Below are 144,179 nucleotides of genomic sequence, written 5' to 3' on the forward strand. Positions count from 1 at the left end.
CCTTGTGGTTGCAGTAGCTGGCTTCAGTCTCAGCTGGTGACTTTATTGCAATGTGTGTGCAATTATTTGACCCCGAAAACAGAAGAAAACTGAATGATGTCATAATATTCTGGCATTGCTTGCTCTTGGTGCTGTTTAACAATAACAAAATAAATATATGTATTTGTTCTCCTGAGAAGAGCACTCAAACTGTAATTTCCCCTAGAGTCATCAAAAGGCATGGATAACACCTGCAATAAGAAAAAAGAATGTACTAGCACCATACAATAATTCCTATTTGAGACAGAGAGAGAGAGAGAGAGAAAAGAGAGAGAGAGACTGAGACTATCTACAAGGCTGTCATATTAGTCACATATTTATATCTCAATAGAAGGGCCAACTAATATCTCAAGGTGAGGTGGTGGTTTAGGGGCCAGTTTTTCATGTAGAGAGGTTCTTTGTGAAGATTTGACATCATTTGGAGTGAGGAAAGTCTCACAAAGATGACATTTTGTACTATGTTATCTCGCCCTCGATTGATGGTATCCTGTTATAGAGTTGAGAGAACATAATAGAAATAGAATCTTTGTGAGACTTTCCTCACTCCAAATGATGTCAAATCTTCACCGAGGTGTACTGTGCTGTTCGTACGTCTCACTCTACAAGAGAAATTGGCGCCTAAACCCTAACCCACCACCAACACCTCACCTCGAGCTATTAGATGGCTCTCCTATAGAGATATAAATAGTTGCACACTGTGAGGGCCTCCCCCCTCTCCCGTCCCCCACCCCTCCAAGCCCTGAAATGCAATTCTAAAAATGTATCACAAATTGCATTTCCGCCATTTCAGGTATATCGCACAGCTTAATGCCAGGAAAAAAATAAGGTGTAGTTACTTCTGGTGTTAAAACCTTGTGATATTGCCCTGCCTTTTCATAAATCCCACCCAAACTTCTCCCTGATCCCTCTCCTTCCAAAAATTTGTATTCATGCCATGTGCTAGCATTATTATCGCGCTTGTTAACACCATAACACATTTTGATGAATGACCCTATTTGTGTGAGGTGGCTAACTGTTTTTTTTTTTTTTATTACTGTGATCCCTAAAGTGATCAGAAAGCTGCAAGTGGCAAAAACAATTGGGGCTGTAGTGACTATGAGGTGAACTGTCAAGGCGTGACTTCTCTATGTAGAAATTCACAGATACCCATCCAACTGCTGGCATAGGTATAGAATAATTCCTTATTGGACCTAAACCTGCATAACACTTTCTTCTCTAACCAGTCCAATGACTAGGTTCCTAGCAAATGTATTCTTTCCATGGAGTACCTATTATTCCTCTTTTGTCTTCCCTTCTGCTTATACAGATTCCACAGAATCCAAACAATAACAGTACTCATAGAATCATTATTGTCCACCACCAGTTGACACAAGCCCTCCACCTAAACGGCAAGCAAACAGCAGATGCAGACTCTCAAGTAGAAAGGTACATACAGTCAGCACACAGCCTCTCAGAGAAGACAAACTGACACACAGACTCACCAACCGAGAAGGTACACCACCGACAATCACAAGAAATTAAATAAAGAGCAGGCAAACAGCATAGAAATAACAGATAATTGCAAAGACTGATTTAACAACAAACATGCAGCAATCTCCTGTCCTAACCCACCAATCCAATCACTAGGTCCCTAAAGACAAGTGTGATTTAAATTTCTCAGTTTATATAGCATGTGGTAGAGTAGATGCATGATTGGTGATGTTTGCACATACTTATAAAATATGTAAATGTATCTGTAATTCCAGACTTTGCCCCATAAGGCCCTTGAAATACTATATTTTAATGCATATACATTTGTGCATGAAATCAGTAGTACACACATATCAACCTTTTGAAAATTCACATGGTCTGCTTAAAGGCCACTTACACAAAATAACAGTGTGTGTACTCAATCCACACATAAGCCTTTGGAAATGCCGTCTAAAAGAGCAACTCTGTTAGTAAATATGGATGATTTAATCAAAATTGCCACTTTTCTTAGGTAAAGAACTTTGTTTTGTACCATGCATGAAATCTAGGGTTTGCACTAATTTATCTTAATGCACACCCTAGGATGTGTTGTGGCTTACTTCAGCCATCCTCATAAAGGAAATCTAATTTCAGCCACAGAGCATGGATAAATGCCAGGGGCCCAAATATTGCCAAACACAGTCTGAGTGGTTTTGATTTTCTAATAGAATTTCAGAGCTAGCTTAGTAGTATGCTATGTCCTGGAGAGCTAGCTATAGAATTTTTAAAAGGTTCAATTTCAACTATCTTTTGAGTTCCTGCTGAGTTTTTTAATATCCTTTGTGCATTAGGTAAAATATTCTCTTTTATGATAAAGATAATCTCTTCTGGGAAAAAGTTCAATCCACTGTAGTGAGAGAGTATAAGTATTCCTAAGAAGATAGTATTGCATTCTAGGGGAACCAGGTTCAGCTAATAAAAAAGGTATTTGAGAAAATATATTTCCTTCGAATAAGAATTAACTTCTAAAAGGAAATACACCTCTAGTTAGAAAAAAATGCTGAGTCCCCTAACTTTCTGCAAAACCTACTTAATAAATGCAGAGAAATGGACTTTTTATAAATTTAGAAAAATGCTCATTTTGCCTTTTTCCCTACAACCAGCCTACTGATATTTTGTTTGAACAGGTCAGCCTAGAAACCACTTTTTGTCAATCCTGATAATCCTCCAAGATTTGATGGTTTAAAAAACACAGGTGACTGAGCTAAGGTAGGATCAGTCCTGGTTTGGTTATTTGTTTGTAATTCTATCATGGAACATTCTGGGTTTCATGGCTCTACATTTTTTTTTTCTAATGAAGAAAACAGCAGAAGACAAAGTATATGCTTAACAAAATCCAGTGAATTATTAACAAAGGTTACCCAATTTGGAAATATGTCACTGTATAGATAAAAAGTGTGTGAATGAGTAAAGTAGATGGACTTAGGTGAAAAAATTAAGAGGGTAATAATCACAGTTTTTGCTTGTGTGCAAACTCTGTTGGTAATTTTTACACACGGGTTTGCATCAATAATCAATACTCTGCAGGTAGTTTAGCTTTGATTATTGTCCTTGCAAAATTTACCCATAGAGATTTATACCTGCTATCTTTGTGGGAAATATTTTCACCTAAAACAACATGCATAGTTTTGAATAATCAAAATTACACATGTTAATCAATTCTCCGCTCTCCCTACCCCCAGGAATACCACTTCATAGAGCAGGAGAAAATATGCATGCTGTAAAACAAGGCTATTGCAACCCACATTAACGATTGCATAAACCAAAGCCCCATTTCCAAGAGTAAAATACTCTTTTAACTGTGGTAAAATCCATTTTTTTACTGTTCTCTGTAGTGCATAAGTGGATTAAAAATCTGGGGATATGATTGCATAAAGACAGAAGAATATGGAAAAAGAACAATGAATAAAACAACTGCATCACAATGCAAAATACACAGAGTGTTTTCTATAAAACAAATTGGGTCCTATTTTCAAATGAATGTTACCATAGGCTCAAATGCACTGTTTTCTCTTATTTGGGATAATGTGTTCTATATATGTCATGGATGCAGACTGTACTATAAGTGTGAAAACCCTGCAAATAGAGTTTCACATGCAAAAATGTGCAGAAAACCTGAAATTCCATGCATGAAACCCTATTTGTAATTTTTTCACAAATTTCCTGTTTCACAGTAGTAAACTTTCCCACATAGTCTGCTACGAATGACATTTTAATTTAATTCAAAATGAATGAGCTGCTGAGATACAAGATCCATCAGTACTCGGCCTCCCCACCCGGGGGACCCCGACGCAAGCCGCGCACACCGAGGCCCAACCCGCTTAAAGAAAAGCGGCGAAAAGAAAGAAAAAAAACCGCGAATCGCGCCAAGGCCCGCCCACAACAAGAAGCCAGCCAACCAGCTACAGCCCGGCTGGGCTTTAAAGCAAAGCTGCAGGCGCCATTTCGCCCCTTCTCCACGCCACGACCGTAGACCTGCGCGACCGGCGCCGGAGCCCCACCGGGGGAAGGTCAGGTCAGTACTCGGCCTCCCCACCCGGGGGACCCCGACGCAAGCCTCGCACACCGAGGCCCAACCCGCTTAAAGAAAAGCGGCGAAAAGAAAGAAAAAAAACCGCGAATCGCGCCAAGGCCCGCCCACAACAAGAAGCCAGCCAACCAGCTACAGCCTGGCTGGGCTTTAAAGCAAAGCTGCAGGCGCCATTTCGCCCCTTCTCCACGCCATGACCGTAGACCTGCGCGACCGGCGCCGGAGCCCCACCGGGGGACCCCGACGCAAGCCGCGCACACCGAGGCCCAACCCGCTTAAAGAAAAGCGGCAAAAAGAAAGAAAAAAAACCGCGAATCGCGCCAAGGCCCGCCCACAACAAGAAGCCAGCCAACCAGCTACAGCCCGGCTGGGCTTTAATTCCACACCCTGTTAGGGAGGTGGACCGGAGACAAGCCTCTCGCGAGGCCTCCGAGGCAACACAAATTTAAAGAAAAAAAAAAAAAAAAACCCAGCGGCGCCAAAGCGGACGGAAGCAGGAAACAGGAATGGGTAAGCCCTCCCCGGAAGCCCTGACGCCTTCCCAGAGCCCTTTAAAGGGCTGAAACCGCTCGAGGCGTCGCGCGCCTAAGGAGCGCAACAAAGGGGCCTGCCCCTTTGTGTGCCCCTTCGTGTGAACCGGAGCACAAACTGAAACCACCTACACCAAAAGACTCTGCCACATACCCCGGCTTTTAACCGACGCACGTTACATCAACAGCAACTAAGCTTACTTCCAGCGATCCCATTTTCCAGGGCTCACACCCATACCTGCCTCCTCAACACTTACCCAGACCCGCAAGCTTGCAAATAACATCACCAGCAATCATCCAGCCTCACAAACAATCAATTAACATCGACAGCATTCATCCAGCCTCACCAGCATTCATCCAGCCTCACCAGCAATCATCCAGCCTCACCAGCAATTCATCCAGCCTCACCAGCATTCATCCAGCCTCACCAGCAATTCATCCAGCATCACCAGCATTCATCCAGCCTCACCAGCAATCATCCAGCATTACCAGCAATCATCCAGCCTCACCAGCAATTCATCCAGCATCACCAGCTATCAATTAACATCACCAGCAATCATCCAGCCTCACCAGCAATTCACCCAGCATCACCAGCTATCAATTAACATCACCAGCAATCATCCAGCCTCACAAACAATCAATTAACATCGACAGCATTCATCTAGCCTCACCAGCAATCATCCAACCTAGACACCATTCACCCAGCGTCTCCAATACCTATTGCACCATTTTCAACATTACACCACTGTTCCCAACCAATTGAGCCACAACAATGCACCTCTGCACCATACCTAAAATCTGGCACAAAATCAGAAAGCACACAAAACCAGCAATTCATCACATCACACGACAACAAAGACTATTACCTATAATGATCTCACCGATAACACAATTCCTAGGACTCTCTTTATTTACCTTAACACTATTCAACGCTCAGTCGCTCTCCAAAAAAATGGACATCCTCAGTGACTACCTCATAGAAGCCAACCCAGATATCTGTGCAATTACAGAGACATGGCTAAAACACACAGATACTGTACTCATAAATCAACTGCCCATACAATCTTACGACTTATAAATTAGAAGGAAAGAGCTCAGTAACCCACATTCCAGTGGAAACACTGAGAGGAGAGGATCACCTTGCTGGTGGCTGAAAGGAATCAGTAAGTTTTTGCTTGGGACATTGACATTGACTTTTTTAAAAGTATTGGGGCAAAGTTAACTATTTGGGAATATTATTTAGTGTGTTTGTGTGTTTGTGCCTTTAATAGTCAGTCAGTAAATAAAACAAGTTAGACTGTTTGCATTTTTAAATAGTCAGTCAATAAGGTAGCAGTAGGTAGTGTGTTTATTTTTTAAAAAGTCTGCCTGACTATTAAAGTGTCCTCCAGACTTTTAAAGAGCTAAGTGTTTTATTTAATAAATAACTGAGTGCATTGTATTGAAAAACAAAAAAAACCACAACAAAAAAAAAAAAAAAACCCAACAAAAAAGTAGCCAGAAGCTAGAAATAAGCTAGGAGCAGTATATACCAAAGTAAAAAAGTTGAATATTTCAGCTCAGTTACTCACCTTGGAAAGGTGTTGAGGTAGTGTGATTAGGTTTGAATAGGGAACAACATTTGTTAATCAAGGGAGCTGTGAGTCACTCAGGCTGACTAACTAAAGTTAGACTGTTTGTAATTCCCAACCCTCCCACCCCTCGCCCACCCACCCCAAGCTCATCCCTTAATTTATAGGCAGGTGCCACTTGCACAAAAAAAAACCCAAAAAAAAAAAAAAAAACCCCATCAACAAAAACTTTATTGAGAATTCGATCAGACCCCAGTAGGCCACTACCAGACATATAGTGAATTCACTAATACATTTAAAGGAACTTAGACACATTCCTAATCCCATAGCAACCTAAAACTTAACTAGGAACTGATCAAAATTGAGATGAAGGCAGCAGTCCAGCAGCAAGAGGGGGGCTTCCCAGTCTTTTGCATCGAGTGTCACATGTATGATTTTTTACCCACCGGTGAGAAGTTGTACATGTGCACGCGATGCAAAGAGCTCCTGGCTCTCAGAGAACGAGTCCGATCTCTGGAGGCTAGAGTGGCAGACCTGGAGGAGCTGAGGGAGACAGAGAGGTATATAGATGAGACCTTCAGGGACATAGTAGTCCAGTCCCAACTTCAGACTGGCAGCCCTGGTGCTGCCTTGGAGGAAGAAGGTCTCATAATGGGAGAGCACCAACCAGATGTAGCAGGAAAGGATCCTGTAGCAAGGACCTGCTCTCTAGGTGATGCATTGTCCTTTCGCACTGAGGATATCTCCCCAAGGCCTACTGCCCAGGAGGGAAGGGTTAGGTCGGCCGTCATAGTTGGTGATTCGATTATTAGGAATGTAGATAGCTGGGTGGCTGGTGGGCGTGAGGATCGCCTGGTAACATGCCTACCTGGTGCGAAGGTGGCGGACCTCACGCGTCACCTAGATAGGATTTTAGACAGTGCTGGGGAGGAGCCGGCTGTCGTGGTACACGTGGGCACCAACGACATAGGAAAATGTGGGAGGGAGGTTCTGGAAGCCAAATTTAGGCTCTTAGGTAGAAAGATTAAATCCAGAACCTCCAGGGTAGCATTCTCTGAAATGCTCCCTGTTCCACGCGCAGGTCACCAGAGGCAGGCAGAGCTCCGGAGTCTCAATGCGTGGATGAGACGATGGTGCAAGGAAGAGGGATTCAGTTTTGTTAGGAACTGGGGAACCTTTTGGGGAAGGGGGAGTCTCTTCCGAAGGGATGGGCTCCACCTTAACCAGGATGGAACCAGACTGCTGGCGCTAACCCTTAAAAAGGAGATAGAGCAGCTTTTAAACTAGAACAAAGGGGAAAGCCGACAGTCGCTCAGCAGCGCATGGTTCGGAGAGATGTATCTTTAAAGGATACTAATGATGCACTAGAATTAGGGCATCCCGACAGTGAGGTTCCAATAATTAGAAAAGTAGTCCAAATGCCTGTAACTAAAAACTCACCTGAGCTAAAAAATTCTAACTTATCCCTATCAATTAAAAAGCAGAATAAAAATACAATCAAAAAACAAACTTTGAAATGTTTGTATGCTAATGCCAGAAGTCTAAGAAGTAAGATGGGAGAATTAGAATGTATAGCAGTAAATGATGACATAGACTTAATTGGCATCTCAGAGACATGGTGGAAAGAGGATAACCAATGGGACAGTGCTATACCGGGGTACAAATTATATCGCAATGACAGAGAGGAGCAGTCGGGAGGAGGTGTGGCGCTTTATGTCCGGGATGGCATAGAGTCCAACAGGATAAACATCCTGCATGAGACTAAATACAAAATTGAATCTTTATGGGTAGAAATCCCTTGTGTATCAGGGAAGACTACAGTGATAGGGGTATACTACCGTCCACCTGGTCAAGATGGTGAGATGGACAGTGAAATGCTAAGAGAAATTAGGGAAGCCAACCAAATTGGTAGTGCAGTAATAATGGGAGACTTCAATTACCCCAATATAGACTGGGTAAATGTATCATCGGGTCACGCTAGAGAGATAACGTTCCTGGATGGAATAAATGATAGCTTTATGGAGCAAATGGTTCAGGAACCGACGAGAGAGGGAGCAATTTTAGATCTAATTCTCAGTGGAGCACAGGACTTGGTGAGAGAGGTAACGGTGGTGGGGCCGCTTGGCAATAGTGATCATAATATGATCAGATTTGATTTAATGACTGGAAAAGGAACAGTGTGCAAATCCAAAGCTCTCGTGCTAAACTTTCAAAAGGGAAACTTTGATAAAATGAGAAAAATTGTTAGAAAAAAACTGAAAGGAGCAGCTACAAAAGTAAAAAATGTCCAAGAGGCGTGGTCATTGTTAAAAAATACCATTCTAGAAGCACAGTCCAGATGTATTCCACACATTAAGAAAGGTGGAAAGAAGGCAAAACGATTACCGGCATGGTTAAAAGGGGAGGTGAAAGAAGCTATTTTAGCCAAAAGATCTTCATTCAAAAATTGGAAGAAGGATCCAACAGAAGAAAATAGGATAAAGCATAAACATTGGCAAGTTAAATGTAAGACATTGATAAGACAGGCTAAGAGAGAATTTGAAAAGAAGTTGGCTGTAGAGGCAAAAACTCACAGTAAAAACTTTTTTAAATATATCCGAAGCAGAAAGCCTGTGAGGGAGTCAGTTGGACCTTTAGATGATCGAGGGGTTAAAGGGGCACTTAGAGAAGATAAGGCCATCGCGGAAAGATTAAATGATTTCTTTGCTTCGGTGTTTACTGAAGAGGATGTTGGGGAGGTACCCGTAATGGAGAAGGTTTTCATGGGTAATGATTCAGATGGACTGAATCAAATCACGGTGAACCTAGAAGATGTGGTAGGCCTGATTGACAAACTGAAGAGTAGTAAATCACCTGGACCGGATGGTATACACCCCAGAGTTCTGAAGGAACTAAAAAATGAAATTTCAGACCTATTAGTAAAAATTTGTAACTTATCATTAAAATCATCCATTGTACCTGAAGACTGGAGGATAGCAAATGTAACCCCAATATTTAAAAAGGGCTCCAGGGGCGATCCGGGAAACTACAGACCGGTTAGCCTGACTTCAGTGCCAGGAAAAATAGTGGAAAGTGTTCTAAACATCAAAATCACAGAACATATAGAAAGACATGGTTTAATGGAACAAAGTCAGCATGGCTTTACCCAGGGCAAGTCTTGCCTCACAAATCTGCTTCACTTTTTGAAGGAGTTAATAAACATGTGGATAAAGGTGAACCGGTAGATATAGTATACTTGGATTTTCAGAAGGCGTTTGACAAAGTTCCTCATGAGAGGCTTCTAGGAAAAGTAAAAAGTCATGGGATAGGTGGCGATGTCCTTTCGTGGATTGCAAACTGGCTAAAAGACAGGAAACAGAGAGTAGGATTAAATGGGCAATTTTCTCAGTGGAAGGGAGTGGACAGTGGAGTGCCTCAGGGATCTGTATTGGGACCCTTACTGTTCAATATATTTATAAATGATCTGGAAAGAAATACGACGAGTGAGATAATCAAATTTGCAGATGACACAAAATTGTGCAGAGTAGTTAAATCACAAGCAGATTGTGATAAATTGCAGGAAGACCTTGTGAGACTGGAAAATTGGGCATCCAAATGGCAGATGAAATTTAATGTGGAAAAGTGCAAGGTGATGCATATAGGGAAAAATAACCCATGCTATAATTACACGATGTTGGGTTCCATATTAGGTGCTACAACCCAAGAAAGAGATCTAGGTGTCATAGTGGATAACACATTGAAATCGTCGGTTCAGTGTGCTGCGGCAGTCAAAAAAGCAAACAGAATGTTGGGAATTATTAGAAAAGGAATGATGAATAAAACGGAAAATGTCATAATGCCTCTGTATCGCTCCATGGTGAGACCGCACCTTGAATACTGTGTACAATTCTGGTCGCCGCATCTCAAAAAAGATATAATTGCGATGGAGAAGGTACAGAGAAGGGCTACCAAAATGATAAGGGGAATGGAACAACTCCCCTATGAGGAAAGACTAAAGAGATTAGGACTTTTCAGCTTGGAGAAGAGACGACTGAGGGGGGATATGATAGAGGTGTTTAAAATCATGAGAGGTCTAGAACGGGTAGATGTGAATCGGTTATTTACTCTTTCAGATAGTAGAAGGACTAGGGGACACTCCATGAAGTTAGCATGGGGCACATTTAAAACTAATCGGAGAAAGTTCTTTTTTACTCAACGCACAATTAAACTCTGGAATTTGTTGCCAGAGAATGTGGTTCGTGCAGGTAGTATAGCTGTGTTTAAAAAAGGATTGGATAAGTTCTTGGAGGAGAAGTCCATTACCTGCTATTAGGTTCACTTAGAGAATAGCCACTGCCATTAGCAATGGTTACATGGAATAGACTTAGTTTTTGGGTACTTGCCAGGTTCTTATGGCCTGGATTGGCCACTGTTGGAAACAGGATGCTGGGCTTGATGGACCCTTGGTCTGACCCAGTATGGCATTTTCTTATGTTCTTATGTTCTTATGTCCCAAGACCCAAAAAAAGAGGTGGAGGTCTCTTTCTTGCAACAAAAAAAGGTCTCAATATTACCTTACAACTTACCAATTCCTCCAACAAACTAGAATTCTCCCTCTTTAAATCTATACAAATCCAAATAGCTTTAGTCTACGCACCACCAGGAACCTTAGAATTGGATCCCTCTCTACTGATAGAACTTATAGCCAAACACATAAACGCCGACAAACCTGCTATAATCCTCGGAGACTTTAATTTACATGTAGATGCTTCTCCACAATCCATCAACTGCCAAACAGTTCTTTCCTCTCTCAAACATTTGGGCTTTACTCAAATTATCAACAGTTCTACCCACAAGGCAGGCCATACTCTGGACCTCATCTTTATTAACGAACCCTTTAACATTCATACTAACCCAACTTGCTCACCAGTACCATGGTCAGACCACAAAGTTATCCACACCACCATCAAGATCAACAACCCACCACCTCAAACCACTAACAAAACCACCATCCACTTCAGAAAACCATGCTCTCCAGACATACTCAGTGAAAAGATGTCGGATGCATTAAAGCAACTTGATCTCACAGACGCAACAACTGCAACTACCTCTTGGATCAATATTAACAATAAAATTGCAGATCAAATCTGCCCAACTACAACCAAAACCATACAACCCACACTAGACAATAGGAAACCTTGGTTTACACCCGAACTTAAATCCCTTAAACAATCTCTTAGAAAAAAAGAACAAAGCTGGAGAAAAAACCCAACCACTTCAACACATGCCATCTACAAATCCATCCTCAACAACTATAGGAATACAATCCTTAGAACAAAGAAAGAATTCTACGGAAAAAAAATACACCACTTTATATTCGATTCAAAAGCTCTTTTCTCCTACGTCTCCTCTTTAACCAAACCATCTCCTCCTACTATCCCAGACCACCAAGCTCTCAACAAAGCAAACGAACTAGCCAGCTACTTCAAAACAAAAATCACCAACCTTACTCAATCAATCACATCCAACAGCCTTACCCTAACACACCATCTCACATCCTTGCCGCAACAAACCACAAACCTGGATTCATTCGAGCTCACTTCTTCACTGGAGATTGAAAACACACTCAAAAAATTCAAACCTTCCTCCCACCCATCTGACCCAATACCAACAAATCTCCTCATCGCCATACCAAACACCATCTCAAAACCAATTGCAGAAATTATCAACACATCCCTTTCTCAAGGTTTAGTTCCTAACCAGTTAAAATTGGCAATACTAAAACCATTACTAAAGAAACCAAACGCTTGCCCATCAGACCCAGCTAATTTTAGACCCATCGCAAACTTACCACTTATCACCAAACTGATGGAAAAAATTGTCAACAAGCAACTGTCAGATTATCTGGAAGATCATAACATTCTATCCCCAGCCCAATATGGATTCCGAAAATGCCTAAACACCGAATCGCTCTTACTATCTCTCACTGACACAATCCTCGTTAATCTGGAGAATAAACAATCTTACCTGCTCATTCTTTTGGATCTTTCCGCTGCATTTGATACGGTAAAACACTCTACTCTAATAGACCAACTAGCCAACATAGGGATCAAAGGCACAGCCCTTAGATGGTTCCATTCCTTCTTAAGCAACAGATACTACAAAGTAAGGATAAACAACAAAGAATCGCACCCAATCCTGACAGAGCAAGGAGTCCCACAAGGATCATCACTTTCACCCACCCTCTTCAATATCTACCTCCTCCCTCTCTGCCATCTACTCTCAAACCTTAAGCTTACCCATTACCTCTATGCAGACGACATACAAATCCTCCTTCCGATCACAGAATCCCTTCAAAAAACCATCACGTACTGGAACGAATGCCTACAGCCCATCAAAAACCTACTCTCAAGCCTTAACTTAGTATTAAATGCTAATAAAACCGAAATGCTCATTGTCTCCCAGGATCCACGCACAATCTCTTCCAGCCTTTCTCTACCTAACACAAACAACTCGTTCTCATCTGACGTCAGAGACCTTGGAGCATGGCTAGATAATCATCTAAACCTAAAAAAGTTCGTAAACAATACTACAAAGGACTGCTTTTACAAACTGCAAGTCCTTAAAAAACTTAAACCCCTCCTTCACTTCTCCGACTTCAGGCTAGTACTGCAATCCATCATTCTTTCCAAGCTCGACTACTGCAACTCCCTGCTACTAGGTATTCCCACCAACACTATCAAGCCATTACAGATGGTTCAGAATTCAGCGGCTAGAATTCTAACTAGCACTAACAAAAAAGACCATATCACCCCAATCCTTCGGAGCTTACATTGGCTCCCCATTAAACAAAGGATACTCTATAAGGTACTCACTATCATCCACAAAGCGACAAACAATCTAGCCCCCATCACATTAAGCTCTCAACTCCAACCGCACACTTCCTCCAGACCAATCAGAAGCGCATACAGAGGAACACTGCATGCTCCGCAAATAAAATCATCATTGAGCAAACGTGCGCTATCTTCAGCAGGCCCACACCAGTGGAACACGCTTCCCCCAGATCTTAGACTAGAACCCAGTTATCAAGAATTCAAAAAAAGACTGAAAACTTTTCTCTTCCAACAAGCTTTCCCAGACGCTTAATCTTACTATGACTGACAGACTTCCATCCCTTAACTATGGACACTGTATAAAGTACTACTTTTAAGAATCTGCAACTGGACAATTATCTGTGAGCTCAAAAATTCACTTTATTTCATATATATATTAGGCATTGCTTATATTTATATTTATTGCTACGTTAAATAGTTATACTTCTTATATAAAATATTATATTTCTTTATTTATTACCAGTTAAGATAGTATTACTTTAATTAGCACTATGTTAAATTGTTAACCAGTTATACTGTTCCATATGTTATACGGTTCCATGTAAAGCTCCGCTATCTGTTGAGCAGTTCTTCGTTTTATGTAAACCGGAGTGATTTGTAGTCCCTACTAGAACTTCGATATATAAAAATTAAAAATAAATAAATAAATAATGTAGCTTATTATGAAGTCTTTGAAAACTGGCACATGAAGAAGAAGTCTTTGCAGATCCATTTTCACAAAAAAATATAACTGCACCTCATTGAGGTGTAGTTATCTTTCTTTTCAACTTCTTTTCATCTTCTCTATAACTATGTTTCTTAGATGTGAATTTGTTTAAAACAAATGTGACATCCAAAATGAATGGGTCCCTATTTGTTTTGCTTCCCCCACCACCACCCAATTCATTTCTATGAGCCATAGGAATCAATGGGGGAAGTTAGCCATAGCAACTATTCATTCCCTGTGAGTCATGTGTGACCACACTGCCTTTTTCAGAAACTGGGCAGATTTGGAAAGGAAATCATTCAGAAAATATATCAGAGTGAAGCATTTTCCAGTCTAACCTATCGCTGCTCTCTGGACATAGTGACATTGATCTGGAGTCTGAGCATGTATGAAAGTGTATTGTGAATTTCTTCTGAGACTTTGTCTTAGAAGGAGGCTGTTATTGAGCTCTACTTTCACAGAGTATTCAAACTTCATTGTACTTCATTTTAGAAACTTTTTTTGTCTGCTTGCTGCAAGTACTGCTGTACTTGTCTCACCCACTGAGGGGTAGATTTTTAAAAAGTACGCCCGCACGTACTTTTGTTCATGCACCAGGCGCGAACAAGAGTACGCGGGATTTCAATAGATACGCGCGTAGCCGCGGGTATCCTTTAAAATCCGGGGTCGGCGCGCGCAAGGCTGTGCAAAATCAGCAGCCTGCGTGCACCGAGCCACGCAGCCTGCCTCCGTTCCCTCCGAGGCCGCTCCGAAATCAGAGCGGCCTCGGAGGGAACTTTCCTTCCACCCCCCCAACCTTACCTTCCCTTCCCTTCCCTTCCCCTCCCCTACCTACCCCCCCCCCTATCTTTGTTGGAAATGTTACACCTGCCGGCTGCACAATTCCCCAGCCCGGGAGCAGTTTCGGAGGCCTCGGCCGTACCCCCTGAAATGCCCCCGGGCTAGAACCACGCCCACAGCCCTGCCCCCGGAAGACGCGCTGCCACAACATGCTCCCCCCCCCCTCCCAGGAAAGCCCCGGGACTTACGCGCGTCCCAGGGCTTGCGTGTGCCGCCGAGCCTATTCAACATAGGCTCGGCGCGCACAGGGGGAACTTGAGGCAGGTTTTCGGGGGGTATGCACGTATCTTATGTGTGTACCCCTTTGAAAATCTGCCCCTGACAAAAGAAGAGAGCAACAGGCTGTTATCAGTGGCAGTTTGCTACTGATTTTTTTCTCCCCTAGGGTGGAAGCAGGCAGGATGTGGGTATGGAGGGGGGTAGGCCATTAAGATAGATAACTGTTACATTATCTGTCTAAATAGCATTTGAATATGGACCTCAGTGTTTTTTTTTCCTCTGGGTGGACACTGGGCACTGCAGCATCAGTCTTCCATCCAGTTCAGTGAGGGGAGTAGCACAGTGCACAGAAAGAATGAAGTAAAGCAGCAGACCTGCCAGGCTGCCAGTTTTTATTTTGTGGAGCCTATGTGTAGACTATTACAGTCTCAGTCAATTTTCCCTCTAATTTTTGAAATGATGTGTGTGTAAACATTTTCTTTTGTTCAACATTTTATAAGCTGAATTAAAATTTGTGTACTGCCATCCAGTATAATGCAAATATTGAGATTTATTGAATGAACAATGCAATATGTTTTACTCTGTGTGCAGGATACATGACTCGTGTACCCCCTCCTTCCAGCACCCCCCCCCCCCTTATTTCTAGGGCTGTCTGCTAACGCCTCTCAAGCCTCCCCCATTCCTTCCTCTCCCATCTGTATTCCTCCCCAGCCCCACTTAACCTTTATTTACCCATTATTTGTCCCCCCTGCCCAGCCTACTGCCATCACTGACGGTTCCCCCCTCCCTCTTGATCTCTCTACTTATTCCCCTCCCCCTTTCCCCTCCTCCCCCTTCCCTGCAATACATCTCTCACCAATTTGTAGGGATGTGAATCGTTTTTTGACGATTTAAAAAAATCGTCAGATATTTTTTAAATCATCAAAAATCGTTAGAGTCGCGATACAATAGAAATTCCCCTGATTTATCGTGAAAAATCGTAAATCGGGGGAGGGCGGGAAAACCGGCACACCAAAACAACCCTAAAACCCACCCCGACCCTTTAAAACAAATCCTCCACCTTCCCAACCCCCCCCAAAATGTTTTAAATTACCTGGTGGTCCAGTGGGGGGGGGGGGGGTCCCGGCACGATCTCCCGCTCTCAGGCCATCGGCGCCATTTTGGCTGCCACTAATATAAATGACGCTGATGGCCCGATAAAAAAAAACCCCACCCAACCTTTTAAAATTACCCCCTTAGCCTCCCCCACTCTCCCGACCCCCCCCAAAAAACTTTTTACACATACCTGGTGGTCCAGGGGGGCCGCGGGGAGCAATCTCCCGTTCCCACGCTATCGGCTGTGCTAAAAAAAAATGGTGCCGATGGCCCTTTGCCCTTACCATGTGAAAGGGCAAAGGTAGCGCTGGCGCCATTTTGAATATTGGCAATACGGCCCACATGCAGGAGATCGCTCCCGGACCCCCGCTGGACCCCCAGGGACTTTTGGCCAGCTTGGGGGGACCTCCTGACCCAACAAGACTTGCCAAAAGTCCAGCGGGGGTCCGGGAGCGACCTCCTGCACTCCGGCCGTATTGCCAGTATTCAAAATGGCGCTGGCACTACCTTTGCCCTCACTATGTCATAGGGGCCGACGGTCATATGTAGGTCAATAGGTTTACTGGTCATACATAAAGTGGTACACCCATATCTGCTGTTGAATCTAGGGGGACAGGTTTAGCTTAACACTTTAAGTGCTTCACTTATCCTATTAACTACGAAACCCTTGGTTTTCAAATAAATTAAAATTGGAAAAAAAAAGTACTTAAAAAGTTGGAAATAATATGGAGACGCAATAAAGATTCTTCATCATTAGGTAAATTTAGAGCATCTCTAAGCCATTATTAAAAAAGTATAGATAAAGCAAAAAAAGAATACTTTAAAAGTAAGATAAAACAATTCTATCATAACCCTAAGATAAGTTTTTGACTATTGAGAAATGTAACTAAAGATAACACTCAAATAAATGAAGTTTTATCTGAGGACAGAATGAACGAGCTAGCTCAGTTCTTTAAAAACAAAATAGACCCATTAATTGCCACCTTTCCCTCTAATTCCAAGCAGGAAGTTAAGATGATTCCAAAAATAGGTATGAACTGGAATACTTCTGAGACTACATCAGTCTCAGAGATTGAGACAATAATAAAAAAATTAAATCCAGCAAAACACCCTCTTGACCCTATTCTGACCTCTACTCTTAAAACAATAGTCAGTTCCATTGCTACACCAATTACTACAATAATCAATCGTTCATTAACTGAAGGTACTTGTCCCGATATTTTAAAAAAATTAATTATTAAACCCATTCTCAAAAAACCCAAACTTGATGCTTCCCAACCGATCAACTACAGGCCTTTCTCAAACCTCCTATTTATAGCAAAATTAACAGAAAAGGTTATACAAAGACAATTAGATTCTTACTTAGAATCTAATAATATTTTATTTTCAAATCAATTCGGCTTTAGAAAAAATTTTAACATTGAATCTCTACTAATTTCCTTACCTGATACGATCCTCAGGGGTTTTGATTATGGCCAGAGCTATTTCTTAGTTCTACTAGACCTTTCGGCGGCCTTTGACATGGTCGACCACACCATTTTACTTTCTCGTCTCAAAGAAATAGGAATACAAGACACTGTTTTAAACTGGTTTATGTCATTCTTAAATAATCGTTTCTTTCATGTAAAGATAAAAAACATACTCTAGTAATCTACCTCTAGAGACTTGAGAACCGCAAGGTTCCACACTTTCCGTCACACTTTTTAATATGTATCTTTTACCAGTCTGCCACTTTCTTTCAGGGCTTGGTCTTAATTTCTCTATTTATGCCGACAACATACAGTTCCTTGTTCCCATAGATGTGTCCATAGATCAGTCTCAAAACCATAGCAATGTATTTAAATGCGATTAATCAACTGCTGAAACACTTGAAACTCATCCTCAATACAAATAAAACTGAGATATTACAGCTGGAAAGTAATTGTATGAGAAGTGAAATCCCACCAATATGCCTATGCAACAACTCCAAGATAAAGCCATCCTTATTTGTTAGGGACTTAGGTATTATGCTCGATACTGAATTAGGATTAAAAAAAAACATATTGTATTAAAAATAAGAGATGGCTATTTTAAGTTCCTCACTCTCAGAAGATCGAAACCTCTTCTTGATCCTAAAGATTTTAGAACTGTTTTACAATCATTGATTTTTTTCCAACATTGACTATTGTAATGCTTTATTGCTTGGTCTCCCTCTCAGCACTACAAGACCACTTCAAGTTCTACAAAATGCTGCTGCAAGGGTGTTATCTGGGGTAAAAGAATGTGATCACATCACCCCCATTTTAATCTCCTTACATTGGCTTCCCATAACATCTCGAGTGCAATATAAAACAACTTGTATTCTTCAAAATATAATACCTGGAAATAAAAGAGAATGGCTAAACTCAGCAATTCAGCTACATATTCCACAAAGGAAACTTAGATCTAATAACAAAGGTCTACTAACAATTCCCACAATTTAATCAGCAAGACTTAGGCCTGGATTCTCTAATACTGCTGGGCTCTTTGAATCGCGTGGTACAGGGGGGCGGGGGCGGGCCTGCGAAAGCCGGCAGCGATCGCACCTCTGTGGTGTGATCGCTGCTGGCTTTCGCACCCAATAGCGCCATCATAAAAGGTGGTGCTATTAGGTGCGAAATTGGCAGCAAAAAGGGTTCTTACATTTTCGCTGTCTGCGATGTCTTCCCAGTGTCCGCTTGGTGCTGCCCCGACTCCTCTTGTTCCGGTCTTGACGCCGCCCCAAATCCACTCCCATTTAGTGATCGCACGCGAAAAGTCCCTTTTCGTGTGTGCTCACTTTGGAAAATGACCCCCTTAGTGAAGTTCGAGAAAGAGCAATCTCTATTGCAGGCCCCAAGCTTTGGAATACTTTGCCATCCCATTTACAGCTGCATACAGATTCCAAGTAATTTAAATCTGACTTAAACATGGCTTTTTACCCGTGCTTATGCAGAGTCAGGTTAACCAATCAGCAAGTACCTGAATTTGTTTTTTACTGTCTTTTACTATTTTCTGAATTTATTTATGCTTTTGAAATTAATTTTTAGATTTAACTTTCTCTTAATATTTAGTTAATTTAAAGCTACACGCATTTTAACTATTAGCTCTTATTTTATATTATTTCTATTTTATTGTATTTTCTTGCTTTTATTGATTGTACACCGTTGTGATGGTTTTATTACTGATATGACAGTCTAAAATAACCAAATAAACCATAAACCATCTTTTTCATTCACCACCACTGTTTACTTGCTGACTGTTTGAAATGTGTGTCAGCTGCTGTATGACAACTAAGGAGAAGTAGTGAGGGAATAGTGTCATGTAAAGAATGCCCACAGACCAAGAGCAGATGGCCTAGAAGGATGCTGCTGCTGCTGCTAGGGACCATACAGACTTCAACAGACTGGCTGGCAGCCCTATACAGATCCCCTGTCTTGGGAATCTGTATAATATGTGTAAGGTAAGGATGACCTTACAGGTAGTATCCAGATCCCAAAGGCAGGCCACTACAGGGATTGCAGCCAGTCTGTAGAAGTTTGTTTGGCCCCAAGCAGCAGCAGCAGACCTCTAGGTCCTCTGCTTTTGGGCTGGGGGGCATTCTCTATATGACCCTACTCCCTCACTCCTCCTCCTTAGTTGTTACACAGCAGCTGACACCTTGTTCCTGTAGCCTGCAAGTAGATGGCATATTTTGTTTAATGTGAAACCTAAACAGGGTTGGGTATAGATAGCCTTTGAAGTTGAGTCATGATTCAAGAAAGGGGGCCCAAGATCAAGTCTTGTGTTCTGATTACTATAACTTCGCCTTTACACCACACAAGCTCTACATGTATACAATGTACTCTGTGGGCCAAGCAATTGCAGCTACACATTTCAGCTTCCTACAGATCAACCACACCTTGGACATGAGTCACTTTTCGAGTAGGCATCTGACAAAAGAGTGATGTAATGAGAGCATTTGGTGCCATAGCTAGAAAGAAGGCCCATTGTATGGTCAGAGGTGATATATCTTCATTATGGAAGAGACTAATGGGTTGTTATTGCTCAACTATGCCCGGCCCCATAGCTGTACAACCCATTGGGCCCCCACATATAGCTACTAAACCTATAGCCAAGCATTTCCACACCTGTTATACCGGACGGTGTATGGAGCTAAACACTAGCTAGCTAGTGTCCATCTCATATACAGGCCCATGTAACCATTAATTAACTAACAATATGCTGTGTGAAGAAGGCAACAGGAGCTAATACTGAAGCTTCCCAGTAAGAAACTCCTTGTTTAGTTCTTGCTGTCTTCCTTAGAGCATACACTGAGCGTTCAGTTGTATAGCCTAGCCCATATGGCCTTGCCTGCTAGATAAGTTACATTACATTACAGGAGCATTACAGGAGCAGCATTCAACTGGTTCAAATCATTTTTGGATTTGAACCAGTTGAATTTGGATTTCCTGCATTACAGGAGCAGCATTCAACTGGTTCAAATCGTTTTTGGAGAACAGATCATACAAGGTCAAGATAAATAACAAAGAGTCTCACGCCATCGAATCCAAGAGGGGGGTACCGCAAGGATCATCCCTCTCTCCGACTCTCTTCAATATATATCTTCTCCCGCTCTGTCAATTACTCACCAACCTCAAGCTAATACACTTCCTATATGCGGATGACATACAAATCCTCATTCCTATAGAAGACTCACTACACAAAGCCATGTCATACTGGAATAAATGTCTTTCAGCTATCAACAACCTACTCACCAGCCTCAACCTGGTCTTAAACACAAACAAAACCGAAATCCTCATTATAGCACCGGAAAACCATGTCCCACCCACACCTCCTATCGCTAGCCAACGGCCGGATACCTCCGTGCACTCCACCTCGCAACAAGTAAAAGACCTGGGAGTCATCATAGACAGCGGATTCAGCCTCAACAAATTCGTTAATAACACAACAAAAGAATGTTTCTTTAAACTACAAACCTTAAAGAAACTAAAACCACTCCTTCTATACAGAGACTTCCGCATGGTGCTACAAGCCATCATACTCCCAAAACTGGACTACTGTAACTCTCTCCTCCTAGGCATACCAGCATGCACCACCAAACCACTTCAGATGGTCCTGAATGCCTCGGCAAGAATTCTCTCAAATGCCAAAAAAAGAGATCATATCACCCCAATCCTTCATCATCTCCACTGGCTTCCGATTAAATACAGGATCCAATTCAAGTCCTTAATGATGATACATAAGGCCTTATATAACATCGCTCCTCTCAACTTAACGTTTCAAATTCAGCTACACACATCCGTGAAACCGACTAGAAGCGCATATCAGAACAGACTAATCACCCAACCGGCGAAATCCTCCCTGAGGAAACGCGCACTATCCACAGCGGGCCCTTCACTCTGGAACTCGCTACCTCCAGACCTTCGCCTTGAACCATGCCACGCTACATTTAAAAAGAAACAAGACTTGGTTGTTCAAACAAGCATTCCCTTAGAGCTAAGAGCTAATAGCATATAACTTCCTGAAGAGATCAATATTGAATTGTACTTAATCATATAATCATGTTATGGATTCATTATATAATCATATATACATATAATCATGTTGACAAACATATAACCATGTTATTTATTTATTAACTCGCATGTTATTTATTAACTGTTTAGCAATATATACTAATTTGTTTTGATTAATATGTTCAATGTAAACCGCTAAATGAAGCTATAGTTACTGTTCCTTGTAAACCGGGGTGATATGTATATTATACAGGAACTTCCGGTATAAATAAGTGGCTATTTGGAATGTGCAAGGGCATTCTAGAATGCAAGGTCAGGTGGAGGGAAAACCTTGTACCTAGTGAACCGTTAAGACTAAAACTACTCATTGAAATGACCCATCCAGAAATTGTATTTTTCAAGCTAGTGATCACTTTATTAGCAAACACATGTAGTCAACTGTTTCAAATAAAGTGCTGTTTGGTAATCACATTCTGTAAGGATAAGATAGCAAATAGCACATAACATTGTATATGAACTGAACAACACATTCTGTGTAGACCTGTACATATTTTGTTTGAAATGGTATCATTACATATACAGCCTTAGCATCCTATTGTTTTGGCACAACCATGATTACCTCAATGAACATTGAAAGCCAAAATGGTACTCCCGATAGCTACAGTATAGCTCTAATGTTGGAACTGATAGCAGCCTTACCATGGGACAGCAAGTAAAAGGCCCCAGACAATCCATGTTGAAAAAGTGCACTCAAGTGGACAGCCTAAGGGCCAAGGCAGCAGAGTTCAAGTGAAGGCCCCATACAGTCCATGTTGAAAGAGTGCACTCAAGGGGACAGCCTAAGGGCCAAGGCAGCAGAGTTCAAGTGAAGGATCCATACAGTCCATGTTGAAAGAATGCACTCAAGAGAACAGCCTAAGGGCCAAGGCAGCAGAGTTCAGCAAGAAGGCAGCAGGACCAGGGACAAAGAGCTGATTTGAGCTGAGATGAGACAGAGACAAGCATCAGGAGCAGGAAATGAGATATGATGAGAAGAGAAAGCAGCTGGACCATGACTGGAGACAGCATCAAGTAGGCTGGAGTACAGGCAGAACATAGAGGAGGGCTTTAGAGCTAGGCTGCAGGATCACAATGGCAGAGATTAGACCATCCCTTCTCCTAGCTGGCAGAGGACCTCTATAGTGAGGATGGGGCCCAGCAGTCTTCTTTCATGTAGCTGGCACAGAAACCCTGTAGTGAGGATGGGCCCAGCAAGCTTCTTCCATCTAGCTAGCACAGGAATTCTGTAGAGAGGATTCTTGGTACAAGACTTCTAATATGGCATTTAATGCCACCACCTTTGCTGTTTCATGGCCCCTTGTCACAGTGTGACTTGCAAGTTGGGGGGGGGGGCATTTCTTTTGGGGATCTATCCCTCGGGTGTCTATCGGGCCAGGGACTGCTGCAGAGCGTAGAGTCTAGTGATACTGGGGAAGCTTGAGTGGGTGCTCGGGCATTCTTTGAAGGATTTGCGTGAGCACATTGGTCATACTGTTGATTGATATGCACAGCATCATTACACCCTGTATGTGTAGCAGTCTGATCCTGCAGTGCATGGCTATGCCTGTTGACAGTTCTCCTGATGTATACTAGTTTGGCCCGTATCTAGTGGAGGTGTACCCCATGCCTTCTTTCCAGCTGGTCCAGCTGCTCATGCATCGCCTCCTCTGTTGATGGCAGGGATGTTGTTGGTGCTGGTGCCAGGGCTACTGCCAGTGCTGCTGCTGGTGCTCTGATGGTGGTGTTGAATGTTGAAATTTGGGTCTCCAAATGTGGCAAGAGGGGGCTGAAGGATTGTTCCTGCCAACAGCCTGATGCTAAAAGCTGGCACCATGGTGTGCTGGCTTGAGGTTGTGCTGTCTCCAGGCTGAGTTCCTCCATGAAGCCAGAGATGTTCAGAGACACAATTAATCAGCTGGTTGAGCCCAGGGGGTTCAACCATCTGCATAGCCTCCTGAGGCTGATGCTGCTGCTCCTCCTCCTCACTCACCTGGGTTTGGGCAACTATCAGCAAGGCCCTCTGCAAAAAAGCTGGGGTGCTGCTGGTCCCTGGGGCTTGCTGGCAGGTCTCTATGGCTTGATGGCTGGGAACGGAAGCTTTGTGGGTGAGAGTTGTAGAAACAAAGAATAAGACAGAAGTACCAATGGCAACAAGTATCCATTTTGCATTTGGCGTCAGAGGCACACTTTGCATCTAAAGCATTGTGAGCATCTTATGCCAAATGATGTGTACAACCATTGCAGCCAGGCCATTTACAGGTGCAACTTACAGGTTGCAGCTTGCATAGAGTCCAGCTGCTCAGCCATGCCCTAGAAGACATCTGGTCCTAGCTGTTGCACATGGCACTTTTCCAAGGCTTTGAAGATGATGGGACAAAGGGATCCTCTTCCAGTCCAGTGTATGTATTTGTTTCGGCTTACTACCTTTGCCTTTAACTGCACCTTGATGTCCCTGTACCTGTGGGCCACCTGCTCCCCGCTGCATTGGACATCATTGTGCCTGGAGATTGCCTGGCTATGATGGGTCAGATATGGTCCTTGACTGTCTTCAAGGTCTTGGCTGCATGGTTGCCAAAGAGCACAGCATAATGCTCCAGGACCCCTGCAATCAGCATCTCATTGTCCTGCACACTGAACTTGATAGCCCAGAGATGGTGTCCTGCTGCCTAGCTTCCAGAAGGGGGTACCACTTTCACTTCCAGAAAGGTATCCTCCCTTTCCTCACACTCCCTCCCACTCCCTTCTCCCCCCCACTTCCTTCCCCTTCTGCACCTGCCCTGCAAACTCCCTTCCCCTCTGTCCTCTCTCTCTATCCATAGCCTGTCATCCTCTGCCCTCTGTCCTCACTTGCCTATCCCCTTCCCCCTCCCACCTCCTCCTATCCCTTCTCTCCTGCCTATCTCTACTTCTGTCTCTGTCCCTACTCCTGCCCCTCCTCCTAGCAATCCTGCCCTCAACCTCCCACCTCCTCTCCTCCCTTTCATGCTCTATCCTCCTCACTTCTCCTCTTTATTCCTCTACCACTCCTTCTCACTTCTCCACTCCTCTACACTTCTCCACTTCTCCAACACCACCACCACTCCTCACTCTTCCACTCTTCCACCACTACCACTCATCCACAAAAAAAAACTGACAATGTGACAAACTAAGAAAAACTTTCACACACAGAAAAAGACATAGGAACAGGAAAACAGATGAGAAACACAAAACAAATGACACAGCATTCAAAAATCACTAGCTAAACTTCTACTCCAACCACTCACCTCCTCTCCTCTCTCCCCCATGCCTGACCCACCCTCAAAGATGCAGCTGAGGGAAGCCGGGATATATAAACTGCAAAATAGCATTGGAAAAGTAGAGTGTTGCTTATTCAAATTAATAGAAAGGTGTATTTAATCTTCTGAGTAGGGCTGTTCTTTGTCAACTACAGTAATCTTAAAGATGACTTTTACAGACAGTATAGTTTTCCTTGAAAAGACTGATTGTGCATTCTATTACAATCAGTAATGTTTGTCCTATACATTCCTGGTGACTCATGGTGCTACATCCATCCAGTACAAAAATATTGTCACATCCATCCACCCTTCCCCACTCAACCACCTGGTCCTTAATTATTTTAGAAAACATATTTATTTACTTGAAAATATGTCTAATCCACACAAACCTACATTCTTGGTGGATAGCAATAAAATTATACCTAATAATAATAAACTATATGATTAAAAAACTGTAAACCAATCACACCATACAACAATTACAAGTATATTACCTACACTAGGCCAATCATAACTACCAAGAAGTTACAGTCTAGAATTCACTGCTAAAGGGTAGATTAAACATATTTACTCAGATAAAAAGATAAACAATCTCAAATTGCATAAGCTCCTAAGCCAAAGTTATGTTTTATATGTATGTGAGAGTAGAGGTTTTCCCCCATTGATTACAGTGGAGCTGGGGTGAATACGTTTTTCAGAAAGTAAGTAAATAAAGCTGTGAAAAAACTGATGTGTGACAGACAATTTTGATTTGTTGACTTTGCTTCATACTGACATCACAACCAATAAAGCCTCACTGCAGTTTATTCATCTTTGTCTATTGCAGACTGATGCCATCTAAGTGACTTTGATTATCTGCAAAGGAACATCCAAAAGCATATAGAGATGAATATAACAGCTAATACATTTTGCAGGTCAGAGCAAATCAACCTCTTAATGCTTCATTAAAAACTTATTGGCACCCACTTCTCACTATTCAGTTTCCTATATAGTATCTGTTCCAATTTTGAAGAAAATTCTCTCTTTATTCACTACTCTTCCTGGATATTTACTACATCATTTTCCCTAGTCTCAAATTGTGTGATTTTAATCTTTATAGATGTATTTATTTATGCTGGATTTTTTTTTTTTTGATAGTTTACCTTTTCCAATAGCAGTTCATCCTCTTTTTATGATTGATCATTTTTGTACTTAAATAGTTTTACTAGGAGAAAAATGTTATAAATCAACCGATACCTCATCATGCAAATCTCTGGATATACTATGCACATTTACAATATTTCTCTCCTACATATTTCGGCATTAGCTTTCAACATGACTAATTGCCACTATTAAGATTACGTTAATTAGATCTTGGAGTATGTGAAAAAACTACAGTAAAGCAATTCCCATTCATTTATAAGCAAAGGAGGGAGCATAAATAGATGTTTAATAAAAAGAAAACATTCCAACTTGTATTCATGTTGCTGTGAATTGAAAATACATTTAAAAACACCTTATTCCCTTTTTTTAGATTGTTCAGTACAAAACATTAATAGGAAGGGCAAGAAAACAGGGGAGTAATTGAAAAATTACATAAACGATTTAGGTTTTCTGGATTCCTGGAAAGAGCTGGATAAGAAAAATACTCTATATCCTTATTTTTTTATCCCCATAATTTAATTATATTTGGACAGGTTTAATTGGGACATGTATAAGACTAATAATCTCATCTTGTATATGTGCTTTAACCTCATGTTTAGTGCCTTTGATGGATTGAAATTTGGATTGTAATTTTGATTATAATCTGCCTTGAGACTAATTTAGAAAAAGGCAGAATATCAAATATTCGTAAATAAATACAAATTTTAAAACATCATTCATTAAATTCACATTGAACTGCTCCTCTACAGTAATCATTTTTGAGAAGAAACTTCTTTAGTGCATCATCCCCCTGCGACAGTCATAGATATGATAAAATCATTGGTGGTAGCCTGCTGCAAGTGAAGATAAGTGATTTTGATGTTGAGTTGCTGTTTGTGAAAAAAAGTGTTTTCGAAAGACACATTTTGAACTGCTTTCTAAATTATTTGGATTGAGATCTCATGCATTTATTTGTGTTAATGAGAGAATGTTTTCATGAGAGCACTTTAGAATTTTGTTCTTTATGGGATCTATTTATTAAGCTGCAGTAAAACAGCACTGATAGCACCAGTTTGCCACAGGTTAAAACATTATGGGATTTACTAAATTGTGGTACCTGAATGCTGCAGTTTAATAAATCATCAGAGTTTCTTCTTGCATTGCTGCAGTCAGGAAACTTGCAAATTCTCAGCCATGAAACACTCAATGGTTGATTCCCATCCTGGTGTTGTCATGTTAAAGAGACTGCAAGATCCTGTAGCATGCTCCCCCTCCACACATTGCCAAAAATCCCTATCAATGAAAGACAGATGAGTGATTAAACCTGCAGATAAGAGAGGGGGTGGGGGCTACAGTCATTTTGTCTAGGGGTATATATATTGCTGAGTTACAATGCCATTTAACTGACACTATTTGTTATCTTCACTTTCCTGATGACTCTACCAAAAATATTCAGTAAGGGACTTAAAATACTTAGAAATGTGGTCTTTTTTACAGAAAAGAAATGTCTGTTTTTGGTGGTGGAGCATCCATGTTTACAATTATTACATGCATTACTTAAAATACTAAAGTATTTTAACTCTCTCGAGAAGACCTGTAATGTCAGCTAAAGTATCATTACTAGAACCTCTTGTCTATTTTTGTTCACTGATTTCTTTAACTTTATGTCCCTGAAATTCCATCATAGGTCAGTGTTGTAGACCCTTAGTCTCAGTAAAATACTTTTTAACATTTCACACAAGAAGTCATTATTCCTGTTCTCCTAAAGTTTTTATTTTTGATCAATGGCAGCCTTTATCCAGTATAACATTGTATCATGACTTTTGTGTTACAACCTTATAATTGTTTATCGTAATATAGTAATATAGTAATGATGGCAGAAAAAGACCAAAATGGTCCATATAGTCTGCCCAGCAAGCTTCTCAAGGTAGTAACTGCTGCTCCTTGCAGGTTACCCCCATGTTTCTGTTAAGGGCAGTTAAACTTTTTTATTTATTCCCATCATTTAGCCTTTAGGGATCCACAATGTTTATCCCATGCGCCTTTGACATCCTTTTAATCTTCACCACTTCCTCCAGAAGGGCATTCCAGGCATCCACCACCCTCTCAGTGAAGAAATATTTCCTGACATTAGTTCTAAGACTTCCTCCCTGGAGTTTCAAATCATGACCCCTAGTTCTTCTAAATTGTTTCCAATGGAAATGGTTTGTTGATAACCATGGATCATTAAAACCTTTCAAGTATCTTAAGGTCTGTAACATATCACCCCTGCTCCTCCTCTCTTCCAGGGTATACATGTTCAGATTCTTCAACCTCTCCTCATAAGTCATTTGATGGAGACCACCCACCATTTTGGTCGCCCTTCTCTGGATCGCCTCCATCCTGTTTTTGTTTCCTTTGAGATACGGTCTCCAGAACTGAACACAGTACTCCAAGTGAGACTTCACCAAGTACCTGTACAAGGGGATTATCACTTCCCTTTTCTTACTAGATATTCCTCTCTCTATACAGCCTAGCATTCTTCTGGTTTTGGCTATCGCTGTGTCACACTGCTTTGTCGACTTCAGGTCGTTAAACACTATCACCCCAAGGACTCTCTCATACTCAGCACTTACCACCTAGACAGATGGGCACTATAAGCAAGATAAAGATGTTGTAGAACATTTTGAGCTGATATGAGGTTAGTTGACATTCCATCTAAGATTATAGAAACATATCTAAAACTAGATCAGAGACAAGGTCAATTGATGTTCCATCTAAGGTTATAGAAAATATCCTTAGAATAGATGCAAGGCTGCTAAGGCCACATTTCCAAGAAAACATATGGATATGAGAAGGATTAATTAATTTGGAGAATGAGAGCAAATTGCCATACAGGCATTCAGATTATTTTTTTTATAATTGAAAGTCAATCATATAAATTGTGACAATTATGTAACCTAGTTTAGGGGTTGGAAATATACAACTGTAAATTCTATGTAATGCTTTGCTTTCAATAAAATCATTTGAGTGGGAGTTTTGAAGCCTTGTGTGGCAATCTGCCTCTCCATAAGTTATCTTATTTAATGCCTAAGATTGATATTGTTTTGTAGCATTTAATAAAAAAAATTTCTTTACAGCTTGTGGATTTAAACATTCTTAATTTTTGGAGAATAACAACATCAGGGACTCATGTGTTAGAGATTTTGAATGGATTGCCAGAGATATAAAAAAATATACTTCTGGTGACTCTTGATATTGCTATATCATATACCAGCCATGGAGAGAGCAGCCTCTATCTTCAATAGATATCTATTGCCACAGCAATACCCCTCAAGGTTTGTGAACTTCCTTCATTGACAATTCAAAACAACTTTTGTTGACATTGATGAATCATGTTTTGATTTCTATAAATGAAGTGTATGGCTATGGGAGACTCGATGACCCCTGATATAGTAAATTTCTACATTGCAGCTTTTGAGAAACACTGACAGAACAGTTCCCCCTAGGCTTTCAATACTATTGTGTGTAAAAGGCACATTGACAATGTGATTATGTTTTGGGAAGGGTCATCTTTTGAACTTAAACAGTTGCATGTACTATCCCAAGCAGAAGAGATTGGAGTTGCTGCTACATACTCAGATACCACAGGAAAAGGGGATCAGATACCTAGCAAATAAATCCTAACAGTGACTTTGCAGAGACAGGTATACATTTGCTACAGTGTCACTTTCCCATGGCTTGGGTATAGGCCCTGGGAAGTCAGCAGGTATCCCATGTATATCACCTCCTCTAAGACTATAGTAAATGAGAATTATATATATATTTATATATATATAAAATTATTATTTTTTGTGTGTGTGTGTATTCTCATTTACTATAGTCTTAGAGGAGGTGATATATATAATGGTAGAACTCTTAGAATGGCAAGGTGAGATCAACACATGAAATGATAAATTGAAAATTGCTACAATTTATGCTATTGAATTGACAATAGATTTTACTCTTAAGTCCACTTTACGTGGGTAAAAGTGCTTTTGAAAAATGCTACAAAAGTATGTTATATTTAAATTTCATTTTCCTTTGAAAATTTCCTCCTTAGAGTTCATTTACAAAACTAGAGTCCAATCTCAAAATCTTGCTTATATATAAATATGAAACTTTTTTGAAAATGCTTGTTTGTAAAATAAAACACATCCAAAGTTTACTTACATTGATAAAGCATGAGCATACATGAGAACATAAACAGTCTTCACAAACTATTTTAAAAAACTGAGTCCCACTGGTGTCCTAAATGTGCAAAAAATTTATCTGAAACAATATTTCTTTAATTGTAAATTTAAATATATGTGATGACTCCTGACTTGGATTACATTTTTCCTACAGGCTGTATCAGAAGAGATTTCTTATGAATGGGAACTGACAATTCTAAATGAAGACAAAATAACAGTGACATAAATAAATATAAGAAAACTGAAGACTACAGTAATATTTATTGGTGAATGGACAAACTGTTCCTGTTTGCATTGACAGCAAAAGGCAAAATATATCAGAACTGCTGAATTTCAAAAAAGCCCATTGCATATTGGATGACCTACCTTAAACAATCATAAAACAGAAAATTATTTTTTCCTTTGGTTTCCTCTAAAAAAACAAAGCAATCAATCAAAAATGATTTCTCACATCCTATACCAGAAATAGACAGCTCCAGTTCCCAACTGCCAAAAACAGGTCTGGCTTTCCAGATATCCACAATGAATATGCATGAAATATATTTGTATGTACTGCTTCCCTTGTATGCAAATTTATCTCATGCATATTCATTAGATATCCTAGAAACCAGGCCTATTTGAGATGCTCAAGGACCAGAAGTGACTACACCTTTCCTATGCTTTGTACACAATATTTTTTAAAATATATTTTTTTGAAAGTGCATGCCATTCTATTTCCATGTTGAATCCTACAGTTTGTAGGCTATTTAATTTGAAAATCTGTTTCTATTCAAGTTGATGTAAATGCTTAGCTGTACTTCCCCTTCAAATTTATGGAGTCAGTTGATCAAGTACTTAAAAACATATGTCATTAATGCTATATCCTTTTTATATCCAATATGTGGTGAGCAGTATTTATTTGACTGATCTACTAATGCTATTCCAATGTTCTATAATATGGTCTTAATAAATTTAATTTTTTTTTTTGTTAATCTATCGCTTCCTTCATGGACATATAATCAAATATATTACCATCTTTGAATTACAAGTCAAATGTTTCAAATAACTTGTCCCAATTTTGGATGAAAAAAACAGTCTGACTAACATGTTTAGAGAGCAGCTACCATATTTTCCATGGCCATAATCGTATGTGAGATTGATGGGATTCTGAAAGCTACTGGTGGCAGATATCAGTGAGTTTAAGATTCAGAACTCAAGTAAAAGCTAACAGAGGTTTCTCACTAAACACTGGATACAAACTTAAAATAGTCTAGTGCTTCTTAATAATATTATCTGATGAGTTTTATGAGAAAATATTAGAACACAAATAACTCTAGACGGATGATGTTCTTTCTGACTTTTTCAGCAAGTGACACTGTCCATCAGCATGAATAGCATGTTTATATATTTTCCATAAACAACCATGATTGAGTGTGAAATTGTTGTTTTGTAGGCAAATCCTGTGGAAGTATTTTTCTCGGATAGCTAAGAAAAATGTGTCTGTCTCAGGGCTAGGCAGCACTATTTTGTTGCAAAGTCCTACAAACATACATCTGTACAAAATGGCACTGGCTAGCCTTAAGGCTGGCATCACTTTGGCTCCAGTCTCAGGGCTGGCTGGTGCCATTTTTAAAGAAGTGCCAGTGGTGCAAGAACAATGGGAATCGTTCCTGCTTCATTTGAGGATACAGAGCAGAACTGCACAGAAGGGGTAAATCTCCAGTTCCAGCTCACTTGTATGGGCAGGAAGGAGATAGGACACAGCCAAGCCATATGGACCTAGGCCATGGCTTATTGATGGAGTCAGAGGGGCCTGTGGACACCCTAGGGGACTCCTGCAAGTAGCAGCGAGAGGAGGCCACATTTCTTGTTTTGTTTTGGGGTGTTGATTATTTTGGGTCAGCAAATGAACCAAACCAAATAAACATAATTCATTGAAATTAAAAAAAAAAGAAAGAAAAAAAAAGAAAAACCAAACCAAAAACAAAAATTGTTCTCTGCACATTCATAGTTTTCTGACTTTTATCCAGAGGAAACCTTCTGATAGAATTAACCTGTTACAATTTTTCATCACTGTAATTTGGAAACGTAATCATTCTCTTAGTTTCTTTGGAGTTCACAGATGGTATTCTGAAATCAATGAATTTAAAATGTAGTTTAAGGGATTAGGCAACAGGTTTTTACAAAGAGGTTATTTTTCTGAATGTTCATATACTGCATATAAATAAGCTCTTTACTCTGACCAGGATTTGTTTCTTCAATAGAAATAGAAATTCTTAGAGGATCTTTCCATATATGAATTAAAGTACTCCCATTGCCTGAAAACATTCATTCAATTATTAGAAAACACATCATCATTTTGAGCAGCTGAAACATCAAGAGACAGAATGTATGAGTGTGTAGAGGTCAGCAAGGGGTTAAGGAACAACCCCTAGACCAGCTGGAGCAGCACTGGATATTCCATCTTCACTTTGTTGGTCCAAAAAGAATGAATCTTGAGATAGAATGAAGTGTTTTATAGTGAATGTGTTTCTCTCTTGTTAAAGATAATTTGATGTTATGAATCAATTGGTTTCCTCTTGGATAAATAGTGGTAAATGAAATGTAATAATAATAATGTAATAAATATTAATAACTCCATTTTTTATGCACATTTTATCTGTTGATAATGATCTTCTTGTTAAATATAAGACTAAGCCATTGAAACACTATTATATTCTCATTTATTCACAATTCATTCATATTACATACTATAACAATGCCCTTCTGATGTAGATGTGTGGCTTCACATCAGAGTCTATACTAGGGATGTGGAGCCAGAAAGTATTCATTGCATTCGGAATACATATTCGTCGGGGGGGGGGGGGGGCGTATTCGTTGTATTCGTACAATGGTGCCCCAATACGTTGATACGTGCTTTCATTTTCCGGTTCCCATTAAAGTCAATGGGGGATGGATTTGCAGCCTATTTTTGGCTGCAGAATTGGGGTTTTATTATCAATTTTGATGAAACTTCTGGGGAGCAATCATCAGAACAACAAAAGAGCTCCAAGGTACTTAGACTGTGGCAAAGTGGCACCAAAGTGGCATGAATAACCTAAGGCACTGTAAAGGTGCAAAGGGGTACCAGAAGTGGCAAGAGTGCTTTAACAGAGGCACAAAGCAGCAGCAAGAGTGTCAAAAATACACCACAGCTTCAAAAGAGTGCACCGATAACAGATGCATGGACCCTCGAAGGCAGCACGACAGGCAAAGCAGCAAGACAAGTGGCATCAACATCCTACAGCAGAATGAAGGGGGAACATAGCAAGCAGAAAGACTAGCACCAACACACTGAGGAACCATGATAGTGGCAGGAACACCACAAGGAGTTGAGTGAGTCATCAGGTGATTGGCAGCAAGGTAAAGTGGCAGAAAGTTGATAGGGGCAAGACAGGCTGGCAGAGCTGAGGTAGTCAGGTCGCTGTGGTGTTGATAAGGGAAAGACAAGGAGGCAAGACAAGATGAGGCTCAGCATGTGGCGGGAATGTCAATTGGGCGTACTGTGCACCCGACCCATCTTGAAACAGGAACCAGGGAGTCTAACACGAGTGCTAGGACCTGAAACATGATGAACTATGCCTGGGTGGGGTGGAGCATCTGCGGGTGCCAATTTTGGTGGTAGTAGCAAATATTCAAACAAGAGCCCTGGGGAGAGTTCTCTTTCCTATGAACAGGAAAGGGCTCCCTAGAATGGGTTCACCCCTAGAGTAGGGTGTTTCCATTGGCATCCACTGAGCTCTCACTGGTCTTTTACAATCTGGTGGAGTTAGCAGATATACAAACGAGAGTTTTCAAGGCCGAGGTGGAGGAGGGAGCATGTGAACAGCAGTTCAACATGGGTCAGAGGGTAGATACAGGCTGGCTACACCCGGGGAGTGTTCCCTTTCCTTTGCGCAGGAAAGAGCTCCCTAGAAAGGGTTTGCCCCTAGAGTGGGGTATTCCCATTGGCGTCCAGTGAGCTCTCACTGGTCTTTTAAAATCCAGTGGACATAGCTGATATACAAACGATAGTTTTCAAGGCGGAGGAGGGTGCATGTGAACAGAGGTTCAACATGGGTCAACAGGTACTAAGAGAGGCTGCAACACCAGGGAGAGTTCCCTTTCCTATGAGCAAGAAAGGGCTTCCTTGGAATGGGTTGGCCCCTAGAGTGGAGCACGAGCCTTCAAAGCATGGTGACCTGGAGCAGAGTGCCATGTGAATATTGGTTAAACATGGGTCAACAGGTCCTAAGAGATAGTCTGCAACACCGTGGAGAGTTCCCTTTCCTATGAGCAGGAAAGGGCTTCCTTGGAATGGGTTGGCCCCTAGAGTGGAGCATGAGCCTTCAAAGCGTGGTGACCTAAGAACATAAGAACATAAGAAAATGCCATACTGGGTCAGACCAAGGGTCCATCAAGCCCAGCATCCTGTTTCCAACAGTGGCCAATCCAGGTCATAGGAACCTGGCAAGTACCCAAAAACTAAGTCTATTCCATATAACCATTGCTAATGGCAGTGGCTATTCTCTAAGTGAACTGGGGCAGGGTCTTACTGTAAGCATGGTCTCATTGTGTTTGCCACAGTCTAAGTACCTTGGAGATCTTTTCTCGTTCTGAACATGGGTCAACAGGTACTAAGAGATAGGCTGCAACACCGGGGAGAGTTCCCGTTCTTTGAGCAGGAAAGGGCTCCCTGGAATGGATTGGTCCCTAGAGTGTATAATGGTACAAATTGTTAGGATTTAAGCATTTGCAAACAGATCATGACTTCATAAGCAAGACGGAGGAAGTTCTCTTCTCTGCCCTGAACCTAAAGAAAACTGTTTTATTTAAGGATCCATGCTGTGAAGGATTACTAGTTTTAATTACCAGAGACTGAGGTTTCCCTTTGCAATAAGGGTTCAGCCATTAGGACTGGACATAAGGCCTGGACAAACAAGAACAGCATTCGAAGACAGAGGTCAAACACTTGTACGAACATAAGGCCTGGTCGGACAGGCACAGCAATCGAGGACAGAGGTGAATTCCATGTAGGGACAGAAGGCCTATACGGACAGGCACAGCAATCTGTCAAACCCTTGTAGGGACATAAAGCCTGGATGAAGAGGCACAGCAGTTGAGGACAGAATCAATCCTACCTAGGGACATAAGGCCTGGACGGACAGGCTCAGCAATAGAGGTCAAACACTTGTAGGGACATAAGGCCTGGATGAACAGGTACAGCAGTCAAGGACAGAGGTCAAGCCCACGTAGGAACATAAGGCCTGGATGGACAGGCAAAGCAATCAAGATCAAACCCTTGTAGGACATAAGCCCTGGACAGACAGGCAAAGCAATCGAGGCCAAACCCTTGTAGGGACATAGGGCCTGGACGAACAGGCACAGCAGTCGAGGACAGAGTCAATCCCACCTATGGACATAAGGCCTGGACGGACAGGCAAAGCAATTGGGGTCAAACCCTTGTAGGGACATAAGGCCTGGATGAACAGGCACAGCAGTCGAGGACAGAGGTCAAGCCCATGTAGGGACATAAGGTCTAGACAGACAGGCACAGCAATCGAGGTCAAACCCTTGTAGGAACATAAGGCCTGGGCTGACAGGCACAGCATTCGAGGACAGAGGTCAAGCCCTTGTATGGACATAAGTAGTTGCCAGCCCTCCAGCATCTATCTGATGCATGCTAGAATACTGGCTGCGGTATGGGCCTGGTCTGTCAGGTGGGTGTGCAATAAAGTCCACCTCCACCCTGATACTTGTTCAGTAATAGAGCTGCTGGCGCCCCTGCCTCAGCAATGTCCCACCAGTGTGCTGTCAGGGAGAGGTAAGAGTGTGCAGTGGACGGTCCGGCACAGCGTTAGAGTTCAGGCACTTGTAGGCACATACGGCCTGGACAGTGGACAGACAGACACAGTGTTAGAGTTCAGGCCACAGTAGGGACATACGGCCTGGACAGTGGATGGTCAGGTACAGCGTTTCAGGTCAGGTACATGTGCTGCAGTTCTTATATTATCTGGAGCATAGGAGGCACTTGGAGCTGCTGCAAGGCTTTCAATTGCTTTTATTCATCTTGCCATTCACAGGGAAAATTTGGAAACCCAAGCAAAGGCAGGTTTACTTTCAAAAACACTAGCATTTCCATCAACTCTGGTGCCATCCTTGAGCAGTGAGGGCTCATGATATCCCGTCATTGAAAAGACACGCTCACTGGGCATACTGGTTGGTGGACATGACAGATATCGCTGAGTCACTTTGGCAAGGTGTGGCTAGACAGTGGACTTGTGTGCCCAATATGCCAGCAGATCTGTCTGCATGTTCTCTGTCAGCTCTGAGAGATACTGTGTCACTGACAGCTGTGCTGGTGTCTCCTTTGCTTGGGTGGGCTCAGAGTCACTGATGCCAGCTGCTTTCTCTCTCGCCCGTCGCACAACAGATGAATCTTTATGGGCAACATGCCTTTGGCATTCTGAAGTGGAGGAGGAGGTACTATCTATCGCTGACACAGTGTTGCTCCTGCTTGGGCTAGCAACACAACTCTCTAAAGTGCCCGCTATATCCACCTCTGCTTCATGCGTAATCTGTCTCTGCCTATGGCGCTCCTGTTCACGGACTTTTGCTAACAGCAGTTCCTTCACCAATAAGAGACAATCATACTGTAGGGCGAGTTTCCCTTTCACGCGGGGATCACAGACTGTGGCGAGCATGTATGTGCAGTCTTGTGTTAAAGGTCTTAATCTCTCCTTCACCTGCTGCTACAAAACATCCAGACAATGCAGCACATCAACTGTAATTCCCTCTTCCTGTTTAAAGGCCTCCAAATGTTCATCCAGGAGATTAATTATAGGGATGATGTCAGCCAAGGTGGCACTTCTGGAACTCAGCTCCTCTGTGACATCCTTGAAGGGCTGCGGGATTTTTACCAGCTGACTCATGACTAACCAATTATGATGCCCTAGGGGATTCTGCACACCTACGTCCATTATACCAGAAAGTTCATGAAGGGGTGTCTGCAGCTCCACTAACCTCTCCAGCATCATAAAGGTGGAATTCCACCAGGTGGCAATGTCTTGAATGAGACGCTTGTGAGGCATCTCCAAATCAGTCTGCTTTTGTCGGAGAACCTGCCCCGCCTTTACACTTCTGTGGAAGTGTGCTGCTATGTTCCTGCACTTCTGTATTAACCTATGCAGGTATTCATTCTCTTTGTCATTGGACTCCAACCCCTGAGCTGACTTCACTACCAGGTGCAAAGTGTGTGCAAAACATCGGATGTTCTTAAAGCACCCGTCATATATTGCCTTAACCATGTTTGCACCATTGTCTGTGACAAAGAACCCTGCCTGAGGATTCCTGTCTCACTGGTGTAGTTGCCAGCCCTCCAGCATCTCTCTGATGCATGCTAGAATATTGGCTGCGGTATGGGCCTGGTCCATCAGGTGGGTGTGCAGTAAAGCCCACCTCCACCCTGATACTTGTTCAGTAATAGAGCTGCTGGCTGCCCCTGCCTCAGCCAGGTCCCACCAGTGTGCTGTCAGGGAGAGGTAAGAGTGTGCAGCATTCATGATGGTCCAGATATCTCAGTTGAAATGCACTCTCCCTTCTGCCTTAGCTAGCAGCGCTTGCATGCGACTGCGACACTGCTTGTACAGGCTGGGGATGACCTTTCTGCTAAATGTGGTTCTGGAGGGGACTTTGTAATTTGGAACTACGACCATCAGAAAAAGCTTGAAACCCACATTCTCCACTAACTGCAATGGCTGGTCATCAAGGACAATCATTTCCCCAATGGTCCTAGTTACAACTTTTGAGGCTACCTGCCTCCTACCCCGGGATAGCGTTACCGCACTCCACCCCATTTCCTCCATGGTGGGTTGTCACTTCTGCCACATGTCAGGGGGTTGCTAGCCTGCCACCTGACTGCTAGAAGGGGATGAGGGCATGGGCTGACTCTGCTGCTTTTGAACCACTGCACGCTGCTTGGAAGGGGTCCCCCGACTGGTACTGCCACCATGCCCAGATGGCAGTAATCTTGTTGGGTGTTGCCTCTTCATATGATGCGTCATGCCAAAATTAGATAGATGTCCCATTTGCTTGCCTCTGCTAATATCCCTGGCACAGTAATTACACCGAGCAAAACACGGGTCCTCCGTCACTTTAAAGTGGCTCCAGATCGCAGATGTCTTTCATGATCCTCCCTTCTTGGGAGTGGAAGCTGGCACTGGAGCTGAGGTAGTGGGTGCACCCTGAGGAGCAATGCCAGGGGCCTCAGTCACCCTCTGTGCCTGCGCTGACTGCTCTTCCTCCTCCTCATCATCAGTTTCATCTCTCCCCTGCAGCACAGAAGTGGAGGCTAAGACAGAACTTACTAATCCTCCTAAACCTTCTTCAGCTATTACTTCTTCCATTCTGATGATGAGAATCCCACACAAGATGATTCTTCATCAGAATCAGAAGCAAGCAGTGCCTGTGCTACATTTTCTATACTAAGTCAAGTCTGCTCTCGCACTGCTGCTTTTGGGTGTCTCCCTTTTATCTTGCATTAGGGATGTGAATCGTTTTAGGACGATTAAAATTATCGTCCGATAATTTTAATATCGTCTTAAACCGTTATGGAACACAATACAATAGAGATTCTAACGATTTATCATTATAAATCGTTAGAATCGTGAGCCGGCACACTAAAACCCCCTAAAACCCACCCCCGACCCTTTAAATTAAATCCCCCACCCTCCCGAACCCCCCCCAAATGACTTAAATAACCTGCGGGTCCAGCGGCGGTCCGGAACGGCAGCGGTCCGGAACGGGCTCCTGCTCCTGAATCTTGTTGTCTTCAGCCGGCGCCATTTTCCAAAATGGCGCCGAAAAATGGCGGCGGCCATAGACGAACACGATTGGACGGCAGGAGGTCCTTCCGGACCCCCGCTGGACTTTTGGCAAGTCTCGTGGGGGTCAGGAGGCCCCCCACAAGCTGGCCAAAAGTTCCTGGAGGTCCAGCGGGGGTCAGGGAGCGATTTCCCGCCGCGAATCGTTTTCGTACGGAAAATGGCGCCGGCAGGAGATCAACTGCAGGAGGTTGTTCAGCGAGGCGCCGGAACCCTCGCTGAACGACCTCCTGCAGTCGATCTCCTGCCGGCGCCATTTTCCGTACGAAAACGATTCGCGGCGGGAAATCGCTCCCTGACCCCCGCTGGACCTCCAGGAACTTTTGGCCAGCTTGTGGGGGGCCTCCTGACCCCCACGAGACTTGCCAAAAGTCCAGCGGGGGTCCGGAAGGACCTCCTGCCGTCCAATCGTGTTCGTCTATGGCCGCCGCCATTTTTCGGCGCCATTTTGGAAAATGGCGCCGGCTGAAGACAACAAGATTCAGGAGCAGGAGCCCGTTCCGGACCGCTGCCGTTCCGGACCGCCGCTGGACCCGCAGGTTATTTAAGTCATTTGGGGGGGGGTTCGGGAGGGTGGGGGATTTAATTTAAAGGGTCGGGGGTGGGTTTTAGGGGGTTTTAATGTGCCGGTTTTGCGATTTTTAGATTTTTAGATTTTTCACGATTTTTCACGATATTTTACCTCCCCAAATGGCAACAATACGATTCCCTCCCCCTCCCAGCCGAAATCGATCGTTAAGACGATCGAGGACACGATTCACATCCCTATCTTGCATGACTCAGCCACCCCTTCCCTCACCTCAAAAACTACAGGGTCAGAAACAGGTGGTGGTGATGCATCATCGTTTAATTTCAGTTTTTTCCAGATGGAACTGCCTGCCCCTCCAGAGATTTTAGATTGGAACAGGTCCCTTTTTAATTTTAATGGGGGACTGGCACTGCCTTTTGAAGTGCCTCCTCTGCCAGTCCCAATCACTCGACCACGTCTAGCTTTCACTGACATCAGGGATTTAATGTCACTGCCTACTAGGGATTTCAATTAACAGAATTATTTCCAAAAGAGGCCTACTGGGGATTTGGCTTCAGAGGGCACTGCTGTCCCAATATATGGGAGTCAGCAAAACTGCCCACTGACGCCCAGTGCACTGCCTTCTTGGCTTAAAAGAGCACTGCTCTACCACTATATGTGAGTCTGCAAAACTGCCCTCTGACTCCCTGTGCACTGCCTTCTTGGCTTAAAAGAGCACTGCTGTCCCAATATACGTGAGTCTGCAAAACTGCCCACTGACGCCCAGTGCACTGCCTTCTTGGCTTAAAAGAGCACTGCTGTCCCAATATATGTGAGTCTGAAAAACTGCCCAGTGCACTGCCTTCTTGGCTTAATAGAGCACAGAGAGACAGTCTGAGTTCAATAAAAAAAAACAAAAAACTGCAGTTAACAAAAAAGCCTGGCTTGGCACAGCAGCAAAAATGAAGAAATATTTTTTCAATGGAAAATTCTATCAAACTAGCTAGAAATTTAATATATCTCCCACCCACAATACCCAAATCCTGCTTGCAACCTACCCCAGAGGGTAAAATATTTTGCTGCTTATTTTGATGCCACTGCTAGCAGCTTGTCTCAGTGTGACAGACAGAGAGACCACTGAGCTAAAAAAAATGCAGTCAAAAAAAGCATGGCTAGCTGGGGCAATGCAGCAAAATCGAACAAATATCTTTTTCAATGAAAAATTCTATCAAAGTATCTAGCAATTGAATACAGATTTGAGACACTCAGACTAGCTCTGAGTACAGGCACCTTCCCGGTCCACCCCCCGCAAAAAAAGAGCATGGAACACCACGTGCTTAACGTATAAATAGTATAGTGTTGTCAGGAACAGCGTCACAGAGCACTGAGTGAGAGCGGCGATTGGCTGCATTAGAAAAATGCTTAGCTCTGATAGGTTGCATTCTCATCTCCTTGCCAACCTGTCTGACCCACTCTATGACAGGGCTGTGAGGTCACTTATGACTTATAGGAAAGGGCTGGATTTTGCTATGGATACTCTCACATGGCCTTCTATTTCAAATATCCACTAAGAAATCACTGTGAGCCAAAAGAATGAAACTAATATGATATGTTTTATTCGTGGGAGATCACGATGCGTTTCGCAAACCTATGACTACAATGAATAGGGATTATGCATTGCAGATTGTACATTCGTTGAAAACAAATGCACATCCCTAATAACTCGAGATGATATAATTTGGAGCGAGGAAAGTCTCCCAAGATGAGATTTCTACAATGTTCTCTCACCCTAGCTAGAGAGAGAACATTGTAGAAATCTAATCTTTGGGAGACTTTCCTCATTCCAAATGATATCAAATCTACACTGAGGTGTACTATGCTGTTTTACATCTCACTCTGCATGTCAAACTCACCTCAAAACCCTAAACCACCATCAAAACCTTACCTCGAGTTATTAGCTAGCTCTTCTATAGTGATATAAATAGTTGACTATTATGAAAGCCTTATAAAGAGTCAGTGTCTCTCTCTCTCTCTCTCTCTCTCTCCCTCCATCTCCATGCCCCTTTTTCTTATCACAGGCATTATCCATGCAAAATTATAGCATTTTGATGAATCTAGGGATACATTTGAATTTAAAGCCTTTTGCAAATATATTGGCAACACAACTGCAGAGCGTTTTTTCTGTGCTAGTAAAGAAGGACCAATCAGGTTTTATTCCTGGGAGGCAAGCAGCCAACAATATATGGAAAATTTTAAATTTAATCTGGTGGGCTAAAAGGGAGAAAGCCACAGTACTATCAATGCAAAAAAGGCATTCAATAGAGTACACTGGGGGTTTATATTCAGGGTTTTACAAAATGTAGGATTGGGGCTCATCGTTTTGATCTGGATCCAAGTGCTGCACACTTGACTAGAAGCCAGGATAAAAGTTAATGATTGGTACTCTGAATCTTTTCAGCTGGGTAGTGGAACAAGGCAGAGTTGTCCTATAGCCCCACTTTTATTCACATTTGTGATGGAACCATTCACAGAGAGAATATAACAGGTGGGGGATATTCATTGTATCAAGGTAAAGCAGAAAGAATTAAAATATCCTTTTTCCTGATGATGTCCTATACTATCTCTGATCCCTTTTTCACTTTACCAGGTTTGATCAGAGAAATGATTTATTAAGGGAAGGTATCTGGATTCAAAGTTAACATAGGGAAATCAGAGCTATTAAATCTTAATGTCTTGGCAGATAATGTGAGCAGAATAAATTAATCTTTTCCATTCATGTGGGCAAAAGAAAGTATAATATATTTGGGAATTCAATTTTTGGTGGATTGGAGAAAAATGTTTCACTTAAATTACATCCCCTTATTAACAGTAACAATACGAGATCTGTTAAATTGGGTTGGGTCTATAACTGCTGTAAAGGTGACAATAGTGCTGAGGTATTGTTACTTATTTCGACTTTACCAATCACTATTTCTGATGTCTTTTTGCAAATATGTCAATAGCAGATATTTAGCTTTATCAGGAAAAGGAGATAACCAAGGGAATCTAGGACAATAATATATCTGAAAAAACTATCCGGGGTTTGGCCCTAAATTTAAGCAGTACTATTTAGTGGCGCAAACAGTGGCAATTTGCAAATTTTCAGAAATAATTGTGTGATCCAAGGATTATATACCCAATTTTTCAAATGTGAAATGATCTAGGTTTGTGGTACTTGGGCCATGCTACTGATGCAATTAATAGTAGTGGCTATTCCCTAAGTAAACTTGATTAATAACAGTTAATGGGTTTCACATCCAAGAACTTATCCAAACCTTTTTTGAACCCATCTACACTAACTGTACTAACCACATCCTCTGGCAACAAATTCCAGAGCTTTATTGTGCATTGAGTGAAAAAGAATTTTCTCCGATTAGTCTTAAATGTGCTACTTTTTAACTTTATGGAATGCTCCCTTGTCCTTCTATTAGTCGAAAGTGTAAATAACCGATTCACATCTACTCAAATAATTAAACCAGAACAACAAAGAAAACTATATTAAGTTCTGATTTAATTGCATGGCTCCAATATCCCAGTCAAAAAATGAAAATAATCCAATAATCTAGAGTTTTAGCTACCTTAAACTTCTTCTTCTTGATCTTGTCTTTACTAAATTCCCCTTTTTTCTTATAAGAATAATCTTAGTTTCTAGCAAATAAGAAAAAATATATCAATATATTTGCCTTGAAGAATCTTACATCTTAATTTCTGATGAACATTAATGTCCAAAGGAGAAATAGCACTCAATGTATGCCTACAAGAGGAAATTTCAACACCAGAGCTATCCATGTCAGACACAGGAACTGTCACTGCCAACCCAACCTTTGCAGTTGAAATTAAAGCATGATCAACTTCACTATCTAATGCAAACTCTGAACATGATGAAGAAGAATCAGATGAATCCCAAACATTAAGAGTACCAACAGGAACAGATATGCTCTTGCACTTTCCTTTCAGGGCCAGCTTTAGAACAAATTGTGGCCTGGATGAAAATTCCCCCCCCCCCCCCCAAACTGATGGCACTCACCACAGTTGATGGTGTCCCCGACTTGGGCCCAGCTCATAGTGCCCCGAGCGACCACTCAGCGTGCACTAACCAAATGCTGTCTCTGTTTTCTTTATTCATTCACTTCACAATGCATCTGATTCCTTAAAATTGTTTTGTTTTTTAAAGACTTAGATAAACTTTTCCTTTCATGTCTTTTTGCCCATTCTTTAACTGGAGGAACACACATCAGCATCTAAAACCCTATCAGAATCAAAATAATACTGTGTGTCCACCCGAACATCCTGTCCAAAGGAATAGGTTCTTGATGAACACAAACTATTGTCAACCACATCTGTTGCTGTACTTAAAAAGCAAGATCTTCTCCTGGAATCTAAAGAATCTTGGAGAGAATTATCAGGAGGCAGATGACAGAGAAGGAGTAGAAGGAGCAAGAGCCTGCATATTTCTTGAATGATCTCTTGCCAAACTTGAATCCCTTCCCCAACTCCAAAGGAAGTTGGCCTCTATACTAAAGATTATCTAGAAGTAACAGCAAAAGAATCTTGTTCAACTAAGGGGTCGATTTTCAGACCCGCGCGCACATGGATGCGGTTATTTTATAACACGTGCATGTCGGTGTGCGTGTTATAAAATAAGATATCTGCGCACACATGCATGGTGGATTTTAACATCCACATGCGCGGGCAGATGGCCTCCTCCACACAGGAGGGAGAAATTTTAAAAGACCATGTTTGTTGAAGGGAGTAGGGCTTCCCCAGTTCCCTACCAGTCTGCTCCAATTAAGGAGCGAATGGAGAGGGGAACTTCCCTATACCCCTCTTTAACCTTCCTACCCTTTCCCTCTCCTCTCCTTCCCCTAACCCCTTCCTATCTACTTACTTTTTTTTGTTCTATTACTTACTGCTCCTCAGGAGCATAAGTAATCTCTGTGCATTGGCCACCTGCCGGTGCGCACTTGCCCAGGACAGCGTCGAATGGTGCACTCCCAGCACACCCCTTCGCCCCCACCCCCACCCATACCACGCCCCAGCCCGCCCCTTTGAAAAGTCCCAGCATTTCGGCGCATAATGGGGTTTACGCCGTGGTCAAGCCCTTCTAAAATGCATGCAACGCGCACAAGGTCCGGCCACACACATAACCCCCCTTTTTTATGCACGCAGGCTTCTGAAAATTAGCCCATAAGTATATTAGCTTTTTGGAAGCCTTTTTTGAAGCAGACTAATAATATGTTGTCTTCTTTTTTTAGAAGCAATGAAAAATGCCCCATAATATATACCCACCCTCAAAATATTCTAAAACTCTAAAATGATATAAATACAATAAATGATACAGTTAATTAAATGAGATAAAACTTCTCCATTATTATTCCAAGCAATTAGAAAATAAATTACCAATAAAATCCAAAAGTACCTTCCCTTTAACTCTTGAATTCAAATTAAACCCATAAAATAACTAAATGAACGAATGAATTAAAAAGGCCCATTTTTTCAAGTGTTATTATTCTAAAGTTTAATGAAAATCCTCACATTACACTAACCTCCTTGACCACCTTCCTAAAAGGTACTTCTATTATCCCAGATCTCCCTTCCATCAGCGCTGGCAGGTCTTGAATAGCTAAACTACAAAATGACCTAGCTAAAACAGAAAATCTCCCCAAAGTAAATAAATCCCCCAAAATAGCCTAACCTCTCAAATGCATGTTGATGGCCCTATTAGGTATTCCCGCGCTATTCAGAAAACAAAATGTGCAGCTAAGCCGCACATTTTGCTTTCAGAAATTAGCGCCTACCCAAAGGCAGGCACTAATTTCTTCGGGTACCGGGAAAGTGCACAGTAAAAACTGTTTTTCTGTGCACCCTCCAAGGGTAAAAAAAGTAAACAAAAAAAAAAAAAATTTGAAGTCGGCCCGTGGCTGTCGGGTCGAAAACCGGACACTCAATTTTGCCAGCATCTGGTTTCCGAGCCCGTGGCTGTCAGCGGGCTCGAGAACCGATGCTGGCAAAATTGATCGTCGGCTGTCAAACCCACTGACAGCCGCCGCTCCAATCCTTTTGCCTGTTTTTACCGCCGGGCCTCATTTAAATACAGAAACGCAGACTTTACTGTATCGGCCCGAAAGTTAACTAAAACACACAACTGTGACCATGAATGCAGCTGCATAGAGTACAGACAGAAAAAACTGGAATAGCAGCACAAAACTTCCAGCCACTAATTGGTAAGTCTTGGTGCTTGGCTGCCCACTGAAACTGATGCAATCACCCTTCACATTATGTAACTAACTCCAAACCATGATTGGCTGATCAGCCGCACCCTCATAAGACCTCCCTCCCTCACAAGATCTACAAGAAGACTTATAAAAGTGAAGCAGAAGTCCATCCCTGCTTTCAAAAGTTGGACTATTGGAAAACTGTGTGCTAAATTAGGGGTTTCTTATATGTTTTTTGCATGTAGACCCCAGAACAAAGTATCTGTGGGTCTGTAAGAACTAGGGATGTACGAAGTCTGAACCTATCGGTTAGGGCTTCGTTTTCGGCCCGCCATGGGAAATTTCGTATTTCCCATGGTTCGGGCCTTTAAAATTGGGGGATACACGAATTTTGTTTTAGTGCGCACTAACATTTTTTCGTTAGCGCACACTAATGGGAGTTAGTGCTCACTAACCCCGTTAGTGTGCACTAAACCCGAAAACACATTTTTCCTGAAATTTCGGGAAAAGTTCCTTCGGGTTTTGGGCTCCCCGAACCAGGACGAATGCACATCCCTGGTAAGCACCATAGACAGTTTAAAAATTGCCTCCGTGAAGCAATTTTCAAAACTTTTTATGTGGGTATACAACATACAATTATTTTCCAATATAATTTGGCTGTTTAATAATTGCCCCTCCTCCATGCAAGTTTAAGTATGTGTGATATGAAACTGCATGTGCAATTTTCCCACAGGAAATAAGGAGGCAGGACTAGATTAGGGAAAGGAAAGGATGCACAGAGTTCATTTTGAAATCCTTGTGAATGCTTTAATGCAAGGACATTGCATCTCCTTCAAAGCAGGTGCAAAATCTGTGAAGTATTTTATACCTGTGATATGCATACTGGTCCACATTTTCAAAGGAAACATCTGCAATGTATTTCCCTTTGAAACAGAGTTTGCAGGATCATGGATGCAAAGTATTTACAACTTGCCTGCCCTGTGCAGGCAGTTTTAAAATTGCCCCCTAAATATTTTCAGTGCATTTCTAAAAAATAAATGGTTACTGGAAGTATATGCATTAATACAAACATCATAAAGAAATAGAATCTTGATAATCGACTTACCTTTTTACAATAAAAGATTAAATGTTAGAATTCCTTCATTCTGCTGCTTCATGTCAACGTTTCTCCAGAGAGGAAGGCAGTTTAATGAAAACAGGAAATCAATGTTAGAAAATATCATGATCTCAAACTATTTTTATCATCTCAGAGATCTACTTAAAGAAGAATATCTGCTTTGCTGAATTTCATCTGGAAATCTGACAGAGCTGCAGACTAGGGGTGTGCATTCGTTTTGAACTTAAATGGAAAACGCAACTTATTTTTTTTTTTAACTTAAAAAAATGATGAGGCGTAAATGATCGGATTTCCAACTTATTCAACATAGCTATGTTGAATACGTTGGAAATCGCGATTGTTGATCTAAATAAAAATTTAAACCCCTCACCCTCCTTAATCCCCCCCCCAAGACTTACCAAAACTCCCCAAGCTGGCCAAAAGTTCCGTGAGGGTCCCGGGAGCGGACCCGAGGGGAATCACGTGACGTCCGCGTCACTCCGTTGTGACGCCGACGTCACGTGGTCCATCGCGGTTCCGCTCCCGGAACCCTCGTTGGGCCCAAAAGGAACTTTTGGCCAGCTTGGGGGGGCCTCCTGACCCCCCCAAGCTGGCCAAAAGTTCAGTTTGTTCAAAACGAGGGCTCCGGGAGCGAAATCCCGGTGGACCACTTGACGGCCGCGTCACGTCGATGACGCGGCCGTCACGTGGTCCACCAGGATTTTGCTCCCGGAGCCCTCGTTTTGAACAAACTGAACTTTTGGCCAGCTTGGGGGGGCCTCCTGACCCCCCCCCAAGCTGGCCAAAAGTTCCTTTTGGGCCCAACGAGGGGTCCGGGAGTGGAACCGCGATGGACCACGTGACGTCGGCGTCACGACGGAGTGACGCCGACGTCACGTGATTCCCCTCGGGTCCACTCCCGGACCCCTCGTTGGGCCCAAAAGGCACTTTTGGCCAGCTTGGGGGGGTCAGGAGGCCCCCCCAAGCTGGCCAAAAGTTCCTTTTGGGCCCAACGAGGGGTCCGGGAGCGGAACCGCGATGGACCACGTGACGGCGTCACGACGGAGTGACGCGGACGTCACGTGATTCCCCTCGGGTCCGCTCCCGGACCCCTCGTTGGGCCCAAAAGGCACTTTTGGCCAGCTTGGGGGGGCCTCCTGACCCCCCCAAGCTGGCCAAAAGTTCAGTTTGTTCAAAACGAGGGCTCCGGGAGCGGAACCCCGGTGGACCACATGACGGCCGCGTCATCGACGTGATGCGGACGTCACGTGCTCCTCGCAAAACCACTGGGAGGAATGGCTTCCTGACTCCCCGCTGGACCACCAGGGAATTTTGGTAAGTTTTGGGGGGGATTAAGGAGGGTGAGGGGTTTAAATTTTTATTTAAATTTTTATTTGCACATATGGACATAGACTCAACTTATGGAATTCTCCATATGTCCATATTGACTGCAAATGAGCCCCCCATTCGACTTATGGACTTATGAACATAAACTTTCGGGCTGCACATCCCTACTGCAGACATATTTAGTACTTTCATTAAAATCAACAAAGAAGTGGTAGAAGACGAATAATACAAGTTTGCATAAAATGCATTTTTGTTTTATTTTGCTTCATCATCAATTCTCCTGCAAATAAGAACAATAGGAGGCATCCATTTCTAATTCCTTTGAGTTCTCTATTGAAAGAATTGGCAAACGGATAAGTTTAATGGATAACATTAACTGGACATTCACCTGAGCTTACCAGGACAACGTTTTTGCAAATCTTTTGGGTACATTTATCCAGGTAAAGCTATCTGGATAATTTTAGGCCAGTTATTTATGTGGGCCAAATAGTCAGGGCAATATAGCTGAACAGCATTTGATATGGTTCTATCCAGTAAAATATTTATCCCCTCCACTCCATGACTTTTGTCTCTCCCCCTTTTTGTCTGGAATACTTTGTCAGCATAAAACAATTGTGTCAACAATGTTACCTAGACAAAAAGGGAATATTTGCAAAGTATCAAATTTATGAGGTAAAAGCTGATCAAGCCTTGGCCATTGAGTCTGATTAATATGTGAGGAAGATTTTTTTCAAGAGAGAGAAATGGAGATTGATTTGTGTAAGATTTTCTGAAGAATATTTACTGCAAAGATAAATAAATAGAAAATGCAATGGGGAGGGATATGAATGGGCCTGTGCCCCCATGCATGGGGGCCACAAGTAACCTGGCGTTGTGCAAGGCAGCCCGCCAGAGTCCCATTCGCGGCGCGCTCCTCTTCCTTCTGCCACCTGGAATGACGGTGGTGTGGCCGGGCAGGGAGAAGGAGTGGGGAAACAGTCATTGGAGGATGATTCACGGCCCACCCTGCGACGGCCGTCGGAAGAGTGCGCATCTGCCTCTTCCTTTACTGGCCAGTGAGGGGAGGGGCCCAGAGCAGTTGCGAGCCAATGACATCATGGCCCCTGATAAAGGACCGCCACCGAGGTGTGCGCACCCTCTTTCTTACCCAACAGCGTTCCCACGCTCCCACCCAGTACCTTGTTATTCGGGAAATTTCAGGTTGATTAATATTAAGTTGATATTTGTTAATTGTATAGCAATAAGAATATGTGGGCAATCCGTATTTGACTGCTTGTATATGGGGTAGATAGCACTCAAATGTTAGACAGCATGGCATGTTTACTGTTGTGATATGCATGAGGTAGGCAGCAGCGCATGTTAGGTAGCCACATGATGGTGAAATGTCCATAATGTGGAGTTAATGTCGCAGCAAAAGGGGGGCATGGTTACACTGGCCAGTAGGGACATTTTGGACATGGTGCTGCTGGGCATCACGGTCTAGGTCAGCAGTAGACTGGCACCTTGGGTGGTGCAAGGTGGGCATTCCTTATGCCTGAGGTCGGGGGCCCCCTTGCTCTGGACAACGTGGTGGGCCCTGGTTCTATGCTGCCTTGCTTGGTTGCTGTGGCAGGCAGTGGAAGCGGTGGTGTCACCTGGGGATGGTTGCTGCCCTGCTAGGCTAACACAGCGGGCAGTGGAGTTGGTGGCATATCCTGGTCTTGGCAACTGCCCTACCAGTTCGGGTACCAGTTTGTCTAGGGGTATATATATATATATATATATATATATATATATATATATATATATATATATATATAAATGTCAACCCCTAGGGGTGTATATATATATAAAGTATATAGTCACTCATGAGTGAACAAGTGATCCACAAATGAATATCTATAATAGAATTTTTTTTTATTATAACTGTAACAAATCTCACAATAAAAAGAACATCCAACCACTAAAAATATTTATACAAAATTCCTAAACAAGATTAATGTCCATGTAGATCTCAAAGAGTCATAAGCTCAGCAGCAAAATGTCTTTTCATATGTAGCGATGGAGGAGCATACTCCCGTACGTCATTAGTGACAAGCAGTGGTTCCAAGCACATCAAACATTAATGATTGGAGAGTCGTGATTTCTTTTCATAAGATACATTCATGGTGCAGAAAGAACCTTCAAAAGATAGATTTATTTGAAGGTTCTTTGCTATTACAACAGTGATTGGAGTCTGATGAATATTTTGAAGTTTCTTTCTGCACTATGAATTAATCTTTTGAAAAGTAATCACGACTCTCCAATCAATAATAAGCTTGATGAGGGTGTAGTTTTTTCCTGAATATGGTAGATGTGCACCCTAAGACTGATCACTGGTATACTCATTGTACATTGGTTGGAATTCCCTCCTCAAAGGGTTTCGAACCTTTCCTCTGCAGCATACTAATTTCTGAATCCAGGTTGGTCTGCAGAACAGAAGTCAGGATCCAAAATCAAACCTAACTCTCCTGTGTATCTTTCCTTTTTTCAAAACCTAAGGTATGTGTTTAAATTTGTGTTTGCTTCTTTGCCTTTAAATAATTCAAACTACTAAAGTAGATGATAGCTTCAAGATTAAGTACATTGTTATAACACCTTTATGGTTTGCATTCAATATTTAATATACTGTTTGCAGCCCTTCATTAACTCGCGTCTTTGGACTCATTTCCTTCAAGCTGGTATTAGAAACATTATTTTGCTGTACATTCCAGTCATATTCAAGGATATTGATTGCATCTTATCTCTCAGAAGTTCCATGTTTGAAAATTAAAAATGTTTGTCAAACATTGATTAAATTGTTCAGGGTAGCACTGACAGAGTCTTGGTAAAACTGCTTTCATAGACTCAGATACTATTTTGATAAAATACTGCTTTTTTTGGATTTCTGGTGATGAAGTAGACCTGAGTGGACACCCCCCCTCCCCTTGCTTCTTGGGAATCAGCAAACATCCAGCCATATCTTTGCAAACAGCATGGAATGGCTGCATGTGATTGTGTCTGGAAAACACGCAAACCTCGATGGACAATTCTGTATACATAATAACTGTGGAAATGTCAACTAAACAAGAAAATTGCGAAAGAGAAAGTGACCCAGCAGGAAGAAAAAATGGTAACGGATGCACTGATACCAACGGAAGGGATATATGAGGCCTTGTTATGCAATCTAATGAAGGCAGCATCAGCGGCCCTGAATGATCAACTGCAAAAGTTGCAATCATCCCTCGATGATCTTCAGGCCATCGTTCAAAAAGATAATCTCCATGATGAGCGATTTGATGGTGTGGATGCAGTGATGAAACTTAAAAAAAAAAAAAAAAAACTCAATGAGCTAGAAAACCATAGCAGGTGCAATAATATGATGCCATGTGGCTTCCCGAATTGCTGCAGGGAGGAGCTTTACTCCAATGGTTCATATTGTGGTTCCCCGAGGCTTTGAGAGTGGAGAGAACAAGTAGGCCAATACTTGTTGAGCAGGTGCATTGACTGGGCCCCAAAATGGTGAACGCCACTAAACCAAGACAAGCCATTGCTACATTTCTTAACTTCATAGATAAGTCTAAGATTTTAGAGGTTTATCGCAAATGAAAGGAGCTGATGTATGAGGGACATAAGGTCTTGCTGTTTCCCAATTTCTCAGCACGTCTGCCTGTGACTCGCAAAGAAATTATGCCTTACTGCTCACAGCTTTTTAACAAAGGCATAAAATTCACCATCCAGTAACCAGCTTGGTTGAGAGTTTACCATTAGGGGAATGCCCACTGGTTTCCCATTAAGGAAGAAATCAAGAATTTTTTGGATATCGTGTATATCAACTTAGTTCATGTAAATGAGCATTTTTGTGGCAGTAGAAAAGCTGGTGAGTTGTCATTTACTAAAAAATGGAAAACAAAAAAAAAAAAAGAGAGAGGAAAGCAGCCAAGGAGGGCCTTTGTGTTTTTTTTGACTCACTGCATAGTTTGCTTTGGTGTTATTGTGCTATATTGGTTTTCTCTTCACTGACTTCTGCTATAGTTATTTTCTCTGAGGATTTTCTGATTCCCAGAACCCTGAAAGCTTGAGAAATTTCCATACACTTTTGATGCAACCAGGAACACTCCACTGAAAAAATGTGGTGGATGTAAAGTAGGCCAGGCCCTTGGGATATGAGAGTTTCTTTTTTGTTTGCAGGGTTTTGGGCACAGGATGAATGTGAGTATGAAAGTGGAATATATGGATGAATGTACCTGCTTCTCTTGATAGTTATCCAAGACTGAGTACATTTTTATATTCTGCTTTTCATACTTTTTTCAGTACTTCAAAGCAGATTACATTCAGGTACTGTAGGTACCTGAGACAATGGAGGGCAAAGTGACTTGGCCAAGGTCACAAGGAGCAATAGTGGGACTTGATCGCTGGTCTCCTGGTTCTTAGCCTGCTATTCTAATCACACAGCTACTCCTCCACTCCTACCTCATTATTACATATGTAATTTAGCATTACAAAATATGCTTTTTGACACTCATGACTAACATAATTATTGGATCCCTAAATATAGATAACTTCTATTCCCTATTAAGAGGAAGAAAATGTTAACTGACCTGTGCAAATGTATTGTCTCTATTGCCTTCATACAAGAAACTCATTTGAAAGACCATGAACATAAGAAACTCCAGAGGAAATATGTAGGCCAGTGCTATTAGTCATCTTTCAGCACTAATCAAAGGGGAGTGGCCATTTTCATTAAACAAAAATGTGCGTTTTGATATGGAAAAGGTTACGTCGGATGGCCTCTCCTACTCGCAACCGGGGGTGGGGGGGGTGGGATTTGAAAAAATATGCGTGGCGATGTAAGGTTTTCCCAGTTCCCTCCCAGTCCACTCCATTTAAGGAGCAGACTGAGAGGGAGCTTCCCTATCCCCCTAACTACCCTTCCTACCTTTTTTGCTTTTCTCCCTGTCCCCTAACTCCTACCTAACTAGGCTAATTTTTTTTGTTTTAATACTTACTGCTCCTCTGGAGCAGTAAGTATTTTCCGTGTGCCAGCCGGCTGTGGGTGGGCGCGAGCTTCCCTGGGAAAGTGCCTAATGGCTGCTGTCCTTGTTGGCCCCTGCTCTGCCCCTCCCCACTCAGACCCCACCCCCGGTCCACTCTTTTGTATGGCACGGCAATTCTATGCATACTGGAAGATATACGTGTGGCTGGGCCATTTCTAAAATGCGCTCGGCATGTGAATGGCCTGGCTACATGTATCCCCCTGGATTTTACACCCGCCAGGCATCTAAAATTTGGGCTATAGTTTTTCACAAATTTGATGGCCAAAATCTCCCACTAGGAGGGATACTCCATTATTATGATAAGTGATTTTATATTACAGACGATACTTAGGTGGACTGCAAGCCTTCTAAGATCCCCCAAAAAACCAAGCAGATGTAGGCATGGGTTATCTGTGCAAGAACTCCAGCTACTTGATTCATGAAGCACACAGATTTTAGCGAATTTACATTTTTCTCTCATGTGTACAATGTATATTTGCGAATTGACTACATTCTAGTTGTCGAATTTTTTTTTGCAAAGCTTGCTTCTAGCTATATATGTGATATTTAGAGATGTGACTCAGAACCAGAATCGGTTCGGATTCCGGTTCTGATTCACATGTGGTTTTTTTTTCATCGGGCCCGATCGTGGTTTTGTTTATTGGCTGTGCCCTAGCCGATAAACAAAAAACCCACCCAACCCTTTAAAACTAATACCTTAGCTCCTCTACAATCTTCTGGAATGCAGTGAAGCTTTAATGAGAGGTCATATTTTAGCCTACCAATTGAAAAAAAAGAAAGAGAGGAATGAGAAAATTTGGATCTTACAAGAGATTTACAGATTTAAAGAGGACACATTTTAAAATCATGTCGCGTTCCTCTAGAGAAAGTCTGTTGTTGATAAGAAGAGAATTGGATTCACACTTGACCACTAAATCACAACAGAATTTGACTTATTACAAATATAAATGATACCAATTGGGGAGTAAATCAGGGTGAACCTTCTGAATAGTTGAGGCAGTATTTCCTTTGGGATTTGTGTCTCTCTCAGTTGAGTGAAGTTCAGCGAAATGACCTTGAGGCACCTATCTATAAAAATACATTTTGCTGTAAAACAACTTAAACTAGCAAAAACATCGGGTATGGATGGCTTGGACCAGAATTTTATAAAATTCTGGATGAACTGACTTTTGCCCCCTTCAAGGCTATGTTTGAAGCATCCTATGCTAATTGAATGTTTGCAACCCAAGCCGGGAAAGGATTTGAATTACCTTAAGTCAATCAGTCAATATAATTATTAAACCAAGACATACACATTTTGGCTGTAATTTTGTGGTTCAAGGGCTAGTGTCTCAGGAACAAACTGGATTTGAAAAGGGAAGAACAGCTAGTAATAATATTTTTAAAGTATTGTTGGCATTATATTATTCTAGGAGCAAGGAGTTGCATGGTCTTTTGGTCAGTTTGGATGCAGAAAAGGCATTTGATGGATGAAGTAGTCATATCTCATGTGGGTACTGCACAAATTTGGCCTGGGATAGGGATTTATCAGTTGGATTCAACTTTTATATAATAATTCTACTATTCAGATTATTGCTAATAGGGCTCCTTCTGATTCTTTCACCTTAGGCAGGGGTATGAGGAGTGGGTGCCCACTGTCTCCTCTGTTTGTTGTCTCTCTCGAACCTTTGGCTATCAAACTACATAATCTTCAAACTTTTGAATGTATTTATATTTGGAGAAAGTGGTTTGGTTGGGCATGTTTGCTGATGATATGTTACTATTTGTAGGTAGTCCCAAACAGAGTTTAAGCGAGATTATTCAGATGTTTTATAGGTTTGGAGTCTTTGCTGGACTCAAAATGGATTATAAAAAGTTCAAAGCTTTTCCATTGGATTTTAAGCTACAGAGCAGTGGGCTGCAGAGCACATACAATAACTAGGCATTCAGCTAATAAGCATGATGAACAAGTTATATGAACTTAATTTTGAGGCCATCACAGTGAAGACTAAATTGTTATTGAAGGAATGGCAGTCACTACCATTATTACTTTTTGGAAGGTGTACACTGGTTAAAATGGTAATCCTGCCCAAATTCCTGTACTGTTTGCAGATATTGCTATTCTGGATTAAATACAAGGAAGTTTTACCCTTCAGATCATTGATTAGGTCTTTTATCTGGGACAATAGTAGAGCGCAAATTAGTTTTGATGTGCTACATTTGGAAAGGAAATGGGGCGGATTAGTCTTGCCAGATCTGTGGTTTTACAATGTTGACTGTTTAGAAATCCAATCCTCTATATAACATAGTAAACACAATAAATTTGATGTAGAAGGGCTGATGTTGGATTAGACTCATCACTATGAACTCAGTAACTTGCTTCACCTGCAGCAAACACATTTTATTTCCCTGTCTGGTGAGGCTTTTTGGCTATCTGCTATCTGAAAGGCATGGCTTCGTTGGAGAAAGAGTTAAGGACATAGTCCTACAGTTTCTTTCTTTTTTTTCTGGTGGGTAACAAAGATTTCTTGCCTAGGATAGAAAATAATGTATTCAAAGAATGGCCCAATAAGGGTTTTAATAGATTGTAACAATGGATTGATCCCCAGATACACAATTTTTACTCCTTTCAACAACTGTGAGAATCATGGACAATTCCCAATTCTCAATCTTTTGTCTTCTTACAAGAGCGTCATTATTGTTTGCAGCTACGTCAAGGATACTAAACTTAATATTGCCTACAGAGGAGTAGTATCTAGAAAACTCTCTTCCTCATAGGTTTAACAAAACTGCTATATGGTATATGCATTTCACATCCCGATTGTCTGGTGCGCAATTGGTTAAATGAATGAGGCATTGGAGTAAAGATCTGGGGCTGGAAGTGGTGGAGGAGGATATGGCCCTGGCTTTTTTGCATCTTAACAAACATTTATTCTCAGCTAACTTGAGAGAAGTACAATTTAAATTACTATATCAAATTAATATTATCAGACTTTTGGGAGTGAAGATGCATTTTTGTGATTCTGATTTATGTGTAAAATGCAATATGTAACCAGGCATGTTGTGCTATATGTTCACGGGGTGCCTGTTGTGTTCCACACCCATCCAATCCACAGGCGCGCCCCCCTACCTGACCGAGTGGCGACTCGCCACGGCAAGCATCAGGAGGAGCTGTGGTCCAGTGTCATTGTTCCCGCGCATCGGCGCAGGCCTCCGAGGTGACCACCGGGCTGGGAGTCGGCCCTGCTCCTCGTGCACGGCATCAAACAGCTTCTTCCCCGCGGCTGGAATCCAAGATGGCCGCCACCATCTTAGGTGCGAGGCCACACCCCCTCACTAGATTTAAAGGGAACTGATCCCTTTAACTACTTCCAGTTATCTTCAATGAGCCAGAGCAGAAGAAGTATAAAAGGAGGCTTCCTCTGCTCATTATTTGACTTGGCAACGTCATTCCACATAGTCAGGTCTGCTTGCCTTGGTGAGTTCTTGTCCTTCGGATCCTTGATCCTGTCTTGTCTTGGTGTTTTTGGTTCCTGACTTCAGATCGGCTAGTGGTGAGTCCTGGTGTGTGATTTTGGACTGGCAAGCGGTGATTCCTGGTGTGTGACTTCAGACTGGCAAGTGATGATCCCTCGGTTTACAACCTCGGACTGGTAAGCGGCGACACGCTGGCACGTGACCTCGGACTTCTTCTGGACCATCGTTTCCAAGGGCCCACCTAAGTCCCAGCGGCCCGGGTCCCTACGGACTCCTCCCAGGGGGACCGCAGGCTTCCAGGGGTGAAGCTCCAGTTAGCCCTTGCACCGAGCTCTCGACTCCTTGACCTCTCAAAGGACCACCTAAGTCCCAATGGTCCGGGTCCCTATGGGCTCCTCCTGGGGGGACTGCGGACTTCCAGTGGTGAAGACTCCGTTCTTCTCCTTGACATCATGACTCTCCGTCTGCTTCCTCAAGTCGCTTCAGTCTCCAGTGCCGAGGGTCAGTGGTAACATGGTCATATGGGTGGTCGTCGACCGGTTTAGTAAAATGGCACACTACGTGCCCCTCCCAGGATTGCCGTCCACACCACAGCTGGCCCAGCTGTTCATCCAGCACATCTTCAGACTACATGGTCTACATAGAAGTATCCTTTCGGATCGAGGGCCTCAATTTACTGCCAGGGTTTGGAGGGCCCTCTGCCAAAAGTTTAATGTTACCTTGGACTATATGTCTGCTTACCATCCACAGACCAATGGTCTTGCAGAGAGAACGAACCAAACTTTAAAGCAGTTCCTCCGTATTTACGTCAATGAGAAACAGGATGACTGGGCTAGCCTGCTACCCTGGGTGGAATTTGCACTCAATTCACATCTTTCCATGGCTACCGGATCCTCGCCATTTCAGATAGTATATGGAAAGCAGCCACGCCCGCCGCTGCCAGTTCCCATTCCATTCACGTCCCCGGTAGCCCAACTCTCTGCAGACGAGTTACACTGCCTGTGGGTCTCCACACGGCGCACGCTGATCAAAGCCAGTCAGGCAGCGAAAAGGTATGCTGATCAGCGAAGAAGACCATATCCACACCTCAGGCTGGGCGAAAAGGTATGGCTGAGCAAACAGTTCATCCGCCTGATGCTGCCATCAGCATGACTGGCCCCACGATTTATTGGGCCATTTCCCATCATTCGACATGTTGGTGCCGTTTCATATCAGCTTTGTCTTCTGCCTTCCCTCAAGATACACAACACATTCCATGTTTCCCTCTTGAAACCTCTGGTGTTATCATAGCCTGCCAGCACGCCTCCGACTCCCCAACCTATTGCCTCCGAAGATGACCTCACCTATCAAGTCTGAGAGGTCCTGGACGTGAGGAAGCATAGGAAGAAATGGGAGTACCTGTTAGCGTGGGAGGGGTTGGGCCCCGAAGAAAACACCTGGGAGCTGTTGGCCAACATACTAGACCGAGGCTTGCTTGAGCAATTCCACAGAGACCATCTGTCTAAACCCAGGCCTCCAGGGAGGTGCCCTAAAGAGGGGGTACTGTTGTGTACCGTGCCAGCGGCCATCCGCAAGCGCACCCCCCTACCTGACCGCAACGGTGACCCACCGTGGCAAGCATCAGGAGGAGAGCCGTGGTCCGGTACCATTGTTCCCACGCATTGGCGCAGGCTCCCAAGGTGACCACCGGGCTGGGAGCCGTCCCTGCTCCTCCTGCACGGCATCAACTAGCTTCACCCCTGCGCCTGGAATCCAAGATGGCCGCCGCCATCTTAGGCGCGAGGCTGTGCCCCCTCACTAGATTTAAAGGGACCTGATCCCTTTAACTACTTCCAGCTGTCTTCAATGAGCCAGAGCAGAGGAAGTATAAAAGGAGGCTTCCTCTGCTCATTCCTTTACGTGGAACGACGTTGCCAAGGTAATTCCTGGTGTGTGACTTGCCAAGGTGATTCCTGGTGTGTGACGTTGCCAAGGTGATTCCTGGTGTGTGACTTCGAACTGGCAAGTGGCGATCCCTCGGTTTATGAACTCGGACTGGTAAGAGGTGACCCTCTGGCATGTGACCTCAGACTTCTTCTGGACCATCATCTCCAAGGGCCCACCTAACTCCCAGCGGCCCGGGTCCCTACGGGCTCCTCCTGGGGGGACCGCAGGCTTCCAGGGATGAAGCTCCAGTTAGCCCTTGCACCGAGCTCTCGACTCCTTGACCTCTCAAAGGTCTACCTAATCCCAGCGGTCCGGGTCCCTATGGGCTCCTCCTGGGGGGACCGCGGACTTCCAGTGGTGAAGACTCCATTCTTCTCCTTGATGTCATGACTCTCCGTCTGCTTCCTCAAGTCACCTCAGTCTCCAGTGCCCAAGGTCAGCTGGTCTCATCTTCTGCTCTGCCTCACCACCCGACGGGAGAACCTACTGATCTTCCTCCTAAGGTACTCCATCCTCCCATCGGCCCAAGGGTCCACAAGCCTGAGCATAACAGTGCCATAAATTACAGTCTTACTGGGCACACATTTGTACTTTTTTTGGAGAAGATTCTGGGGTGTCCAGTCCCCTGGTCAGACAAGGTAATTTTTCTTAATTTAATGGGTAGGGACTTATGTCTACCCCAAGGAGGGAAAAGGTTTATTACAATGGCATTATTATTAGCCAAAAAGATGATTCTTTTCCATTGCAATAATGATGTATTGCCTACTTCTGAATGTTGGAAGGAGTCCATGCATAATACTGCACAGCTGGCATTGTTAAGGAAAAATAATATTCAGCATCTTAGGCATCAGGGCTCTCAGAAAGGTTAGTATATTTTTTAATGGGAAAACATAGGGGGAACAATATAAATGGATTTTTGGTGATTATGGAGATACTCAAATGCAACCAGACTTTTTCCCAGGTCCCTCCCAGTCTGCTCCAATTAAGAAGCGGACTGGGAGGGAACTTCCCTACTCCCTGCCTAACCTTCCTTCCCTTTCCCCTCTCTACCCTTAACCCCTACCTAGCTGTCAGCTGGCTGCTGGCACATACTTCCCTGGGACAGCAGCAGCCACTGTCCCGGCCAGGCTTCATCTCGCCCTGCTCCACCCATCCAAGCCCAGACCACACATCCCAGCCCACTCCTTTTTCAGGGTTCTTCTATGGTCTCTATGTCCTTCTATCAGTGCCTTGGAGTTTTTTCCTGCCTCCTGTGCTACTGTGTTCTCCTTCCATGGTGCCTTAATAGATTCATACTATTCTTAGTACTGCTTTGCACATTCAGCACGTAACAGGGGTTACACGTGTGGCTGGGCCCTTTGTAAAATGCTCGCAGCGTGCAAGGCCAGGCCAACCACTCGCATAACTCCAGTTTTTTTAGCCATGGTGAGCTTTTAAAATGTACTTGTATGGCTCCAGAAGCACAGAACTCAATGGGAGGCTTTTCTGTAAGCTGGTGATTTTTATTTTATTATACAACTTTGTACCTACTGGTAGGCACTATAGTATTCAGCAACTTCCTTCTTCATTTGCACTGTTTATTCAATGCAGTGACATTTGGTGTTTTGGACCCATAGAAATGGAATTCCTTTTCTGGGCTTCGTTCTCATTTTTTAAATATTTTTGAAGTTTTTCTTCTCTGATTGGCTATTTGGAGCATGAGTACATTCCCTATGCACTGATAAAACTATCAATTAAGGCCCAGTGCATGCTTCATTTTGATTCCTGTACTTTACATTTCAAGTAGAAGTTGCAGGTAAATGTAAACATTTTTGTTTTGTTTTTTCAATTAAGAATCATTGCAGAATCAGGACCAGGTGACATGATATCCCCGGGTCTTCAGCTTCATGAATAATTTTTCTTTTCCATAGATAAAAGTTCAGAAAACATCATTCGCTAAAATTCACCACATTTGCCACATTCGAGAACTGTGGAGAGTTCTGGCAGAAGAACCAAGAGGATCTTGATGACTGGGAGAAAGACTGGATGACCTGGCAGAATAATTGGTAACATTGGAAATTTCAATTACACGCATATATTTTAAAATACACTGATTTACGCAAGTAAGTCCTACTTTATTTTTGCAAAAAAATATAGCTCTATATGCGATTGTTTGAAAGTTATACTCAATGATGGTACCTTTTAAACAAGTGTTAGGGCATAGATATGCCTGCATTTGTTGGCTTGCACCCAGGGACATGGCAATTTTATAATGTACACACAAGTGTTGCTTCTACCACATAAGTGGGGGAATTTTTAAAATGCACAGTTTTCCCAGTTCATTCACAGTTAATCCAGGTAAGGAATAGTACATCCAAAGCCCCCTAGTTTAATAGCCTCCCTCTTCTCCTATTATCCCTGACCCAACAATGCTGATCTGTCTATTTGTCTTTATTTTATAACTTGGACATCATTCATAGCAGAAATAGGAAAGGTGGAAGGAAGGCAAAACAATTACTGGCAAAGGTTAAAAGGAGAGGTTAAAGAGGCTATTTTAGCCAAAAGATCTTCATTCAAAAGTTGAAAGAAGGATCCAACAGAAGAAAATAGGATAAAGCATAAGCATTGGCAAGTTTAATGTAAGACAGTGATAAGACAGGCTAAGAAAGAATTTGAAAAGAAGATGGGCATAGAGGCAAAAACTTACAGTAAAAACTGTTTAAAATATATCTGAAGCAGAAAGCCTGCGAGGGAGTCAGTTGGACCATTAGATGACTGAAGGGTTAAAGGGGCACTTAGAGAAGATAAGGCCATCGCAGAAAGATTAAACAATTTCTTTGCTTCGGCGTTTACTGAAGAGGATGTTGGGGAGGTACCCGTTTCGGAGAATGTTTTCATGGGTAATGCTCTAGGCAGGCGTTAATAGCTGAGTGATAAATGTGCGTCTGAGATGCACATTTATTTTTTTGCATTTGGAGTGAATGAGTAATAGCCTCATTCACATGCATTTGCATGTGATGAATGCTAACTCATTCACTCCGCGTCGGACATTCGTTAAATAGGCCCTATTCCCCCTATTGCATTAGGGGGTGGATTAGTGCCGATTTAACCCATGTCTGATAGTGGGTTAAACAGTGCACTTGGCTGAGCACACTGTATTGCATCGGCCCCCAGGTACTTATAGCCTGGATCGACCACTGTTGGAAACAGGATGCAGTACAGAATGCTCTTATGTTCTTAAAGGGTCGGGTGTTTCACGCGCATGCACCTAGGAGCAGACCCTATGCCAGCGAGGATGCCGAGCCCTGACGTGAGGAGCAGTGCGAGGTCGAAGGCCCTGAAGGCACATAATTTCAATGTGAAATCCAGGAATGCCTATGCCCCGCAATGACCACACCCCACCCCTTTTTGAACTACTCATTTGTACTCATACATGCATATCTAGGCAGCTTTTAAAATCATTAAGCATACATCAGCCCAACACATTCACATATCTCCCAGTTTTGGCATGCAAAATCATTTTAGAATTCACCTGAAATATTTTAGTATGCTTGAAAATTTCCCACACAAGTGATGGCCTACTTGGAGCAGGTGTTACTTTGTGTGAGATAATTTGTGGATAAACTCTGCCAATTTCCTGAGTCTTTTGTCACTGACTCCTCCCTCTGGGGTAAGGTCATCAGTGCTTTTTCCCAAATGAGGATAATCAAGTCCTTTTTAACACATCTTATACTTCCAAAGGCAGGTTAACCATGCAGTATCTAAGTTAAACAAATCAATTTTGCACAGTTATAAATTGTAGTCTCATGTTAAATAGTGTTCAGGATCTCTTATTCACCATCAGTTTCAACTTAAAGATGGTTGCTAAATTGAGTAAAGACAAAACTTCTTGGAAAACACTCTCTCTCTGCTTCAGGCAAATTAGCAACTCAATATAGGTGATCTGCCTTTTTTACAGTTCACAACATAAAAAATGTCCATGCTGTATTAGAAGTACTTTTCCACCCAAGAGAAAATAGTTTGATCAAGAAGTCTCTGTGCTGCAGCTTTATTAGCTTCTATAATGGATAACCTAATAAACACTACTTTCCAAGGTAGCCTCAACTGCCTTTGTGGCTACTAACTTCCCACAGGTGTTTGCCTTTAAGAGTTCTCCATATGTCAAAGCTACAGGGCTACAAAGCTACAAGTTCCCAATATATTCCATGTCTTCCATGTCTTCGTGAGTTGGAACCTCTGGTAAATCTATTTCATAGTCTCTTGTTCCCTTACCTTGTCTGTTTCTGTCCTCTGCACCATGACTGCCTCCATTCCTGTGCCCAAGGTCAGGTCTCCTCGAAGGCTTCATCAGGTTTCTCATATGCACCCGGGAGCTGCACTGCACCACCTCCAGGCTTTCTTATCCCACATCAGATGATCTGTCTCCCATTTCCTAGTACTCCTGGAAATTGTGGATTAGAAGACCTAGGTGAATTCTCCTTGAAAATAACTTTTGTGGTTTCCTATGCTCCCTAGGGAAAAACTGTGGTAAGGTCACTTGCACCTCATCACACTTTTCAAGCAAACTCATTCACATAAGTCCTCTTTCAAAATACTTGGTAAAGTTCATGTTTACCATTTTCATGTGGACTATTATATATAATCTTAATAAGAACAATTTTATATCAATTCAAAATCTCTTTGAAAGAAACCTTGATATTGTCATATCCTTTGGAATAATTTATATATGAGTATGGGGCTAATTCAGTAAAGTTTGCTAAAGGTTTCATTCACATTAAAATAATATAGCATGTATAGTTAATATTGTACTATTCACTATAACCTTAAGGGTGAATTATCAAAATGTTACATGCACAAAAATGAGCGTATATGCATATAAGTAGCATCAATTTGTATACATGCTATTTTATAATCATCAAACAAGCTTCCATATTTTTGATTTCATGCACACATATACATAGGTAAAAAAGAGGCACTCTGGAGCATTCCAGGGTGGGGCCAGCATTTACATATGTAAATTGCTATTTTAAGAGATAGGCATGTAGATTTGCCAATGTACATGATTTTACACCTACTAATTATCTTGCATAAGTGATATTAAACGTGTTTATTGACTACTTTTGTTCGGATAGGAGGTCTGGTGAACTATGGGGAGTTCAGGCTGAAGAACCCAGAGGATCTCTATGACTTGGAGAAGGACTGTGTGAACTGGTAGAGTAATTGGTAAGCTGATAATTTCAATTACGCGTGCATGTTTTAAAATATGCCAATTTACGCATACAAATTGGGTTTTACTCAAGTAACTCCTACTTTATTTTTACACGTACAATATGGGCCTGATTTTAAAAAGCATTTAGATGCGTAAATCTGGGTTTTACGCATGTAAGTGGGCTTTTGAAAATTGCTACAATATATGCCATTGAATCGTCCATAGGATTTATTCGCATAAGTGCACTTTACGTGAGTAAATGGCTTTTGAAAATTGCTACAATAGTAGTTACATTTATGCGCTTAACTCCTTTGAAAATTACCCCCTATATGAACATAGATTTTTCAAATAGGAAAAGTATGTGTTCAATGCATTATTGCTCACTTTCAATGCTTTGAATGCATTTGAACATAAGCATACATTCACATATATGTTGTGGGATAAAGAAACACACTGCATCTGATAAACATGGTTTATAAATTACTATTGTAAATCTGTGTGCAGCCATATATGTGTGTGTATATGTCACCAAGCGCAGTTGTTTGAAGGTTGTCCTCCCAATGTGCATTTTAAAGTGCCTGCTAATACTTAAAAGGGAAATTTTAAAGCCCACGCGAGGCTCCCGGCACGCACACACGGACGCACCAATTTTATAAAAGGCATGCCCTGACACACGTATGTTATAAAATCCACTAACCATGCACACATGCGTGTCCAATTTTATATCGGTGCGTGCATTTGCGCGTGAATTCTGACTTGGGCGCATAAGGGAGGCAATTTTACATCATGCAACAGACAAGACCTTTTCCTAGTTCCCTCCCTGTCCGCTCCAATATTATAAAATAAAGGAGCGGACTGGGAGGGAACGTCCTAAACCCCCTAACTAACCTGCCTTCCTTTTCTCCTATCCGCCCCAACCACTAAAACCTCACTATCTATGCTAGTTTTTTTTGTTTCTCAACTTACCTGCTCTGCCGTGCAGCAGCAGCTTGTGCATGCCGGTCCGATCCCGGCGCGCACTTTCCTGGCCCGCCCACACCCTCATCCCTGGTCTGCCCCTTTTACCTCACACTGTTCTTTGGCACGTACCGGGAGATATGCTTGTGGCCACGGGCATTTGGAAATGCACACAGCACACGTGCAGCCCAGCCACATGCATATCTCTCAGTATAGGTACGTGTAGATTTTTTAAAATTAGGCTTTTAATGAGAGCATGGTAAAACATAAGGTCTAAGTGCACGATAATGTGCACGAGATGCAAATGAATGCATAATGAAGCTTGTTCAAATTATCATCCTTTTAATTAAACAATGTTCTAATTAGCAACTACACCATGTAAGGCATAAATTGCACCTACAAATTTTATTTAAAAAATTTTAGACCACAAAATCCAACAGACTTGACAGTTTACAGCTATGCCCACACTATAAAGAAACAATCTATACAAAAAGAATAGGATACAATAACAAAAAACTGATTAGCAAACAGAAAAATAAGCAACCAATCCCTCTTTTCCGTCTGGCAAACCACCATCGTTGCTTCCTACCACATCAATCAATTTCCCATTGCACAGTATACTTGCTTAAAACCTGTTTTCTAAAAGTTAAGTGGCACTTCATTACTTTGATCTCATCAAGAAGATTATTCCAAGAAAGTGGACCTACAACAAAAAATATCCTCTCTAGTTTTAGCTGAATAGGATTGCTGTCTGCTGGCCAGAGGCTGTTCGCTTGGTTGCTTCATCAGGGAATGCTGCAGGAATCAAGAAGCTGAGAAGGAGTTGGCATAGAGGAGGAAAAGCAAAAAAAAAAAAAACCAAGAAACAGAAGGGCAAAAAAAAAATGAGAAGAGGAGAGGAGATATTTTTATTTTATGTTACGTAGCACTTTTATTATTATCTATGTTCAGTTTGCAAAACCGCTTAGATCTACTACCATAGCTCCAGCGGTATATAATAGTTTTTAAGTAAATACATAAATACAGATAGCAGGCGAAAACAAAAAGGCAAATATGTCCCCTGATATTTAGGTTCAGGTCAACAGGCTTCTGGCAACACTTCAACCCATCTCCCTCTTGAGTGCCAATCCTGTCTGTACACCTTTCTTTTTTCTTATTGAATTTTTCACAATATACATGAAAAAAGTAAAGGAAATATATGCATGCATCTGGCAATATTATAATAAAGTAAACCAAAAATAAATACCTATGTGCATCAAATACAAGTCCTCATCTAGCGGAGCTTAAAGGAAAAAAAAATCAAAGGAATAAAGAATATAGACTTATAGCGCATGTTCCATGGCTCAGTATTCAAATGTGCTTTTACCCCAATCATCAGCTTTTCCCCTCTACATTGTCAACAGAATTATCAGCAATAAAAGTCGCTAAGTGCAATGGATCTGTGAAAATACACTGGTTACCAGTTAGAGTAACAATGCATTTACATGGAAATTTTAAAAAGTAGGAAGCACCCAAATAAATAACATGTGTTTTTAACTGTAAGAAGCCTTTCCTGAGGCACTGTGTCTCCCGAGATACGTCAGGAAAGATTTGGACTCTATCTCCACAAAAGGCAACATTTTTATATTTAAATACTGTCAAAGAAACAATTCTTTATCCTGTTCAGTTATAAAGATGATGATCAAAGTTGCTCTAGTTGAAATATTCTCAAATGGATCGTGAAGAAATGCAGTCATATTAGCGTTGTCAAAAGATGTTAAAAGATCAGTGCTACTTTCTTATCTGATTTCCTTTTTAAACCCTGGAACATAATAACATCTGGATGGGGTTATTTCCTTATCTGGTAGAATCTATACATTTTCCCTCATATATTTTTTAAATAATACTCGGCAGATATCAAACGAGTTTTAGGAAAATTCAAAATATGGAGGTTTCTTGCTCTCAAATTATTATCCAGCATTTCTAACTTGTTATGTATCATTAAACAATCTTTCAAATTAGTGACCATAGATGACTGTAATGTATTAACAGATTCAGAAAAAGATATCACATTTCCTATTACTTCATTAACTTTAGAGTCCAGATCAGATAACTTTGCAGAAGTTCCAGTAGAAAAAGCACACAGTTGCCCTCCTGTCAGCGCTAATGATGATTTGATATGGGTAACCACATTCCAGATGTCTTTGAGTATGACCTCTTTAGACACAGAAAGACTTTCAACAGAACCAGTAATACCAACGGCTGCAGACAGAGTGACTGGTGCAGGAATGGAAACTGCAATTCCTAAGTCCGTCTCTCGATAAGAAACAATCTCAGGAGAAGAAACTCTAACCTCAGTCCCATCATGCATTACTGCTGCATTTGGCAGACCGCAGGCCCATCCAGATGCTGCATCTCTTCTGCTGCTTGCAGCAGTCTCCAGGCAATGTTCTCCTCTGAATGTGGAAGGAGGCCACACCATGCTGCTCCAGTCGGCCTCTCTCCAGTACAGCAGGATGCTGCAGAAACAATGCGGCCTGGACCGCCTTCTGGGAAGTATCCTCTCCTGCCTCCATAGGTGCACGCACTGCTGATTACCCCACATTTAAAGGACCAGAGGAGGGAATGGCCAGGTGGCGCCTTCTGATGACATCGCAGGCCGGCCCCCATATAAGGCTGCTCCAGACGATCCTCCAGTGCCTTGGTAATAGGTCGACTCCTTCTGAAAAAGTGCTTTGCCAACATTCTTAATCCTGCATCCTGCTTTTTGTCTCCGCTGTGGTGTTACTGAGTCTGTGTCTTCTGCCCTTGGTTCCTGCTGTCTGGGTTGTTTCTGTATGTCTTCATCTATTGCCAGTCTTCCTCCTGTCTGTCTTCAGCATTTCCTCATGTTCCTGTGGACCCTCATCTTTGTTATCTTCCTTAGATTGATCTTCTGGCTTTGACCTTGGACTGGACCCTGATGCTGCTTGACCTCTGCCTGCCACTGACCACAGCCTGTACCTAGTCTTCAATTGCTCTGACTGCCTCCGACCTCTGCCTTGTCTAGACTCTGCTGCTAGTCTCCTGTCCAGATTGTGGCCTGACCTGTTTGCATTGCCTGCTGTGCTGGCCTACCTCATCGACCAAGCTTCGGATCTTCACCTCCACAGAGGCCCACACCTAAGTACAGCTAGCCCTGGCACTCGAGGGCTCAACCTAAGGGGAACGAGGGCTGGTATTGGTGAAGTTCCAGTCAGGCCTCTGCTCCAGCCAGCTCTGCCTCTGACAATGCAGGGTTCCTCCCTGCAGGGTGCGCCAACCCCGCCTCGGCCTAGGGGTCCACTTCTGCAACAATTACTTCAGGCATCTGAGAAATATTACCGTCAATAGCAGAAGATAAATCTCTAGAGCAGTGGTTCTCAACCTTTTTTCTGTCAGGACACCCCTGACAGATGGTTCTCACATGTATGACACACTGAACACATGATCATCATCATGAGCCTAAAAGTTATCACAATTTGCAGTAACTTAGTGCTTCACATAGGTATTAGCACAAATTGTGATAAACTGCCTATTACCATAAAACATGCCCCTTTTTCAATCGTATGCGATATTTAGTGCATTTTGATAAATCCAGGCCTATGTGAGGAAATCAGGTGAAAGAGAGGCCAAGCAACCTCCCATGTATTGCATTTTTCCAATTTTCACATCTTTTTAATCACCTTTGAGAATATAATTGTTGTCTAAGAAATATCTCTCCCCCAACATCCAAATATACTCAATAAAAACAAATTCACATTTTATTCAAAAATGTAAACTTGTATTTGTAGTGTCCGTCGGTCTCAGACGGCTTCGACCTCTGTGCCTCACCTTTCTCTCTGCTCTCCCTGCTAGCCTTGGGAAGATGGCTACTGCCGCGTCTGCTTGCCGCTCTCTCTGGCGTCCGCGGAACGGCTATGGCAAGGCTATCTGCCATGTTTCTCCTAAGGGCTTCCTAGGGTGTGCTCACGCGCATGCCATCCACATCTTTATGCACGGTATGGCGGGAACCTCGGGGGCGTCCCCCTCGAGTGGCGTCACGCCATCCGGGTATTTAGCCTGCCTTCCGTTTGCTAACAATTTGAGTTAGCAAGGATTGGATTCGTCTCCGGTCTAATCTACTCTGCCACTTCTGTGCTGCTGCTGGAAGCTCTCTCTGCCCTTCGGGGTATTTCATTTAACCTGGGTACCCACTCCTCGGGGGCCCTTTGCTTTCTTACAGGTGCCTATTTGGGATACTAGGTACTCACTCTTTGAGGACCTGTGCTCCCTGCCTTGGTGCCTGCAATCCAACTACTTCTGCCTGCTGGGATCTACATCTATACAGCTACCAATATACGGCTCGATCCAGTAAGGCCGCGGTAAAAACAGTGAGGTAGTGTCAGGCGCACCCTTCCTCCCCGCACGCACAGTTCTCTTCACTAACTCCCCGATACTCTCCTCTAATCGCATGCAAATGCATGCCGTGGCTGTGAAGCGTTAGGGAAGGGTTATGCCCGCGCAACCCATTTTACTGTATAGGCGCTGTAACAGCGCCTATACAGTAACCTGGGTGCGCTGGTACCTGTCATTTCAAATGACATTTGAAATGACAGGCACCAGGAAGTGTAAAAAAGTTTAAAAAGTGTAAAAAACAAAAAACCTGTGTGTTATATAAAAAATAAAACAATTTTAAATACCTGTCGGAGGGCCGTGGGTCCAGGCGGCCGGTGGGCGGCGGGCAGCCATCAGCGGCATCCGGTAGTCCCTTCTCCCTTCCTCCCTCCCTCCCCTGCCTGGATGAGCGCCAAAATCGCACGGGCGGGTCGGCAGCGGGGGGGGGGGGGGGGGGGCGGCAGCGGGGGGGCGGCAGCAGGAGCCGGGAGCGGCGGGGAGGCAGCAGCGGGGTCGGGGGGGGTAGCGGCAGCGGGGTCCGGGGGGTGGCAGCGAGATCCGGGGAGCCAGCAGCGGCAGCATGTTCGATCGAGCAGGCAGGTAGGTGGCAAAGTAAAGATGGCCGCCTGCACGGGAAAATTGTGCAATTGGCCGCTGAAGACATGACGTCACACCCCGTGACGCCAAACGTCGTGACGTCACGTCTTCAGCGGCCAATTGCACGATTTTCCCGTGCAGGCGGCCATCTTTACTTTGCCATCTACCTGCCTGCTCGATCGAACATGCTGCCGCTGCTGGCTCCCCGGATCTCGCTGCCACCTCCCCGGACCCCGCTGCCGCTACCCCCCGGACCCCGCTGCTGCCTACCCGCCGCTCCCGGATCCTGCTGCCGCCCCCCCCCCCCCCCGCTGCCGACCCGCCCGTGCGATTTTGGCGCTCATCCAGGCAGGGGAGGGAGGGAGGAAGGGAGAAGGGACTACCGGATGCCGCTGATGGCTGCCCGCCGCCCACCGGCCGCCTGGACCCACGGCCCTCCGACAGGTATTTAAAATTGTTTTATTTTTTTATATAACACAGGTTTTTTGTTTTTTACACTTTTTACACTTACCATAGCAGGCCCGAGCCTTGCTACTTTTTCGTTTGTTTTTTATTGACCTGGTCCCGTCCGGTCTCCTGCAGCCCCGTCCGGTCCGGATGGGGCTGCAGGAGACCGGACGGGACCAGGGCGGGTAAGCAATGTTTTTACCCTACAATACACTACACTAACTCCTACTAGGGGGAGGCGGTAAACTAGCAGGTTAAGGCCGCGGCAGAACAGCGGGTTACGGAGGAGATAATATCAGCGCCCGTTACAGTATCGCAGGGGAATAACTAATTCCTTCATTATACAGCTTTTTCGTTCATTTACATGCCGGGTGCGGAAAGGGTTATGCGTCTGTTTTCAGAAGCGATACGGACGCGTGAAACTGGAGACTGTATCGCCGAATTGCCTTGCGCGCCCGAATTGTGCGCTACGAGCACGTTACAGACGGGCAATCCTCGAGCGGACGATACTGGATCGACCTGTTAGTGAGTAATCTAACCTTTATCAGTCTGTCTCATCTACAGCCTGCACTGGGAACCTGCAACTGGAACTCCCTATACTATCGTGTGCTGCTAACATCTACCATTGTGAGACGGGTCTCCTCTTCCGAGGGTCCCTGGACTGCTAGTTCTGGATCACTTCACTACTGCCACCTCTGGTGGTATCATCCAGCTGTATAATAAAAGACAAAACTCTGTGTTTGCGTGTCTCGAGTCTAGCCTAGTACTGTGGTTCCTCACGGGGCTCCTCCCCGTGGGCGTGGCCATCACTACAGTACCCAAGAATCCACTCCAACACCTCAAAACCATAACAGTATTTACAAACCATATGGAGACACTTGTTGCTGTCAGTCTGTCCATGCATGAGTCTCTGGCTTTATATACCAATAACTGAGTTCTAAATACCTGTGTCACAGCTAGGATGCCTCTCTTCATAGTTATCAATTATTAGACAGAAGCAGAATAAGTTTTCCATATAAAAGTAAAATTCACACATTCATATTGGACACATGATAACATACATATAAAGGTGCTGAATTAGCACGAGTTAAAGATTGAGCAGTTATGCCAATTCTCAAGGCTTCAACCTTAACTACTGACATTTATTCATCTTTCATAAGCATTCAGAATTACTTGAAAAATACAAATAACTTAGTTAATATAAAAGTGAATCATTTGTTTACCTCAAGCTTGGATTAGTAAAAATGGCTGATCAATTCTGGCTGTGAGGTTTTTTAGAGCGCTAACCTTTAGTAACTGTTAAGCTACTAGTAAACTGTACAAAACATTCATGTTCAGCTTTCCAAAATGATTATTTATTTCTTATTAAATGGTGCTTTAAAATGCTCAATTTATTTTATGATTTGAAGCTAAAATCAATTTGTGCAGGTGCCTCTCTGCTCTTTTACCCTATGTATCTGGTGCATTATTGAAAAAGAGCATACAGCAAGCAGTAATACCAGCCCCTGATCAATTTAATGATTTTTCTGCTAAGTTAATAATAAGAATTTTTTTCAAGCTGTTTCCCTGCAATTCTCCTGAATTTTTGATAACAGCTACGTTCAAAAACAAATTACATCTGTCTGATTGGTTCATAAAGTATGTGAGGTGCCATTTGAGACATCATATAGTACCAATCAGATCCAGTGAGCATGCGGTAGCTTCTGACTCTTACTGAGCAGAGATTGAGGGCAGTTGCAGATGAATCACTTGGAGGACAATTTCCAAAGACATTAGCAACAATGGTAAAAAGTGATTTACCTGTGTAACTTGACTGCCTGAACATTTCCCTCTCCCACAGTGGCATGACGTGTGTATTTTCAGCCACATGGAATGGAGGTGCTGTTAGGGGCATGTTCAGGTCGGGAAAGGAAAAGATAGTGCAGTCTACATTTGTAATCAAATCTAATCACCCACTGAATATTTGGCCCCCTTGTGGGCGTGGATTTTAAAATCTGGCTCACATGTGCGCACGGCCATGAGATTTTATAACACGAACGTGCCAGCACACATATGTTATAAAATCGGCGCAACCATGTGCGCGCACAAAGAACCGTGGGCACATGTGAATGCCTGCTTGTTTCTTTTAAAATCTACCTCTTAGGCTTTAAAAATTCTCCCACTAAATCTATCTGCATTCAATTTCATCTGCTATAATGTCCACACAAATTTCCTTTGGAAATGTATGTGCTTTCTAGGGGTGTGCATCGATAAAACTTTTGATTGATTTAGTTATATGGCGTTTTTCTCCCTTTTTTGTTTTAGTTTCATTAATATATATTTTTGTTTATTAAATTAATTTAGTGCACACTATTCTAAGTTAGTGCATGCTATTTTTTATTTCGTGCACACTATTTGAGTTAGTGTACACTATAAGGTGAATTTTAAAAGAGATGCATGTACAAGTAATGCTTATATCTACTTGGGCTATTTTAGAAACCTCACGCATACACATGAAAGAACCAGTGTACAAATATCTTTGATGGTGTAAAAAAGGGACGGATTATGGGGTAGGGTTGGGTCATTACAAGGTGGGGCCAACATATATGCACATAAGATGCAATTTTATATCCTGCAAACGTAGCACACATATAGCTTGTACCTGCGCATATTTCTTCTGCTATTTATCTGGTGTAAGTATGAAGAGAACTATTTATAGCCAAATACAGATAGTGTAAGGAGTCTGGTTAAACTGAGGGGAGTGCAGGCTAAAGAACTAGGGGAGTCTTGATGACCTAGAAATAGACTGGGCAAACTGGTGGACTAACTGGTAAAACTGGTCATTTCCTTCACATGCACGTTATAAAAGGAGCTCATTTGTGTGTGTAAAAGCCGACAATTACCAGGGAAAGTGCATGAATAGAAATTACTCATGTAAATACATATTAGGAGCACATATAAGCATGCTAGCAGTATTTTATATAATATGAGTGTACTTGCACGGACAATATAAGATTCATGCGTATGTATCCATGCACCCCCATATGTGCACATAAGGGCATGCATGTGCTCATTTAAACATTCTTTGAAGGTAACTTTTAAAAGGGCACACGTTTACATGTGTGCATTGGCGTGCATCAAGAAATGAGGCAATTTTATAATGTGTGCGCACACATGGATGTGCTGATTTTATAACACGCGTGCACCTCAAATACGCTCCCCCCCCCCCCCTCTCGGCCTACCCCTTATTTGAGCACTGGCCTTTACGCGCGTGGCCGGGCCTCTTCAAAAATCCACCAGGCACGTGCAAGGCCCGGCCACCCGCGTAAAGGCCGGAATTTGCATGCATTAGGCATTAGCTGCTGTCCCTGTGAAGCTTGCACCAGCAGCCAGCTGGCTCGTGCAGATTACTTCTGCTCTGGAGGAGCAGTAAGTATTAAAATAAAAAAATTAGGGATAGAGTAGGTTTAGGGGGCGGGGAGGAGAGGTGAGGAGGGAGGAAGAAAACAGTTAGGTGTAGGAAATTTCCCTTCTTAAATGGAGCAGACTGGGAAATAACTGGGAGAGGCCCGAGTGCATCGCTGTGCGTTGCTTTATAAAATTCCATCCCCCTGCACACTCGAGTCGCAGGCTGCCCACACATGCAGATTTTAAAATCCACGTGCGCAAGTGCGCTCAGTCATCAGATTTTATAACTTGCACGCGCCAGCGCACACAAAGTGAGCACGCGGCCACGTGCTCACTTTGGGAACCGCACGCACATGGTCGTGCACGTGCCCCTTTTAAAATCGACCCCTGACTGGCGGATTTTAAAAGCACTATCCGCATCAAAACCGAGAGATATGTGCTTGACCCTTGGCCTGGCACACGTCATGCGGATTTTAAAAAATGCATGAGTACGTGTGTATCTCCAGTGAAGCACACAAAATAAAAAGTTCAAAAAAGGGGTGAGCAATGGGCAGGCTCTGGGTGGGGCATGGCAGGCTGAGTCTGTACCATGAAGCCTGCATTTACGTATTTATGTGCACAAGCATTCTCTGTGGTCCCCTTCCACATCACTTAACTTCTGCTATGGACAGTGTGTAAGTAATAGAATAACAAAATCTTGGCTAGTCAGCAGGGTTTTAAGGGTCGGGGCTAACAGGGTAAAACAAAGGCAAGACAGGTAGGGGGCTTAGGAAGTCTTCTCCTTTACTGGGATGAACTTGGAACTAACTGGGGAAACAGGTAACTGCATCTGTGCACATATCTACTAAAAGTGCCCCCATTTACATGTTCGAGTCAGCATTTGCGTGCACATATATGCATCAATATAAAGTCGTGCACACATGTGAATGCATATAGCCGATTTTATAACATGTGCACGTATACACGCATATACGTGCATAGTGGTTATAAATCACCGCGTCCATGTGCATGAGCCAGCAAATGTCCGCATATGTGCGCCTGCGTGCGGGCCTTAAAATTTACCTGTAAATGAAAAAAAAAATTAAAATTTATATTTTGTGAATTTTTTTTTTTATCATTTCAGTATACAAATGTTATGAAATGGAATAGGCAATGCCCCTGATATTTCCTATGTTGTTAAAAACGAAAGCACATCCCTAGTGCATACTATTTAAAATCACAAAGCATCCATGTAAGCGCTTACTCCTCCCTAATTCCACCTCTGGAAGGCCTCGACTCGAATCAAGTAAAATTATGCATGAATAAGACATATGTATAATTGTACCTGCACATAAGGAGGGCATTCTTGAAAAAGCCCAGTTTTGTCTGTAAAACACTCTTTTACCTTCAATAAAAAAAAACACTTTTACCTGCAGAAATTCTTTTGAAAATTTCCCTCCCTAACACTTCTTAAAGTGGTATGCAAACATTATTAACCACAAAGAAGAAAAGAATGGGGACTAAATGGGGACAAGTTAGCAAAATCTGATCAAACACAAATCTTTAATTAAACCAAAACTGAGGCCAGGTGTCAGCAAGCCTGACAGCGTATCATGCGATATACTAAGGCCACCCAGACCATTTGATCATCCACCTTCAAAACTGACGTATTTTTGTAGTATTATAAGCATATAAAAACAAAACTACAGTCCAAAGTATTAATACATAATAAACCCATAGTATATCGCATGACTGTATTTCCTATCCCTTTATTTCCTATCCCCAGTTTTTGCGCCCCTGTTACAATGTCACTTTTTGCTTCTTCAATCTGTGTCTCCTGTTATTTGGTTACGGTTAACCGCTTTGTTCGATGTAAACCGCGTTGATTTGATTTGTATCAAGAAAGTCGGTATATAAAAGCCTTAAATAAATAAATAAATAAATAAATAAATATAAAATGACACTCTGCCAGGCTTCCTGACACCTTTCCTTAGTTTTGGTTTAATTAAAGATTTGTGTTTGATCAGATTTTCCTCAACTTGCACTATTTAGTCCCCATTCTTTTCTTGTTGTTGGTTATATTATTTTGGGGTCTATGGACTCCTACTGTTTTCATGCAAACATTTTTGCCATGTATATAATACATTGTTGCAAAATGTTCATATATTACATTGTTGCTACACTAGCATGCCCTTGGTAGTAGCCTTTCTAGAAACCAGAACATCTCTGAGGGGTAGGCCAGCTTTGATTAGAAACCCATATGCTAACACACCATTTCACTTTCAGTGATTAGCATGGGGGGATTTTCTGTTCTCCAAACCCAGATGTAAAGAACGCAGTTGCTTTCTGACCCTCCGGTAGCATCTGTCCTCACCCAGCATCACAGCGTAAAAAAGAAAATAAATTCAATACAGCATCACCAGCCTTTCCCAACTGGAACCTCAATGTCCCGAGACATGCGTAGCACATCAGAAACAATCTTCTGAATCTACATAGAAGGCCTCACCTCTCTGGACCCAGTCTGGATGGGTAGAATGTTCCTTGGCAGAAGGGATGTTGGGGCACTCCTGCCCATATTGAAGCTAATGCAGAATGATGGCAGTAGAGTGTGCTCACCATCTGCTGTCCTTGCGCTGCATCATCTATGTCTTTATGAGGTATCTGCTGATTACTGTTCTGTCATCTTTGTTCCAGGCAAAAATCTGAGATGTCCGTATTACCTGCCACAGTGCAAGCTTCTCCCCCCTCCAGCACAGATTGCTCCAACCACGTTGACAACATCATTCTGATGCCATCTTTAAATGCCCAGAGCCAATGCCAGAGGCGCCATGTGCTGGAGTATCACATGCATGTTTCACTCTCATAAATGAGTGTGACAAAGTAGCTGCTCATTTCTGCACTTCTTCATGCATGCCTTTGTGGCCTTTGCAGATCTGATGCCTCTTTTGTGACATTTGACTGATGAGGATTTGGCTGCAGGTGTTTCAGTTCTGCAGCGAGGCACAGGTGAGGCAATTATTGTGCTTAGTGGCTGGAACTGCTCTGCCAGTATTTTCTGTAGGAAATGTAGTAAATCAAAGTTTGCTTCAAAAATGTTAGTTAATTTGAAGAGAAGTGACACTTATAGTTGGTGCCATTTGACCCCATTGAATCTCTATTTAGTTAACATGCAGGCTATTTGGAAGAAAATTCCAGTCTTTGTAGATATTTTGAGAGAAAAAAAAAAAGATTTATATTGTATTACTGAATCTTTGTTATGCAAAACTGATATCATCCTATTAAACCAATTAAGTGTTTCAGGGTATCATGTTTTTTTTCTCAAGCTAGACCGGTAAAAAGAGGAGGTAATCTCTTAATTTTATTGAAAACTTTTCTAAATTTGTATACTACTGAGACAGAACCTACTGGAAGACGTTTTTGCAATTTCCAGCTCTGATTTGGGTGGGTTTGTTTATTTTAAACCCTCTTACATTTTTGAATATGTAACCTTGATTGATGTTATATTATCTTTTAATACAGATATGAAGAATATCATAGCTTTAGGTGATTTTAATTTACATGTTGTGTGTCAGTCGGATAGTTATGAAATTATCTTTAACTTTGTCTGCTTTAGGTGGATCTCAAATTATTCAGCAAGCTATTCATAAGCATGCTCATACTCTTGATCTTTTGTTTTGAAAATTGAGTCTCCTTGCTTCACTAGCTATAGTTTTACCTGTCTGAGATTCCTTGATCAGACCATTATTTGATTAAAGTGAAGACTGTTGTCCTGACCACTTTTAGTCCTTTAAATCTCCCACCAGTTAAGGTTGAACGGAGACATTGTTTTGAAGTTGAGAAATCGCATGAGATGTGGATTCCTAGGTTAACTGATAATGTGAATGATTTTGGTAATGCCGTTACAATATGGTACCAATCACTACAAACTGCACTTAATTTTCTTGCTCTGATCAAGGAGATGATTAGTAAATGGCAGTATAAAGCGCCTTGGTTCAACAACGATCTTTAGGTTATGAACAGGCAGCTTTGTCATGCTGAAGGTCAACGGTGGAAGTCAAAATCATTTAGCAACTCCCAGTTGTATTTAGATTTGTTGGAAAAAATTAGATTATTGGCTGCTGATTTAAACAAATACCATTTTTCATCTTGTATAAAAGCTGCTCCAAATCATCCGTGGGAATTGTTTTACATTGTTAGGTCTCTTATAGATCATCTTTAGAAGACAATACTAAGGTAAAGTTGACCTTAATAAGCTCTTTGACAAAATCCAACAACTTACAGCTCCAAGTACTTTAAATTCAGTGCCTGTCCCTGATTTAGGCTGAGATCGTTTTAGGAACCGGGATTGATTTGATGTGAAATCCTTGCTAAAATTGTTCATAATATTGAGAAAAAGGATGCTATCCACTGTTTTTTGACTTATTGCTTCAATACATCTCTGAAGATTTTACGGAAGGATTTGGTTGGGTTTATTACTTCATTTGTGAATTGCTCTTTAACTGAAGGCCGTGTACCTGAAAAAAAGATATTGACATCCCTCCTCCCAAAGCTGAAGAAAACAACCTTGATCTATCTGATTTGGTGACTTACCAACCAATTTCTAACTTCCCATTTTTGGATTAATTGTTGGAAAATGTGATTTCAAAACAGTTTTTATCATTTATTGAACAGCAGATGTTACTGGATGTTCATTTCTTTGGCTAAAGGACAGTCTACAATACAGAAACTCTATTTCTTTGAATTTTCAATGTATATCATCAAATTTCAATAATGGTAGCTGTTTATTTCTAGTAATGTTAGATTTATCTTCTGCATTTGATATTATTGATCATGTTATGGCACAGCTCGTGAAACAGATTGACTTATCTTCAACTGTTTTAACTTAGTTTTAATCCTTTTTAATAGCACATTTTCAAAAGATTGCTGTCAAGCTCAAAATCTTCTTTATTCCCCTTGATTATGAGCATTGCCCAGGGCTCTGCTATGTCATCATCATTATCTATTTATATTTTAACAATTTGGAAAGTGCTTGCAAACTTGGATTTATGTGGGATATTGACTTTAGAATGACAGCATACATTTTTTTGTACCCATCCTGTTGCAGTTCTGGCCGCGAGGGCCGCAACCAGACCCTTATCTTCGTGCTCCTGGACCTACTCCCACTTCTGGAGGCCTGGTTTGCGCCCTGTTCGACGGCTCCCTGCAAGGGCCGCACCGCCGGAAAGCTCCCCATGGACGCTCTGCTTCTAGGCGTGCACGCTCACCACTTGGACGCTTTTCTAGGCCGTTTCTCGCCATCAGTGACTCCGCCCAGTTCCTGATGTCAGACACCGCAGCCTTGATAAGCCGGCCGCGGACACTCAGTCTTTGCCTTGCAAAGGGTTTACCTCTTGGTTCCCTTTTGCGTTGTGCCCCAGAGTGAGCTGCCTGGCTACTCGCTCCGTTCCTGCTTGCCTGCTACAATACCTGCTTGGTTCCTGCTTGCCTGCTACAGTTCCTGCCTGGTTCCAGTACCCGAGTCCTGCTACAGTTCCTGCCTGGTTCCAGAACCCAAGCCCTGTTACAGTACTGACCGACTGCCTAGTCTGGTTCCAGTTCCCAGTCCTGATCTACTACCTGCCTAAGTCCCAGCGGCCGGGCCCCTACGGGCTCCTCCCGGGGGGGGGGGGGGGGGGGGGGGCTTCGACTACCAAGGGTGAAGCCATCAAGTCTTGTACTGCACTGCAACTATAAATCTTCAGCTTTCCCGGCAAGCGGCTCTCAATTGATCCGCATTTTAGAAGGCCATAGCAGAGAGCCACTTGCCGGGAAAGCTGAAGATTTATAGTTGCAGTGCAGTACAAGACTTGATGGTCTGTTTGAAAGGCAATTTACAATAACTCTGCGGAGTATACAGATTCCACTTTGACAAACATCGTTGACTATCCAGTGTGGCACAGAACTAAATGATTTCATTTCAGTAAACATACCTAATCATTGACAACCAACAAACATCCCTTGAGAAAAAATCCTTCTTGGATTTGAAACGGGGCCTCGTCGGGCTATTTGACATCGGACAGATAAGTTGAGATATTGTTTACTATGTATTCAGTGAATCAGGACGCATTAACATCATTTAGAAAAATTTATTGATTTTACAACGAATGATAAGTTTGTTTAATCATTTTGCACAATTGTTTGTGCTTTTCACGCTAAAAAATATTGTGGATGGAACGGGGGACGTTAATGATTAAATACATTGAATAAAACCTGGATGGTGTTGTATAATACAATATATGAAATATTCCTACCATCCTTAAAAAAATGTTTCTTTTGTTAATTTTTTTTGGGAAAATCACTTGTTAAAAACATACAAACATTTAAGGTATACCTGGTGGGACTTGAATTTTTGGTGAAATTCATTTAATATAAACAAAAAAATTATTTTATTAAGAGGAGATATGTTTTTTTGTTTTGATATGACATTGAAGTAAAATCCCGCAAAGCATCATACAGTGCTATTTGTTTTTGATTGAATTGTCCATAGCATTTACCCATGTAAGTGCACTTTACATGGGTAAATTGTTTTTCAAAATTGCTATGATAGTAGTTACATTTATACATATAAATTATTTTGAAATTTTGCCTGACAGTATACACAATAAAAATATCAAGTCACAAAACAGCTTCTCTGTCATAAACCTTTCTTAATTTCTCAAAAGCACTTGTGTCTTTTAAGTTGATGCTGACCTCTCAATCAGGGAAAAAAATGACCATCATACAATCTATATGAGCATTCATATAGCAACACTTTGCACTATACACCTTATCAACCACCACTTATTTTAATCATAGGTCCTTATATCACTTTGATTTTTCTTATAATTTTTATGTATTATCAATTATTGCACATACATTATTTTTTATTTCACATTGACCCCACTTCTAGTTAATTTTCAATATTTTTTTTGAAAAAGAAAGTCCCAAGTTCCTTTCAAAACTGAAAATGAAACAATCTCTTAGCACTGAAATATTGCCAAAGTTGAAAAAGTTTAATAAAACATCTCCAAACATTGCCCATGTTGCAAAAATCTGAAATCCTGAATCAGAGGAGACTTGCTCCAAATGGTATTGTAATCACTTTTGCCTCCTGTTTCAAAATATTTTTGTTGTCAGAACATTAGGTTATCCCTCCATGTCTGTGTACAGCATCACTGCGAAGGAGCAAAACAGCTGCCATTACTTAAATGTGAACTTCTCCAATCAAGTGATTGCGCATGGCTTATTTCTAATGGTTGGTGAACAAAAAAAGACTTTTCAAATGTATATTATGAAGCAGATCACAGAGATGAATACCATTCTATTTCAATATTCAAGCCCTTAGGTTAAAACATGTTCAAAATAATATATTTAATGTTGTTCCCTTTCATTTAAATTTTGTGTCCTTATTACCACTGTGCCATGAAGCATATATTGATCAATTATTCACCATCTCAAAACCTGAAAAAAAAGTCCCTTTTTAACACAATGTTGAACTATTGGTGCATTTAACATGCTTTTAGACATGCAGCTCCTACATTTATTGAGACCAATTGTTAATGCTCATTTTGTTCTCCACACGTAGAATAAATCAAATGAACAAACTATTATATATATAACCCATGTGGTGATACGATCATATCGATTATTTATGTAATAGTTTCAAGAGGCTATTCTCGGCCAGTAAAGGAAACACAGGAACTGTAGTCCAAGGCAGTTCCTGGTTCATTCTGAGGCTTCGAGACCTCAGCCGGACCCTGCTTGGGACTGAGGGGATCCCTGCCCCTTCTTTACACTGTTTTAATATACACATTAATCCCTTACATACTGCATAGCTCACTATTTTTAATATGCACTCTTACACCCTTAGCATGCTTATTCAACTTTATAGGATGGGCTTCTTTTTTTTAAATCTTTATTTATCATCTTTTCAAAACAAAATACAAAGTAATTTGCATAGAATCACAAGAGATTGAGAAATTGTTCTTTACATGAAATTCTTATTTGAAATTTAAAAATTAAATATTGAAACATGACAAAATTTCACAATCTCTACCTTTCGTAGGTAACTGAGGAGGAAAAGAATAAAAGGAGAACATAAGAAACAATTTAGAAGTAAGGCTGGGTTTAAACATCAGATTCATTTACTGGATCCAGCTCTATAGGCTGCGGGGTCTGCTCTCGTGCCTCTAGAAAGGCTTGAAGTTGTTCCGGACTAAAGAACACATAAGTATTCCCCAAAAGTTTAACTATGCACCTACAGGGGTACCTTAAAATATAGGTACCTCCTAGTGCAAGCACTTTTGGGCGCAATGAAATAAACTTTTTCCTTCGCATTTGCGTTGGTTTTGCCAAGTCTGGAAAGATACGAACTTGACCACCCATAAAAGAAACATTTAAATTTTTGAAATAATTCTTCATAATTATTCCAACATCAATTTCTGAATAAAATTGGTTAGATTTTCCATATCTATCCCCATACCAGGCGATATTAAGGCTCCTCTCTGTCTTAAAAAGAATATTTTTTTAACAGGCGGAACATTCTCTGGTGGTATCTTTAGAATTTCAATAGCAAATTTCTTGAAAGTCTGCAAAGGCAACTCACCCATAACTTTGGGGAAATTCAAGAGTCTTATATTTAAGTGCCTTAAGTAATTCTCTACTGACTCCAATCTTCTCAAAGAGGATAGTCTTTCATTAACAGAAACTGCACTTAAATCTTGCAATTTTTTTACATCCACAGTTACCTTTGTCAGAGCCTTTTCCAGATTCGTGTGGTCAGTTTCGATCTTAGTCATTCTCTTGGAAACTTCCTCTAGTTTACAAGCCTGTCTGTCGAGCTTCGCAGCGTTCCCTGCTACCAGATCCCAAAGGGCGTCGAGCGTTACAATCGCTGGTTTTGTTAATCTCTGTGGGATAAGTGGAGAAACCGGCTCTGCTGTTCCTTCTCCGCTGGCTTCATACTCCTCCCCTCCTGTAGCCTCAGCGGAGACACGAGCACTGGCTGCACCCCCCACGTCTGCTTCGTCCCTGGGCTTGCCTCCCAACTGAGCATGCTCGAAGGAAGTTCCTACCGGCGTCTCAGCAGGCACAGAGTCGAGCAGTAGAGCTGCTTGAATCAGCGTTTTAGGATCCGGAGGCGTCAGCGATAGTTCCCCGGGTGAGTACTGGGCTCCTTCCCCTGACTCACCAATGGGGGTAGACGTCCTCGTTACTGATGTCGGGGTTGCATACTGATAAATCAGCCGCTGCCCTTCCAAATTATCCGGTAAGGGAGGATATATCCGGATTTTCCCTTTTCTCTTATGTGGCATTGTAGAAAATCGAAGAAAAAAGACTTAGAGGAAATTTTTAGGGAACGAGGGCACGGAGCTGCTCAATATGCGACCACACCCGCGGCCATCTTAGTTCCTCCCCCTGATTCAGTGAGGATGGGCTTCTTAACCTTAATAGCTACCTCTCAGGCCAAAGAAGAGCATGTTACTATATCATATGTTGCACACAACAAGCATCTTGCTGACTTTCCTTGGTGCAAGGGAGAAGTCACTTCAAGTATGGTCTACTGAACAAAATCAACTTTTCAGTATCCCAAAAGATGTGCTCAGTCAGAGACTTGGTGAAGCATAAGGTACAACTGTACAGTTTCCAAGAGGCAGAGAAAAGCTAGGGGGAAAGTTTTTTTTCTAGGAGAATAGGGGTTGGCCAGTTTCAGAAACAGGGACTGAAAGAAACCGTACCTTGAGTGTTGTGTACAATTCTGGTCGTCGCATCTCAAAAAAGAAATAGTTGCGATGGAGAAGGTACAGAGAAGTGCGACCAAAATGATAAAGGGGATGGAACAGCTCTCTTATGAAGAAAGGCTAAGGAGGTTAGGGCTGTTCAACTGGGAGAAGAGACGGCTGAGGGGGATATGATAGAGGTCTTTAAGATCATGAGAGGTCTTGAACGAGTAGATGTGAATCAGTTATTTACACTTTTGAATAATAGAAGGACTAGGGGGTACTCCATTAAATTAGCAAGTAGCACATTTAAGACTAATCAGAGAAAATTCTTTTTTATTCAATGCATAATTAAGCTTTGGAATTTGTTGTCAGAGGATGTGGTTAGTGCAGTTAGTGTAGCTGGGTTTAAAAAAGTTTGGACAAGTTCTTGGAGGAGAAGTCCATTAACTGCTATTAATCAAGTTGACTAAGGAAATAGCCACTTCTATTACTAGCACCAGTAGCATGGGATCTTCTTAGTGTTTGGGTACTTGCCAGGTACTTGTAGCCTGGATTGGCCACTGTTGGAAACAGGTTGATGAGTTTGATGGACCCTTGGTCTGACCCAGTATGCAATTTTTTATGTTCTTAAACTGTCATACTATGAAATGCTTAAATCTTAACTAGATTGTGTGAGAGCAATTTTGAGACAGCCAATTAAATGGGGTGAATGGCTTTGAAAATTGCAATCCACTAGTACTACAAGGGCAGACTTTGATATAGATATGCAATCTCAGTATCCTTTATCTTCATAGAATATAGTATTGTATTTTTTTTAATAGAGAATAAGAGGCCAATATTTTAAAAAAGCCTCAAACAGTTAACTTATCTGGCTAAAATTATCCTGGATTTTCAGCAGGATAAATTTCCAGCTGAATATCCCCAAAAAGAGTTAGTTATTTAGCTAATTTTAGTCATTTAACTGTAAATTTAACCAGACATCTTTTGAATAACCCTGATTATGTTAATTCATTTATTTAGTCTATTTATATTTCGCTTTTCAAAGCAGATTATAGTCAGGAACTATCAGTATTTTCCTGTCCACAGAGAGCTCACAATCTAAATTTTTATCTGAGGCAATGGAGGGTGAAGTTATTTGCCCCAGATCATAAGGAGTGACGTGGGATGTTATCTGGCTAAAGGTAGCCAGATAACTTTACAGTTAACTGGCTATATTCAAAAGAATATATAAGTGGCATAATGTTTAAACAAGATTTGAAGTGTGGGCCTGCAGTCCAATTCCCATACCCCCACCCAATATTTAAAAGCATGGGCTCTGCTGGGCTGAACACCCCCCACCCTCCTAAAGCCTTGCAAAAGCACTTAAAGAAATATGTTGGGGGTCTGTTGGGAGGCATCCCCCTCCCCCTGCCCCTTCCCCAGGTCAACAACTATTGGTAATAGGGACTCCTCCTCTCCTTCCCTCCCCATGCATGCAGTACCTTCTGATACCTCATCTCTGTGCCGGAGATTGTGATGCACATATTACATTCCCAACAGCTTTCAACGTTTACTCACTTTCTGGCAAAATAGCTAAGACTTGGCTGTTGAACCAGGCCTGTGCATGGATTGCTGATCAGTAGAGAAGAGAAAAAAAAAAGCCTGTAATGCTACCATGCCTGCACACTTGAGTCAAGCAGGATTGCAAATGACCCTGCAATTAATGTTATTTTTATAGTACCTGTAAGTTTACATTTGATTCTAATCCACCTTAAAACCATTCTTGGGGAAAGGCAGAATATAAAACATGTGTAAAGAAATAAAAAGGTAAATAAATAAAGTGCTTTTGGAAGGGCCCATTTTGAAAGCATTGGGATTGGAATCAGGTTGAGGGCCGACACTCAGTACTTGTACTTCACTAGTCACAGCAACGTTGAAAAATGCCAGGGACATGCCACTAGCAGCATGATCCTGACGCAAGGATGGGATATCTGAAGATAACAGGTGGGTGGAAAGGTTTGGATATGAGTTGAAGAGGAGGAGGGAGGGAAAGGAAGGGAGTCTCACTGCCATGATCTGCTGAACTGGAAAGGGAGCAGTGGGGGAGGAGAGATGCAAGGCTGTACAGCAGACACTTTGGTGGGAGTTTAGCAGGGGTGGGGGGAGGTGCTCTGCTGGTAGGACCCATTCTTTTAAATATTGGATGGGGTATGGGAATTATTTAAGGCTGTGCCATTTAACCTGCATATTCTTTTGAATATAGCTGGTTAAGTCTAAAGTTATTCAGCTACACTTCACCAGATACCTTTAGAATTGTTCTGAGGCAGACCTTTTTCAGCTTAATTAGACAGAAAAACTGGGAGTAAGTCAGATGAATTAGCTCCATCCCAGGATGCTCCCAGAGCATCTTCTTTTAAATCTGGCTAAAATTATTCAGTGGTCAGCTAAATATCTTGGAATATCGACCCTTTAATATTTTTGTCACCTGCTTTTTCTGCATAGAAGTCTAAAATGGAAACTATAAATACTTCAAAATTATACTGCATGCTTGAATCAGTTTTAAGACTTTAAACCTGTTCAAGTGAAAGAATGTTCTAGAGCAAGCTCTGAAGAAATAAACAGGAAATATTTTTTCACAGAAAGGGTGGTGGACATGTGGAATGTTTCTGCAGGCTGGGTGGTGGCTGCTGAATCAATAGTGGAGTTTATGGGGGTATGGGATAAGCAGAGAGGAACCTTCGTTGCTAAAAGTGGATAGAAACCCATATTTCATCATTAATAGCACCACCATACTCACCAGATTCAACAAAGATTGTTCAGACTTCCAGAATGCATAGCAAAGAGGTTAACATGAAATGCTAAAAGCCCTAGCACTAACACAGGTATCCAAGCTGCAATGGTAGAATTTAGTAGCAGCTGTGTCTATCTGGAAGGTTGCAAATTTTAAACTAACTAGAAGTTCTTGTAGAAAGGCAGGCACTCATGAAATGGGTCTGTCTGACAAATTATACAAGAGACCTGGGATACTAATGGTAGTTAATTAGGTCATACTGTGATGTTAGTTTGATTCTAGCAGCTGGGTCAGTCTGACAGGCTGCAAGTTCTGCAATTAACTAGAAATCTTAGCAAAATTGTAGGAACTAATGTAATTTGGCCTGTTTGGCAATCTATACAGAGGGTGTGTGCAGGGATGGTAATGCTTGTAAATGCGCAGATGCACATTTACGAGCATACATCCACCCACACCCAGGGTAGTGGCCACTTTCTAACACACGCATGCAAGCTATAAAATAGTCTTTTTGTGCACGCATGCACATTGAATTTTACATGGGCATGCACAAGTGCGTGCAAATACTACTCCTACCATGTAAATCAGGGGATTTTAAAAGGAGCGCATGCCAATGCCATTCCCAGTTTTACCAGTTCATTCCCAGTTCACTCAGTTAACAGATATGTCCTCCAAACTCCTCTAGTTTAATAGCCTTCACGTCATCCATAGAGGAGTAAAGTTACACAGCAGGGGACCATGGCATGCGCCGGGGAGCCTAAGTATTTACACACACATCTCTGGTTCATGCCCCCAAATGTCCATGCCCCACCCAGACCATGACCACATCCCTCTCTTTTTTGAAATCTTTGGAGATGTGTGTGGTGTGCAAAACATGCGTGTATCCCAGTGTCTTTTAAAATCTGCTCGGCGTGCGCAAGCTTGAGTTATTCATGTATCCCCTAATTATTGCGCGCACCAGACTTAAAATTCACCTCTTAGGAAATTGCCATGCTGGAATTGCTGGCTATTTATATTTATTACAGAGACTTGTCATAGGTATGGGGAAAGGTGAGTGCTTGTGTGAAATTTAGTGAGAAGTTTGTACATTTTTCTTGATGATGATGGAGTACACAGGAGGAAGAAAGTAAAGTCTGTCCTGGAAATGGAGAAATCTTGTAGGTGGTGACATTTTGTGCCTGGCAGCATAAATTTATTCTTAGCAGTGAAGACAGAATAACTGGGCAAACAAGATGGGTCAGATTCTGATGTCTTTTTTTTCTGTTATTATGTTAGACAGGAAATCAAGTGTCAGGGCTATAAATTTATTTTTAATATTTCTTAAAGTCAAGAAAAAGATTATCCGGAAATACGATTTCAAATTTTAACGGCAAATAAAAAAGAATAAATTCTTAAAGTTGCTTTTTGAGTTATTGAATCTTTCACTTCTCTAGCATCTTTAAATTGTGGCATTTGAATTATTGAAAGTGACTGCCTTTATTTATTATTGATCATAATTCACACATAAATGGCATAAAAATGAATATCTTGTCATGTCCGATTTATTATAAGCAGTGAGCATGAATGCATCCAACAAGAAGAAATTTTAGAATTAAAAATTGCTTGTCTTTTTCTTCTTTTGATATTCAAGAGATAGAAAAAGAGTGTTACAGACTAAAGTAGCATGTAGCTTCTCCAGAACTTATGCTGCCTGTCATTTTGTTACTTACTGCACTATACAAGTAGCTTTAAATGGTACTATAGTGAGCAATTTTTTTAGAAATCCCCAACATTGCTTGCAGATCTGGGTAACAAACACCTTCCAATCACATTTTCAAAGGGAAAATTCCTGCGTAGTTTCCATTGGACTATTTAAGGGCTGCGTATGTTCAGGTACAAAAATGGCACCATAAACATGGATATTAATCACAAAATCTGCCCAAATACAAATCAATGTATTCCAGAGACAATATAGTCACACAAACACAATTCAATTAGTCTACTGGTATATACTTAAACAAAGTCCAAATAGCCACATTTAATATATAGATATGTGTGGTATATTGTTTATGTAGGACCCGCACTTCCCGAGTTTGTATGTCAATCAAACTCAAATTGGTAAGAGGTCCCTTTACTTTATTTTTATCTTTTTTTTTATCTTTAAAACATTTTTTAATTTTTTCTAAAAATCATTTCGATAGTATCTCTCACTTATGCTGACAAACTCCAATGTAAATGCTCATTTCAAATAGGTAAATACTTATCTTTATATAGCTAGCAATAGTCCAATCCCGACATTTTCATGTTTCGAACCACAAAGTTCTGCCTCAGGGGGAATCTTTTCTTTAATCTTCACAAAATGACAAATGTTCCATCAGCTCAATGTCAAACCGGCTATCTTCTCATTTTTCTTCCGCGACCTGACTTCAGAATCGCAATTCAAAAAACAAAGAAACAGAAATGACGGCAGAAATAACCAAATGGTTCATCCAGTCTGCCCAGCGAGTTTATGGTAGTATATGCTGCGTAGTATAGGTTACAGCTGTGATTATCAGTTTTCCAGAGTGTAAAAGCCAGGGCCCTCATTGGTTGCTGTTTGAATCCAATTCTACGTTATGCCTTGCCATTGAAGCAGAGAGCACTGATGAAGTTGCATTAAAGTTTCAGGCTTATTGATTAAGGGTAGTAACCACCGCATCAGCAAATTACCCCCATACTTATTTGTTTCCCTAGACCATAAATGTCGGGACCCTCGTTAGTTGCTGTTCGAATCTAATTCCCCTTTCCCCCCTGCCGATGAGGCAGAGAACCATGATGAAGTTGCATCAAGCATATGAAGGCTTATTTGTTAAGGGTAATAACTGCTGCACCAGCAAGTTAACCCCATGCACTTTTCTTTATTTCCATTCTCTAGCCTTTAGGGATCTACAGTGCTTATTCCATACCCCTTTGAATTCTTTAACAATTTTCATTTTCACCACCTCCTCTGGAAAGGCATTCCAGCACCCTCTCCATGAAGAAATATTTCCTGGCATTGGTTCTGAGTCGTCCTCCTTGGTGTTTCATTTTGTGCAAAATGGCGCAAAATGGCGCCAGCTGTACGGCAACACGATTCGACTGCAGGAGGTCGTTCCGGACCCCCGCTGGACTTTTGGCAAGTCTTGTGGGGGTCAGGAGGCCCCCCGAAGCTGGCCAAAAGTCCCTGGGGGTCCAGCGGGGGTCCGGAACAACCTCCTGAAGTCGAATCGTTTTTCCGTACGGAAAAATGATTCGCGGTAGGAGATCGCTCCGGACCCCCGCTGGACTTTTGGCAAGTCTTGTGGGGGTCAGGAGGCCCCCCCAAGCTGGCCAAAAGTCCCTGGGGGTCCAGCGTGGGTCCGGGAGCGATCTCCTACGCTCCTGACGTCGGGGGACAAAAAAACAAAATGGCGCCAGCACTACCTTTGACCTGTCATATGACAGGTCAAAGGTAGCGCAGGCGCCATTTCTACAATGCACGGAGGACCGAGAGTAAAGGATCACACCGGGACCCTTCCTCTGGACCCCAGGTAATTTAAGGCATTTTGGGGGGTTTGGGAGGGTGGGGGATTTATTTTAAAGGGTCGGGGTGGGTTTTAGGGTTGTTTTAGTGTGCCGGTTTTCCCGCCCTCCCCCTTCCCCTCCCCCTTCCCCCGATTTACGATTTTTTGACGATAAATCGGGGGAATTGTTATTGTATCGCGGCTCTAACGATTTTTGACGATTTAAAATATATCGGATGATATTTTAAATCGTCAAAAAACGATTCATATCCCTACTGCCGGATGATCACTGGTGCTCAGGTAAGCCCCTACCCGAACATTAGAGACATTACAATTATTGAGCACCAGATCAAGTATTACACCCTATCTCATGGGTTCTATTACCATTTGTTTGAGTAGAGTCCCTTGATGGGCATCCACTATCTCTTTCCTTCTTATAGATTCTGCAGAAGGGATACTCCAATCCACATCCAGCAGATTAAAGTTTCCAACGAGCAACACTTCACCTTTCTTTCCCACCTTTTGGAAGTCTTCAATGAGTTTTCTGTCAAGTTCTTTTGTTTCAATTCATGGCCTGTAGATCACACCAGTAAAAATGGAAGCACCATCTTTTTTTTTTAGGATGGTTCACAATGCTTCTTCTTGCTTGTATATTGTTTTTGACATAAATAGCTATTCTTCCCTCTTTTTTATTCTCTCTGTCCTTTCTTAGCAAGTTATAGCCTGGAAAGGCCATATCCCATTCATGAGAATCAGTGAACCAGATCTCCTTAACAGAAACAATGTCCAAGTCCACCTCCACCATTATGACCTACAAGTCTGGGATTTTGTTGCCCAGACTATGAGCATTTGTAGTCATAGCTTTCCATCTGTTCTTCATATTCACCTTTTCTGATTTTTTCAACTGATTGATTTTGTTACTTACTCTTCCCTCTTCCTGTTTTGCTTGGGGATGACATGACAAATTCTCTGGCCACCTCCTGCCACCCCCGCTGCCTAGTTTAAATGCCTGACAATGTATGAAATTAATTTTTCACTTCGCATCCTCTTTCTTGCCATTGACAAACGTAGGCTATCTTTACCATATAATCTTTTATTGCTCCATACACAGCCCCAGCCTCTAATTTATCCAAATGCATATTCTTTACACCAGGTTTTGAGCCAGGCATTACAATTATATGGCATTAACTTTCCTTTTCCTTTCCATAAACAGGTAATTCTTCTGAAAAGGCAATAGTCCTATATTTTGGAAATCTTTCTGTACTTTATATATACAGTATCTAGCAATGTCATTGGTCCCCAGATGGTTGATAACATTGATATCAGAGTTCTTAATTTCTTCTATAATTTTGTTCACCACCTGGCTTGCATTTCTGTTAGCTGAGGATCCTGGAAGGCATTTAACCACTGTGTCCCCATAAAAATGAGTTCTCAAATTGGTACGGCTGATGATTGAATCTCCCAGCAGAAGCAGCTTTCTTTTATGACATTTGATCATATTGAAGGGTATCTGGGTGCACTGGGTGATTACTTTCCTTTCAGTATATTATTTTACTTAGACATCTTAATTTTCCAATATAGAAAATGCATTATGTAAGGGTAACAGCAAGGAGAGGGGTTGTCTCTTCATTGCAAGTCTTATTCTTCCAGAACCCACCATAATCCAATTATTCCTGGGATTCTGAATGCTGGATGTCAGACTTATCTGTGGGAGGTGGAGGTGGATTTTCAGGATGCTTCAAAGTTGGGAAAACTGAGTGTCTCAGAGTCACAGGTCTTATTCTACCAAAGTCCATTGTAAACCATTTATAGCTGGTTTCTGAATCCTCTGTGACAGTTGGGCGAAACATTCTGGATGCTGCAAGGAAGGGGAGGTTATTTGATTCTTGTGTAATATCTCTTTCTGGTGCATAGGCTCATTATTCATGGCAGACACCTTTACCCACATGTTTATTTACTTCCTAAAAAAAAAAATGGAGCAGAATGGTGATGTAAGACGTCCCTTAGCTAAATTCCTGTTGGTTTATGCCTTTGTATATGTTTAGCAATTTTTTTTCTTTTTGATATTTTCTACCATTTTGTCTGGCACAAACATTAGACTCATTGTACTATAGTTTTTTGGATCACCCTTTGATCTCTTTTTAAAGATTGGCATTATATTGGCATCACTTCAATCTTCAGATATAGATGATTTTAATGATAGTTTGTAAATTACTATTAACAGGTCTGCAATTTAATTTTTCAGTTCTTTCAGCGCTCTGGGATGTATACCATATGGTCCATGTAATTTGTTACTCTTTGGTTTGTCAATTTGCCCTAGTACATCTTTCAGGTTCATTGAGATTTGTTTCAGTTCCTCTGAATCATCACCTTTGAATATCATTTCTGGTATGGGTATCTCTCTTACTGAAGCAAAGCATTTATTTAGTCACTCTGCTATGGCTTTGTCATCCTTAAGTGCCCCTTTTTACCCTTGATCTTCTAATGGTTCAACTGACTCCTTCATAGACTTCTTTCTTTGAATGTACCTATAAAAGTCTTTATTATAAAATTTTGCTTCCATAACAAGCTTCTTATCAAATTCTATCTTTGCCTTCCTTATCAATGCTTTGGTTATTAGTTTCATTGAGTCTCCCTTTGTTTTAATATTTGAAAGAGTAAATAGTCATTCTTTGTTTACCTGTTCTATCTTACTCATGATTTGATAAACTTCTATCATGCCTCCTCTCAACCAGGGGCAGGGGGAGGCATTAGGTGTACTAGGCAGTCACCTAGGACTCTGAAAGTGAGCAAGGCACAATTGCTGGACATGAGAGCAGTATTATTTTTAATGCAAAGGAGTCAGGTGGAAGGTTTGAAATTGTAGGAGTCACGCATTGTGATGCATCAGTCAGCGAGGTAAGGAAGCTCTGGTGATGCGGGCACTGTGACTTGGGGGAGAGAGAAAGAGAGAGAATATGATGGAATATACCATCATCATGTTGTCACCACCTAGTGTGGCTGGACACCTTCACACCGGCACTGTTCTCAGCCATCTCTTTTCAGAGCTGAAAAGCCCTAACCTATGCATTTTCTCATCACAGAGGAACCATTACATTACCTTTAACATTTTTTTTGCCCTTCTCAGCACTTTTTCAAGTTCTGTTATGTATTTTTGAAATGTAGCAACCATAACACACAGTCCCAAGGAGTGGTTGTACCATGGCTTAAAACAGAGGCAATATAATATTCTCTGTATTTATTTTCCAGTCTTTTAGAGATCATTTCTAGTATGGACATTTTTTAAAAATACCATTTTAGAAGACCAGATAAAATGTATTCCGTGCATTAAAAAAGGTTGAACGGAGACCAAATTACTTTGTGATTTAATGATGAGGTAAAGGAGACAGTTAAAGCAGAAATGCATCATTCATAAAATGAAAAGTAGACCCAAATGATGAAAATAGGTAAGATCATAAGTACTAGTAATTGCTCTTGAGTTATTGTTGAATCTATGGAGTTGTTACTGGAAATATGTGCTACCAAGTTTGGACTAATCTGTTCCATCTAGTATTATTGCTAGCCTTTTCTTGTGAGCTTTGGGTAAGTAAGAGAGTGGCAGCTGTGAAGAATGATATGTGTCACAGCAGCATTCTTATGTGAAATGTAACATGCTCCAGCTCTACAATCCACATAAAATTACACAGATCCAAGCCCAATGAGTCAGGCCAGGGGGGTCATGCATTCCTTGAAACAAATTGATTCCCAGGTTACTTGCCCATTGAAGAATATGGAAACTTACTTGACTGTGTGGCTTCCTGATGAGGCCCATCTGCTAATTTATGCTGATTGGATTCCACTCACCAGAAACCAGTTCTCTGCCGTTCTGCAACTGGCAGTGATGAGATTGGGCTTGGACACCATCAGGTTTACATCCCACTCCTTTAAGATTGATGTGGCAACTAGCATAGTGTAAGCAGGTCTGTGGATGGACACAATCCAGCAGGTAGGGAGGTCTTCTATGGTAAATATATATGTCAGACTGGGTCAGGCAGGTGCGCCCACTCATGACTCAACTTGTTGTTGCATTTTTGCCATAGCTTCAGCAGTGTTGGGCATTCCTTTGAACATCCTTCTGGGCCACATTTATATATGGCTCCTCATGGTGTTAGATTATTGAGGAAGAGTAAGTGTGACACATGTTGGGAGTAGGTTTTGCCCCTTATATGCCATAAGAGGGAGTCATCAGCTACCCCCAATGATTTAATATTATATCTGAGGGATAATGACATGGGGGGCCTGTCATACAAACAATTGATTAGGACAATCAAGGCCAACCCTACTGAAGTAGCTTTGTGGTTCCCGCAGACCTGCATTTTATGGTCTGACATCATCCCATGCCCAAAATGTGATGGTCTGCAGATTTGAGGTAGAGGGCATAAGAAGGTGAATTGCTAGAATTGTGTGTGGGCATAAAATTTGGGAGGATACCAGATTAAGTACAGCTGGGTGGGCATGCAATGTAATATCATGTATCGGCCTGACAAAGTATATTTGTCTGATATTTGTTATGACTTTTTCAATAATGCTCTGCAGGAGACACTGGAGGGCCTATTCTGGGTTATAGATTATGGTCACAGGTAAGTGGTTGGTTGGGGTGGGGGGGGGGGGGGGGGGGGGATGAGGAAAGGGTATTCCTACTTCATGTCTGTGGTGGGTACCCAAGCCAGTGGTGAGCTTTTGTAGGTGGCATTGGTTCACCACAGTGCCAGGTCTGCCAACAGTTTGCAAGGGAATGCCTTTACAGCAAAAGGGTGGGGCATGTTTACACCTCAGAGGTGAGGTTCTTTTGCTTGGAAACAAAGAGGGGTGTTGGGTGAGAGGATCATTTCCTTGCCTGGATTCATGGTCGGAGGCATAATCCCAGGGTCTTCATGACCATGGCTCGGGTATGGGTTAATTTTATTATGTTATGTTAATAAAAATGTGGCCTTTCATACCACTTATGTTCATCCTGCTTGTGTCTTTCTTTACTCACCTTGTGTTGGGCTTGGGAGGAGGTGTAGGACTGGGCTGACACTCTAGTCATGGCTGCCAGAATTAAAGGATGGGCCTGTACTGAAATGCCTAGAGCCTGTGGGTAACCTGATGCCATGCCTGGGTCCTACTTCCTCCCTCGTGAGGGAGGCATCCTCGGGACCATGTTTCTGACCTGCCCTATGGTCCTTACTCCTCTTTGGCACATGGATGGGCCACCACATTGGTAATGTCATTTGGGGGTGCCTGTTGCTCCATATGACATTGGCAGAGGGAGATGCCAGGCGCAGCATGATGACAACATGGACACCTTAAATAGGAGGTCCGTGGTGCATCACTTTCTTTTACCCATGCAACTGTTCCTGTCCTCTCCCCTTATAGTATCTATGCATTGTGTGGGTCCAGTCCCTATGCTTAGAGAGATGTATAAACAGTTTAATGATTGTTTATATTTATTTTTATGGTTGGTTATATTTTATATGGAGCTCGTGCATGTGACATGCCTATGCATATATACATATATGTATAGGTGTATATGGTGTATGCAAAAGATTATGAGCAAGCAGGGGTGAATCATATATCTTTGCTTAGCATTTACTTAGCCATCATCATATTTGATAGTTAATGCAAACATAGGACTTTCTGTAGGTAGTTATTTGTATGTGTAGTTTGATTTACCTTATCTACATCCAGTAACCAGTTAGCCGATGCTAGCTAGCATTGTACCTTTCCTTGTATATTTTTGTTTTCTTTTATAGATAGTGCTCAATGTTAGTTAGCTGTAATTGGTAGTTGTTGATTGTATTGCCTCAGTAAGTGTGGGTCCCCAAACTGGTGGCGAGCTATGATATGTGGCACTGGTGTTTCACCATAGTACCAGATCAGCATTCGGCTGACAAGGAAACACCTTTATGGCAACAGGGTGGAGCATGGTTACACCTTGGAGGTGAGGCCCCTTGCTTGGAAACAAGGCGGGGAGGGGGGGTGGGGTCAGGTAAGAGGAGCTTTGCCTTACTTGGTTTAACGGCGAGCGGCATATCTCGAAATCTTGATTACCATGGCTCAGGTATGGGTTAATTTTATTGTGTTATGTTAATAAAGCTGCGTCCTTTTCTTCCAATTCATATCACTTATGTCTATCCTGCTTGTGTCTCACTTCAGTCATCTTTTGTTGGCGTGGAAGGGGATTAGGTCAGGGCTGATGCTTTAGTCATGGCTGCCAGAGTTATGAGAATGTAAACAGTATGCCCACAACATTTGCAGTAGATATTCAAGGAGGGGGGGGGGGGGGGGGGGGGGGGCAAAGTTGAAGGTTGAGAGAACATTCATGTCTTATGTCACTATTCCATCCCCAAAATATGTCACATGGCCCAAAGAGCCTAATGTTCAGAGCAATCTATCATATGCCACTGCATGCTTGTTAGTAATTATTCATCTATGCTACTCTACATCTATTTTTCACTTGCTTATCTTGTACTTCAGTTTATTCAGTACATTTATTCAGTAGCACCTTAAGGAGCTTGAAACCTCTATACCCCACTTTGGGCAAAGAATAATTCAAAAAGGTCAGTAATAAAGTCCAAAAATAAATGTATTTATTTTTTATTTCATTTATTTAGATTTTTCTTTTACGCTTTTCATCACTTCAAAGTGTACATCATAAATAAATATGTGTATAAATGAACACACACAAAGTTATACTGGCTGATAAGTAAATGTAACTTTCTGCATTTCCACCCACCTATTCTGTGAAACAGAAAATTTTCAGAGTGGATTTATGCAAAGAAGTCTGCTTTGAAAATTTGAGCTAAAGATCATGGGCAAACAGTACCTGAAGATTTTTAGCCCTATGCAGGCTGTTTGAATATTACCTAGGGCGCCCTGCTTTCAAACATACCCATGGTACAGCATTTACGTGCATAAGTGGATGCGCAGAGATTAATGCTAGAAATTTATAAACTGTGCAGTGGGAGCTGCATAGTTTATAAGATAATTGCATATTTCTGCTCTGAAAGTATGCACATATGTTTCAGTATGTGTTTATATTTCCAATTCAAGAAAATGCATGCTTTACTTACCCATTTTAGAAACGTACATATATTTTACAGGTGACACTGCACAAATACCCAGAATTAATGCAGAGGCAGGTATTTTATAAACAAGTGAATTTTTAAAGCGCCACGGGCATAAATTACGGGGATTATGTGCGTGACCATGCCTTGTACATGCTGAGCGCATTTTTGAAAGGGCCCAGCCATGCGTGTAACCCCCGCTATGCACAGAAGTGCTGAGCCGAAAGAAAGGGGCAGGCTGGGTGTGTGGTCTGGGTGGGGCGGGGGTGGGCCAGGACAGCGCCATTTGACACTATCACAAGGAAGCACGTGCTGGCACCCGGCCGGCCTGCGGAAATTCCTTCTGCTCCAGAGGAGCAGTAAGTAATCAAACAAAAAGAGTAAGTATCTCATTAATTGAAGCAGACTGAGAGGGAACTGGAGAGGCCCTAGTTCCGCCGCCGAGTGTGGGCTTTTAAGATTCCCCCCCCCCCCCCGCACGGAGGTCATCTGCCCGCAATGCACATGCGGATGATAAAATCCACCACACATGTGCGCATGGATATTGTATTTTATGACGTGCACATGTTCTAATATACCTGCGTCTATGTGCGCATGCCGGGAACCGCACACACATGGACACACACACGTCGGTCTTAAAATCAACCCCAAAGTACTTATAGGAAACTAAAGCCCAAGGACAGAGCTACCTGTCCCCTTCCTTTTTCCTTTTCTCCCTACCTCCACTTACCTACAGTTTCCTGTCCCCTTCATCATCTTCCTTCCCCATATCTGGAGGTTCACTGTTCAGCAATCTGTTCTCTCCAGTGCTGCCATTTTTCTCTGGATCCTCCACCATCAGCGAGTGGAAGCTCCACTAGCACTTTTGCCTCTCCATTCTCACTGTGGTTGTCTGTCTCTCCTTTACCAACTGCTGGCATTTCTGTTTCTCTATTGTCGCTGCAGGTGTCTGTCTGTCTGTCCCTAGAGGGAGGTGGGGCCCCTGTTGGCACTCAGCATTGTTCCAGATGTCTGTCTTCTGCTGACAGAAAGTGATGACCTGCCAGCTATATGGCCTCTCCTCACCTGCAGCTCCTAAGAGTATGTTCCTCCCTCCTGCTGTCAATCACAGCAATGCATGGGTAGGCCATATTTAGAGGGCATAGAGCAGAGGAGCTCATTCGCCAATCATGGTGATGCAGGGGTGGGAAACCTTTCAGGGGGTCGGAGAGCAGAGGTACTCATTTGCGTACCAGCAATGTGGGTGCAGGACAGCTTTCTTCTTTATTATAGTTAGATGCATACATGCCATTTTGAAAATATGCGTGGATGAGACGATGGTGCAAGGAAGAGGGATTCAGTTTTGTAAGGAACTGGGGAACCTTTTGGGGAAGGGGGAGTCTCTTCCGAAGGGATGGGCTCCACCTTAACTAGGGTGGAACCAGACTGCTGGTGCTAACCTTTAAAAAGGAGATAGAGCAGCTTTTAAACTAGAACAAAGGAGAAAGCCGACAGTCGCTCAGCAGCGCATGTTTCGGAGGGAGGTATCTTCAAAGGATACTAATGATGCATTAGAATTAGGGCATCCCGACAGTGAGTTTCCAATAATAAGAAAAATAGTCCAAGTGCCTGTAATTAAAAACTCACGTGAGCTAAAAAATTCTAACTTATCCCTATCAATTAAAAATCAGAATGAAAATACAAACGAAAAACAAACTTTGAAATGTTTGTGTGCTAATGCCAGAAATTTAAGAAGTAGGATGGAAGAATTAGAATGTATAGCAGAGAATGATTACATAGACTAATTGTCATCTCAGAGACATGGTGAAAGGACGATAACCAATGGGACAGTGCTATACCGGGGTACAAATTATATCGCAATGACAGAGAGGAGCACCAGGGAGCCGGTGTGGCGCTTTATGTCTGGGATGGCATAGAGTCCAACAGTATAAACATCCTGCATGAGACTAAATGCACATTAAATCTTTATGGGTAGAAATCCCTTGTGTGTTGGGGAAGACTATAGTGATAGGAGTATACTACCATCCACCTGGTCAAGATGATGAGACAGACAGTTAAATGCTAAGAGAAATTAGGGGAGCTAACCAAATTTGTTGTGCGGTAATAATCAGAAATTTCAATTACCCCAATATTGACTGGGTAAATGAATCATCGCACATGCTAGAGAGATAAAGTTCCTGGATGGAATAAATGACAGCTTTAAGGAGCAATTGGTTCAGGAACCGACAAGAGAGGGAGCAATTTTAGATCTAATTCTCAGTGGAGCACAGGACTTGGTGAGAGAGGTAACGGTGGTGGCAATAGTGATCATAATATGATCAAATTTGAATTAATGACTGGAAGGGAGACAGTAAGCAAATCCATGGCTCTCATGCTAAACTTTCAAAAGGGAAACTTTGATAAAATCAGAAAAATAGTTAGAAAAAAACTGAAAGCAGCTACAAAGGTAAAAAGTGTACAAGAGGCCTGGTCATTGTTAAAAAAAATACCATCTAGAAGCACAGTCTAGATGTATTCCACACATTAAGGGGCGGATTTTAAAAGGAGCGCGAATAGCCTACTTTTGTTTGCGCTCCAGGCGCAAACAAAAGTACGCTGGATTTTAGTAGATACGTGCGGAGCCGCGTGTATCTGCTAAAAACCTGGATCGGCGCGCGCAAGGCTATGGATTTTGTATAGCCGGCGCGCGCCGAGCCGCGCAGCCTACCCCCGTTCCCTCCAAGGCCGCTCCGAAATCGGAGCGGCCTCGGAGGGAATCCTCTATCGCCCTCCCCTCACCTTCCCCTCCCTTCCTCTACCTAACCCACCCGCCCGGCCCTGTCTACACCCCCCCTTACCTTTGTTGGGGGATTTATGCCTCCCGGAGGGAGGCGTAAATCCCCCAACGCTGCCGACATGCCCCGAAAACGCCGCGACGACTGGGACCGCCCCCGACACGCCCCCGACACGCCCCCCTCGGAGAACCCCGGGACTTACGCGAGTCCCGGGGCTCTCCGAGGGGGCCTATGTAAAATAGGCTTCCCGGCGCGCAGGGCCCTGCTCGCCTAAATCCGCCCGGTTTTGGGCGGATTTAGGCGAGCAGGGCTCTTAAAATCCGCCCCTAAGAAAAGTGGAAAGAAGGTAAAACGATCACTGGTATGATTAAAAGGTGAGGTGAAAGAGGCTATTTTAGCCAAAATATCTTCATTCAAAAATTGGAAGAAGGATCCAACAGAAGATAATAGGATAATGCATAAATGTTGGCAAGTTAAATGTAAGACATTGATAAGACAGGCTAAGAGAGAATTTGAAAAGAAGTTGGCCTTAGAGGCAAAAACTCACAGTAAAAACTTTTTTAAATATATCCGAAGCAGAAAACCTGTGAGGGAGTCAGTTGGACCATTAGATGATCGAGGGGTTAAAGAGGCAATTAGAGAAGATAAGGCCATCGTGGAAAGATTAAATGATTTTTTTGCTTCAGTGTTTACTGAAAACGATGTTGGGGAGATATCCGTATCAGAGAAGGTTTTCATGGCTAATGATTCAGTTGGACTGAACCAAATCATGGTAAACCTAGAAGATGTGGTAGGCCTGATTGACAAACTGAAGAGTAGTAAATCACATGGACGAGATGGTATACACCCCAGAGTTCTGAAGGAACTAAAAAATGAAATTTCAGACCTATTAGTAAAAATGTGTAACCTATCATTACAATCATCCATTGTACCTGAAGACTGGAGGGTAGATAATGTAACCCCAATATTTAAAATGGGCTCCAGGGGCAATCCGGGAAACTACAGACCAGTTAGCCTGACTTTAGTGCCAGGAAAAATAGTGGAAAGTGTTGTAAATATCAAAATCACAGAACATATAGAAAGACATGATTTAGTGGAACAAAGTCAGCATGGCTTTACCCAAGGCAAGTCTTGCCTCACAAATCTGCTTCACTTTTTTGAAGGAGTTAATAAACATGTGGATAAAGGTGAACCTGTAGATGTGGTATATTTGGATTTTCAGAAGGAGTTTGACAAAGGTCCTCATGAGAGGCTTCTAGGAAAACTAAAGAGTAATGGGATAGGTGGTGATGTCCTTTCGTGGATTACAAACTGGCTAAAAGACAGGAAACAGAGAGTATGACAATTTTCTCAGTGGAAGGGAGTGGGCAGTGGAGTGCCTCAGAGATCTGTATTGGGACCCTTACTTTTCAATATATTTATAAATGATCTGGAAAGAAACACAACGAGTGAGGTAATCAAATTTGCAGATGATACAAAATTGTTCAGAGTAGTTAAATCACAAGCAGATTGTGATAAATTGCAGGAAGACCTTGTGAGACTGGAAAATTGGGCATCAAAATGGCAGATGAAATTTAATGTGGATAAGTGCAAGGTGATGCATATAGGGAAAAATAACCCATGCTATAGTTACACAATGTTGGGTTTTATATTAGGAGCTAGCACCCATGAAAGAGATCTGGGCACCATAGTGGATAACACATTGAAATTGTTGGTTCAGTGTGCTGTGGCAATCAAGAAAGCAAACAGAATGTTGGGAATTATTAGAAAGGGAATGGTGAATAAACAGAAAATAACATAATGCCTCTGTATCACTGCATGGTGAGACCGCACCTCGAATACTGTGTACAATTTTGGTCGCTGCATCTCAAAAAAGGTATAGTTGCGATGGAGAAAGTTCAGAGAAGGGCAACCAAAATGATAAAGGAAATGGTACAGCTCCCCTATGAGGAAAGACTAAAGAGGTTAGGACTTTTTAGCTTGGAGAAGAGACGGCTAAGGGGGGATATGATAGAGTTGTTTAAAATCATGAGAGGTCTAGAACGGGTTAATGTGAATCAGTTATTTACTCTTTCATATAATAGAAAGACTAGGGGGCATTCCATGAAGTTAGCATGTGGCACATTTAAAACTAATCAGAGAAAGTTTTTTTTCACTCAATGCACAATTAGACTCTAGAATTTGTTGCCAGAGGATGTGGTTAGTGTAGTTAGTGTAGCTGTGTTTAAAACAGGATTGGATAAGTTCTTGGAGGAGAAGTCCATTACCTGCTATTAAGTTGACTTAGAAAATAGCCACTGCTATTACTAGCAACAGTAGCATGGAATAGTCTTAGTTTTGCAGTATTTGCCAGGTTCTTATGGCCTGGATTGGCCTCTGTTGGAAAGAGGATGCTGGGCTTGATGGACCCTTGGTCTGACTCAGTATGGTATGTTCTTATGTTCTTCATTACATACATACTTGGAATCACTAAGGGCCTCATTTTCTAAACGGATTGCACGCGATAAGGGACGTTTCACAAGCAAAATGTCCCTTATCACATGCAATACCAAAATGGGGGTGGAGTCGGCCCCTGAAGAGGAGGAGTCGAGGCGTCACTGGGGCTGACTTCGCAAAGACGCCGTGGACGACGAAAAGGTAAGGCCCTTTTCACGTCCGAGTTCGCACCCATAGCTACACCTCCTATGGTGGCGCTATTGGCTGCGAAACCGGCAGCGCAGGTCCACCTCCCATTTCGGCCCCCCGCTCCTCATTCCCTAAAGTTTCGCAGGCCTGCGATACTTTAGAAAATGAGGCCCTTAGTCACAAATACCTCTGCTAGTTCACACAGTCCTTTCCCATTTTACCTAGATGATTCTGAACCCTCAGCAATTCCTGCAGACTTCCCATAAAATAAACTGCAGACAGACAAGTCCAATTTAATTTGCAATTAGCAAGTAAAAAAGTTACAAATAACTTTGAAATGTATATGCATATACAATACCTCTTACATAAGAGCAACTACTATATGTGTTTCAGAATCCTGTCCCAGAATGCCCCAAACCATCCCTCTTTTACTGGTAAAATGTATGCAAGAAACCAAATATATGCATGTACTCTCAACATTTATAAAATAGCATTTATGCACAACTTGCTAATTGTTTATTTATGTGCTATTTTAACATGTGAAACCCCTTTGAAAATTTAATTCATAATATAACAAGTTGCCTCCTCTTCAACAAGCAAAAAGAAACACATTAATAGCAGAAAACAGTCTTAACAAGAACAAAGAGAAATAAATAGCCTATTAAGATATCATTCAAGCCCTTCTGCCTTTTGTTTGCTGCAGTTTCTTACTTTGTGTTTTTCTGGTCTCAGTGTCATGCTATAAGTTTTTTTCATGTACACATCTTCCCGATTCATTGGTGCAGCCCCTGGAGTGGAAAATGCAGCACTGAAAAGGATTCATGTATGGCATTCTTGTTATCTGCACAGTGTGAGACTTTGTATGGTATGAAAGGTAACAGATAAAAGAAACAAATAATACAATTTCAAAAACTTCTCGTAGAAGTAAGGGTCAACAAACAAGCTGAAGGTGAGACCTTTTTATTAGAATTACTCCGTACATCTGGGACCAGCTTTTGAAAGTAGCTTGAAATAATGACTTTCAATATGTTGTAATTCAGATGGCAGTAATCCCTCTCTTTGAGTGCCAAACAATGGTCAACATTTTAGAGTAACCAAACATGGATCCATTTAGATCAATCTTCATATTATTTTTCTTTTACAAATTTATTTTTAATATTGCACAAATCTGATTGGTTTGCAGCACTCATCAACTAGTGTTGTAGTTCTCTGTAGTTTCTGCTTTTAGACATGAGAACCTGTCCATGATTGAAAAACTGTTTTGAAGTTAGGGGGAAAAATGTCCATAAACAAATACAAACCCTTTCTGACTCTCTCTGGAAAGCGTTCATCTAATTTTAATTTCAAGAGAAACTGCAGTAGTTGTAAAGGTGTTTACAAAATAATGCATGGATATATTTCAGTAATTTTAACTCAACTCATAGTTGCAAGAATATACAGTAAAGACTGAGTTAGGCTCTGAATTAATTTTGAGTGTAGAATATTTAGAAAATAAAAAATAAAAATGGGGTCAATTTTTAAAGGGTTAAGCTCCTGACTTTTGGAGAGAGGTCCCTAAATTGAACTTTTTGAAAATTTACTAGGGCTGAGTTCCTATATAGAGGATCCTAGATTCACTAGGCACCCACATATAGCACCCTGTAAAGTGGGTCGCTACAAGGCTAGAATTAGGGCAGGGAATCAAATTTAGGGGCTCAGCAATGAATTTCAGAAGTAGACACCAAACTTAGGGCCTCATTTACTAAGCATTTTTCCCATTGACACAGATTGGGAGTAAATAAGTCCCTTACTGGGTCAATCATCAAAATGCATTAAGGCCCTAATGCTATTTAAAAAGGGTATAAAGCACGTTGAGCGCATGATAAATATCACAATGCAAGCTAGCAGGCAAATTTTAATTTTAGTATGCAAGTGGGAGAAGTTAATGCAAATTAGGATGTCCTACCTCATTCCTCGATAGATTAACACACACTAACACTGGATTTAATGTCAGAAATAACTACAACTTGTTTTTTGCTGTAAGAGGGAAAAAAGTTTTTATCTCATGACTGCAAACATTATTGCAGATCACAGCTATTATCGCGGCTGTTATAACGCACGTTAAAATGAGGCCTTCTATCAGAGACATCTACCATCCTCTCCTGGGCCAAAAAAACACCTTTTCTTACCTGCTCTTGTCTTCCTAAACCTATTATGTTTGTGGTAGGTTTACTTGGGGGATACTGGCTGCTTCAGGATGCTCATTGCAGACAAGAAGAAGAACAACAACAACAACCAAATAAGCAAGCAAAGTAAGTTCCAACCCCTCCTAGGGAAGTACCTGCACCAGAGCCTGAGCCACTGGTCCTGCAGGGAGGAGGGTTGTGGTCCATGGCAATGCTTGGCATGCAGATGGCCAAGGCAGAGGAGGTTCAGGGATCACATCTTTCCTGCATGAGCTTCATTGCAGGGCATGCCAGAAGATTAGGTGGTCAACAGGTATTGCCACAGCAATCAAGCTATCCTGGAATTATATGATGAAATCCGAGAGGATCTGCATCCGGTCACAGAAAGGTCCCATGCTATACTGGGGCTCACCAAAGTATTGGCCACCCTGCATTTCCTGGCATCTGGCTCTTTCTAGATGAAATAGGAGTCCTTGGGGGAATGTCCCAAACCACTTTTTACCACTGTCTGGGCCAGGTCATAAAAGCTGTGTCTGACCACATTAATTGCTACAAAGCATTTCCTTAGGACAGGCAGGACTTGATGGAATGGAAGAGAGGCTTTTATGTCATAACTCACTTTCTCAATGTTCTGGGAGCTACTACACCCATGTAGCCATCATCCCACCCCGTGATGGAGGAAATCTTCCTCAACAGAAAACTCTTCTAATCCCTCAATGTGCAAGTGGTCTGTGATGCTTGAGTGCACATCCTCAATGTATTGATTAGGTAGCCAGGAGCCGTGCATGATTCCTTTATACTTAGGCAAGTGGGTCTCTTAGAAAATTTTGAGGATAGCTTCTATAGTGATTGTTGGCTTGTAGGTAAGAGATGCTTCTTTCTCTATTACCTCTTTAGCTATGTGTTTGCTGCATATGGCATGGATAAGGAGAGTGACTGTGGGGGATGAAACAGCATAATTGACATGGAACTTAGGTCTGCACACCATTGTACCAGGGTCTGGTTTTCTCTCCCTATGTTCAAGATGCTGCTAATCTTGTGAGACCAAACAATGAACTTGCCATAAGGTTTTGAGTGTGAGTAGCCACTACACACTTTCTATGGGTTTACTTTAAACAATGGCCTTTTTCAATCCTCCCATTAGGAGCAGTTGACATCTCACTGGTAATCACAACCTTTAAGTGGTCTCACTGCTGGTATTCACAGATCTAGTGTGCCCTGCTAGTGACGGGTCAGCCAGGATATCAGGCACAGTTTGTCTTGCCCATCTCACAGGCAAACCAAAAGCAGCAGCCTGAGCATTTTTGGGCCCAGCATATTCCCTGTGTCAGGGCAGACAAACTTGTATCTCTGGAGGACATACTGCAGAACAGCAAAGGACTTTCACATTCAGACCATGAGAAAGAGGTTTTTGTGCTAGGAAAGATGTGGAAGCTGTGATGTAATGCTTCAGGGTTTGATGACTGCTATGAATAAGTAGCCTTAGTTTGGTTGTGAGGGGCTGCCATACATTTGATGGAATCCCAGGTGCAATTTCTTAGGCTGGAAGATCTGACCCAAATTCATGTGGATCTGTATAATACGTGTTTGCTAAGGATCATTCTTAGTGAACAGATATTATTCAGATCAACAAGACAGGCCAGTACAGGGGTGACAGCCAATCTGTGGAGGTCCAGATAGCCTCTAAAGAGGAGTGAGGATACAAGTAAAGGGATCAATGTTGAGTCTTGTGGGGGTATTAGTGTAACGTGTCCTTAAGACCACACAAGCTTTACATGTAAACTATGTACTTTCTAGTCTTGGCATCTGCAGAAACAAATGTATGCTCCCTAGAGATGAACCACACTTAGGACTTTATATACTTTTCAAGTAGCTCTCTGACTAAAGACTTGTCATGATAGCATTCGATGCCAGAGCCAGAGAGAAGGACCATTGTTTGGGCAGAGGTGATGTATCTTTACAATGGAAGAGGTCAATGATTTTTAATAGCTGCACTATGTTCCTCGCAGAGCTAGACAACCTATTGGTCCCCAACAGAGTGTAGATATAGCTATTGCAACTCTAGCCCAGCATTTCCACACCTATTCTACTGGACTGCATATGGAGGTGATCACTAGCCACCTAGTGCGCACCTCACACACATGCCCATGTACCCAAGAGTTAATTAAGAGTATGCTCTCTGGAGAAGGCAAGTGGAGCCAATAGTGAAGCTCCACAGTAAGGAGCTCCTGCTTAGCTCTCACTGTCTTCCTTGGGAGAATACAATGAACATTTGGTTGTATGCCGTAGTCCATATTGTCTTGCCTGTCAGAAAAGTGCCTACTTGGCATGGCAAATGGAACTCTAGCAGGCAAGGTCATGTGGATCCCAAACTTTTGACCTAGTGAACCCTTAAGAGAAAAAGCACACAAGGAAAGTGTTCTTTTAAATCTATGATCACTTTATTACACAACAAATGTCATCAACAGATTGAAAGCAAGTCAACATCTTTAGTAATCACTTTCTGCAAAAACAAGATATCTAATTGCACATGACATTGTAACTGAAATGAATAGCACATTGAGTATAGACCTGTGCATACATTGTTCCAAAAAGCAATATTATATAACCTTTTGCAAAATCATGATTACAGCAGAGAACATATAAATCAGACATGGCACCCCGATTGCTACAGTAGAGATCTAATGTTAGAGCTGAAAAAAGCACAACTATATGATAACAAAAAGGCCCAGACAGTCAATGTTGAAAGAGTGCACTCAAAGGTCAAACTAAAGGCCAAGGCAGCAGAGTTCAACAAGACGAGGACCAAAGAGTGTAGCATGGAGGCTGAGGACCAGGAGAAGGCACCACAGTATTGAGGCAGGAGCCCCAGGAGAAGATACCATAGCATGGAGGTAGGAGCCCCAGAAGAAGACACAGAAATATGGAGGCAGCAGTTGGATGAGCTGAGAAGAGATGAGACACCAGCATGGAGGCAACAGCAGGATGAGTTGAAATGAGATGAGACAATAGCATGGAGGCATCAGAATGAGATGAGATGAGATGTGACAGACAACAACATCAGGAGTAGGAGATGAGACATGATGAGAAGAGACAGCAGCTGGACCAAAACTGGAGACTGCATCACCTGAACTGGATGGCACACACCCCAGGGTTCTGAAAGAACTAAAACATGAAATTTCAGGCCTATTTTAATTAATTTGTAACCTATCTTTAAAATCAACTGATGTACTTGTGTTGCAACTGTCCCTTCCCGACGGCTTCACTCCGCCTACCTTTCTTTCTTTGCATCTCCTGTCGCTATGGATGGATGCCTAGCTGCTGCAGCGTCTGCCTGCCGTCTTTTCTGGCATCCACGGACTGGCTTGGGCGCTGCCTCCTGCCATGCTCTGCTGGTACCTTAGGGCGCGCGCACCGCGTGACCCTCACTCTTATTTCCTACTTGGCGCGAACCTCAGGGGCATTCCCATGTGATGACGTCTCGCTGCCCAGATATTTAAAGCCTACGATGTTTGGTAGCCTATGAGCAAGGGGAATCTTATGAATGGGATTCGCTCTCCGTACCCAGCTACTCTGCCTCTCTAATCTTCCATTGGACTCTTAATGTTAACGAGGTACCCACTCCTCGGGGGCCTCACTTGCTTTTCAGGTTGCTATCAGGAAACCGGTACTCGCTCCTCGAGGGCCCATGTTCCCTGACTTGCTGCCTGCTCCTACCTTCTCTTCTGCCTGGAAGGATTCGCTATCTTCAACATCAGTGAGTACTACCATCTTCACCTCAGAGCTGTTCCCTGGAACCAGGTACTCGCTCCTCGAGAGCCTGCCTCCGTTCCAGCCCTACTGCCATCTCCTACGTAGAACCGCTGTGTGAGTACATTACCTTCAAGCCTCTCATCTCTCAGGGGCCAGGTACTCACTCCTCGAGGGCCTGCTCTCCCTATCCTGGGGTTCTCCATACTAGGGCTTTGTGCATATTCCACTGTACTCATTAATCTCAGTTCTTTCCACTACAGCACTGCTACCGGAGGAGTCGCTGTTCCAGCGCCTGAGGGATACTAGCCCAGCCGGGCTACTTCTGCTGCTCACTACTGCCACCTCTGCTGGCTTCATCACATTGTCTAATAAAAGATCAATCTCTGTGTTTGTGTATCCTAAGCTGAGCCTGACCTGTGGCCCCTCACAGGACTTCTCCCCGTGGGCATGGTCAGCTGCCACAGTGTCCAATGGTCCACCCAAACCTCACTAATTATAACAACTTGAAGCTTGGAAGATGGCCAATATAACCCCTATATTTAAAAAGGATCCACGGGTGATCTTGGAAACTATAGACTGGTAAGCCTGACTTCAGTGCCAGGAAAAATCATAGAAACTGTTAAAGAATAAAATCACAAAACATTTAGACAGACATGATTTGATGGGACACAGCCAACAGATTTACCCAAGGGAAGTCTTGCCTCACAAATTTCCTACATTTTTATTAAGGGGTGAATAAACATGTGGACAAAGGTGAACTGGTAGATGTGGTGTATTTGGATATTCAGAAGATGTTTGACAAAGTCCCGCATGAGAGGTTTCTAAGAAAACTAAAATGTCATGAGATAGGAGGCAATGTCCTTTTGTGGATTGCAGTTAGTTAAAAGACAGGAAACAGAGTAGGACTAAATGGTCAGTTTTCACAGTGGAAAAAGGTAAACAACGAAATGCCTCAGGGATCTGTACTTGGGCTGTTGCTTTTTAATATATTTATAAATGATCTGGAAAGGGGTACGATGAGTGAGGTGATCAAATTTTCAGATGACACATAATTATGCAGAGCAGTTAAATCTCAAGCGGATTGTGAATAATTGCAGGAGGACCTTGTGAGACTGGAAGATTGGGCTTCCAAATGGCAGATGAAATTTAATGAGGACAAATGTAAAGTGATGCATGTAGGGAAAAATAACCCTTGCTGTAGTTACACAATGTTAGGTTCTATCTTAGGAGCTACCACCCAGGAAAGAGATCTAGGCATCATAGTGGATAATACATTGAAATCGGCTCAGTGTGCTGTGGTGATCAAAAAAGCAAACAGAATGTTAGGAATTATTAGAAAGGAATGGAAAATACAACAGAGGATGTCATAATGCCCCTGTATCGCTCCATGGTGAGACCGCACTTTGAATACTGTGTGCAATTCTGGTCACCGCATCTCAAAAAGGATATAGCTGCACTGGAGAACGTGCAGAGAAGGGCAACCAAAATGATAAGGAGCATGGAATGGCTGCCCTATGAGGAAAGGCTAGAGAAGTTAGGCTGTTCATTTTGGAGAAGAGATGACTGAGGGGCGATAAGATAGAAGACGTCTATAAAATCATGAAAGGACTTTAACAAGTTAATGTGAATCAGTTATTTACTCTCTCAGATAATAGAAGGACCAGGGTGCACTCTATGAAGTTAGCAAGTAGCTCATTTTAAAACAAATCAAAGAACATTCCTTTTCACTCAGCACATAGTTAAGCTCTGGACTTTCAATGCATATACAGCATAGTTCTCTGATTCAACGGCAGGGGAGAAGAAAAACTGATACTTCACACATCCAGCAGAGCTCTCTGCTTCAACGGCAGGGGAGAAGAAAAGAGGGTTCGCACTCACAAAGCGGGGACTAGCTGGCTTGTTACGGCGGTTACTACCCCAAACCAAATGTGCCTGATACTTCACTTTCGATGCACATCCAGCATGGCTCTCTGCTTCAACAGCATGGGAGAAGACTGATACTTCACGCATATCCAGCATAGCTCCCTGCTTCAACGGCAGGGGAGAAGAAAAACAACCAATAAGGGCTGTATAACATAGTCTGGGTAAAACAAATAAGCATGGGTGTAGCTTGCTTATTGCGGCGGCTACTACCCCTAACTAATCAAGCTAGATATTTCACTTGGATGCAGCTCCAATACTGCTCTCTACATTAAAGGTGGGGGTGGAAGGGAAATTGAACCAAGAGCTAAGAGAAACAGATAGTATGAGAGAAAAAATGTGTGAAGCTTGCTGGGCAGACTGGATGGGCCATTTGGTCTTCTTCTGCCGTCATTTCTATGTTTCTATGTGGTTACAGCAATTAGCGTACCTGGGTTTAGAAAGGTTTGGATATGTTCCTAGAGGAAAAAATCCATAAACTGCTATGATGGTTATTAATAAGCAATAGTGGCTTGTGATTTATCTAATGTTTGGGTACTTGCCAGGTACTTGAGTTGGATTGGCCACTATTGGAAACAGCATAATGGGACTGATGGATCCTTGGTCTGACCCAGTATGGAATATCTTATGTTCTTATGCATCAAGAAGGATGGAGTACAGGAAATGCATGGAGGAGGGCTTTAAAACTAGACAGAAGGACAACAGTGGCAGACAGTAGACCATCCCTTTCCACAAGCCAGCACAGGAACTCTGTGATCGGGATGGGCCCAGCAGTCTTCTTCCATCTAGCCAGCACAGAAACTCTGTACAGAGGTCTGGCAAGGCTTCTTTAACTTCTTGTTAGTTGGCATTGAATGTCAGGAGGTCTACTTCTTCATGGCCTTTTGCCACTTGGGGATGGCATGTCTTTGGGGGTACCTACCCCTGGGTCATCCCTCAGGCCAGGGTCTGCTGTAGGGTGTGGAGTCCTGGGATGCTGGGGAAGGCAGAGGTGGAGGCTCAGGCATACGTTGTAATATCTGATAAGAGATGCTGGTCATGTTGTTAAATGATGTCACCACCATTGTCAGAGCTTGTGCGTGTACTGCCATCTGGTCATGCAGGGCCTGGGTTTGATTGCTTGACAGCCCTCCTCAGGTGCAATAGCTCTGCTTGTATGTGGTGGAAGTGTACTCCATGCCTCCTTTCCAGCCAGTCCAGCTGCTCATGCACTAAGATATCTGTTGGTACTGGAGCCAGTGGCGGTGCTGATTCTGGTACCAGTGTTGCAGGTGGTGGAGGACCTGTGCTGGTTGTGGCACAAGCTGATGTTTAGGCTTCCAAAAGTGCCATGAGTGGACTGATGGACTGCTCCGGCTGAGTGTCTGCTGCCTTGTACTGGCTCAACAGAGGTTGCAGTGGCTCCACTGGCTCCCACTGCAGGCTGTGTTCCTCCATGAAGGCTGATATATTTAGACTCACATTGAATGGGCTTGCTGAGCTGAGGGATTCCTGCATCTAGCTTTGTTCAGGAGGCTGGTGCTGCTGCTCCTCCTCCTCGCTGACTTGTGTCTTTGCATCCATCAGCTCGGGGGCACAGAAAAGTGCTGCTGCACTGCTGGTCCCTGGGGTTTGACTGCTTAACCCTGGAGCTTGATGGCTGGGACCAGCTTGGAAACAAAGAAGAAAACATAAATAGCAAAGCCAAGAAGTAAGCATGCACCGTTTGGCATGAGATGCGCATTTTGCATCTCAATCAATGTGAGCATTTTATGCCAAATGATGTGGACAACTGTAGCAGTCTTGTCATTTACAGGTGAGGTGAACTTACTGTGTCTAGCTCACATGGTGTCCAGCTGCTCAGCCATTCCCTCAAACTCATTGTGTCCCAGCTGTTGGACGAGGTGCTCCTTCTTCAGTGTCAGCACTTTCGGCCAAGAGGCTCCTTTTCTGGTCTGCCATATATACTTGTTACTGTTGAACACCTTGGTTTTCAATTGGTCCTTTATGTCACAGTGTCTGTAGGCCACCTGCTCCCTACTCCACTTCATGCCATTGCACCTGGATATAGCCTGGGCAATGATATACCTGATCTGGCACTTGGATGCCCTCAAGGTCCTGGCCACACAGTTCTAGAAGAACATGGCATAATGTTTGAGGACCACTATGATAATCATTTCATTGTCCTACATGCTGAACTTCAAAGCCCTCAGATGAGCACGCCCTGCTGCTTGACTGCCAGAGCATGGTGTCACTTCCGCTTTTGGAGAGAGGTCCCCCTTTCCTCATTCTTGCTTCCCCTCCCCTCTCTATTCCCTTCTTTCCCCCCTCCTGCCCCTGCCCTACAAACTCCCTTCCCCTCTCTGGGTATCCCTAGCCTGCAGTCTTCCTCCCTCCATACTCGCCTACCTAACCCTTCCCCCTCATGACTCCTCTTATCTCTTTCCTTCTGCCTATCTCTATACCTGTCCCTGTTTCTACTCCTACTCTTCAACCTAGCACTCCTGCCCTCATTATTCCTCCCCCTCTCCATCTCCCCATGCCTCTCAGGCTCCATCCTCTCTACTCAATACCCCACACCTCACCACTCCTCCTCCATCTCACCACCATGCCTCACCTCTCCTCCTCTGCCGCACCACTCCTCCTCCTCCTCCTCTCTCCACCTCACCAGCAGGCCTCACCACCACACCTCACACAAACACAAATACAGACAGACAGAGAGGACAAACTAACAAAAGCTTTTACAAACAGATCAAGACAATAGACAAAGGGAAAGGAAAACAGATGAGAAACAAGCCACAGGACACCTCAGTCAGAACTCTCTAAATACTTCTAACCAAATATCAACTACCACCAACTCGCCTACTCTCATCTCCTCTTTCCAAATGCCTGACAAAGCCTCAAAGAGGCAGCTGCAGGAAGCAAGTATATATTAGGGATGTGCAATAGTTTTTTCCAGAATTAGGCAATGTCAATGAAATTGCCTAATACGTAATGGTTCAGGAGAACCGAAAAACAATTGATTTTTTCTGAAATTTTAATAAAAATTCATTTTTGGGTTAGTGCGTGCTAACTCCTGATAGCGAGCTTTTTACCCGAAGCATATCTCTAGTATATATATGTTATGGGATTCTCTGTTTAGTGGATCCTTGGGCCAACCTGCTGGAGACAGGGAAAGATGGTCAAAGTCTCTAGTGAATAGCAGGCCGGGAGGCAGATGTTCAGGCAGGACGTAGATGCTCTTCACCCTCGAAGCTGGTACTCCCCCGGGAGGAGCCTGTAGGAGCCCAACCACTGGGACTTAGGCGGGTTGTCAATCAGGACAGGTAACTGGAATCAGACTAAGACAGTAGCAATACTGTAACTGGGTTCGGGTTCTGGAATCAGACAGGAACTGTAGCGAGACTCGGGTACTGGAACCAGGCAGGAACTGTGGCAGGATTCGGGTCCTGGGACCAGGCAGGAACTGTAGTTGAATTCGGGTACTGGAACCAGGCAAGGACTGTAGCAGGAATCGGGTATTGGAACCAGGCAGGAACTGTAGCAGGATTCAGGTACTGTAGCAAGCAGACACGAAACAGCAGGTACTGTAGCAAGCAAGCAGGAACCAGGCAGGTACTGTAACAAGCAGGCAGACATGAGCCAGCAGGTACTGTAGCAATCAGGTAGAAACCAGGCAGGCACTGTAGCAGGAACAGAGTGACGAAGCGAAGCGGGTCACTCCGGGGCACAGCGCAACAGGAAACTGGGAAGCTAACCCGTTGCAAGGCAAAGACTGGATGGTCGCGGCCGGCTTATCAAGGCCGCAGCGTCTGACGTCAGAAGTTGGGCGAAGTCACCACTGGCGGGAAACGGCCTAGAAAAGCGCCTAAGTGGCGCGCGCGCACCTAGGAGACGGGCGTCCATGGGAGGGCTTGCAGCAGCACAGCCCCAGCGGGGACACCGCCAACCAGGCTGCAAGCCAAGCCCTAGGAAGCGGGAGCAAGGTCCAGAACCACAACAATATAAACCAGAAAGATATTGCTCCACGCATAAATCAATGTGAGCTGCGTAAAATGATGTGTGATGCTCTGACGCAACAAGCTTCACAAAAATAGCCTATGTGATGTAATACACAGGGAATTAGCCTAACCACACCCATTTTTTAATTGTGGGCACTATTTCTGCTATATTCATAGCATTTTGATGAATCTAGGCCTTAGGTTCCCAAATCTAGGTAAAAGAATAGCAGGTCTAAATTTAGGGTCGTAACTAACTTTTAGGACCTAAATTTCTGTGAAATTTCAGCTGAAAGCTTAAAGGTGAATTTTAAAAGCCTGGTTTATGCCAAAATAGAGAGATCCTTGCCCAAGTCGGGCTCGAGCATGCCCAATGAATTTTAAAAGCTGCCCAGATGCGTGTGTATCTCCAAATATATGCACATCTCATTTGATTTCAAAAAGGGTTGTAGTCTTGGTTTGGTCTGGGCACAGCGTGGCCAAGAGTTGTAAATGTAAATTCTTATATATCCTGGCACGTGCCCAGGTCCACTGCCATGTAACTTTACTTCTGCTTTAGAGAATGTGTAAACATAAAAAAAAAAAAAAAACATTTCAGAAGGGTTTAAAGGGTCTGGGATAACAGAGGAGAGTACAGGCTATCAAACTAGGGGGTTTGGAGGAGCTAGCTCTTATTTAGGCAAACTGATGGGTGAACTAGTGAAACTGGAAATGACATTGATGCATGCCCTTTATAAAATTCTGTGACTTACATGGCAGAATTGGGATTTGCATGCCTAGGTGTGCACCCACTTAAAATTGTGCACACGTATGTGCGCCCAGGCTTTTTCCTATAGCAGGATCAATATATTGGAATTCACTTCCTGTCTCAGTTCAAATAGCAATAAGTGAAAAATCCTTTAAAAAGAATCTGAAACCCCTTTTTTCTAAGGAGGCTTTTGCATTTTGAAATTTCCTTCGATGGCAGAATTAGATAATTATTAAAGCTGCAATAGGTATAAAATGTATGTTTTTTACTTGTTTAAGTTGTTTTTTGTTGTTGCTTTTTGGGTTTTTTAAATTATATAGGTATAGTTTGTCATCCACTTCAAAACTTGATAAGTGGGCTACAATTTTTTAATACAATGAAACTAAAACTAAACTATTTTATAGCGTGCATGCATATGTGCACATAAGTTATAAAATGGCCATATATCTGGGAGCATGCCGACGCAAATGTGCCAAAGTATGTCTGTGTGCCGGTTTCAAAGTTACCATCCCTGGTTCCTAAGTTCAGCTGAAAATAGGTGCCAAATTTAGGAGCCTAACTTGGAAACATAAATTTTGATGCTCAGCATTTTATTTTTTAAATATTGGTCTCAATGAAACAAAAACATTTTTTAGCCAGGTAAACAAGAATGGAGTCAGTATGTTACAATTACAATTCCTTTTGACCAAAAAGATAGACAAAGATTTTCATCTTATCAGCTGTTTGAAAAGCAATTCCCAATTTTGTTTTCATTAAACTCATTTTAAAATATGATCATTAGCAACTTGCTTGAATTGAGTTTTATTGGTGGGCAGAAAATGTTCTTATTATCACTGCCTGATTCACTACATTAGTTCAGGAAATGATTATCTTATCCTAATTTGGTAAAATTAGATACACATGCATATTAGTCCATGGTTTCAATATGAATTCAGGATCTAATAACCGTATTAAATTACAAGAAAACAATGTTAACATCAGAATTTATCCATTTGATATGATAATGTCTGCTGCAAAGTTTGCAAAGAATGTATAGTTTATTACAAAAGAATATGGGAATGCAGTACAAAGTAACTTAGACTCAGGCTGCAAGAACACAAGCAGATTATAAAAACAGATGTATGCCAGTGTGTTGACCCCCATTAATCCAAGGATCAGAAACAAGTCCTTTGAGGTCAAACTCCAGTATTCCATTTTGTGACTTCATGGGTAACTTTCAGTAGGTGGCAGCTATGCACAAAGGAGGTAATTATAAAAGGAATTACACATGCATATACTATCTTAGCAATTTTTAAAAGCCATTTATGCACATAAAGTGCACTTCCACAATAATTTCCTATGGACAATTCAATGATATGTATTGTACAAATTTTCAAAAGCCCACTTACACAGGTTTACCCCAATTTTAGCTTGTAATTGCTTTTTAAAATCAGAAAGGTAAACTAATATGGGTGAAATTACACGTGACTCTCAAACATAGCATAAATCATAAATGAAATAAATGAGAATCTATATTCACTTACAAAAAAATACACAATAAGTTTTATTGATACAAAACCACTGCACGCAAAACACATCTCATTCATCCCATATTCATTCCTTAAAAAAGTCCTTTACAAAACCAGACTAAAACAGTTTTCTTATATATTTATTTATTTGTTTGTTTGTTTTTTATATACCGACATTCAACTAAAGTCATCACATCGGTTTACATATAACAAAAATTAGAGAGGTTACATTGTAATAGAAAGTAAAACAGAAAATAATAAAACAGAGGAGAAATAAAAAGAGAGATAAATAAGTTAGAATTAGGTGTTAATTCTTCTTATCATGTTATAAATGCTTTTTGAAAAAGCCATGTTTTTAGATTCTTTTTAAAGGTTTGTGAGGATGATTCCAGTCTCAGATCAGTTGTAAGGGTATTCCATAAGAGTGGTCCGGCTATTGAGAAGGCACATTGTCTTGTTGAAGTAAGGCAGGACAGTTTTGGAAAGGGAGCTTCAAGGAGACCAGTGTTTATGGAACATACATTTCTTTTTGAAACTTGGAAGAAAAATGTTGTATCCATCCAATTTGTCTTGTTATTATACAAAGTTTTATGAATAAGAGATAAGGCCTTGTACTGAATTCTATAAAATATTGGCAACCAGTGTAGGTCTTTTAGAACTGGAGTAATGTGATCTGATCTTTTGAGGTTGCTGAGTAACCTTGCCACAGCATTTTGTAAGAGGAAGCAGTGCAATGGTGGAAGAAGATAATCCAAGAAGAATTGCATTATATATATCATACAACAAATAGTTGAAACATTGAAAATAGCAATGTAAAACTTACAGTGCTGCGAACAACCTTTACATCAGTGATGGAAAATAGAAACATTCTTTCACATATGTTATAATGCAAACAGGAGCATAGTGCATGTGAAACATATAAATGAATACACCTGATGAACATTTAAAACATGTGAATAAATATACCACTTTTCTTAATAGAACTATAACATATAAATACCTAACTCTTCATTTATCCCATTTGTCACATGTAGTGTATGATCTCATCCCACTTAAACTCATATGTAAATACCAATTATACTCAAGGAACCACGGTTATGTCCACAAACTGCAACTTAATTACTTCATGTACTACTGTCAGCCATCACCTGGGTGATAGGCTTCACTGCTCCTTTTTCCCCATACTGGTTACCTGACTCCCAAGCATGTCAAATTTCTCCACTGGTTCTCTGGGTGGGACTCAAACCCTAAGTGGCTGGCTGGGAAGCAGGTGCTCTCCCTGGTGAGCCACCAGGCCCAGCCAGCGGATACTGGGCTTGGCTTCTGGCCTTGAAGCTCAGTCTTCATATTCTAGTCCTTTGCATACAAAAGAAATAGTCCAGACAAAAATTATCCAAAAATAAGTCCCCAAGAAACTTAAGTCTGGCCCTACGGGCCTAACTGCCACCACTCTCATATATCTGGGTTCTCTCAACATTTCCCCAGAGATAACTCCACCCGCTTGGCAGTTTTAGCAAAGAATTCTCAGCAAAAAAGAAAACAAATTCAAAAACAAAGGGAAGGTTTTGAATCCGCATGCTCACTTTCCCTGGCACCAAAGTTGCTGTCCTTCTTTCTCCTGGAGAGGCAGCTTCCAGTAACAAAGTCCTCCAAAGCAACAGGTACAAAGGTCCTAATTCATCCTTCTCAGTCCCCAGAAGGATACTGAAATTGCTCTGGCTTTGGCTCCTTTTTATAGAATGGAGACTCCTCCCCTGGTAGCCAGGGATTGGTTCCTGGGGCTCCACCCTCTGCTTCACCCTCCCCTAGAAGCCAGGGATTGGCTACAGTGTCTCCACCTTTTTCCTCCCACACCTGGGTCTCTGGTTTCTCTGATGCTACAGGGAGAAGGAACCAGTGTGACTCTCTGACTCTGGGTTGCCTGGTTTTTCTTCCCCCTTCCCTGGGGTTTTTGGTTCCAGGGAGTGTTTGTTTCTGGGATTTTGACCTACCTCCCCGGGCTGGTATATAGACCCTGTCACACACCTCCCCCCTTTTTACAGGGGTTTCACACTCAGGTGAGACTCCTACCCCAACCCTTGACAGGAAATCAGCATTTAGGTATTCTTTCCCCACTCTGTGCACCACATCGAAGTCAAACGCTGTAGCACCAAATACCATCACATGAGCCATGCATTGGTATTTTTCATGACATGTAGCCACTTGAGCGGGGCATGATCCGTCACTAGCGTGAAATGACGGCCCAACAAATAGTACTGTAACATCTTCATGGCCCATTTTATGGCCAAACACTCCTTTTCTAATGTGGAGTAGTTCTGTTCAGCCTTTGATAATTTTTGGCTAAGATATAGTACTGGATGTTCATCCGGTCCCTGCCCCTAACTCAAGATCGCCCCAATTCCCATACCCGAGGCATCGGTCTGTAGGGTAAAAGGAGCCAAAAAATCTACATTTCTTAATATGGGTTGCTGGCAAAGGCCACTTCTTGTTCTTGCTCCCAGACTACTGAGTTAGGGTGGCTCTTTTTTAATCGTTCCATCAATGAACTGGCTAACTCTGCAAAGTTGGGAATAAATCGGCGGTAGTACCCCACCAACCCCAAAAATGCCCTGAGTCATTTCTTTGTTTTTGGTGCTGGACAGTCTAACACTGCCTCTACCTTTGAGGGTACTGGCTTCACTAGTCCATTTCCCACTAAGTGACCCAGGTACTGAACTTCTGCCCTAGCCAGAACATACTTTTTTGGATTAGCCGTGAGACCGGCCTGTCTTAAAGCTGCATAGATGGCGTTCAAGTGTTTTACGTGACAACCCCAATCTCGCAAGAAAATCATGACATTGTCTAAATAGGCACTCGCTTTTGCTTGATGGGTTCCAGGACCTGATTGATAAGGTGCTGGAAGGTCACGGGGTCTCCATGGAGTCCAAAGTGGGAAGACTTTAAATTGGTATAAGCCCCGGGGAGTTATGAAAGCGGTTTTCTTCTTGGACTCCTGATCCAAAGGGATCTGCCAATACCGCTTGGTGAGATCTAAGATGGATAGATACTTAGCACTGCCCAACTGCTCTATGATCTCATCTATCTGGGGCATTGGGTATGCATCAAACTGGGATACAGCATTAACATGTCAGAAATCGATGCAAAACCGTGTTGATCCATCCGGTTTTGGGACTAGAACTATGGGGCTGGTCCACTCACTATAGGATTTTTCTATGACCCCCTAAATTCAGCATCTCTTCGACCGCTTTATTCACTAAGGGGTAGATTTTCAGACGAGCGCGAACAGCCTACTTTTGTTTGCGCTCCAGGCGCAAACAAAAGTACGCTGGATTTTAGTAGATACGCGCGTAGTCGCGCGTATCGGCTAAAATCCTGGATCGGCGCGCGCAAGGCTATCGATTTCGTATAGCCTGCGCGCGCCGAGCCGCGCTGCCTACCCCCGTTCCCTCCTAGGCCGCTCCGAAATCGGAGCGGCCTAGAAGGGAACTTTCCTTTGCCCTCCCCTCACCTTCCCCTCCCTTCCCCTACCTAACCCACCCGCCCGGCCCTGTCTAAACCCCCATCCTACCTTTGTCGGGGGATTTACGCCTCCCGGAGGGAGGCGTAAATCCCCGCGCGCCAGCGGGCCTCCTGCGCGCCGGGCCGCGACCTGGGGGCGGGTACGGAGGGCGCGGCCACGCCCCCGGGCCGTAGCCACGCCCCCGTACCCGCCCCCAAAACGCTGCCGACACGCCCCCGCAACGCCGCGCGCTCCGGCCCCGCCCCACGACACGCCTCCCGACACGCCCACTCCGAAAACCCCGGGACTTACGCGAGTCCCGGGGTTCTGCGCGCGCCGGTGAGCCTATGTAAAATAGGCTCACCGGCGCGCAGGGCCCTGCTCGCGTAAATCCGCCCGGTTTTGGGCGGATTTACGCGAGCAGGGCTCTGAAAATCCGCCCCTAAGTCTCGCTTAGCTTCAGGTAGATAGTAGGGCTTCTGTCAACCACCTTCCTGGGTTCTGTGACAATTTTGTGGTAGCCCACATGGGTTCTCCCGGGAAGTGCTAAAAACACATCCCCATATTTATGTAAAAAATACAGAAGGTCTTGATGCTGCCATGGGGTTAACCCTTCTCCTATCTGGACTTCCCCCTCAGTCCTACAATCCTGGACACTAGGGCCCAACTCTTTGGCTGCTGGGGTACCTTCTGCCATTAATGTATCCTGCTCTACCCAAGGCCTCAGTAAGTTCACATGATAGATTTGAGTTTTTCTCCCTCCCAATGCAAGCTCATACATCATCTCACCTATCCTCCTCCTTATTGTATAAGGCCCTCTCCATTTTGCCAACAACTTATTAGCTGAGGAGGGGAGCAACACTAATACCTTCTAATTTTCTCGAAAGGTCCTGAGCCGGCACCTTTATCATAATACTCGTTTTGTTTGCATTATGCCTGCTTCAGGTTTTCTTGAGCTACACGTGCTATTGTCCTCATTTTCTGATCTAACTGTTGCACATAGTCCATGACAGAAGTTGCTCGATCTGTCGTTCTGGCCCACGTTTCCTGGACTACCATCAACAGGTTTCAGGGTTGTTGCCCAAACATTAATTCAAAGGGTGAAAACCCTAAGGAAGACTGTGGTACTGTTGTGCCCTTCAGTCGCAGATGGCTGCGCCCTCTATTGCTCACCTTTTTTCTGCCTGACTAAGTCCATTTTGGTAAGATGGCTGCCTCCGCTTCTCCACACCGAACCCTCCAGCGTTCCCGGTCCGGCATGGGCGATTGCGTTTGCCATCATTCATCAGGAGTCACCTAGGGCACGCGCACGCACAGCCTCGTCCTTTACATGCATCATGACAGGAACCTCAGGGGCGTCCCCACCGCATGACGTCACTAGCTCGGGTATTTAAACTCCATACACAATTCCTAATATGAGTTAGCAAGGAATCCTCCATGCTGATCTTTCCACATTACCAGATGCTCCCGTTCTGTGTACTCTTGCTCCAGGATGACTTTGGTACCCCCTCCACGAGGGCCTTGTCTCGCTCCTCTTTACCCTCTGGGGTTATCTGCTACCAACAAGGATGCCTAAGGTACCCACTCCTCGGGGACCTTGCCTTGCTCCTATCTACCCTTCGGGGTTGCCTACCTATTACTCGGATGCCTACGGTACCCGCTCCTGGGTGGCCTTGTTTGTCTGAGACCTCTGCTCCTCAGGGGCTCTCTACTACTACAACTACCAGCATCAGAGTGAGCACTGCCACTCCAGTTCTGCCTTTGCATTGTCTCATCTCTCTCTCTCTCCATAGATCCTCAGCCTACCCCACGCTGCGGACCTGGTGAGACTGTGGAACTGCCTTTTTCACTCTGCAACCTACAGACGGAACATTGCCATCTGGTTTCTCCTCTCCTAGCTGGAATCTGCACCCGTTACTCGGGTTACCATCTACGTTGCAGTACAATAAAGCTATATCTCTGTGTCCATCTCTGCCTTGAGCTAGCCTATCACTGCAAGTCCCCACAGGGCTCCGCCCTGTGGGAGGTGTCATCTCTTACAGCGACCAAGGGCCCATGCTTCAATGTCCAAAGTACAATAGGGACCTTCCTGACCACAAACAGAAGGAGTGGGATTAACGTATCCCAATCCTTCATCCTCTCACTGAGGCATTTTTTTAACATCGTCTTTAGGGTCTGATTAAACCACTCTACCAGCCCATCAGTTTGTGGGTGGTAGGCAGCTATCATTAAATGGTGTAACCCTAGCATTTGCCATAGTTCCTTCATTAGATTACTCGTGAAGTTAGATCCCCTATCCGTCAATACCTCCCTAGGGAATCCCACCATACTGAACAGATGTAGAAGTCCCCTTGCGATTACCCGCGCAGTGGGGGATTTTAATGGTACTGCCGAGAGAAATTGGGTAGCATATCTATGGTCACTAGAATGTATTGATTTCCCCTCAATGTACGATCTAGTGGTCCTACAATGACCATAGCTATCCTATCTAATGGTTGATTCACTATTGGCAGCGGAATCAATGGCCCTTTTGGCGACACCCACTGAGGTACCACTTGGCACTGCGGGCAGGACCTACAAAATTCCCTGACACTCTGATATACTCCTGGCCAAAAAAAAACGTCTGAGGAGCCGAGCCCCTGTGCTCGCCTCTCCCATGTGTCCTGCCAATGGATGGGCATGGGCTAAGTTCAACAAAGCCTGTCTAAAGGTTTGGGGAACTACTAATTGCCATTTCTCCCCTCTCTCAGGTTGGGTATCCTTCTTATACAATAGCTGATCATCTTTTACCACACAGCTAGGTCCTTGCTAGTCTTGTGTGGGACCCCCTTCCCTTGCCTGTTCCCATAATTTACTCAAGGTGGGGTCCGTTTGCTGTTGTTGTTGAAATTGAGGGAACTGTTGCATGACTTCCTCTCCCAGTGCTTCTCCTCGGGGAAGGATTCCTCTCCACCATTTGGTCCTCCAGACAGCTTTGCTCTTTCTAGTTTTCCAGGGTTCCCCTACATTATCCTGGCCCGCAAAAGGAAATAGGTTCTCTAGTCGCACCTCCTCTTCCTTAATCTCTGAATAGTTTCTGGCCCATGTGGATACCCATACTTCTTTCCGAGTAGGCTCCTGGAGAAACAACCAATCCTTCCCCAAGAGTAGAGGGTAGGGAAGATTTTCAACCACCACTATCTTTAGGGTCTGAACCTTCCAGTTGGCACTAATAGGTGGGTTGTGGTCTACTGTCTCCATGCACACATCACACCCCCACTTGTCCTGCAAATTTATTCCTTTGGTTTGATACCTTAAGTGCCCTGGCCAACGCCCCCTGCCATAAGGGATTGATTACTTCCAGTGTCAATAATCGCTGAAAGGACCTCCCCCAGAATCTTGACTGGGGATCACTCCCCAATCCCTCATCTGGGGTCAGTGACTCCTAGTCCACAGGGTGGGACTCAAACCCTCTGTGGCTGGCTGGGAGGCAGGTGCTCTCCCTGGTGAGACACCAGGCCCAGCCAGTGGGTACTAAGCTTGGCTTCTGGCCTTGAAGCTCAGTCTTTATATTCTAGTCCTCTGCATCCAAAATAATTAGTCCAGACAACAAAAATTATCCAAAAATAAGTCCCCAAGAAACAAGTCTGGCCCTATGGGACTAACTGCCACCACCCTCGTACCTCTGGGTTCTCACAACTTTTCCCCAGAGATAACTCCACCCACTTGGCAGTTTTAGCAAAGAATTCTCAGCAAAAAGGAAAACAAATTCAAAAACAAAAGGAAGGTTTTGAATCCACATTCTCACTTTCCCTGGCACCACAGTTGCTGTCCTTCTTTCTCCTGGAGAGGAAGCTTCCAGTAACAAAGTCCTCCAAAGCAACAGGTAGTAAGGTCCCAATCTATCCTTCTCAGTCCCCAGAAGGAGACTGAAATTGCTCTGGCTTTGGCTCCTTTTTATAGAATGGAGACTCCTCCCCTGGTAGCCAGGGAATGGTTCCTGGGGCTCCACCCTTTGCTTCACCCTCCCCTAGTAGCCAGGGATTGGCTACCGGGTCTCCACCATTTTCCTCCCACACCTGGATCTCTGGTTTCTCTGATGCTATAGGGGGAAGGAACCAGTATGACTCTCTGACACTGGGTTGCCTGGTTTTTCTTCCCCCTTCCCTGGGGTTTTTTGTTCCAGGGAGTGTTTGTTTCTGGGGTTTTGACCTACCTCCCCGGGATGGTATACAGACCCTGACACAACTACTAACAGGAAAAAACACATGTCCACTGTTGCTGATGGTTCTGTATGCGTCCTCTGAAGTTCTAATTGATATTCATGATGTTCCACTTGCTATACGAATGGGTAATTGAATTCTCTCCTCGTATAATGGGCCCTGATAACTGATTCCTGACAAGGGACCCTCGTTTTGCCGCAAAGGCTTCATCATGGGAAGAACCAACTCTGGCACCCTGCTCATTGCCAATTCTTTCAACAACACAAATGAACGCTCACAGACAAATTACCGCTTCATCCACAAATATTTCCTTCAAATTTGCATTCAACGATTACCGTTCTTCAAAACCTTTACCCTTCTATAGTTGCAAGGATACTTTCGAATTCTTCTCCTATCTTAACACACTCTGGGCTGCAAATTTCTGTCCTGTACCACCCAGACTCAGCACCCCCCCCCCCCCAGCCCGTCCCTTTTTCAGGGCCCAGCACTTGTGTGCGAATCGACCGTTACATGCATGGACAGGCCATTTAGAAAATGCGTGCGGCACACACAGGGCCCGGCCACACACGTAACTGCAAGTATTTGCGTGTGTGGTCCTCTGAAAATTAGGGCTTTAGGGAATAGCCACTGCTACTACTGCTTCAGTAAAATGGAATCTATTTAATGTTTGGGTACTTGTCAGGTACTTGAAGCCTGGATTGGCCACTGTTGGAAACAGGATGCTGGGCTTGATTGACCCTTGGTCTGACCGAGTATGGCAATTTCTTATGTTCTTAATATTGAAAAAAATTGAGCATAAAGTATAAATAAAAACATGTAGTTGGAAACTGCAACAAGCCAAATGATGAATAGAATGCAATAATGGAAAAATAGGAACATCATCAGACACAAGATCCTCTTTATAAATCATAGCCTCCACACATTCAAAATTTATAAATCTGAATCACTGCTAAATAAAAGACCATCATTTGCTTCAACATAACTTTTCACTATTGTTATATAGCCTTCAGATGTAGACATGGCTGTTGTTTCAAATTCTTCAGAGATTCCAGCAACAGGGGAGCAAATCTTCACACAAACTCTATATACAGCGGCTTGTGACAACAAATCTTCTATGAGGCTGAAAAGAAGCAGATGCCAATGAACATTTAAAACTATGTCCTCCAGTAACATTCTAAGCATTTTTATAGGACCAAACTACCCACTGACCAATAAATAGTTTGCATTCCCATTGGTTGTTTTTTCAAAACTAAAGCAATTAATCTCCATATTCATACCTTTAGGGTACAGCATATCTAACTTGTAAATCCACTGCTGTTCCAGATGGTTGAGTAATGCTTTTCTATCACCCACCCTGTCATGTGCTTTAAAACGCGATCAGTTATTGGCCAGTATAAGTCTGTGAAAGTATGTTTTTTTCTCCAAACAATGTTACACTATTGGTGCACTTATTTTACTGGTAGATAAACAACTTTGATGTTCATTCAGTCTCACTCTGACAGGTCTCTTATTTCAACCTATATAGATTAAGTCACACAGGCCTATTGAAACATATATAAAACATAATAACAAAGCCATACTAATAAATTTAATAACTGTTTCAAATCATCTGATTAAAATAACATCAGATAATTAATAATTCATATGAAAAAAAATTTAAATTTTACCAAACACCAGTAAAATGTTTCAAAACTGCAGACATAACAAATAAAGTCCAATAATTAAAACAAATGAGGTGAAAAATATACCCAGCTCTCCATAAATGGGAACTTGTAATTTCTAGTCACCCTGAAACTGTTGTGGATTAGTGGAGGAGAGGGTGGGGCACACTTTATCCTTCTACCTCTCTCTTACACACACACACACACACACACTACCTCTCGCACACACATGTTGTTCATTCATTCTGTCTCTCTCACTTTCACACTTACATGTGTTCACTCTCATATACATTCCTTCTTTCTCTCTCTCTCACACACACACACACATACACACACACACACACATACACACTAACATACAAACATAGGCTCTCACACACATATTCCTTGGCTTTCTCTCCCTTCCTCCCTCCTGTCACACTCACTGGTTCTCTCTTTCTCTCCCTTACACACACACACACACACACACACACACACAGGCTGTCAAATTCACTAGCTTTCTCTCCCTCCCAAACACACACACATGCCATGTCACACTCACTGGCTTTCTCTCACACCCACTCACAGGCTCTATCACACTCACTGGCTCTCTCTCCCTTCTACATGCACACATACAGGTTCTGTCACATTCCGGGCCTCTTCTTCAGCACACGGAGGGCCCCGCTGAGCCTTTAATTGTGCTGCAGGTGGGAAGGGAAGTAGTGATGGCCCTGTTGGGTCTTTACTTGCACCATGGTTGGGAAAGTGCCACTGGGGCTTTACTTGTGCTGCAGATGGATTTGAGGTGTCAGCAGCCTCGCTGGGCCTTTACTTGTACTATGGATGAAGAGAAGGTGTCAGTGGCTCTGTTGGGCCTTTACTTATGCCGTGGATGGAGGGGAAGTGTTGGGAGCACTGCTGGGGCTTTACTTTCTCCACAGATAGAGGGGAGAAGTTAGCAGACCCGCTGGGGCTCTACTTGCACTGCAGATGGGAAGGTAGATGTCAGAAGATTGGCTAGGCCTCATACTGTTTTACCTTGAGCAGAAGGACATCCACTGGTGGACAAAGAAACAGAGACTTGGGGTACAGGCCACATGTGCCTCTTACTAATGAGCCCCATGTCTGTGCAGTTTGGTGAACCAAAAAGAGAGGACCGGAACTGTCAACTTCCGGTGATAGTATAGTGCTATCATCAGCTTTGGAATAATACCACAGAGCTTTCAAGTTTATTGAGGAGGTGTGGGTGCCAATGTAACTATTGTGCTGGACTGCAGACTTAAAATCCAGATAATTTTCATACATTTCAGCCCTCCATCTAGCTTCCAGACACTGTCTTTAAATTCTGTACTGTCCAGAGAAAATCTGGATAGTTGGCAACCTTAGTGTAATGATATACCTTTGTTATGAGCCCCATAGTCCAGAAAACCCAACTGGGAAGTGGCTTGGGACTGCAGGGCATCACTCGAGACTAGACAAGGGCCAGTCTTCTGCCTAGTCAGCCCCCTCCTCTGCAATTTGAGCCCTTGGGTTCTGGGAACCTGAGGCGGCAGTATATCATAGTGGTGAGTCCACACAGGTAGGAACAAAACTAGGCATGGCAAGGCTGGACAGGCAAGGTTGAAGGCAGAGACAGATAGGCACAACTGGGCAGGCAAGGTAGGAAATGCAAGGTTCAAGACAAGGTAGGCTTGGCAGGGAAGACAAGACAGGTAGGCTTGAAAGGCAAGACAAGGCAGGTAGGTTTGGCAGGCAGGACAAGGCAAGGCTGGATACTAAGCAGGACATGGACCCAGATAAGACACTATTAAGACAAGGTAAGGATAGGACTCTGGTACAGGTAGGATTGAATACTGGAACAGAAAAGGGCAAGACTTAGACAAGGAAAACAAAGAACAAAAAACACAGAATCTCAAAGCAGCACTGAGAGGAGAGGATCACCTTGCTGGTGGATGAAAGGAATCAGTAAGTTTTTGCTTGGGACATTGTCTTTTTTAAAAGTATTGGGGCAAAGTTAACTATTTGGGAATATTATTTAGTGTATTTGTGTGTTTGTGCTTTTAATAGTCAGTAAGGCAGTGAATAAACAAGTTAGACTGTTTATATTTTTAAATAGTCAATAAGGCAGCTAGTAAGCAGAACTGTGTGTTTATATTTTAAAAAAAAACACACACAAAAAAACAAAACCCCAAAAAGTAGCCAGAAGCTAGAAATAAGCTAGGAGCAGTGTATACCTACGTAAAAAGGTTGAAAAGTTCAGTTCAGTTACTCACCTTGGAAAGGTGTTGAGTTAGTGTGATTTGGTTTGAATAGGTACCAACATTTGTTAATGAAGAGAACAGTGAGTCACTCTGGCTGACTAACTGAAGTTAGACTGCATTTTTAAATAGTCTTTCAATAAGGCAGCTAGTAAGCAGTAGGTAGTGTGTTTATTTTTTAAAGTCTGTAAGGCAGCTAGTAAGCAGAACTGAGTGCTTGTATTAAAAAAAAAAAACCCACAAAAAAAAAACAAAACAAAAAGTAGCCAGAAGCTAGAAATAAGCTAGGAGCCGTGTATACCTAAGTAAAAAGGTTGAAAAGTTCAGTTCAGTTACTCACCTTGGAAAGGTGTTGGGGTAGTATGATTTGGTTTGAACAGGTACCAAAATTTGTTAATGAAGAGAGCAGTGAGACACTCTGGCAGACTAACTGAAGTTAGACTGTTTGTTTTCTCAACCCTCCCACCCCTTGCCCACCCACCCCAAGCTCAGATCAGACCCCTGTAGGTCACTACCAGACATATAGCGAATTCACTAATACATTTAAAGGAAGTTAATTAGACACATTCCTACTCCCATAGCAACCTAAAACTTAACTAGGAACTGGTCAAAATTGAGATGAAGGCAGCAGTCCAGCAGCAAGAGGGGGCTTCCCATTCTTTTGCATCGAGTGTCACATGTATGATTTTTTACCCTCCGGTGAGAAGTTGTACATGTGCATGCAATGCAAAGATCTCCTGGCTCTCAGAGAATGAGTCCAATCTCTGGAGGCTAAAGTGGCAGACCTGGAGGAGCTGAGGCAGACAGAAAGGTATATAGATGAGACCTTCAGGGACATAGTAGCCAAGTCCCAACTTCAGACTGGCAGCCCTGGTGCTCCCTTGGAGGAAGAAGCTCTCATGATTGGAGAGCATCAACCTGGTGTAGAAGGAAAGGATCCTGTAGCAAGGACCTGCTCTCCAGGTGATGTACTGTCCTTTTGTACCGAGGATATCTCCCCAAGGCCTACTGCCCAGGAGGGAAGGGTTAGGTCAGCCATCATAGTTGGTGATTTGATTATTAGGTATGTAGACAGCTGGGTGGCTGGTGGGCATGAGGATCACCTAGTAACATGCCTACCTGGTGCGAAGGTGGTGGACCTCACGCGTCACCGAGATAGGATTTTAGACAGTGCTGGGGAGGAGCCGGCTGTCGTGGTACATGTGGGCACCAACGACATAGAAATATGTGGGATGGAGGTTCTAGAAGCCAAATTTAGGCTCTTAGGTAGAAAACTCAAATCCAGAACCTCCAGGGTAGCATTTTCTGAAATGCTCCCTGTTCCATGTGCAGGTCACCAGAGGCAGGCAGAGCTCCAGAGTCTCAATGCGTGGATGAAATGATGGTTCAAGGAAGAGGGATTCAGTTTTGTTAGGAACTGGGGAATATTTTGGGGGAGTCTCTTCCGAAGGGATGGACTCCACCTTAACCAGGGTGGAACCAGACTGCTGGCGCTAACCTTTAAAAAGTAGATAGAGCAGCTTTTAAACTAGAACAAAGGGGAAAGCCGACAGTCGCTCAGCAGTGCATGGTTCGGAGAGAGGCATCTTCAAAGGATACTAATGATGCATTAGGGCATCCCGACATTGAGGTTCCAATAATAAGAAAAGTAGTCCAAGTGCCTACAACTAAAAACTCACCTGAGCTAAAAAATTCTAACTTATCCCTATCAATTAAAAAGGAGAATGAAAATACAAACAAAAAACAAACTTTGAAATGTTTGTATGCTAATGCCAGAAGTCTAAGAAGTAAGATGGGACAATTAGAAAGTATAGCAGTGAATGATGACATAGACTTAATTGGCATCTCAGAAATATGGTGGAAGGAGGACAACCAATGGAACAGTGCTATACCGGGGTACAAATTATATCGCAATGACAGAGAGGAGCACCCGGAAGGTGGTGTGGTACTTTATGTCCGGGATGGCATAGAGTCCAACAGGATAATCATCCTGCACGAGACTAAATGCACAATTGAATATTTATAGGTAGAAATCCCTTGTGTGTCAGGGAAGACTATAGTGATAGGAGTATACTACCGTCTACCTGGTCAAGATGGTGAGTCTGACAGTGAAATGCTAAGAGAATTTAGGGAAGCTAACCAAATTGGTAGTGCGGTAATAATGGGAGACTTCAATTACCCCAATTTTAACTGGGTAAAAGCATCATCGGGACACGCTAGAGAGATAAAGTTCCTGGATGAAATAAATGATAGCTTTATGGAGCAATTGATTCAGGAACTGATGAGAGAGGGAGAAATTTTAGATCTAATTCTCAGTGGAGAATAGGATTTGGTGAGAGAGGTAACGGTGGTGGGGCCGCTTGGCAATAGTGATTATAATATGATCAAATTTGATTTACTGACTGGAAGGGGGACAGTAAGCAAATCCATGGATCTCGTGCTAAACTTTCAAAAGGGAAACTTTTATAAAATGGGAAAAATAGAAAAAAAACTGAAAGGAGCAGCTACAAAAGTAAAAAGTGTGCAAGAGGTGTGGTCATTGTTAAAAAATACCATTCTAGAAGCACAATCCAGATGTATTCCACACATTAAGAAAGGTGGAAAGAAGGCAAAACGATTACCGGCATGGTTAAAAGGTGAGGTGAAAGAGGCTATTTTAGACAAAATATCTTCATTCAAAAATTGGAAGAAGGATCCAACAGAAGAAAATAGGATAATGCATAAATGTTGGCAAATTAAATGTAAGACATTGATAAGACAGGCTAAGAGAGAATTTGAAAAGAAGTTGGCCATAGAAGCAAAAACTCATAGTATAAACTTTTTTAAATATATCCGAAGCAGAAAGCCTATGAGGGAGTCAGTTGGACCATTAGATGATCGAGGGGTTAAAGTGGCATCGTAGAAAGATTAAATGATTTCTTTTCTTCGGTGTTTACTGAAGAGAATGTTTGGGAGGTACCTGTACTGGAGAAGGTTTTCATGGGTAATGATTCAGATGGACTGAACCAAATCACAGTGAACCTAGAAGATGTGGTAGACCTGATTGACAAACCTAAGAGTAGTAAATCACCTGGACCGGATGGTATACACCCCAGAGTTCTGAAGGAACTAAAAAATGAAATTTCAGACCTATTAGTAAAAATTTGTAACCTGTCATTCGCCTGTTTTTTTTAGAATATTTATAGAATGTAAAAAGTTGTTCAATTAATAAGTTTCTCGTTCCTAATGTCCATCTACTGTAATAAGTTGTTCTGTATGTTCTTCTAATGTATTAAGTTGTTAACCTGTAAACCGGAGTGAAGGCAGATTTCTATTCTTCGGTATATAAAAGACTAGAAATAAATAAATAAATAAACAAACAAATAAATAAATAAATACAATCATCCATTGTACCTGAAGACTGGAGGATAGGTAATGTAACCCCCATATTTAAAAAGGGCTCCAGGGGTGATCCGGGAAACTACAGACTGGTTAGCCTGACTTCAGTGCCAGGAAAAATAGTGGAAAGTATTCTAAACATCATAATCACAGAACATGTAGAAAGACATGGTTTAATGGAACAAAGTCAGCATGGCTTTACCCAAGGCAAGTCTTGCCTCACAAATCTGCTTCATTTTTTTGAAGGAGTTAATAAACTTGTGGATAAAGGTGAACCTGTAGATGTAGTGTACTTGGATTTTCAGAAGGCATTTGACAAAGTTGCTCATGAGAGGCTTCTAGGAAAAATAAAAAGTCATGGGATAGGTGGCGATGTCCTTTCATGGATTACAAACTGGCTAAAAGACAGGAAAAAAGGAGAGTAGGATAAAATGGACAATTTTCTCAGTGGAAGGGTGTGGGCAGTGGAGTGCCTCAGGGATCTGTATTGGGACCCTTACTTTTCAATATATTTATAAATGATCTGGAAAGAAATACAAGTGATGTAATCAAATTTGCAGATGATACAAAATTGTTCAGAATAGTTAAATCACAAGCAGATTGTGATAAATTGCAGGAAGACCTTGTGAGGCTGGAAAATTGGGCATCAAAATGGCAGATGAAATTTAATGTGGACAAGTGCAAGGTGATGCATATAGGGAAAAATAACCCATGCTATAGTTACACAATGTTAGGTTCCATATTAGGTGCTACTACCCAAGAAAGAGATCTAGGCGTCATAATGGATAACACATTGAAATCGTCGGTTCAGTGTGCTGCGGCAGACAAAAAAGCAAGCAGAATGTTGGGAGTTATTAGAAAGGGAATAAAACAAGAAAATGTCATAATGCCTCTATATCGCTCCATGGTGAGACCGCACCTTGAATACTATGTACAATTCTGGTCGCCAGATCTCAAAAAAGATATAATTGTGATGGAGCAGGTACAGAGAAGGGCAACCAAAAAGGAATGGAACAGCTCCCCTATGAGGAAAGACTAAAGAGGTTAGGACTTTTCATCTTGGAGAAGAGACAGCTGTGGGGGGATATGATCTAGGTGTTTAAAATCATGAGAGGTCTAGATCAGGTAGATGTGAATCGGTTTTTTACTCTTTCGGATAATAGAATGATTAGGGGGCACTCCATGAAGTTAGCATGTGGCACATTTAAAACTAATCATAGAAAGTTCTTTTTCTCTCAATGCACAATTAAACTCTGGAATTTGTTGCGAGAAGATGTGGTTAGTGCAGTTAGTACAGCTGTGTTTAAAAAAGGATAGGATAAGTTCTTGGAGGAGAAGTCTATTACCTACTATTAATTAAGTTGACTTAGATAATAACCACCGCTATTACTAGCAATGGTAACATGGAATAGACTTAGTTTTTGGGTACTTGCCAGGTTCTTATGGCCTGAATTGGCCACTATTGGAAACAGGATGCTGGGCTTGATGGACCCTTGGTCTGGCCCAGTATGGCATGTTCTTATGTTCCTAAATTAGGTCCAAAGGACCTAAGGCAGAATACAAGAGAGAAATGGCCAGAGGCCTCAAGACAGGGAACAAGACAATATAGTTCCCAGAGCCTCAAGGTAAAGCTAGAAGGCTCATATTCCACAAGTTAAGACAAGTCAGAGAAATAGAAAGCCTGAAGGCCACAAGAAAAGGGTAAGGGTCAGGTCACAGAGCCAGGAGTGACTCCTTGAGATGACAAGGAGCTTCTGGCAAGGCAGGGTTAAATAGGAGCTGGGAATTGAGCATGGCAAGGATATGTATTTATTTATTTATTATGTATTTAAAAGTTTTTATATACCACACATTAAGGCATTTACATGTCCGTCTAGGCGGTTCACAATCATACAAGCATAATTAAAACAAACTTAGTAAGACATATAGAACAAATTTGTAAAAGGGGTTTAGCTTCATAGTGGTACAGCCAGAATAATAATATTGATTATTGTACTCTGTAGGCGTCGTTGAACAGGTAATTTTTTTAAATGTTTATGAATTTTTATGGTTAGGTATTATTCGGATAAATTCAGGAAGGGAGTTCCATAATGTCGGACCTGCTATAGAAAAGTTTCTTTTTCTTGTTAGAGCTAGACTAGCAGTTCTGATTGATGGGATTTCTAATAAACATTTGTCCATGGATCGGAGTTGTCTTGGAGGTTTATATATATGCAGCATGGAGCAGAGCCATACAGAATTGGGATTGTAGAGTAGATTATGGATGGTTGACAGGATTTTGTATGTGATGTGATGAGTTATGGGAAGCCAATGAAGATGTTGCAGTTTGGGGGTAATATGTTCTTTTCCTGGTAGGTTAAAAATCGTTCTCGCAGTTGCATTTTGGACAAGTTTTAATGGGTGTAATGTGGATAAAGGTAGTCCTATATATAGTGCATTACAGTAATCCAGGTTTGATAGTATTAAAGCTTTTGTAAATGTTTGAAAATCAGATGATAGTAGTAACGGTTTAAGTTTTTTGAGCATATGTAATTTAAAGAGAGATTATACCTAGGTTTCTTGCATGAGGCTTTATGGATATGCATTGTCCATCAAATGTGAATGTTTTGGGAGGTTGGTGAATGGAATCTGGTACTGTGGATAAATAAATTAGTTCAGTTTTTGCTGTATTTAATTTCAATCTGTTGTGGGATAACCAGGTTCTTATTGTTGTTAAGTAAATTTGGAGTAATGAAAACGTGTTAGTCCAGGAGTCAGTGAAAGGTATGATGAATTGTATATCATCAGCATATATTTTGAAATTTAAATTCAAACCATCGAGAAGATGACACAGGTTCTGGAAGCCAAATTTAGGATTTTAAGTAGGAAGCTGAAATCCAGAACCTCTAGGGTGGCATTCTCTGAATGCTTCCTGTTGCACGTGCAGGTCCCCAGAGGCAGGCAGAGCTCCAGAGTTTCAATGCATGGATGAGACGATGGTGCAGGGAAGAGGGATTCAGCTTTATTAGGAACTGGGAAAACTTTTGGGGAAAGGGGAGACTTTTCCAAAAGGATGGGCTACACCTTAACCAGAGTCGAACCAAGCTGCTGGCACTAACTTTCAAAAAGGAAATAGAGCAGCTTTTAAACTAGAACAAGGGGGAAAGCCGACAGTCACTCAGCAGTGCATGGTTCGGAGAAATGTATCCTTGAAGGATACTAATGAAACAGGAGAGTTAGGGCATCCTAACAGAGAGGTTCCAATAAAAGCAAACATAGTCCGTATCCCTATATGTACAAAATCACCGAAGCTAATGGTTTACGAATTATCCCTAACAAATGAAAAGCAGTTTGTTAATATAAACAAAAAACACACTTTGAAATGTCTGTATGCCAATGCCAGAAGTCTAAGAAGTAAGATGGGAGAGTTAGAGTGTATAGCAGCAAATGATGAGATTGACATAATTGGCATCACAGAGACTTGGTGGAAGGAGGATAACCAATGGGACAGTGCTATATCAGGATACATAATTATATCACAATGATAGGGAGGATCAACTTGGTGGGGGTGTGGCACTTTATGTCTGGGAGGGTATAGAGTCCAACAGGATAAAGATCATACAAGAGACTAAATGCTCAGTAGAATCTATATGGGTAGAAATCCCATGTGTGTTGGGTAAGAGTATAATGATAGGAGAATACTACCGTCCACCTGGACAAAATGGTCAGACAGATGATGAAATGCTTAGAGAAATCAGGGAAGCTAACCAATTTGGCAGTGCAATAATAATGGGAGATTTCAATTACCCCAATATTGACTGGGTAAATGTAACATCAGGACTTGCTATAGACATAAAGTTCCTGGATGTAATAAATGACTGCTTCATGGAGCAATTGGTTCAGGAACCAACAAAAGAGGGAGCTATTTTAGATTTAATTCATAGTGGAACACAGGATTTGGTGAGAGAGGTAAGGGTGGTGGGGTCACTTGGCAACAGTGATCATATCATGATCAAATTTAAACTATCTGGAAGGGGGACAATAAGTAAATCTGCAGCTCTAACACTAAACTTTCAAAAGGGAAACTTTGATAAAACAAGGAAAATAGAAAAACACTGAAAGGTGCAGCTGCAAAGGTTGCAAGTGTCAACAGGCATAGACATTGTTTAAAAATACAATCCTAGAGGTGCAGTCCATATGTATTCCACACATTAAGAAAGGGGGAAGGAAGGCAAAACGATTACCGTCATGGTTAAAAGGTGAGGTGAAAGAGGCTATTTTAGCCAGAAAAACATCCTTCAGAAATTGGAAGAAGGATCCATATAAAGAAAATAGGATAAAATATAAGCATTGTCAAGTTAAGTGTAAAACAGTGATAAGACAGGCGAAGAGAGAATTTGAATTGAAGTTGGCCATAGAGGCAAAAACTCATAAAAAAAACCTTTTTAAAATATATCCAAAGCAAGAAACCTGTGAGGGAGTCGGTTGGACCATTAGATGACAGAGGGGTTAAAGGGGCTCTCAGGGAAGATAAGGCCATTGCAGAAAGACCAAATGAATTCTTTGCTTCTGTGTTTACTAATGAGGATGTTGGGGAGATACCAGTTCCAGAGATGGTTTTCAGGGGTGATGAGACATACGAACTGAACGAAATCACTGTGAACCTGGCAGATGTACTAGGCCAGATTGACAAACTAAAGAGTAGCAAATCACCCGGACCGGATGTTATGCATCCTAGGGTACTGAAGGAACTAAAAAATGGAATGTTTGATCTATAAGTTAAAATTTGTAACCTATCATTAAAACCATCCAATGTACCTGAAGACTGAAGGGTGGCCAATGTAACCCCAATACTTAAAAAAGGCTCCAGGGGTGATCCAGTTAACTATAGAGCAGTGAGCCTGACTTCAGTGCCATAAAAAATAGTGGAAAATATTCACAAGATCAAAATCATAGAGCATATAGAAAGACATGGTTTAATGGGACACAGTCAACATGGATTTACCCAAGGGAAGTCTTGCCTAACAAACCTGCTTCATTTTTTTGAAGGGGTTAATAAACATGTGGATAAAGGTGAACCGGTAGATGTAGTATATTTGGATTTTCAGAAGGCGCTTGACAAAGACCCTCATGAGAGGCTTCTAAGAAAACTAAAAAGTTATGGGATAGGAGGCGATGTCCTTTCGTGGATTACAAACTGGTTAAAAGACAGGAAACAGAGAGTAGGATTAAATGGTCAATTTTCTCAGTGTGAAAGGGTAAACAGTGGAGTGCCTCAGGGATCTGTACTTGGACCGGTGCTTTTCAATATATATATATAAATGATCTGGAAAGGAATACAATGAGTGAGGTTATCAAATTTGCGGATGATACAAAATTATTCAGAGTAGTTAAATCACATGCGGATTGTGATACATTACAGGAGGACCTTGCAAGACTGGAAGATTGGGCATCCAAATGGCAGATGAAATTTAATGTGGACAAGTGCAAGGTGTTGCATATAGGGAAAAATAACCCTTGCCGTAGTTACACGATGTTAGGTTCCATATTAGGTGCTACTACCCAAGAAAGAGATCTAGGCATCATAGTGGATAATACTTTAAAATTGTCAGCTCAGTGTGCTGCAGCAGTCAAAAAAGTAAACAGAATGTTAGGAATTATTAGGAAGGGAATGGTTAATAAATCAGAAAATGTCATAATGCCTCTATATCGCTCCATGGTGAGACCACCCCTGGAATACTGTGTACAATATTGGTCACCGCATTTCAAAAAAGATATAGTTGCGATGGAGAAGGTACAGAGAAGGGCAACCAAAATGATAAAGGGGATGGAACAGCTCCCCTATCAGGAAAGGCTGAAGAGGTTAGGGCTGTTCAGCATGGAGAAGAGACGGCTGAGGAGGGATATGACAGAGGTCTTTAAGATCATGAGAGGACTTGAATGAGTAGATGTAAATTGGTTATTTACACTTTCGAATAATAGAAGGACTAGGGGGCATTCCATGAAATTAGCAAGTAGCACATTTAAGACTAATCGGAGAAAATTATTTTTCACTCAATGCACAATAAAGCTCTGGAATTTGTTGCCAGAGGATGTGATTAGTGCAGTTAGTGTAGCTGGGTTCAAAAAAGGTTTGGATAAGTTCTTGGAGGAGAAGTCCATTAATGGCTACTAATCAAATTTACTTAGGGAATAGCCAATGCTATTAATTGCATCAGTGGCATGGGATCTTCTTAGTGTTTGGGTACTTGCCAGGTTCTTGTGGCTTGGTTTAGCCTCTGTTGGAAACAGGATGCTGGACTTGATTGACCCTTGGTCTGACCCAGCATGCAATTTCTTATGTTCTTATGAGCTGGATTTTATGCATATATATGACTTTGAAAATTACCTCTGAGTTGACACAAAATTGTGATCAACATTTCCTATTTAGTTTCAAATGAATGCATATTAAGGATGTGCATTCATTTTCAATGAAATAGACAATGTCAACAAAATAGTCTATTTTGTTTTGTTTTGGGAATGCCCAGAAACCAAAAAAAAATTGAAGACATTTTGTGAAAATTAGTAACTATAGTTTTCCTATTTATGGGCTTAGTGCGCACTAACTAGATGATTCTGCTCATTCCGTCTGTTGGTGCGCACTACTTAGTTTTCCTAATTTCGGAGTTAGTGCGCACTAATAGGACTTGGGGAGCACTAACTGGATGTTAGCACACACTAAAAAATGTTACCAATAAGTAAAAAAGTATCAATTGGGGAGTAGTTCATTAGCTAGAGGTATGGTTCTGCATTCCCATTGGCTGTCTCCTTAGTTACTTGTTTGTCCCTGAAATTAAAAAAAAACTAATTAGTGCGCAATAACTCTGATATCATAAAAATGAACTTTAACAGATAAGAACCTGAAACGAAAATGACACAAAAAAAAATCAGCACACATCCCATTCCTAAAGGATATTTCCAATCTGTTAATCATGTACTGTTGGTTGATTTATACCTCTTCATTGTTTAAAATATGTATTATGTTCTCACATACAAATTTCTATTCAGAAACAATAATGATATTAAATTTAATGGGCTGCATTTTCAAAAGCATTTTCACACACAAAATGTGTGTAAATGAGATTTTTTACTATGCCTGGGGTGAGGGGGGGGGTGTATACATTAAAGCATGCATTGAAGCTATTTCATGCAACCATTTATGTGCACAACACAGTGATGTTCTCGGGGTGGCAGAGTTGACATAAGGATAGCATGTATGCACATACTTGTATAGCTACATGCAAACATGTAAATTCATATATATATACATATATATTTTTTTTCATAAAATACTGATGCATTAATAAAGTATTAGGGGTGTGCAATTGTTCAAAGCAAAATAGGAAATACCAAGAATAATTCCTATTTCATTTGATTTTGTTATTTTAAAAAAGGAATAGAAAAAAACCCCACAACATTTTGTGTGGTTCTATCATTTCCCCCCCCCAAATCTATATTTTATTTTTTAAAAAGTGTTCACAGGACCCACCCAACCTTCCCCTTTGTTAATATATCCCCCCTGTCCAGAAGACCCCCTTTATTGCCCAACTTAGCCTACCCTTCAGTTTCCCCAGGGGTCACCAGAATGTTCCTGGTGCTCTAGTGGGAACCTGGGAGTGACCTCCTGCTCCTGGCACCAGTGGCTGCCATTATTAAAAATAAAATGGTCCAATCTTTGCCCTTATGATGTGACAGGGGCTACTGGTGCAATTTGGCAGCCCCTATCACAAGATAGAGGCAATGGGCAGTAAGCACCATTTTTCAAAATAGCATTGACCAGCCCTTTTCCCCATCATGTGACAGGGGCTGCCCAATGGCACTAGCAGTCCCTGACACATGATAGGGGCAAAGGGCTGGTCAATGCCATTTTGAATAATGGCAGTCGCCGGGCCTGGGAACTGTATGTCATTCCTGGGCCCCCACTAGACCACCAGGAACATTTTGGCAAGTCCTGAGAACTCAGGAGTATGGATTAGGATGGGTGAGAGGGATCAACTGGTGGGGGACTGAATACTTTAATAAAGGGGAAGAGTTGGGGGCACGTTCTGTTAGCATTTTTGTTTTTAAATAAAACGAAAACAAAAAAACAACAATATGGGAGGGACCCAAAATGGAACATTCCTGAAACAATGGGGTTGAAGAAACAATTATTTTTGGGTATACTCATATAAAGTAGTTATCTGTACATAATGCTAAAATAACACAATGTAGGAGATAAAATACGATAGTTCTAGAACCCATTGAGTGCAATTTTCAGAATTTGGTGGAGGGTTAAGTTTGCATGTACAAAGTACATATATACTTTAGTACTAAGTATTGTATTTACAAAGTACTTGCAGGCTTTAGCTTGAATTTCCAAAGTGAATTTATGAGCAAAAAGCAGTATATAAATATATACACACACAAACACATACAGGCTAAATATCTATATCTATATCTATCTACCTTATAAATGGCCTGTGACCGACGGCCCGCAAATGCGCAGTAGAGACCAGCTCTACCGCGCATGTGCGGGCGAGCACGTCGCTCTGAGGCAGCTTCAGAAAGAAAAAAAATGGCGGCGTCCAGTGGCAGCAGCGGCGGTACCGGCAGCGGGCAGCGACGGTGGTAGCGAGCGACGGCGGTAGCGGCGACGGCGGTAGCGGGCGGCGACGGCGGTAGCGAGGGAGGGAGAAGAGAGAGATAGGGAGGGACGGACTGAGTGGGAGGGAGGGACGGAGAGAGAGAGTGGGAGGGAGTGACTGAGTGAGTGAGAGGGAGGGATTGAGTGAGGGGGAGGGATTGAGTGAGGGGGAGGGACTGAGTGAGGGGAGGGAGTGGGACTGAGTGAGAGGGAGAGGGGGGACTGAGGGAGGGAGTGGGACTGGGAGAGAGAGGGAGGGAGTGGGACTGAGGGAGAGTGAGTGGGACTGAGTGAGTGAGAGGGAGGGGGGAGGGAGTGACTGAGTGGGAGGGAGGGATTGAGTGAGGGGGAGGGACTGAGGGAGGGAGTGGGACTGAGGGAGAGGACGGAGGGAGTGGGGACTGAGTGAGAGTGAGTGGGACTGAGTGAGAGGGAGGGAGAGAGGGGGGAGGGAGTGAGTGAGACTGAGTGGGAGGGAGGGACTGAGTGATAGGAGAGGGAGGGTGGGGAGGAGTGGGTGAGAGAGGGGGTGGTGAAGAGTGAGGGGAGAGAGAAAGAGGGGGAGGTGAGAGACAGAGGGATGTAGCCCGTTTTAACGGGCTTAACGGCTTGTATCTATATATTCTAATCTTCTGGTGTAAACCTGCTTGTAAGGAACCACCTGAGGATTTTTTTTAGTTATGTGGGAAACTTTAGAAAATCTGTCTTAATTAAGGATTTCCCCTCATAGGGAAAAGGTAAGATAAACGTACAGTAACAGCAAGTTATGCTATGCAATTCTTAACTCTCAGATTTTCCATCCCTGATGCCTTTTTATGAAACTCCGTGTTATTTTAATAACTTATTTTGGCAGGCTAATTCACCTTGGGCAAAATGGGACTAAGATAGATCAATTATAGCATAAATGTAGTCAGCCATTCCCCATGGACTTTATGAAAGTACCTACAGACTGACTGTTCACTAGCAACATCAGTTTTGTAAAAGAAAGACAATTTCTCTGATACTGGAGGTTAAGAGAATACTAGTAACCCCTAAAGAAACCAGTCAAGCAGATGTCTAACTGAATCCTCTTCTCAAGCATGTCCCAGCTCCAAGTCTGTGTCTATTCAGCAAGCTCCACAGCCTCTACAAACAGGTAAGAAATTCCCCTAGGGCATGAACTTAAATTTAAAAACTGAACATGATACATCACTATCCTCAAACATACTATATATTCGACCTCACAGATCAAGACAACTTTAAAGAAAAACTGAAATGGAGGATTTTGCATTTCAATTGATGGGAACTAAACTTCTAGCATTTTTCCTCGCTTACTCAGATTTATTATGCAGTTATATAATCATTGATTTTCAGCTCTACACCACCAAGATTTTCTGTCTTTCATTTAAATGTCAGTCTTTTTTCTCTATGTGTTAATGTATCTGGTATAAGCACATGTACTTTGCATCTTTCATTGGGTAATGACTAAGAGAAACAAAATGCATAATTATTATGCATAATACATTTCCAAAACATGATGAATAAGGGCAATTTATTTATTTATTTTATTTATTTGCAGTTTTTATATACTGACATTAGTAACCTCACATCGGTTCACAATTAACAGAAACATTGCAACTGTGCTAAATAAAACGAACATTTGCAACAGTGCTTTACAATAAACTTATTAACAAGGGGGGGAGGGGAGGGAACAGTGGAACAATGAAAGAGAAAAGTAAAATAAAATAAAATAGTGGTACATTGATATATTGCTAAACTTATAAGTCTATAAATAAATGGGATGAAGTTTTAATACAAAGTTGGGAAAGTAAAACGTTAGATAAGGGAGAAAGGTTTGGGGTAGAAATCTTATATACAAACGATAGGAATGGATGTTAGAACAAATTAGGTGTAGTGAAATAGAACTCAGGTTATACTCTTAAGTAAATTAGTGAGCAAAGCTGTAGGAATAAGAGGAGAACATAAAGGTTAAGTATAAGCCTGTAGGAAAAGCCATGTTTTCAGTTTTTGTTTAAATTTTATTGGGCATGATTCTTGATGTAACTCCGGTGTCATATTATTCCAACAGTTCGGCCCGGCTATGGTTATCGCACGCTTCCTAGTTGACTCGAGAGTGGTGGCTTTATGTGTGGGGGTGTGTAAGGTAGGCAGTGTATTGTGTTCTAGGGGTTCTTTAGTGTTTGTGGAAGTAAAGGTCATTATTGAGCCATGTCATATTTTCATTGTGTAGGGTCTTGTGTATTAGAGATAAGATTTTGAACATGATTCTTTGCGCAATGGGGGCCCCAAATTGAATTGGGGCCTTGTCGAGGACATGGACTGAGGCCCAAAGCAAGGACCATGGCTTAGGCCTGAATGCAATGCCAGGGACTTGGCATAGGGTGTGGCTGACTCTGGGACCTCAGCCGAGATCTGAACCCCCCAAATAATTACCTGATCCATCGGGTATCCAAGGAAGCAGCCAGGCCAAGTGCATGGTCCTCGGCCCAGGCCCACTGAACCAGAGGCTGAGTTCCAACTAGATTGAATGCTGGAATTTCACTCCACTAGTGGGGAGTGGGGGGTAGTGACCTGTTTGGCCTGATGCCTGGTTACTGCCTTAAGTTCCACCAAGGAGGATTCCTTCATTTGCCAGAGCCTATCTGGTGTGGCACTTTCCTTGGTGAGTTCTTCTGCAAGATCATTGCTGACCTTGTCAGTGTCCTTTACCTTAGAGTATCCTTTTACCTTTTACCAGTATTCTGTTATTTCTTCTTTTGCTTGCAGTAACTGATCTAAGGCTAGAATCAACTCTCTGTGTTTGACAGGTTTCTTTTTAGAGTTCAGCATTTGGCTCACCTTCCAGTTAGGCAAATGTGTCATGAAATTGTGTCTGAGATAGTCAGAATCTGTGCAGATTATGATGGTATGAAAACCATGTTGTACAGCGGTTCGCACAGGTATCAGTGTGGCATCAAGCTCAGCATACTGATTTGGTTTGGATCCCTGGGCATAGCTGAGAGGATCACAGGGATGATTTTTCTACCAGACTATTCCCACTCCAGAGACTAACTTGTGATTTGTTTCCCTGCGGAAAGCACAGCCATCAACAAAGACCTTAGAGACATTTTTGCAAGTTTTCTTGCCATAAGCATGATGTTGATGGAGTTCTACCAGACCTGTCTCTAGTTCAGAGTCAAATCCACATTTCCCACAGCAGTACAATTGTGCAAATTGGCTAAATTATGAGCCTTAACACTTTTATGACCTTAGGCATATTGCATCTCAAGCAGCCAACCTTGAAGGGCCAGTGTCAGGATGTGGTTTGGCTGCTAGAGACCTGACCGGTTTTGAGTCTGTCACTGCTTAAAATTTTATAGACTGGTGACACATCTCCATTATTAGTTTTTCTCTTTGCACATGGCTCCTGAAGTGCTGAAGATCCCACACTGTGGTTAGTAGGAATTTCTCATACTCGATATTTATTTTCTGCATCTGTTAGAGCTTTGCTGATATATGCCATGGCACACTAGTCAACATCATGTTTCTGGTACAAGACAATGCTCATGCACTCATGAGTAAAGACTAATTCCAGGAAGAACTCCCCATCATCCTCTGGATAAGCAAGACAAAGGACTTTACCGAGAATTCCCTTTAACACATCCATTGATACTTGCTGATCAGATTCCCAGTGCCATGGTTCATCCTTCCATGTGAGATTTACCAGAAGCTGTGTGATGTCTGCATACTGATAAATGAACTGATGAGAGTAATTGCATATTCTCAGAAAACAACCCCGAGAATGGTGGGGGTTTTATTTTCTGAAAGACTTCTTTTCTTTTGTGGACATAGTCCCTCAGCTGAAATTTCATATCCTAAGTGAGTGACTTCCTACACCACTGACTTTTAAGCAGAGACAGTTTAGATCCAGCCACCTGCAGCTGTGCCAAAACATGTTCAATTTCTTTAAGAAGCTCATGGAAATTGGTACTCAATTAGGATATCATCAATGTACACCAAGGTGCCCCTAGCATCCATATCAGGTAAGGCCTTGTGCAGGAAAATGTAGAAATCAGCTGGAGAAATCAGATACCCAAAGGGGGTTCTACACCAGGTACATTGCTTTTTCCCAAAGGAGAAAGCCAATTTATGCTGGTCTTTAGGATCTAAGAACAGTCCAGAACCCCAAGGTTAAATCAAGGCTGGTAAAATACATGACTCCCTGAATTTTGTTCAAATTCTGAACCAAGTGGGCTATGGGCCACCAGGACAAGGGCAAAATATTGTTCAGTTTCCTGTAGTCTATAGTCAGTAACCATGTGCCATTATTTTTCAAGAAGGGCCATATGGGGCTGTTAAAGGTTCTGTTTCACTTCTGATAATTCCTCTTTGTTATAGATTGTTTAAGATTTCTTGCACTGAGTTATTCATCTAGTGGTATATTTTTGTACTGGTGTACAAAAAAGGCTTGCTGTTTAGCTATGTGGGCACTCG

General features: G+C 42.4%; 1 protein-coding gene across 1 annotated transcript; it reads right to left on the reverse strand.

Annotated features, from left to right (window-relative positions):
* Positions 1-23,117: 23,117 nt before the first annotated feature.
* On the reverse strand, positions 23,118-82,930 carry LOC115096190. The gene is made up of 3 exons (XM_029610701.1): positions 82,147-82,930; positions 81,975-82,045; positions 23,118-23,660 (listed from the first exon to the last, which is right to left on the reverse strand). Exons 1-3 carry the CDS (start codon positions 82,853-82,855, stop codon positions 23,118-23,120), a joined length of 1,323 nt encoding a protein of 440 aa, XP_029466561.1. The 5' UTR covers positions 82,856-82,930.
* Positions 82,931-144,179: the final 61,249 nt, after the last annotated feature.

The sequence above is a fragment of the Rhinatrema bivittatum genome, chromosome 7, assembly GCF_901001135.1.
Source record: "Rhinatrema bivittatum chromosome 7, aRhiBiv1.1, whole genome shotgun sequence".
Classification (NCBI taxonomy): Eukaryota; Metazoa; Chordata; class Amphibia; order Gymnophiona; family Rhinatrematidae; genus Rhinatrema; species Rhinatrema bivittatum.

What these genes read in the sequence shown, in the direction of transcription:
- LOC115096190 (XM_029610701.1), bottom strand. Translation starts at nt 82,855, where the DNA reads ATGCCACATAAGAGAAAAGGGAAAATCCGGATATATCCTCCCTTACCG. An exon ending in GAATTTCCCCAAAGTTATGG is followed by an intron (nt 82,046 to 82,146) that starts GTGAGTTGCCTT and finishes TTTTTAAGACAG; the next exon opens with AGAGGAGCCTTAATATCGCC. An exon ending in AATTTTATTCAGAAATTGAT is followed by an intron (nt 23,661 to 81,974) that starts GTTGGAATAATT and finishes ACAATGCTTTAG; the next exon opens with ATGCAAAGTGTGCCTCTGAC.